At 46.4% G+C, this 144,179-nt stretch overlaps 2 protein-coding genes across 10 annotated transcripts; one reads left to right on the forward strand and one right to left on the reverse strand.

The window, feature by feature from the left end:
* Nucleotides 1–1,944: 1,944 nt before the first annotated feature.
* dazap1 (DAZ associated protein 1) lies at nucleotides 1,945–62,005 on the reverse strand. Of its 9 annotated transcripts, none has more exons than XM_084317929.1 (13): nucleotides 61,877–62,005; nucleotides 57,471–57,511; nucleotides 52,349–52,515; nucleotides 51,682–51,747; nucleotides 51,093–51,200; nucleotides 50,814–50,862; nucleotides 45,699–45,781; nucleotides 41,958–42,105; nucleotides 39,306–39,345; nucleotides 36,553–36,710; nucleotides 32,070–32,267; nucleotides 22,578–22,632; nucleotides 1,978–2,106 (listed from the first exon to the last, which is right to left on the reverse strand). In XM_084317929.1, exons 1-12 carry the CDS (start codon nucleotides 61,909–61,911, stop codon nucleotides 22,625–22,627), a joined length of 1,101 nt encoding a protein of 366 aa, XP_084174055.1. In that variant the 5' UTR covers nucleotides 61,912–62,005; the 3' UTR covers nucleotides 1,978–2,106; nucleotides 22,578–22,624. The 9 variants fall into 9 exon arrangements, with proteins under 9 accessions (XP_084174052.1, XP_084174049.1, XP_084174053.1 ...); XM_084317928.1 differs by lacking the exon at nucleotides 22,578–22,632 and adding an exon at nucleotides 29,636–29,672 and having other exon boundaries at nucleotides 2,008–2,106; XM_084317926.1 differs by lacking the exon at nucleotides 22,578–22,632 and having other exon boundaries at nucleotides 1,945–2,106; nucleotides 36,553–36,705; nucleotides 39,307–39,342.
* Nucleotides 62,006–103,493: 41,488 nt separating this feature from the next.
* On the forward strand, nucleotides 103,494–115,548 carry gamt (guanidinoacetate N-methyltransferase). Its single transcript, XM_084318834.1, has 6 exons — nucleotides 103,494–103,786; nucleotides 107,058–107,203; nucleotides 107,310–107,373; nucleotides 108,809–108,876; nucleotides 114,012–114,122; nucleotides 115,299–115,548. The coding sequence occupies exons 1-6, from the start codon at nucleotides 103,612–103,614 to the stop codon at nucleotides 115,437–115,439; spliced, it is 705 nt and encodes a 234-aa protein (XP_084174960.1). The 5' UTR covers nucleotides 103,494–103,611; the 3' UTR covers nucleotides 115,440–115,548.
* Nucleotides 115,549–144,179: the final 28,631 nt, after the last annotated feature.

Below are 144,179 nucleotides of genomic sequence, written 5' to 3' on the forward strand. Positions count from 1 at the left end.
TCAGGGCTGGTGTTCTATCGCCATGCTCTAAGACAAACTCTAACGTTAACCAACTTCGAAAGAGTGCCTAAGCTTAACCGGTGTAGAAACAGGCGTCACACGATTGGGCGCACATGTCACATGGAGTGGCCAATCACAGAGCGTCTCCGCTAAATGCGGCTACGGAAAAAAAGAACGCGGCAGATCTCACCCGGATGTAGTAACAATGCGGAAGTTTACATGATGGCAGATCTCACCCGGATGTAATATACATCTTTACAACTTCTCATTATTCTCCTTATATATATATCACTCTTTTTTTTGTCACACACAAAACTTAGTACGTTTTCATCCTTTTGCTCAGTTACCTTCCCATCTTCTAAATACAGGACAAGAGTATCCATTGTATCCCTTCCATGATCGCAAAACGATGCATTATCAATCTTTCTATAACTAAATCTAAAACTTATAGCAGATTTTCTGTTTTTATCTTTAGGTGATTTAATGTAGTCTTATTTATTTTAACTCTTTACGCACCATTGTAAATGTAAATGAGGGCAACCTCAATGGTCTTCGTATATTTACATTTAGATCATACCCTCTGATTACAATAGACAATTATCTGCATAAAAAACATTTAACTTGGCATGTGTAAAATCACACTATAGTCCATCGCTCCTTTTCACACAGGTCTTTCCACACCTTGGACAGAGCTCTTCACCATTTTGTTATGTTTGATAAAGGAAATTAAATCAATTATGAATGGTGAATTTATATAGCACTTTACCATTTTTGTTCCTCACATTCACCCGTTCACACACTAACGGCGGAGGCAACCATGCATGGTGCCAACCTGCTCGTCAGGGGCAGTTAGGGGTTAAGTGTCTTGTGTTATGCCATGCATTTGTATTTCTCCTTAAAAAGCAAAGAGATATCCCTCATACTTAGACAGATATCCTATCCAAGTATGGCATTCGTATGCAAGTGATTTTGTACCCATTTCTATTGGCACGAGGTGTTTTGGTAAACATATTTGTTTGAGGTCTCTAGGCTTTGTAAAGTTTAGTTGTGGAATTACAACGCATTGTATAATTATAGGGAATGACAGCCTATACTCAAGTACTTCTTAATCTCCCAAGGTATCGTATGAAAAAATTATGAAAAAAACTACACACACACACAAATAACAATCATATTTTTTTAAAACATTTATTTTCAAATAAGTTTTCCTTTCTTTTTGCATAAGTGCAAAATGCACCCAAACAGCCACCTGAGGGAAGTCTACATCGATGTAGAACTGAGGGAAGTCTACATCATTAAATAAAAAACAAGCAAGGTGTACATTTATAGTACAAAATTCTCTTTTTAAAAAATTGCACAGTTTGTGTATAATATATATTCATCATTTAAATTTTAAACAAACTTTAAAATAAAGGCTCAGAAAGTAAACAAAATCCACCAAAATGAAAAATAAAAACATTTTCCCTAGAATTTAAAGCTGAGGAAACTTGAGACCCTGTTTTAATTTCTGTATCCACCATAAATATACATATAATCTATATATGCAAGTCTCTTTACATAAATTCTCTGTGCTAGTGTTTGACCAGACAATCAAAATTATTGCAAAGTAGTAAAGTCCTACTATAAAACATGGGGAGGGAGAAATAAAAGGTTCTTTCAGTTTGACGTTCCATAAGTTATGCAAAAAAAAAAAAGATCTGTTCTTTTTAACACCTTTTGAGAGATTGTAACAGGAAGTTAGTTGGAATCCCTGGTTTCATCATGTGTTCGGTTTCACAAAGTGTGTGCATTCCAAATAACAATCCAGAATTCCAGTTTTGCTTACGAGCAGATAAGCACACATTTCCCTGAACCGCACGCCGCCTCCGCCTCCTCCTCCTCCTCCTCCTCCTCCTCCTCCTCCTCCTCCTCCTCCTCCTCCTCCTCCTCCTCCTCCTCCCGGGGGTCAGCGTCGGTACGGGTGGAAGCCCTGTACGTTGTGATTCTGTCCTCGGCCGAACACGCTGGCGGGGGGCGCCGCCGTGGGCTGTGCTGTGGGGTAGGAGGCCGTCTGCTGGTTGGGGTCGGCGAAGCTGTGGCCAAATCCGCTCAGGTCCTGACCGTAACCTGAGGAGGGGAGATGGGAGCGGAGAAGAGAGGGGACCTTTAGACGGAGACCGTGGGAAGAACCTTACTGCTCTATTAAAAGATAAGTCTAATAAGAGTACATTTAAATACATCAGTTTTGATGTTGAGTTGAAATATTGTATTCCTTACATGAGCCCATTTGTCTTGGAAAATTAGGAGAGAAAAGAAATCTTGATTTAAATCTAAACCAATTTAAAGAATACACCATCATGTCAATTTGTATTTTCTAAATAAAAAATAAAACTGTTTTGAAGGGCCTCATGGAAGGAAAACAATAACTAGACTTTTCAGAGACCAGTCAGTCCAACGGGAACATAAGGTTTTCCTACAAACACTGGATGGCACTATCTCCCTGCAAAACAAGAGACCGGGAACTAGACTGACATCCAGTGCATCAAATGGAATCATCACATTTCAAACGGTTGAGTAGGATACTGGAGTGACGGAAAAGACAGCTGGAATGAAACAACAAGGGGGGGGGGGGGACATTTATCGTGGGGGTGCTTAAACCTTTCACCACCACGCTGCAAAAACGGTTAACCCTTTCACTACCACACTACAAAAAGGTTAACCCTTTCACTACCACTACAAAAACGGTCAACCCTTTCACTACCACACTACAAAAAGGTTAACCCTTTCACTACCACACTACAAAAAGGGTTAATGCTTTCACTACCACACTACAGAAGGGTTAACGCTTTCCCTACAGAAGGTTAACCCTTTCACTACCACATTACAGAATGGTTAACACTTTCACTACCACACTACAGATGGTTAACAGTCTGTAGGTGTGGTAGTGAAAGGGTTAACCTTCTATAGTGTGGTAGTGAAAGTGTTAAAGCGCTTCAAGAATGGGAGGGAAACAGAATTAGGAACTGAGTGCAGAGAGGGAATCTTATAGAAATTGGGACATTTACTGGCAATGAGGTGTCCTTCATTATATCTTCCTTCGACTCTCATCCCTTTAGCTATAATGTGGAGACAGTATATGGAGAAAGACAATGGGTGAATCGACTGCCAACACAGGGGCCAACTGAACCGTGGACACATTTCCATGACAATTAGATCATCCTTTTATATACCAGCAAAGCAATGTAGAGGGGGAGAGAGAGAGAGAGAGAGTCAACCAAAACGTGGGACATGGCTAATCTCTGGATAGTAAACTGCAGCTACAGAGAGAAATGAGATGGTTGGAACTGAGGGCTCCAATCAAAAACGATTAACCTGGTTTGCCTCTAAATGTGTTAACCTTGTTTTCTGAGTTTTTTTCCCCATCTCATCACCTTAAAACAATGCATAGCTGTATTTTACTGTACTCAGAATAAACATTCACGATGCACGTGCAAGATACACAAAGCAAGAAAGAAAAGACGCAAAGGAATGACGCAGCGGCTACATAAATACTGCAGTACAGAATACAGAATACTGAACAGAACACTACAGTACTGAACAGAATACTACAGTACTGAACAGAAGACTACAGTACTGAACAGAATACTACAGTGATTGATTGATTGATTGATTGAAAACTTTATTAACAGATTGCAGAATGGGTACAATACAGTACAGCTCAATACACACAATTGTTAAGGGGATGCAGACCAGAGAAAGACTTTCGTCTTGTTTACACCAGGGTCCCCCATTTTCAATTCATCAGGACATATATGACATACATGACATACAGATAGTCAGTACTGCTACATCTATACATTTATGACATACCAGATTTACAAATACAGTACTGTTTGTGATACAGAAGGAGTCAAGAAAAGGGAGTATATACATTTGACGTAGAAACTGTACATTGGAGGAGGTTGGGTGGGGGGGGTTGGGTACACTGGGATATTGACAACCATACTGGGTAATTTACATTGGAGGTGGTTGGGGGGGGGGGGCACACTGTATAAACAAGCAAAACTGTACATTGAGGGGGGGGAGACTCTGTACAAACAAACAAAATTGTACATTGGACTATTGACAAAACCATACTAGGTAAATGACTGTACATTGGAGGGGGTTGGGTTAGGATATTTACAGGGGCCAGTGTTGAATTGCAGTCTCCCGTAGGTGTCTCTTGAGAGAGGTTTTGAAAGTGGGTAGTGATCCACATTCCTTTACAGCTTTGGGTAGGGCGTTCCACATTGATGTGGCATAATTGCGAAACGTGTTTAGTCCCTTATTTGAGCCGAATCTGGGTTTAACATGATTTGTGGAGCTCCCTCTGGTGTTGTGATCGTGGTATTCACTGACCTTTGGGAAGTATTTTGCCATGTACATGGGTACCTTGGTCGTGTAGTGTATCTTGTAGACCAGGCCCATTGCAAGTTGCTGTACTCTGTCATCTACTCTAAGCCATCCTAGGTTGTCAAAGTGGGCAGGGGTGAGGTGGGTTCTAGGAGTAAGGTCAAGCAGTAGTCTGACCAGTTTGTTTTGAGATGTTTGTAATTTTGTTTTTAGCGCCTTTGAGGTGCTTTGGTACCATGAGGTGCAAGCATAGTCGTAGTACCCCTGAATGAGTGCTCCTGCCAGAGTCTTCAGGGTATTCTTGTTTACCAGAGAGGAGATCCGGTACAAGAATCGAGTTCGTTGGTTGACTTTTTTTATTACTTTAGTACTGAACAGAATACTGAACAGAACGCTACAGTACTGAACAGAATACTACAGTACTGAACAGAATACTGAACAGAACGCTACAGTACTGAACAGAATACTACAGTACTGAACACAGAATACTACAGTACTGAACAGAATACTACAGTACTGAACAGAATACTACAGTACTGAACAGAAGACTGCAGTACTGAACAGAATACTGAACAGAAGGCGACAGTACTGAACAGAATACTACAGTACTGAACAGAAGACTGCAGTACTGAACAGAATACTGAACAGAACGCTGCAGTACTGAACAGAATACTACAGTACTGAACAGAAGACTGCAGTACTGAACAGAATACTACAGTACTGAACAGAATACTGAACAGAACGCTGCAGTACTGAACAGAATACTACAGTACTGAACAGAACACTACAGTACTGAACAGAATACTGAACAGAAGACTACAGTACTGAACAGAATACTACAGTACTGAACAGAACACTACAGTACTGAACAGAATACTGAACAGAAGACTACAGTACTGAACAGAATACTGAACAGAATACTACAGTACTGAACAGAATACTACAGTACTGAACAGAACACTACAGTACTGAACAGAATACTGAACAGAAGACTACAGTACTGAACAGAATACTATAGTACTGAACAGAACACTACAGTACTGAACAGAATACTGAACAGAAGACTACAGTACTGAACAGAATACTACAGTACTGAACAGAACACTACAGTACTGAACAGAATACTGAACAGAAGACTACAGTACTGAACAGAATACTGAACAGAATACTACAGTACTGAACAGAATACTGAACAGAAGACTACAGTACTGAACAGAATACTACAGTACTGAACAGAAGACTGCAGTACTGAACAGAAGACTACAGTACTGAACAGAATACTGAACAGAACGCTGCAGTACTGAACAGAATACTACAGTACTGAACAGAATACTGAACAGAACGCTGCAGTACTGAACAGAATACTACAGTACTGAACAGAATACTACAGTACTGAACAGAATACTGCAGTACTGAACAGAATACTGTAGTACTGAACAGAATACTGCAGTACTGAACAGAATACTGAACAGAATACTGCAGTACTGAACAGAATACTGTAGTACTGAACAGAATACTGCAGTACTGAACAGAATACTGCAGTACTGAACAGAATACTGAACAGAATACTACAGTACTGAACAGAATACTGCAGTACTGAACAGAATACTGTAGTACTGAACAGAATACTACAGTACTGAACAGAATACTGCAGTACTGAACAGAATACTGCACAGAATACTACAGTACTGAACAGAATACTACAGTACTGAACAGAATACTGAACAGAATACTGAACAGAACGCTGCAGTACTGAACAGAATACTGTAGTACTGAACAGAATACTACAGTACTGAACAGAATACTGCAGTACTGAACAGAATACTGTAGTACTGAACAGAATACTACAGTACTGAACAGAATACTGAACAGAATACTGTAGTACTGAACAGAATACTGAACAGAACGCTGCAGTACTGAACAGAATACTGAACAGAACGCTGCAGTACTGAACAGAATACTGTAGTACTTAACAGAATACTACAGTACTGAACAGAATACTGCAGTACTGAACAGAATACTACAGTACTGAACAGAACACTGCAGTACTGAACAGAATACTACAGTACTGAACAGAATACTGCAGTACTGAACAGAATACTGTAGTACTGAACAGAATACTACAGTACTGAACAGAATACTACAGTACTGAACAGAACACTGCAGTACTGAACAGAATACTACAGTACTGAACAGAACACTGCAGTACTGAACAGAAGACTACAGTACTGAACAGAATACTGAACAGAATACTACAGTACTGAACAGAATACTGCAGTACTGAACAGAATACTGCACAGAATACTACAGTACTGAACAGAATACTACAGTACTGAACAGAATACTGCAGTACTGAACAGAATACTGAACAGAATACTGAACAGAACGCTGCAGTACTGAACAGAATACTGAACAGAATACTGAACAGAACGCTGCAGTACTGAACAGAATACTACAGTACTGAACAGAATGCTACAGTACTGAACAGAACACTGCAGTACTGAACAGAATACTACAGTACTGAACAGAATGCTACAGTACTGAACAGAATACTACAGTACTGAACAGAATGCTACAGTACTGAACAGAACACTGCAGTACTGAACAGAAGACTACAGTACTGAACAGAATACTGCAGTACTGAACAGAATACTGAACAGAACGCTGCAGTACTGAACAGAATACTGTAGTACTGAACAGAATACTACAGTACTGAACAGAATACTGCAGTACTGAACAGAATACTGTAGTACTGAACAGAATACTACAGTACTGAACAGAATGCTGCAGTACTGAACAGAATGCTGCAGTACTGAACAGAATACTGAACAGAAGACTGCAGTACTGAACAGAATACTACAGTACTGAACAGAATACTGAACAGAATGCTGAACAGAACGCTGCAGTACTGAACAGAATACTGAACAGAATACTGAACAGAACGCTGCAGTACTGAACAGAATACTGAACAGAATACTGAACAGAAGACTGCAGTACTGAACAGAATACTGAACAGAAGACTACAGTACTGAACAGAATACTGAACAGAATACTGAACAGAACGCTGCAGTACTGAACAGAATACTGAACAGAATACTGAACAGAATACTGAACAGAACGCTGCAGTACTGAACAGAATACTGAACAGAATACTGAACAGAATGCTGCAGTACTGAACAGAATACTGAACAGAACGCTGCAGTACTGAACAGAATGCTGAACAGAATACTGAACAGAACACTGCAGTACTGAACAGAATACTGAACAGAATACTGAACAGAACACTGCAGTACTGAACAGAATACTGAACAGAATACTGAACAGAACACTGCAGTACTGAACAGAACGCTGCAGTACTGAACAGAATGCTGAACAGAATACTGAACAGAATACTGAACAGAACGCTGCAGTACTGAACAGAATACTGAACAGAATACTGAACAGAACGCTGCAGTACTGAACAGAATACTACAGTACTGAACAGAATGCTACAGTACTGAACAGAACACTGCAGTACTGAACAGAATACTACAGTACTGAACAGAATGCTACAGTACTGAACAGAATACTACAGTACTGAACAGAATGCTACAGTACTGAACAGAACACTGCAGTACTGAACAGAAGACTACAGTACTGAACAGAATACTGCAGTACTGAACAGAATACTGAACAGAACGCTGCAGTACTGAACAGAATACTGTAGTACTGAACAGAATACTACAGTACTGAACAGAATACTGCAGTACTGAACAGAATACTGTAGTACTGAACAGAATACTACAGTACTGAACAGAATGCTGCAGTACTGAACAGAATGCTGCAGTACTGAACAGAATACTGAACAGAAGACTGCAGTACTGAACAGAATACTACAGTACTGAACAGAATACTGAACAGAATGCTGAACAGAACGCTGCAGTACTGAACAGAATACTGAACAGAATACTGAACAGAACGCTGCAGTACTGAACAGAATACTGAACAGAATACTGAACAGAAGACTGCAGTACTGAACAGAATACTGAACAGAAGACTACAGTACTGAAATACTGAACAGAATACTGAACAGAACGCTGCAGTACTGAACAGAATACTGAACAGAATACTGAACAGAACGCTGCAGTACTGAACAGAATACTGAACAGAATACTGAACAGAATGCTGCAGTACTGAACAGAATACTGAACAGAACGCTGCAGTACTGAACAGAATGCTGAACAGAATACTGAACAGAACACTGCAGTACTGAACAGAATACTGAACAGAATACTGAACAGAACACTGCAGTACTGAACAGAATACTGAACAGAATACTGAACAGAACACTGCAGTACTGAACAGAACGCTGCAGTACTGAACAGAATGCTGAACAGAACACTACAGTACTGAACAGAATACTGTAGTACTGAACAGAATGCTGAACAGAACGCTGCAGTACTGAACAGAATACTGAACAGAAGACTACAGTACTGAACAGAACGCTGCAGTACTGAACAGAATGCTGAACAGAACGCTGCAGTACTGAACAGAATACTGAACAGAATACTGAACAGAATGCTGCAGTACTGAACAGAATACTGAACAGAACGCTGCAGTACTGAACAGAATACTGAACAGAACGCTGCAGTACTGAACAGAATGCTGAACAGAACGCTGCAGTACTGAACAGAATACTACAGTACTGAACAGAATGCTGAACAGAACACTACAGTACTGAACAGAATACTGTAGTACTGAACAGAATGCTGAACAGAACGCTGCAGTACTGAACAGAATACTGAACAGAATACTGAACAGAACACTGCAGTACTGAACAGAACGCTGCAGTACTGAACAGAATGCTGAACAGAACTCTGTAGTACTGAACAGAATACTACAGTACTGAACAGAATACTGAACAGAATACTGAACAGAACGCTGCAGTACTGAACAGAATACTGAACAGAATACTGAACAGAATACTGAACAGAACGCTGCAGTACTGAACAGAATACTGAACAGAATACTGAACAGAACACTGCAGTACTGAACAGAACGCTGCAGTACTGAACAGAATACTGAACAGAACACTGAACAGAACGCTGCAGTACTGGGTGGTGGTCGGAGAAGAGGACGCTGGCACCTACCTGCACTACAGACTCCCTGCTCATCCTGACCTGAACTGTGAGAAGGACGTGTGGGTCCGTAGGTGGAGGGGTCCTGAGGGTAGTGACCCAAGCCTATCAGGGAGACGAGGAGACCAGGTTGACTGAACCCCCCAGTAAGGCTGAGACCACTTATCCATTTATCCATAACTGCATGAAATCGATAAGTGGCATCACTTATCGATTTTTTTTGCATGTGTAAAAAAATAAAAATGTATATACTTATATACTTTCTACTATACTAAAATACTAGGTCTTGTGGCATGTTTTAGTTAAAACATCCCCATTTCATGTAAATTCAGTTGAATTGCAACTCTGCACTGTGCGTTCAATAAGCAGTGCACTCCTCCATCACATCCAGAGACCAGACTGTAACATGAGAAGGATCACTGTGGTCGTTTTGAATGGGGAAATCTGTAACACTAAAAATGGCGGCAACAACAAAGAATTGCAGCAAAATAAACATAAATTTGTTGTTTAAATAATTATTTTAAAATAATATTATATATTTTTATACTAATAAAAATAAAAATATCGATAATTTGGTCCCGATTTATTGATTCTTCCAAATGGCATATCGTCTCAGCCTTACCCCCCAGATACCGCTGGCCCCCCCCCAACCCCTTCTCCTCGTCTTCATCAACCTTCCCCTGGGCTACATTTACACTTTATATACGCCTCACTTCCTGCCACTGCTCTACGTCTGCCAATCAAATCATTGCTCAGCACCATATGGAATTCAAAACAAAGTAGGGTGAATGAGTGGCTACTAGGGCTGGGCGATATATCGAGTATACTCGATGTATCGCGGCTTGTTCTACGTGAGATGTAGTAAATTACTATATCGTGAACATCGAGTATATGTTGTCACGTCGCGGCTGATATGAGACTTGCTTTATTGCAGAGCGTTCCTCTCATTTCATTATAGACAGACCAGCGCAGACCTTAAATGACATGCAATGGGCTAACGTTAGCTGCTAAGTTAAACCATAATAGGCTAAGCTAACTAGCGTTAGCTCTTAGCTGCTAGCTCTTAGCTGCTAGCGTTAGCTCAAAGCGGACTCCACGACACTAGTTCCATTAGTGAGAAAAGGGGGTCGGTTATATTGACGACGCTAGACAACAGAGGTTTAAAGATAACTTCATATTTATTGGTTATTCGTTTCTTGCATCCAGTTTCAATCTCCGTGTGTTCAATTTCCTGTGTTTACATTCGAGTGTGACATCATCGCCTGCCTACGGCAGCTTATACGCTCAAAACGCAAACGCAAAATAGAAAGGTGCGCTCAGTAGAGCACACATCTCACTCAGGTGCAGCTGCCACACATTTCTTTCTCTCTTTCTCTCTCTACATTCAATGATTTAAAGTGGCCAAACGTTACAGTATACTAACTGGATAGTTGATGATATAAACATTTCATTTCATTATCTGAAATATTCTAAAATCATTAAGTCTGCTATAAGCCATTATAAGATAAGATAAGATAAGATATTCCTTTATTGATCCCCTTGGGGAAATTCAGGCATCATAGCAGCATGGGGGGGAGGGGGGGGGGTACAGGTAGTAAAACAACACAGTATACAGGTAGTAAAAAACAACACAGGCAGTGTAAACAATTTGATCAATATGGTCAATATAATTTACTATCTGACTAGCTGAGGAATATTCACATTATTCACAGTGTCACATAAGGTGCAGTATGCATTGAGGTAGTGTTATAATTTACTATCTACTGAGTATACATTATTCACAGTATCACGGTATCCACTGAAATATACATTATTCACAGTATCACAGTATCCACATTATCCCTTTGTAAGGCTTTGTGTGTGATTATTATTTTCACACAGTAGTGTGTATATATATATATATATATATATATATATATATATATATATATATATATATATATATATATGTGTGTGTGTGTGTGTTTGGCTAAAGTGGATAGAAAACACAGTACTGTGCAAAAGTCTTAGGCACCCAATCGTTTTTATATAAATTGTCTTAGATGTAAATAATTTTTATTAGTGTGTCAGTAGACAGACTACTCTTAGTACATTTTCATTTCATTATTTTTTAAAGCATCTTCATGGTTTAATAATGGAAACATATTTTGCAGGGACTTATTATAATCATCATATTGGCGTGACTGTATGCATCAAAGGGTTAAATCAAGCATTTTTAAGTGCTTTAGAGGAAGTGTCAAAATATCGCGATATATATCGTGTATCGTGATATGGCCAAAAGATTTTGCGATATCATTTAGAGGCCATATCGCCCAGCCCTAGTGGCTACTTAATGCCCTTTTTGTTTCGCTGCCTATGGTCACATGATGGGGCGGCGTGGCTCAGGGGTAGAGCGGGGCGTCCAATGATCGAAGGGTTGGTGGTTCGAATCCCGCTCAAGCCCATGTCCATCCCATTGCCGTTGTGTCCTTGGGCAAGACACTTAACCTACTTGCCTCGTATGAATGTCTATGCATGTGAATGAATGTTGGTGGTGGTCGGAGGGGCCGTAGGCGTTGATTATTCGCCACGCTTCCGTGAGTCTGCCTCAGGGCAGCTCTGGCTGCAATTGTAGCTTACCACCACCGGTATGACTGTGTATGAACGAATAATGGACTCTGTGAAGCGCTCTGAGTCAGAGCAACAGTCAGTCAGAGAAGAGCGCTATATAAATCCAATCCATTATTATTATTATGACTCAGCGGGACACTGAAGCAAAGAGCTGGATGGAAGAAAAGCACAAGCATGAAACACTGAACAAGATGGCTGCCACAACTCAACATGCATCACATCACCCATTCAAAGACATATTCAGTGTGTGGCGTCGTTAGCCGCTGGAGAACTCCAGATGATGTGGTGCAATGTGTATTATTTCTTCTCATGGGACACCGTGTTGCTGTGCTTGAAGCATTTACACGGCGGAGTCGACCTTTAACAACCGGGAATGCATTGGTTTGTGCCTCAATATCCCCAATACCTCCACGGTTTGAAGCAGGACCGATCTAGTATCACTAGACAGAGAAGGCAGTAGAGTGACTGGAAAATGTGGGCCTACCCGTCATATTTTCCAAAATAGGAAGCTGGACATGATGACCGGGAGGACGCGACCCTCTCTGCGCCGCCCCCTTGCCTCAAATAGATCCGCCATCAGCTCTATTTTCAATCTTTCAACATTTTCAGTTGCTATCGCATGCACTTATCTGTGTTTCATTACACATATGAGTGCATGCTTACCAACTGTTCGCCTGTTTTACTGCAACACTATTATCACCGACATCTAAGAAGGGAGATTCTAAGGTTTCTCTCCTCCACACTGCCTGTGGTGCATTTTTTCCTATTGCTAGGTTTTAGTGAGTTTTTCCTTACCTTCGCGTGGGGTATGTCTCAAGTTTCAAGTTTCTTTAATAGTTGTCATGGTCTACACACTCTGGGGGCGGGGTCTACACACTCTGGGGGCGGGGTCTACACACTCTGGGGGCGGGGTCTACACACTCTGGACCGAGCTGCAGCGTGGGGGCGGGGTCTACACACTCTGGGGGCGGGGTCTACACACTCTGGGGGCGGGGTCTACACACTCTGGACCGAGCTGCAGCGTGGGGGCGGGGTCTACACACTCTGGGGGGCGGGGTCTACACACTCTGGGGGCGGGGTCTACACACTCTGGACCGAGCTGCAGCGTGGGGGCGGGGTCTACACACTCTGGGGGCGGGGTCTACACACTCTGGGCCGAGCAGGAAATTAAGTCTTTGTAACAAAATAATTCCTGGTGGGGGACCCCCAGACCCCCTGCTTAAAAAGTGGCCTGTTTTTGGGCGGTCAGGTGGCGTAGCGGAGATTGTGCTCGTCACCAATGCAAGAGGCTGCGGTCTCGACTCCCGGAGAGTCAGCATTGCCTTGGCTCGGGCTGATCGCTATACTAACTCGTTTGGCTGAGTTAGGGGGGAGGGAAGCCGTGGGTGGGTCCTGGGCGTTGTGGACAGCGACCCCTACAGTTCGGTCGGGGCGCCTGCACAGCGAGGGTAGGATCTGGAGAAAGGTAGTGTGACCTTCCACACGTTACACTCTCCCGGTGAGAACCTGCGCTGCCAGGCTGGCTGCCGGCTGGCTGCACATGCGTCGGAGGAAAGCATGCGACAGTCTCCGCCCTCCCGTACCAACAGTAGGGGGGGTGCGCAACAACCAGGAAGGGGGTTGGTTATTGGCATAACGACTAACAGTGGGATGGGAGAAAAATCGGAAAAAGGGGGGGGGGGGGGGGGGGGGAGATAATAATAATAATAAAAAAAAAAAAAGTGGCCTGACTGGGGCTATATTTTGCACTATTTTTCCTGAATGATTTCCCCAGTCCGGCCCTGGTTAAAAGCCTCCAATGCTTATTAGTGTGTGTGCGTTTGAACGTTTGCATGGTTCAACCATACATTTCCATAATTTTTTTTTTTAAACAGTTATTTCATCACGGCCTGAAAACTTTGGGAACCCCTGGTCTAGTGGACGTTGTTCCCTCATGTAGTTCTATGGTTGTTCCCTCATGTAGTTCTATGGTTGTTCCCTCATATAGTTCTATGGTTGTTCCCTCATATAGTTCTATGGTTGTTCCCTCATATAGTTCTATGGTTGTTCCCTCATGTAGTTCTATGGTTGTTCCCTCATATAGTTCTATGGTTGTTCCCTCATATAGTTCTATGGTTGTTCTCTCATATAGTTCTATGGTTGTTCCCTCATGTAGTTCTATGGTTGTTCTCTCATAGTTCTATGGTTGTTCCCTCATGTAGTTCTATGGTTGTTCTCTCATAGTTCCATGGTTGTTCCCTCATATAGTTCTATGGTTGTTCCCTCATAGTTCTATGGTTGTTCCCTCATGTAGTTCTATGGTTGTTCCCTCATGTAGTTCTATGGTTGTTCCCTCTTATAGTTCTATGGTTGTTCCCTCATATAGTTCTATGGTTGTTCCCTCATATAGTTCTATGGTTGTTCCCTCATGTAGTTCTATGGTTGTTCCCTCATGTAGTTCTATGGTTGTTCCCTCATATAGTTCTATGGTTGTTCCCTCATGTAGTTCTATGGTTGTTCCCTCATGTAGTTCTATGGTTGTTCCCTCATGTAGTTCTATGGTTGTTCCCTCATATAGTTCTATGGTTATTCCCTCATGTAGTTCTATGGTTGTTCCCTCTTATAGTTCTATGGTTGTTCCCTCTTATAGTTCTATGGTTGTTCCCTCTTATAGTTCTATGGTTGTTCCCTCTTATAGTTCTATGGTTGTTCCCTCTTATAGTTCTATGGTTGTTCCCTCATATAGTTCTATGGTTGTTCCCTCATGTAGTTCTATGGTTGTTCCCTCATATAGTTCTATGGTTGTTCCCTCTTATAGTTCTATGGTTGTTCCCTCATATAGTTCTATGGTTGTTCCCTCATATAGTTATATGGTTGTTCCCTCATGTAGTTCTATGGTTGTTCCCTCTTATAGTTCTATGGTTGTTCCCTCATGTAGTTCTATGGTTGTTCCCTCATATAGTTCTATGGTTGTTCCCTCATATAGTTCTATGGTTGTTCCCTCATGTAGTTCTATGGTTGTTCCCTCATGTAGTTCTATGGTTGTTCCCTCATGTAGTTCTATGGTTGTTCCCTCATGTAGTTCTATGGTTGTTCCCTCATATAGTTCTATGGTTGTTCCCTCATGTAGTTCTATGGTTGTTCCCTCATATAGTTCTATGGTTGTTCCCTCATATAGTTCTATGGTTGTTCCCTCATGTAGTTCTATGGTTGTTCCCTCATGTAGTTCTATGGTTGTTCCCTCATATAGTTCTATGGTTGTTCCCTCATATAGTTCTATGGTTGTTCCCTCATGTAGTTCTATGGTTGTTCCCTCATGTAGTTCTATGGTTGTTCCCTCATATAGTTCTATGGTTGTTCCCTCATGTAGTTCTATGGTTGTTCCCTCATGTAGTTCTATGGTTGTTCCCTCATGTAGTTCTATGGTTGTTCCCTCATATAGTTCTATGGTTATTCCCTCATATAGTTCTATGGTTGTTCCCTCATGTAGTTCTATGGTTGTTCCCTCATGTAGTTATATGGTTGTTCCCTCATATAGTTCTATGGTTGTTCCCTCATGTAGTTCTATGGTTGTTCCCTCATATAGTTCTATGGTTGTTCCCTCATGTAGTTCTATGGTTGTTCCCTCATAGTTCTATGGTTGTTCCCTCATGTAGATCTATGGTTGTTCCCTCATGTAGTTCTATGGTTGTTCCCTCATATAGTTCTATGGTTGTTCCCTCATATAGTTCTATGGTTGTTCCCTCATATAGTTCTATGGTTGTTCCCTCATGTAGTTCTATGGTTGTTCCCTCATGTAGTTCTATGGTTGTTCCCTCATGTAGTTCTATGGTTGTTCCCTCATGTAGTTCTATGGTTGTTCCCTCATGTAGTTCTATGGTTGTTCCCTCATATAGTTCTATGGTTGTTCCCTGATGTAGTTCTATGGTTGTTCCCTCTTATAGTTCTATGGTTGTTCCCTCTTATAGTTCTATGGTTGTTCCCTCTTATAGTTCTATGGTTGTTCCCTCTTATAGTTCTATGGTTGTTCCCTCTTATAGTTCTATGGTTGTTCCCTCTTATAGTTCTATGGTTGTTCCCTCTTATAGTTCTATGGTTGTTCCCTCTTATAGTTCTATGGTTGTTCCCTCTTATAGTTCTATGGTTGTTCCCTCTTATAGTTCTATGGTTGTTCCCTCTTATAGTTATATGGTTGTTCCCTCTTATAGTTCTATGGTTGTTCCCTCTTATAGTTCTATGGTTGTTCCCTCATATAGTTCTATGGTTGTTCCCTCTTATAGTTCTATGGTTGTTCCCTCTTATAGTTCTATGGTTGTTCCCTCTTATAGTTCTATGGTTGTTCCCTCTTATAGTTCTATGGTTGTTCCCTCATATAGTTCTATGGTTGTTCCCTCATGTAGTTCTATGGTTGTTCCCTCATATAGTTCTATGGTTGTTCCCTCTTATAGTTCTATGGTTGTTCCCTCATATAGTTCTATGGTTGTTCCCTCATATAGTTATATGGTTGTTCCCTCATGTAGTTCTATGGTTGTTCCCTCTTATAGTTCTATGGTTGTTCCCTCATGTAGTTCTATGGTTGTTCCCTCATATAGTTCTATGGTTGTTCCCTCATATAGTTCTATGGTTGTTCCCTCATGTAGTTCTATGGTTGTTCCCTCATGTAGTTCTATGGTTGTTCCCTCATGTAGTTCTATGGTTGTTCCCTCATGTAGTTCTATGGTTGTTCCCTCATATAGTTCTATGGTTGTTCCCTCATGTAGTTCTATGGTTGTTCCCTCATATAGTTCTATGGTTGTTCCCTCATATAGTTCTATGGTTGTTCCCTCATGTAGTTCTATGGTTGTTCCCTCATGTAGTTCTATGGTTGTTCCCTCATATAGTTCTATGGTTGTTCCCTCATATAGTTCTATGGTTGTTCCCTCATGTAGTTCTATGGTTGTTCCCTCATGTAGTTCTATGGTTGTTCCCTCATATAGTTCTATGGTTGTTCCCTCATGTAGTTCTATGGTTGTTCCCTCATGTAGTTCTATGGTTGTTCCCTCATGTAGTTCTATGGTTGTTCCCTCATATAGTTCTATGGTTATTCCCTCATATAGTTCTATGGTTGTTCCCTCATGTAGTTCTATGGTTGTTCCCTCATGTAGTTATATGGTTGTTCCCTCATATAGTTCTATGGTTGTTCCCTCATGTAGTTCTATGGTTGTTCCCTCATATAGTTCTATGGTTGTTCCCTCATGTAGTTCTATGGTTGTTCCCTCATAGTTCTATGGTTGTTCCCTCATGTAGATCTATGGTTGTTCCCTCATGTAGTTCTATGGTTGTTCCCTCATATAGTTCTATGGTTGTTCCCTCATATAGTTCTATGGTTGTTCCCTCATATAGTTCTATGGTTGTTCCCTCATGTAGTTCTATGGTTGTTCCCTCATGTAGTTCTATGGTTGTTCCCTCATGTAGTTCTATGGTTGTTCCCTCATGTAGTTCTATGGTTGTTCCCTCATGTAGTTCTATGGTTGTTCCCTCATATAGTTCTATGGTTGTTCCCTGATGTAGTTCTATGGTTGTTCCCTCTTATAGTTCTATGGTTGTTCCCTCTTATAGTTCTATGGTTGTTCCCTCTTATAGTTCTATGGTTGTTCCCTCTTATAGTTCTATGGTTGTTCCCTCTTATAGTTCTATGGTTGTTCCCTCTTATAGTTCTATGGTTGTTCCCTCTTATAGTTCTATGGTTGTTCCCTCTTATAGTTCTATGGTTGTTCCCTCTTATAGTTCTATGGTTGTTCCCTCTTATAGTTCTATGGTTGTTCCCTCTTATAGTTATATGGTTGTTCCCTCTTATAGTTCTATGGTTGTTCCCTCTTATAGTTCTATGGTTGTTCCCTCATATAGTTCTATGGTTGTTCCCTCTTATAGTTCTATGGTTGTTCCCTCTTATAGTTCTATGGTTGTTCCCTCTTATAGTTCTATGGTTGTTCCCTCTTATAGTTCTATGGTTGTTCCCTCTTATAGTTCTATGGTTGTTCCCTCTTATAGTTCTATGGTTGTCCCCTCATATAGTTCTATGGTTGTTCCCTCATGTAGTTCTATGGTTGTTCCCTCATGTAGTTCTATGGTTGTTCCCTCATATAGTTCTATGGTTGTTCCCTCATGTAGTTCTATGGTTGTTCCCTCATATAGTTCTATGGTTGTTCCCTCATGTAGTTCTATGGTTGTTCCCTCATGTAGTTCTATGGTTGTTCCCTCATATAGTTCTATGGTTGTTCCCTCATGTAGTGCTATGGTTGTTCCCTCATGTAGTTCTATGGTTGTTCCCTCATATAGTTCTATGGTTGTTCCCTCATATAGTTCTATGGTTGTTCCCTCATATAGTTCTATGGTTGTTCCCTCTTATAGTTCTATGGTTGTTCCCTCTTATAGTTCTATGGTTGTTCCCTCTTATAGTTCTATGGTTGTTCCCTCTTATAGTTCTATGGTTGTTCCCTCATATAGTTCTATGGTTGTTCCCTCATGTAGTTCTATGGTTGTTCCCTCATGTAGTTCTATGGTTGTTCCCTCATATAGTTCTATGGTTGTTCCCTCATGTAGTTCTATGGTTGTTCCCTCATATAGTTCTATGGTTGTTCCCTCATATAGTTCTATGGTTGTTCCCTCATATAGTTCTATGGTTGTTCCCTCATATAGTTCTATGGTTGTTCCCTCATATAGTTCTATGGTTGTTCCCTCATGTAGTTCTATGGTTGTTCCCTCATGTAGTTCTATGGTTGTTCCCTCATGTAGTTCTATGGTTGTTCCCTCATGTAGTTCTATGGTTGTTCCCTCATGTAGTTCTATGGTTGTTCCCTCATGTAGTTCTATGGTTGTTCCCTCATGTAGTTCTATGGTTGTTCCCTCATATAGTTCTATGGTTGTTCCCTCATGTAGTTCTATGGTTGTTCCCTCATATAGTTCTATGGTTGTTCCCTCATATAGTTCTATGGTTGTTCCCTCATGTAGTTCTATGGTTGTTCCCTCATGTAGTTCTATGGTTGTTCCCTCATGTAGTTCTATGGTTGTTATAGTTCTATGGTTGTTCCCTCATGTAGTTCTATAGTTGTTCCCTCATGTAGTTCTATGGTTGTTCCCTCATGTAGTTCTATGGTTGTTATAGTTCTATGGTTGTTCCCTCATATAGTTCTATGGTTGTTCCCTCATGTAGTTCTATGGTTGTTATAGTTCTATGGTTGTGCTGACACAGTGTGGAGAGAGGTCTGGCTGAGAGACGACCAGTGGAACTAAATGTATTGAGATTTAAATACGTATATATACAGCCATAGAACGCTTCATGCAACTTGTTGGGGGGGGGGGGGGGGGGGGGGGGGGTTCTAACTAGTCACTCTGTCTACTCACCCAATAATCAACTTGTTGGGGGGGGGGTTCTAACTAGTCACTCTGTCTACTCACCCAATAATCAACTTGTTGGGGGGGGGGGTTCTAACTAGTCACTGTCTACTCACCCAATAATCAACTTGTTGGGGGGGGGGGGGGTTCTAACTAGTCTCTGTCTACTCACCCAATAATCAACTTGTTGGGGGGGGGGGGTTCTAACTAGTCACTCTGTCTACTCACCCAATAATCAACTTGTTGGGGGGGGGGGTTCTAACTAGTCACTCTGTCTACTCACCCAATAATCAACTTGTTGGGGGGGGGGGGGGGGGGTTCTGACTAGTCACTGTCTACTCACCCAATAATCAACTTGTTGGGGGGGGGGGGGGTTCTAACTAGTCACTGTCTACTCACCCAATAATCAACTTGTTGGGGGGGGGGGGGGGGGGGGGGTTCTAACTAGTCTCTGTCTACTCACCCGATAATCAACTTGTTGGGGGGGGGGGGGGGGTTCTAACTAGTCACTGTCTACTCACCCAATAATCAACTTGTTGGGGGGGGGGGGGGGGGTTCTAACTAGTCACTGTCTACTCACCCAATAATCAACTTGTTGGGGGGGGGGGGGGGGGGGGTTCTGACTAGTCTCTGTCTACTCACCCAATAATCAACTTGTTGGGGGGGGGGGGGTTCTAACTAGTCTCCGTCTACTCACCCAATAATCAACTTGTTGGGGATGGGGGGGGGGTTCTAACTAGTCTCTGTCTACTCACCCAATAATCAACTTGTTGGGGGGGGGGGTTCTAACTAGTCTCTGTCTACTCACCCAATAATCAACTTGTTGGGGGGGGGGGGGGGGGGGGGGGTTCTAACTAGTCTCTGTCTACTCACCCAATAATCAACTTGTTGGGGGGGGGGGGGTTCTAACTAGTCTCTGTCTACTCACCCGATAATCAACTTGTTGGGGGGGGGGGGGGGGGGGGGGTTCTAACTAGTCTCTGTCTACTCACCCGATAATCAACTTGTTGGGGGGGGGGGGGGGGGTTCTAACTAGTCTCTGTCTACTCACCCGATAATCAACTTGTTGGGGGGGGGGGGGGTTCTAACTAGTCTCTGTCTACTCACCCGATAATCAACTTGTTGGGGGGGGGGGGTCTAACTAGTCTCTGTCTACTCACCCGATAATCAACTTGTTGGGGGGGGGGGGGGTTCTAACTAGTCTCTGTCTACTCACCCGATAATCAACTTGTTGGGGGGGGGGGGTTCTAACTAGTCTCTGTCTACTCACCCGATAATCAACTTGTTGGGGGGGGGGGGGTTCTAACTAGTCTCTGTCTACTCACCCAATAATCAACTTGTTGGGGGGGGGGGGGGTTCTAACTAGTCTCTATCTACTCACCCGATAATCAACTTGTTGGGGGGGGGGGGGGGGTTCTAACTAGTCTCTGTCTACTCACCCAATAATCAACTTGTTGGGGGGGGGGGGGGTTCTAACTAGTCTCTGTCTACTCACCCGATAATCAACTTGTTGGGGGGGGGGGGGGGGGTTCTAACTAGTCTCTGTCTACTCACCCAATAATCAACTTGTTGGGGGGGGGGGGGGTTCTAACTAGTCTCTGTCTACTCACCCGATAATCAACTTGTTGGGGGGGGGGGGGGGGTTCTAACTAGTCACTCTGTCTACTCACCCAATAATCAACTTGTTGGGGGGGGGGGGGGGGGGGGGTTCTAACTAGTCACTCTGTCTACTCACCCAATAATCAACTTGTTGGGGGGGGGGGGGGGTTCTAACTAGTCTCTGTCTACTCACCCAATAATCAACTTGTTGGGGGGGGGGGGGGTTCTAACTAGTCTCTGTCTACTCACCCAATAATCAACTTGTTGGGGGGGGGGGGGGTTCTAACTAGTCTCTGTCTACTCACCCAATAATCAACTTGTTGGGGGGGGGGGGGTTCTAACTAGTCTCTGTCTACTCACCCAATAATCAACTTGTTGGGGGGGGGGGGGGTTCTAACTAGTCACTCTGTCTACTCACCCGATAATCAACTTGTTGGGGGGGGGGGGGGGTTCTAACTAGTCTCTGTCTACTCACCCAATAATCAACTTGTTGGGGGGGGGGGTTCTGACTAGTCTCTGTCTACTCACCCAATAATCAACTTGTTGGGGGGGGGGGGGGTTCTGACTAGTCTCTGTCTACTCACCCAATAATCAACTTGTTGGGGGGGGGGTTCGAACTAGTCTCTGTCTACTCACCCAATAATCAACTTGTTGGGGGGGGGGGGGGTTCTAACTAGTCTCTGTCTACTCACCCAATAATCAACTTGTTGGGGGGGGGGGGGGGGTTCTAACTAGTCTCTGTCTACTCACCCAATAATCAACTTGTTGGGGGGGGGGGGGTTCTAACTAGTCACTCTGTCTACTCACCCAATAATCAACTTGGTGGGGGGGGGGGGGGGTTCTAACTAGTCTCTGTCTACTCACCCAATAATCAACTTGTTGGGGGGGGGTTCTAACTAGTCTCTGTCTACTCACCCGATAATCAACTTGTTGGGGGGGGGGGGGGGGGTTCTAACTAGTCTCCGTCTACTCACCCAATAATCAACTTGTTGGGGGGGCGGGTTCTAACTAGTCACTCTGTCTACTCACCCAATAATCAACTTGTTGGGGGGGGGGGTTCTAACTAGTCACTCTGTCTACTCACCCAATAATCAACTTGTTGGGGGGGGGGTTCTAACTAGTCACTCTGTCTACTCACCCAATAATCAACTTGGTGGGGGGGGGGGGGTCTAACTAGTCTGTCTACTCACCCAATAATCAACTTGTTGGGGGGGGGGGGGGGGGGGTTCTAACTAGTCACTCTGTCTACTCACCCAATAATCAACTTGGTGGGGGGGGGGTCTAACTAGTCTCTGTCTACTCACCCAATAATCAACTTGTTGGGGGGGGGTTCTAACTAGTCACTCTGTCTACTCACCCAATAATCAACTTGTTGGGGGGGGGGGGGGGGTTCTAACTAGTCACTCTGTCTACTCACCCAATAATCAACTTGTTGGGGGGGGGGGTTCTAACTAGTCACTCTGTCTACTCACCCAATAATCAACTTGTTGGGGGGGGGGGTTCTAACTAGTCACTCTGTCTACTCACCCAATAATCAATTGCCGCGCCTGCCGGTCAGCTCTCCTCATGTTGTATCAAATTCCTTTGAAAGTTATGGCAGAAAATGTATTTTAGTCAAATATCTCCACTTTCCCAGCAGAACACTGGGAGCACGGTATGTGTACGCGGCACGGCAAACACAGCAGCAGCACCAATCCCATGAAGACCTCTGTCCATGAGACAGGTGTGTTTACAATTGCCGAATTGCTCCCTCGCCATATTTGTGGTTACCAGAATTACCGGTTTGCCATCCATTTGCGTATAGAAGAGGTATTTTAATAAATATAAATGTTCTGCCATAACTTTCAAAGAGATTTGATACTATATGACGAGAGCTGACTGCCAGTCACAGCAGTTCATCATTGGGTGATTTCACACAAGAGTGCGACACATTACAATGAATGAATTCCCCCAACAAATTGCATGTGTTCTATGGCTGTAAATGGAAAATGATGCATATTAGGGCTGAGCCTGACTAGTCGAATAGTTGACTAATCGATCAAAAGGAGCCGTAGTCGACTGCCAACCTCTTAGTCGAATGCAAATTTTCTTTTTTTAAAGAAATGTTTTTTGTATCATTCTTTCCAAAAGCAAAGAGGCCTAGAAGCGTGGATAACGCTAATGGTGCACATACCAGAGGCTAACTGCTAAAACGGGCACAGAGGCACTGAAAGAGGATTTCACCTGAACACACTAGACAAATATCAAGATGTATCCATCAGTGGACCAATTGCATGCTTTCGCAGAGGACAAGAAGCCTTCAGTCGACTCCTTCAGACATTAACTCACTGGAGGCCAAACCCGAGATAACCCGTGTTAACTCGCCATGCTCTGGCTGCCAAACCCGAGAAAATCCGGGTTTTAATCCATATTTATTTTATTAGCGATATCCATTCATTTTTCATCCATCCAGCCTGACGTTATCATTGGGAATGGGTCTGAGCTCGCAAAGGGCAAATACCGCCCCCTATCGTCTCCCGGATGGTATTGCACGTCATTGGATTGGATTGGTTGGGACTGTGCAGCAAAAAAAATTGTCCGGTCCAGGTTTTACTTCTCGGGGATGCAGCTGGATACCATTCCATTGACTGTGGGGACTGGGAGCAGCATGGATCTATGTGTTTTTGGACTATAACATTGGATCAATAAACGCGATCAATATTTGGAATGGCTATCAGGAATTGGATTCATCTTTTTGCATGACATCAGATGTGAGGTAAGGCCTTTATGTTACAAGTCTTGGGGTAATCAGAGGTTCCTATCACCGCCATCGGAGTGTGTGTGTGTGTGTGCGTGCATGCGTGAGGTTGCGCCGACCAATGTACGGAGAACCGATTTTTCAGACCCTGCTGCTCTTTGTGCATAAGTACACATATAATAGCGATAATCTAGCATTTATTTGAAAACTATTCATAAATCAAGCGACAAATGGCACGATTTCTAAGGAAATACATTTAAGCTCGATTTGCTGTGGTTTATTGAGATGAAACAGAACGCTCTAGAAATATATTGATATTCATCACGGTATAAAATGGAAATGTATGAGGGCGGCTAAGTGGCGCAGTGGGCAAGACGCTCGCCACTAGTGCAGGAGATGCTGGGTTCGAGCCCAGCTCTCGGCATTGCTACCAGCTTGGCTGGTCGTTCATACTAATACAATTGGCAGTGTTAGGGGTGGGAAAGCTGGTGGGTGGGTCCTGGTCGTTGTAAACAGCGACTCCTACAGTTCGGTCGGGGCGCCTGCTCAGCGAAGAAAGGATCTAAGGGGGGTAGTGTGATCCTTCCACACGTTACACCCTCTCAGTGAGAGTCCGCGCTGCCAGGTGAAAAGAAGCGGTTGATTGGCTAGACGTGTGTCGGAGGAAGCACGTGATAGCCTCCACTCTCCCAGACCGACCGTAGGGGGTAAGTGCGCAGCGACCAGGAAGGGGATTGGGAATTGGCATAACGACTAACATTGGGATGGGAGGAAAACGGAGGAAAAAGGAGGGGGGAAAAGATCAATAAAAAAAAAGAAAATGGAAATATATGTATGAAAAAATGATCCGTTTCGTGCATGTTTACTGGAAGCAACTCATTGACGACCACTGTGTTATTTAGATCTATTGCTATTATATTTTATATGTTTTAAGTACTCGCAAATAAGTCCTTTCCTCCATTGGATACAGCGTTGGCCCAGAAGGGCGATCAGCAGAGGGTGCTGTTGGCCCTGAAAGAGTTATTAAGCACCCCCACAGTCCAAATGGAATGATAAAAAAAGAATAATAATCATTTATATATATATATATATATATATATATATATATATATATATATTCAGGGTGGGGGGGCTAGTCAACTACAAGTCAACTATTGGCAAATTTTGGCCAATCAAAGTCGACTATACAAATCCTTAGTCGGGGACAGGCCTAGTGCATGAATATAGTGCTTTACAATTTCTTGTTCCTCACATTTACCCATTCATTCACTTAACCCATTCTCTGCCGGAGCTTATATCCATCCTTGTAGCCTCTCTGCCAGCACTATTTGTCTATGGAGATGTTCACCTTCTTTGCAGGGCTATAACTTTTTAAATTGTATTGCTAAATTGACATTACTATGGCCCATTCAACATCAATTATCTATCGTTCAGGATGTAGGAACGTTTTACTTTTTCATTCACACATTCATACTAAAATACCGTCCAGAGTATAAATATGTTTTTATCGTTTTCTGCTGTATTTCATAGAACGTGAGATATAACCATAAATGCATATATTAGATCATCAAATGCAGTTTGATACCGATCAACGTTATATAAAAAATTTCAACTGTACATGATCCTAAACGTCATGACTGGTCATCTGCTGGTGACCGGAGGAGGGGGGGGGGGTCGTTTATAATGCAATGACCGACGTTAAATGATTCATGTAGCACTTCCGGCCACTTCCGGTTTTGGCAACTCGCCGATCGGCCACCAGGTGGCGGTATTGAAGCGTTGCAGAGTTGAGCGGAGTCCTACAACACCAGCAAAGACTCTGTGGGTGAAATGTGAATACCATGACGAAAATATGAAATATTGATCTCAAAGACGCCGTAAGCCGTCATTGGCAGATTACGCATGGCGAGGAATGACGTGTAAACACGTCATCGGCGGAGAAAGGGTTAACACACATTATGTATTAACATCACTCATGACACGTGTTCCTGGTCATTATGTATTAACATCATGAGACGTGATCCTGGTCATTAACGGAACGTAAACCAAATGAGTCCACATTTTTATAGGATTCTATCACATTTTCATAACAATAGCACCCTGCACCGTTTTCATTGAGGTTTCTTACAAATGAACGATGCTCTATGTTGTCCTTTATATGCCGATTATAATTAGAATCTTAAATTGTACCATATGTCCCCCTTTAGACAACATATGTAACGCTCAGGCCTGTACGCTGCGACGAGATCGTCGCAAATTGCCCCCTAATTTGGCCGGTGCGAATGAAAAATTATATCTACTCGCAAGCTTGCGAATAGTGATTTCACCCCTTCATTCGCATTTCACTACACTAACATTAGCCTACAACCAGGGCTGTACAGGCGACATAATGTTGCGGTTGTAATTTCATTAGACAGACCAACGCGGACATTTAATAACATGCAATTTAATTGACACGAGCAATGGGCTAACGTTAGCTGGTGGTCCCGAGTGAAGCAGGGACGGTGGAAAAGTGAGGAAAGGGGGTGGGTTATATTGACAAGTGACAACGCTTGACAACAGAAGTTTAAACATAACTTCATATTTATTAGTTATTCGTTTCTGTATATCATCGACCACTGTGACTTTCCATCTCCGTGTTAGACTCTTCCTGTTTACATTCGAGTGTGACGTCATCACCTACGGCAGCTTAGACGATCAAAACGCGAACCTAGAACAAAACCCGGGGGGGGGGGGGGGGGCTGGCTCTCTTGTGCGTTCTCGCCCCCTCTCTCTCTCTCGCTCTCTCTCTACATTCAATGATTTAAAGTAGCCAAACGTTACAGACAGTATAAATACTAACTGGATAGTTGATGATAAACATTTAATTTCATTATCTGAAATATTCTAAAATCATTAAGTCTGCTATAAGCCATTATCCCTTTGTGTGTAATTATTATTTTCTCACAGTAGTATATATATATATATATATATATATATATATATATATATATGTGTGTGTGTGTTTGGCTAAAGTGGATAGAAAACACAGTACTGTGCAAAAAAAGGGCACCCAAGAGTTTTTATATAAATAGTCTTAGATGTAAATAATTTTTTTTATTAGTGTGTCAGTAGACTACTCTTAGTACATTTTCATTAAATTATTTTTTAAAGCATCTTCATGGTTTAATAATGCAAACATATGTTGCAGGGACTTATTATAATCATCATATTGGCGTGACTGTATGCATCAAAGGGTTAAATCAAGCATTTTTAAGTGCTTTAGGAAATGTCAAAATATTGCGATATATATTGTGTATCGTGATATGGCCAAAAAATATCGCAATATCATTTAGAGGCCATATCGCCCAGCCCTACTATAATGGTAAAATAGTTATTTAAAAATTTGCCCCTAAAAAATATTATTTGCCCCTAAATTTCTCATTTAGGGGCAAGTGTGCCCCTAGTGAAAAAGCTTAGCGTACAGCCCTGACGCTACCAGCACACTTCTGTTAAGATAATTAGTTTACCATTCGCGGTCGCTAGACCGAGGTCGCAGTAATAGTTTACCGCTGTTCAGATCACGTCGAAGAATATAGACACATCCCAGTGACCTGCGACCTGTGCTAACGCTCTTGGGAAATGCAGTGTTGTAGTTTTCAACATTTTCACCTTTTAATTTTAAACCAATGCTGCCATCTACTGACAACATAAAGTGTTGTCTAATCGTCACCTTGAGAGCCAGTTCCGTATACTAGCGTCGCCCCAAACCCATTCTAGAGATTCCCACTTTTTACTGGGAGTGGGGCGTGGCCGTATTTGGTCCCAGACAATAAGAGTGACTGCAATTGGTCACCGTGACGTTATGTATTAACATCGATACGAAGCCAAAAGCAAGACAGTATAATGACACACCTCTCTCTGCCTTTGCTTCACGTCTACTGAGGTCGGCGCGTTTGTGCCTTCAAAATAAAAGAGTTTTCTTTATATATATTTTTTTATAAAATGTAAAGCAGTTTCTATGATACCAAATAAATACACATCAGAACACTATGGAACATCAAGTTTAATGTTCGAATGAAAGGAGACGTTGTAGAAAAAAATACAAAATAGATTTTGTATTTGTAACGCTATTATATATATTAATTTAAATATGCGCCTAAATGTTTCCAAATATCCAAGGGGGGGGCCTGGCTGAAAACGTTTGAGAACCACTGATCTAAACACACCAGTGGAACATTTAGGAATCGCTCAGGACAGTAACTAACAACGGTCATTTCTCTAGAGGGGTTAAAATGCACTCTTAGCAGGCAAGCACAAACTCATGTTGATGACATCACACGCAAGCTACCGCACGGCATGATTAGTTGATGGGAGGCATCGGCCGGGAAATGGGAGAAAATAAAAACTGTCAATGGGTCACTTGGAAGGTTGGACAGGCTCAGTTCTTAGAACCGAGTACTAGAACTGGTCAGACTAGAGGTGATGGCAAAGAGAGGGATGAGAAGGAAGCTGGCTGCCATCCTGGAGAATCCCTCCCACCCCCTCTACGACGAGCTAGTCAAGATGAGAAGCACGTTCAGCCACAGACTCATACTCTCCCCCCCTCCCCCCTCCCCCCTCCCCCCCGACACTCAACTAACCGCCTCGGACAGTCCTTCATACCAGCGGCCATCAGGCTCCACAACAGTGGGCAGCGACTGCTGCCAGACATCCAACTAGAACTAATAGGAACCCAAGAAGGACAATAACACTACCTTATGCATACCTTATGTGCACCTTATGTGAATACTGTGATACTGTGAATTCTGTATACTTCAGTTAGTTAGACAGTAAATTATAACACTACCTCATGCATACTGCACCTTATGGGACATTGTGAATACTGTATATTTCAGTTAGTTAGATAGTAAATTATATTGACTTATTTGTTTACACTGCTTGTGTTGTTTTTACTACCTGTACCCCCCCCCCCCATCCCCCATGCTGCTATGATGCTTGAATTTCCCCAAGCAAGGGGATCAATAAAGGAATATCTTATCTTATCTTATTGGCCAAACAGTCATGCAGTGTTTCAGGTCAGGAAAGCAAAGCCAGCAGCAGGAAGGTTCTGGATGGATTTGGGGATATTTTAACTAGCAGTAATGACTAACATGGGACTGTTTGCAGCGCAGGGAGGGAATTCCACTCCTCTCAAAAAGGACGACATTGCAAAGGCAGGATGATCTATTCCAAACCTAGCGATCCACATCATTCCTCAGCCCACCTGGAGCTGAACGCTCCTCGATAAGGTGGGACTTCAATATGGACGCAGAGCGGAAGAGGGTGCATGTATGCAACAAGCGTGTATGCATTATGAAGCCATTAACCCCTTAAGCCCGACGAGCCCAGTACAGGGCCGAGATTCATATATATTCATATTCACGCCATAAATCTATCAATACAGAACGTATTAATTAATGTTGCGTTTTTCTTTTCAAATAAAAAGAGTTAAGACCCTAACCCTGTCAAAACAGCAGTCAAAGTGTATATTTCAGCACTACGTTTGTTTGCCAATGATTATAAGTGTTATTAATGAAATATGAGTTTATAGAAATCTCAGCGCATCGAGTCGGGAAAAGGCGCTTGTTGACGCGAGGACATGGTGCAACCTAACTTGAGTGTAGTCTTTTGAAAGAAGAGACCCTGGGCTTTCGATGGGCTTTAGAATTTCATAAAACTACAATTCACAGCTCACGGCAGCCCCCATCAATCATCTGACTTCTAGCGTGAAGCTTTTTTCCCCCAGTTATTTTCGGCATCATATCTGACGGGTAGAACAAACTTGAACGTTAATTGCCATAAAATAGAACGTAGTTGGTTTATTTACCTTTTTGTGAACGTCTAGCAAAAAACGGCGTTGCAATCTGATGAAGAATGGCGGAGAAATTGACATTATAAAAAGGTCACTGTACTTACAGTAGATTTCATTCACGGTCTTTGCTGCCCTGTCAGGGGCGCCTGGTGGTACTAAACCCAGATTGAACTCTGCCATTGGAAAGGGGAGATTCGGCCCGATCCATAGATGTATGACTTGGCCATAATAAGGTAATTTATAGGCCTGATATTCTATATTCTATAATCATATTTCAAATTGCGTGTGTCCGGATGGCAGAATTCAGTACTGTATACAAAACCCCTGTAAATAATCTTCCCTTTATCCATTTGCTTAGATCTTTTGTACACGCAATCTCAAGAAGGTGCTGAATGAGCTTAGTGGTAGAACTTTATAGGTCTGATCAATTATAGCATGGTGTTATTCACCGTCAAAGATTAAAACAAATCTTTTAAAAAAATTCAACGAAAAGTTATATTCTCCTTCCGTTCATTACAGTTTACTCAGGCCTAGTAACAGACACAATATTTCCGACACTGGGAATACATTCCCTGAGATCCAAGAACATGCAAATGGAACTTGTAGAAGTGGAGCAATCTTCCATTTACTTAGGTATGTATTTTTAGGCTATGGCTTAACCCTTTCACTGCCATGATGCCAATGATGGAGCATCGCCGTCGGTTGTGTGATAGTAAAGGGCTAACCTTCTGTATTGTCACAGTGAAAGGGTTAACCGGCTGTCGTGTGGCAGTGAAAGGGTTAAGAGTTTAAAGCTCAAATGGTATTGAGAGCAAGCTTCTGCTTGTGGGAGGGTTGCACCCAATAGAACATCCAGCCAGACAGACCCAGTGTGTTACACCAGACCAGTCGAATGCCACACTTCCTTGCTGTGTAACAAATTCTGTGTTTGCACTCGTCTCGTAGGTGTTTACATTTTACATTTAGTCATTTAGCTGGATGCTCTTATCCAAAGCGACTTACAAGTTCTGTATGACAGGTCAGCAGGAAGGTCACAACTCTTTCAGATGAGTAACAATGTTCATCAAACAGTGTTGAAACTTGGGTGCTGCAGTGTTGAGTGCATAGTAGTAGAGACATGTTAGCATAGTAGGTAGTAATATAGACAAGGAAGATTAATTAGTGGAAGAGTGCATGATAGAAGACAGTAAGTAGGTTAGGGTTATTTTTTATTTGATTGATAATACTGATATAGATACAGTGTGCGTTTTAGCTGATTTCAGCTCGCCTTACTAACATTAGCACAGCCGACAAGGGGTCACATGACCCCTCGGCATTTTCAATACATTTATCCTCGTCACTCGGTCGAGCTCCAGCTCTGTCACTCAATGACTTTTCCTAAAAGTACCCGTTTTATCTGGCACGGTTTTTGAAATTTCAAAATGACTTCAGGAAAATGTAATTAGAACGTTATTCCACATATATGGAATATATATGTGGAAAGTCACAGCACTTTGCGAGCGTCTAGCGCAGGGGTGGCCAACCCATGGCTCGCGAGCCGCATGTGGCTCTTTGCCCGTCAATGTGTGGCTCTTCCATCCAAAAAATAAATTTAAAAAATAATAATAGTTGTATTTATTATTATTATATATATTTTTTTTAATACATTTTCACAACGAGGTAAATTGCCTTGTGCCGAGCGACTTTCAGGTTTCATGGAGTGTATTTTCAATCCTTTTCAACGTCAAGTGTGGCTGAGATCTACCAAAAGCATACACTTTATACACCTAATGCACAGAAATCGCAGAGTTCCAACCTTTGTCAATCAAGTTGAACGTGTTTTAATTGATTGTTATCCTTACTCGTCTTAGTGTTATGATTTTATATTCCGTGTGATTTTATACGCCTTTTTTTTTTTGCTTAACTCCGTCTGTACACTCAGCGTGACATTTTAGCATTTGTTGCATTTTGTACTTTATAGTTTTGTATATTTTGTATAGCGTGTTTGGTCTTTATTCTGTTTACTTTGTTACTGTCTGAAGCACAATCTCAGGGGGCTCACACAGAACCAAGCATTTCACTGTAATGTACATAATGTACCTTATATGTGACAAATAAAACCAAACTTGAACTTTAAATGAGGGAAACCTCAGTCGCCTTTCGAGCTTAAAATAAAGGTTTGAAATGAAATTCTCTTAACCCTTTCACTGCCACACGACAGAAGGTTAACCCTTTACTATCACACAACCGACGGCGATGCTCCATCAATAGCTAATGATGCTAATGATGGAGCATCGCCGTCGGTTGTGTGATAGTAAAGGGCTCACCTTCTGTGTATTGTCACAGTGAAAGGGCTAACCGGCTGTCGTGTGGCAGTGAAAGGGTTAAGGACGGGGTGCCCGGTCAGAAGTCAACATGAGACTGGTGCTGTGACGTGTGAGGAAGGAGCCACGGCGGAGGAGCCACTTACCATATTGGCTGTAAGGGAAGTCGGGCTGCCCGCCGGGGGCTTTGCTCAGGTCCTGAGTGGGCGTGGTGGCCGGAGCGAAGCCCAGCGTGGCTGTGCCCGGGGCGCTGGGCGGAGGGGGCACCGCCTGGGGGGCGTACTGGTGGTCACCTTGGGGCGCGCCGAAGCTGTAACCTGCGGTACCGGCGCCGGCGAAGACTGCTGTCATCACCCGCAACAGACAAGACAACGCTTAGATCAGGGTCTTCTGTGTATTCCACCCGTTTCACAAATCCAACAGTCACACGATGACACACTTTCATATGTTGTAGTTAAATGTTGTTGTACGTCGTTTTGTAATTAGAAAAAGTGCTGTAAGTGGTATTAATTTGTGTTAAATAGCTCTAGATTCTGACAGTCATCACCTATATAGAGTGTTTGGTCGGTAACATGGGTCTCTCAGTCCCTCCACTCTGCAGTAAATACATGTCCTGCTATCCAGTTCCCACTTTATCCAATAAGGAAAGAGAATCCTAGATATATTTACTTGTTTATTTAATTTATTTTGTAAAGAAACTCAAAGTATTTAAGGCACTGCTCTGTTCTGTAAAGTAATTCAGAACTGTTCTGTTCTGTTGATAGTTCATCAGTGAGCTGGATGCAATCCTACCTGGAGGGGAGAGAACAGATGGTGGAGGTAAACGGTACACTACCCCCCCCCCCCCCCCCCCCTCCCAGTGAGCTGTGGTGTTCCACAAGGAAGCATACTAGGACAGCTACTGTTCCTAATTTATGCAAATGACTGCAACTTGTTCCTGTTCGCGGACGACTCAGCCCTGCTGGTCTCTGACAAGAACAAGTTGCAGGTTGAAAAAACCCTCAGCTCGGAACTCGGCAGAATCTGCACCTGGCTCGCTGATAACAAACTATCATTACACATGGGCAAAACAGAGTCCATTCTCTTCGGTTCAAATAACAAACTCAGCAAGCTTGTCTGTTACAGTGGGTGACAATATTGTCACAAGGAAAGATTAAATTACATACCTAGGTTCCATCCTAGAGGCAAATCTTTCCTGTGACAAAATGGCAACCAATGTAATAAAAAAAGTCAACCAACGAACAAGATTCTTGTACCGGATCTCCTTTCTGGTAAACAAGAATACCCTGAAGACTCTGGCAGGAGCACTCATTCAAGGGTACTACGACTATGCTTGCACCTCATGGTACCAAAGCACCTCAAAGGTTACAAACATGAGTAGATGACAGAGTACAGCAACTTGCAATGGGCTTGGTCTACAAGATACACTACACCACTAAGGTACCCAAACCCATGTACATGTCAAAATACAATGTACAGTTTCTTCCCCCTCGAATGTATATATTCTCTTTTAGAAACTCTGTCTGTAAATAAACAGTACTGTATATTTGTATATCTTGTATGTCATAAATGTATAGATGTAGCAGTACTGTCTATCTGTATGTCATGTATGTCATAAATGTTATGATGAATTGAAAATGGGGGACCCTGATGTAAACAAGACGGAAGTCTCTCTGGTCTGCATCCCCTTAACAATGGTGTGTATAGGGAGGTGTAGTGGTTACGTCATTGCTGTTTCTCCGCGGTCCTCCATCTTGAAAACGCAATGTATTTCCCCATTGCCCAGTTGTTTCTGTTCTATAAAGTAATTTAGAACGGACCTTTGTAAATAAACTCAAAGCTGAGCTGCTCTGCTGTTCTGTAAAGTAACTCAGAACCATATACTGTAAAGTAACTCAGAACCATATCTTGTAAAGTAACTCAGGAGCCCGCTTCAACCAGATTATTGTAAATGAGGGCCATTTTATTTTTACTGAACTATTTTATTGCACTGTAGTACTGCATCATCTTACTGTATTCTATTTTATTAACTATTTTTACTGCACTTTTTTACTCCGTCTATTCTATTTTTATTATTTGTATTACTGCCTACTGAATCAAACCATAAACAGAGAGGCCTATTGGGATGTTAGATCCTAATATGAAAAACTGAAGAAATAAATTTTTTATTTTATATGTCTGCACTTTGCGTCTTTTTTCTGGTGTAAAGCACTTTGAGCTGCAATTCTTGTATGAAAGGTGCTATATAAATAAACGTATTATTATTTCAAGAAATCTTGCCAAGGCAAATTAGCTGGCAGATTATTTGACTTGTTTCAAGCACATATTTGTTTAAAACTATTTTATTTCTTATTTTTGTCAGACCATCTTCGCAGTGTGGAGGGACTGGGAGACCAATTGTTACTGACCAGACACTCTATATCAGTGATGGCTGTTTACTGCAGAGTGGAGGGACTGGGAGACCCATGTTACTGACCAGACACTCTATATCAGTGATGGCTGTTTACTGCAGAGTGGAGGGACTGGGAGACCCATGTTACTGACCAGACACTCTATATCAGTGATGGCTGTTTACTGCAGAGTGGAGGGACTGAGAGACCCATGTTACTGACCAGACACTCTATATCAGTGATGGCTGTTTACTGCAGAGTGGAGGGACTGAGAGACCCATGTTACTGACCAGACACTCTATATCAGTGATGGCTGTTTACTGCAGAGTGGAGGGACTGGGAGAGCCATGTTACTGACCAGACACTCTATATCAGTGATGACTGTTTACTGCAGAGTGGAGGGACTGGGAGACCCATGTTACTGACCAGACACTATATCAGTGATGTCTGTTTACTGCAGAGCGGAGGGACTGGGAGACCCATGTTACTGACCAGACACTCTATATCAGTGATGACTGTTTACTGCAGAGCGGAGGGACTGGGAGACCCATGTTACTGACCAGACACTATATATCAGTGATGGCTGTTTACTGCAGAGTGGAGGGACTGGGAGACCCATGTTACTGACCAGACACTATATCAGTGATGACTGTTTACTGCAGAGTGGAGGGACTGGGAGACCCATGTTACTGACCAGACACTCTATATCAGTGATGGCTGTTTACTGCAGAGTGGAGGGACTGGGAGACCCATGTTACTGACCAGACACTATATCAGTGATGGCTGTTTAGTGCAGAGTGGAGGGACTGGGAGACCCATGTTACTGACCAGACACTCTGTATCAGTGATGTCTGTTTACTGCAGAGTGGAGGGACTGGGAGACCCATGTTACTGACCAGACACTCTATATCAGTGATGGCTGTTTACTGCAGAGTGGAGGGACTGGGAGAGCCATGTTACTGACCAGACACTCTATATCAGTGATGGCTGTTTACTGCAGAGTGGAGGGACTGGGAGACCCATGTTACTGACCAGACACTATATATCAGTGATGTCGGTTTACTGCAGAGCGGAGGGACTGGGAGACCCATGTTACTGACCAGACACTCTATATCAGAGATGGCCGTTTACTGCAGAGCGGAGGGACTGGGAGACCCATGTTACTGACCAGACACTATATATCAGTGATGTCGGTTTACTGCAGAGTGGAGGGACTGGGAGACCCATGTTACTGACCAGACACTATATATCAGTGATGTCGGTTTACTGCAGAGCGGAGGGACTGGGAGACCCATGTTACTGACCAGACACTATATATCAGTGATGTCGGTTTACTGCAGAGCGGAGGGACTGGGAGACCCATGTTACTGACCAGACACTCTATATCAGTGATGTCGGTTTACTGCAGAGTGGAGGGACTGGGAGACCCATGTTACTGACCAGACACTCTATATCAGAGATGGCTGTTTACTGCAGAGCAGGAGGGACTGGGAGACCCATGTTACTGACCAGACACTCTATATCAGAGATGGCCGTTTACTGCAGAGCGGAGGGACTGGGAGACCCATGTTACTGACCAGACACTCTATATCAGTGATGACTGTTTACTGCAGAGCGGAGGGACTGGGAGACCCATGTTACTGACCAGACACTCTATATCAGTGATGACTGTTTACTGCAGAGTGGAGGGACTGGGAGACCCATGTTACTGACCAGACACTCTATATCAGAGATGGCCGTTTACTGCAGAGCGGAGGGACTGGGAGACCCATGTTACTGACCAGACACTCTGTATCAGAGATGGCCGTTTACTGCAGAGCGGAGGGACTGGGAGACCCATATTACTGACCAGACACTCTGTATCAGTGATGGCTGTTTACTGCAGAGTGGAGGGACTGAGAGACCCATGTTACTGACCAGACACTATATCAGTGATGACTGTTTACTGCAGAGAGGAGGGACTGGGAGACCCATGTTACTGACCAGACACTCTGTATCAGTGATGACTGTTTACTGCAGAGTGGAGGGACTGGGAGACCCATGTTACTGACCAGACACTCTATATCAGTGATGACTGTTTACTGCAGAGTGGAGGGACTGGGAGACCCATGTTACTGACCAGACACTCTATATCAGTGATGCATTTAGAGCTATTATTTTAACATGTAGACCACTCATTTGAACAGAACACACACCACGTACAGCTCATTTAAGACAGAAAGTGAAGGTGTAGACTGACCAAACTGAGGTGTCGTGCTGTACGCCTGCTGAGGGTACCCCTGAGGGGCCGCGAAGCCCCCCGCCGGAGCCGCGGTGACCAGGAACGCGTTGAAGGGTGAGGGAGGCTGGGCCGGGGCTCCCCTGCCCGCTGTTAACGCAGGTCCGTACCCGGCTAGGCCAATAGAGGGAACACATTCTCATTATAATACCTTTTCAACTCAAGTGCACAACAAGCATTCAGTGAATTACAGGTTTAGTTCCCATGGATGTTTAGAGGGAGGTTTAGTGAGCGCTGGGGGCTGAGGCTGGAGGTGGTGGTACGAGACACAGCGCTGGGGGCTGGAGGTGGAGGTGGTGGTACGAGACACAGCGCTGGGGGCTGGAGGTGGAGGTGGTGGTACGAGACACAGCGCTGGGGGCTGAGGCTGGAGGTGGTGGTACGAGACACAGCGCTGGGGGCTGGAGGTGGAGGTGGTGGTACGAGACACAGCGCTGGGGGCTGGAGGTGGAGGTGGAGGTACGAGACACAGCGCTGGGGGCTGAGGCTGGAGGTGGTGGTACGAGACACAGCGCTGGGGGCTGGAGGTGGAGGTGGTGGTACGAGACACAGCGCTGGGGGCTGAGGCTGGAGGTGGTGGTACGAGACACAGCGCTGGGGGCTGGAGGTGGTGGTACGAGACACAGCGCTGGGGGCTGAGGCTGGAGGTGGTGGTACGAGACACAGCGCTGGGGGCTGGAGGTGGAGGTACGAGACACAGCGCTGGGGGCTGGAGGTGGAGGTGGTGGTACGAGACACAGCGCTGGGGGCTGGAGGTGGAGGTACGAGACACAGCGCTGGGGGCTGGAGGTGGAGGTGGTGGTACGAGACACAGCGCTGGGGGCTGAGGCTGGAGGTGGAGGTGGTGGTACGAGACACAGCGCTGGGGGCTGAGGCTGGAGGTGGAGGTACGAGACACAGCGCTGGGGGCTGGAGGTGGAGGTGGAGGTACGAGACACAGCGCTGGGGGCTGGAGGTGGAGGTGGTGGTACGAGACACAGCGCTGGGGGCTGAGGCTGGAGGTGGTGGTACGAGACGCAGCGCTGGGGGCTGGAGGTGGAGGTGGTGGTACGAGACACAGCGCTGGAGGTGGAGGTGGTGGTACGAGACGCAGCGCTGGGGGCTGGAGGTGGAGGTGGTGGTACGAGACACAGCGCTGGGGGCTGGAGGTGGAGGTGGTGACACGAGACGCAGCGCTGGGGGCTGGAGGTGGAGGTGGTGGTGGTGGTACGAGACACAGCGCTGGGGGCTGAGGCTGGAGGTGGAGGTGGTGGTACGAGACACAGCGCTGAGGCTGGAGGTGGAGGTGGAGGTACGAGACACAGCGCTGAGGCTGGAGGTGGAGGTGGAGGTACGAGACACAGCGCTGAGGCTGGAGGTGGAGGTGGTGACATGAGACACAGCGCTGGGGGCTGGAGGTGGAGGTGGTGACATGAGACACAGCGCTGGGGGCTGGAGGTGGAGGTGGTGGTACGAGACACAGCACTGGGGGCTGAGGCTGGAGGTGGAGGTACGAGACACAGCGCTGAGGGCTGAGGCTGGAGGTGGAGGTGGAGGTACGAGACACAGCACTGGGGGCTGGAGGTGGAGGTGGTGACATGAGACACAGCGCTGGGGGCTGGAGGTGGAGGTGGTGGTACGAGACACAGCGCTGGGGGCTGAGGCTGGAGGTGGTGGTACGAGACACAGCGCTGAGGGCTGAGGCTGGAGGTGGAGGTGGAGGTACGAGACACAGCACTGGGGGCTGGAGGTGGAGGTGGTGGTACGAGACACAGCGCTGGGGGCTGAGGCTGGAGGTGGTGACACGAGACACAGCGCTGGGGGCTGGAGGTGGAGGTGGTGGTACGAGACACAGCGCTGGGGGCTGGAGGTGGTGGTACGAGACACAGCGCTGGGGGCTGGAGGTGGAGGTGGTGGTACGAGACACAGCGCTGGGGGCTGGAGGTGGTGGTACGAGACACAGCGCTGGGGGCTGGAGGTGGTGGTACGAGACACAGCGCTGGGGGCTGGAGGTGGTGGTACGGGACACAGCGCCCCCTGAGGCTGGAGGTGGTGGTACGGGACACAGCCTCACCAGTATCAGAGGGAGGCGAGGAGCATCTCAAGCCTGCCATCTGTTTCAAACAGCAAGTTATCAGTGAGCGAAGGGAACTGATCATCTGTGTTCCTAAATGGACATTTGGTCGATTATTTATGATAAATGTTTTTATTTACATTTTTATGACAAGTCTTATACTATAATATTAGTGTAGCCTTATCTTTATCTGCAACTGTGAAGAAACCCCCCATTGGTTTAAACAGAATGAATAGACAAATCTTTTTTTAACCCTTTCACTGCCACACGACAGCCGGTTAACTTTCACTGTGACGATACAGAAGGTTAGCCCTTTACTATCACACAACCGACGGCCATGCTCCATCATTAGCATCATTAGCTCCGCATTTATGCGGAGCTAATGATGCTAATGATGGAGCATGGCCGTCGGTTGTGTGACAGTAAAGGGCTAACCTTCTGTCGTGTGGCAGTGAAAGGGTTAATACACATTTTTTGAATGTTGATTTTGAATTTTTGAACGTCAACGTTATGAGTGAAGCTTCGAAGCGTCCAACTATTGGGTAAACAGCCCCAGTGAACGGTCACATGACGTGGGCTCCGTTTGTATCAGACTCAGTCACATGACCGGTCGGTCACACAAGAGTTCAACGAAGGCTCCAGAGGGAACGCTCAACACTCACCTATGGGCTGGCCGGTGGTGGACACCCACACTCCTGCTGCTGACGAGACAGAGAGACAGGGAGAGGACGGTTAGAGATCGGGGGCAGATAAACTCCCCCCTCGGGGAAACAAATGATGATCACAGAAACAAGTTTGCGAATCACAAAAGTGCAATTAGATTAGATTAGATTCAAATGTATTGTCATCATACAGTACAACAAAAATAAGTTTGCCATCCAACCAGAGTGCAAATGTAGCGTAAATGTGCAACAGCCATGTACAGGTGATTAAACTGGGTACAAAATATACAAATGAGTACTACTGAGTGTAGTGCTGATCAGGTGTATGTGCAGAGTTGTAGTGTAATATGTACAGTGATACAGGTGTAAAGACACTATGGTAGTAAGTCATACTGACCAGCAGTGTAACTAGTAAGAGTAGGTAAGAGATATGTACAGATATAGATATAGTATTAATATGTACAGTGATACAGGTATAAAGACACTATGGTAGTAAGTCATACTGACCAGCAGTGTAACTAGTAAGAGTAGGATATGTACAGATATACTATCTACAGATATGTACAGATAAATACAGGTGTGGATAGGTATATATGTGGTGAGAATAAATATATATATTATATATATGTATATACAGCATTTGTACATGCAATCATACAGAGCTAAGGGTTATGTGCAGGTGTGTAAGTATAATATAGCAGGTATATATTAACCCCTCGCGTGCACGTCGTGGCACCTTGCCCCCGATCAACCAATAGTTTTGAATTGGCTGCCTTTCGATAGTAACCCCACTCACTCAACCTATTGAGTGCTTCCAGCAGGGTTCCCACAGACGGTGCAAAATTAAATTCAAGGACTTTCAAGTACTTTTCCAAGCACTATTTCTCGTTTTAAAAAGGGCATTTAAAAAAGGATACAATTCACTTTTAAATGCTGTTTTTATAGAAAAAAATCGGATCCAATATTTATGGCTTAACACTTTGAGTGCCAGCCACGAGAAATCTCGTTATTTCATGCCATGCGTTGAGTGCCAGCCACGAGAAATCTATATATATATTTTTTTTTAATCGTTATTTTTTTTATTAGCGATTTCCATTCATTTTTCATCAATCTAGCCTCACGTTACCACTGGGACTCTCTCTGAGCTCGAACAGGGAAAATACCGCCCCCTATCGTCTCTCCGGATGGTATTGCACCCATTGGATTGGACTGAAGAAATGGATGGGAAAAAAATAATCCGGAATCCACATTTTACTTATCAGGCATGTAACCCGAGCCAATTGCATTCATCGCCGACCCTCAGAACAGCGTGGAATACGTGTTTCCAGTACCCAACGTTGGATCAATAAACGCGATCGATATTTGGAATGGCGATCAGGAATTGGAATAATCTTTTTGGAGAACATCTGATCTGAGGTAAGGAATCTATTTTACCAGTCTTGGGGTAATCAGTTTTTTTTCACTGAAAGTGTTAAAACCAATTTCTGACTATTAGTAACACATTAACACTTTGGGCTAGATCCACAAAGAATGGATTGCACGGAGCAAGTTGCACCCTTACTTAAAATTCATTATGAATTGAAAATGGGGGACCCTGATGTAAACAAGACGAAAGTATTTCTCAGGTCTGCATCCCCTTAACAATTGTGTGTATTGAGCCGTACTGTACTGTACCCATTCTGCAATCTGTTAATAAAGTTTTCATTCAATCAATCAAAAAGCATTAGAGACTGATCTCTTCTCTTCAACAGTTACAGCTCCGTTACCAGCACCTCCCAGAGGGCCAAAACATAACTTTAATGTTCCAAGATCTAATACACTGGTTTACAACCTAAAGGAGAGGTCCAATTAAACACCGAGCCAGATGCTGCATGTTAACTCATTCAGCGCCAGAGGGCGCCGTGTACGGTGTGGTTGAAAGGCCAACGCTTTAAAGTGGCCTGTGGCCCGTAAGTCTGGTGCCAGCCCTGTGTTAGGGTCAGGGGTCAGGGCTAACCCCACTCACCCTGTGGCCCGTAAGTCTGGTGCCAGCCCTGTGTTAGGGTCAGGGGTCAGGGCTAACCCCACTCACCCTGTGGCCCGTAAGTCTGGTGCCAGCCCTGTGTTAGGGTCAGGGGTCAGGGCCAACCCCACTCACCCTGTGGCCCGTAAGTCTGGTGCCAGCCCTGTGTTAGGGTCAGGGGTCAGGGCCAACCCCACTCACCCTGTGGCCCGTAAGTCTGGTGCCAGCCCTGTGTTAGGGTCAGGGCTAACCCCACTCACCCTGTGGCCCGTAAGTCTGGTGCCAGCCCTGTGTTAGGGTCAGGGGTCAGGGCCAACCCCACTCACCCTGTGGCCCGTAAGTCTGGTGCCAGCCCTGTGTTAGGGTCAGGGGTCAGGGCTAACCCCACTCACCCTGTGGCCCGTAAGTCTGGTGCCAGCCCTGTGTTAGGGTCAGGGGTCAGGGCCAACCCCACTCACCCTGTGGCCCGTAAGTCTGGTGCCAGCCCTGTGTTAGGGTCAGGGGTCAGGGCCAACCCCACTCACCCTGTGGCCCGTAAGTCTGGTGCCAGCCCTGTGTTAGGGTCAGGGGTCAGGGCTAACCCCACTCACCCTGTGGCCCGTAAGTCTGGTGCCAGCCCTGTGTTAGGGTCAGGGCCAACCCCACTCACCCTGTGGCCCGTAAGTCTGTTGCCAGCCCTGGGCAGGTTGTGCCGTCCAACCGTTAGCTGCACTCAAGATGGCCCTGGGCCCCCATTGGCCGGGGCCGAGCTGGTTGGGAGCTTTGCTGTCACGAGGCTCCGCCTTCTTCACTTCCACCTGGACAAAGGACAAAGAGGGGACATTTTGCAAGGCCAGTATATGGTCCCTGAAATCCCTGTCCTAACACTGACATTTTGGGGCAGTTTTGAAAAGGTTTTGCTCTACTTATCTGTGATCAATGTAGGGCCGTTATATAATAAATATCACGGTGTAATGTAGGAGAACTGTACAACTATGTTTCTCAGGTACGTCATGTCCAACAGGGAAATGCTTCATATGAGCCAAATAATATCGATAGAAAATACCATACATGTAAATCATAATAAAAGTATTGTGGATTGTAAAATCATCTTTGGATCAATATGTCTTGAGGTATACCTGAGAAACATAGAATTCCATTTTCCTGGAATTAACTGTCCTATATTTGATAAAAACATCTAAATGGAAGGTTAAAACTTACCTTTCCAAGAAAGGCGCTATATAAATTCAAGCCATTATTATTATTAGAGGGGAATGGATGTAGAAAGAGATTTGTATCTCAGATCTAACGGAATACAAGGTAAACATGCAGAAAATACAAATGAACAGTCAATTTGAAATATCAATTTAAAAAATGGAACCTTCATACTGTGTCAAATGAGAGATCTTTCAACAAGGTTTAATCGACTGACAACCCTTTACAAAATATTATGCATGTAACATTTGTTCTCTGTAAAGTCAAAAAGCAGAACTATTGGGACAGTGAACGGTGGAGGTTATGGGGAGCCCTCGCTGTCGTCATGAGACCGTATGGCTAGGGTTGGGTACCGAACTGTACCCAAGAGTGTAATATACTAGACAAGAGGGAGCCTGTTCCACAAATATATATATTACTGTCCCGTCTCTTGGGTCTTTTGGAAAGACCAGACGAGGTCAGAGGAGTTCGATCATATTGACTGAGGACGGCCAGATAATGTTGATATTTAAACATTTAAAAACACAATACATGATCATGCCATTTATTTTGTGTGGTGTGTTACAACAATAAAAATGTGTTATTACAGAGAGAGTCAAGTACCGAAAAAAGGTACCGTTGGGTACCGATTCTGAATACAGGTACCGTTATCCGTTCAAATGGGAACAGTACCCAACCCTACATATAGCGTTAGAGCTAACTTTCATAGCTGTAACCAAACTAAAGACAGCAGCAGGTAACCAGAGCAAAGAAATGGGCTGAAAACTAAAGGGGAGCTGAACATAAATAGACTAGGGGTTGAGTTATTGGGGTCACCTTGCAGGAGGAAAGCGAATCGCAAATTCGTCCCTGCTTTAAGGTGGTGCCACTTTCCCTGCCTCCCCTCTTCCTTCTCTGTCGACCTAATTACACGCACATGGTTCCGTCAGCGGCCGCCGCGAGCACAGCTACCTGGGCGCTCTGCTCCCGTGGGCATCACAGCTGGGAGTGATGGATGCCATGACTTCTGCACACTCCCCAACAGCGGAGCTGGGATCCGTTCCACAGTTTGATGTGCTCCAATTTCTAATTGTGTAACTTTATATCTCCCAGCCTCCCCAAGTCCCAGCGCGAGGTAATGTCAACCCAAGAACAATGGCCCAAGTCGAGCTTGGATTCCTGCTGGAAACCAGGACAAAGCCAAGGAGAGTTGTGGGGGAGAACAAACAGGTAGGGCTGCATCACGGGGAGAACATACAGGTAGGGCTGCATCACGGGGAGAACATACAGGTAGGGCTGCATCACGGGGAGAACATACAGGTAGGGCTGCATCACGGGGAGAACATACAGGTAGGGCTGCATCACGGGGAGAACATACAGGTAGGGCTGCATCACGGGGAGAACATACAGGTAGGGCTGCATCACGGGGAGAACATACAGGTAGGGCTGCATCACGGGGAGAACATACAGGTAGGGCTGCATCACGGGGAGAACATACAGGTAGGGCTGCATCACGGGGAGAACATACAGGTAGGGCTGCATCACGGGGAGAACATACAGGTAGGGCTGCATCACGGGGAGAAGATATATTTAATGAGGTCAGGAAGTGTTAAAACTTTGAAAACCACGGGTGGCCGGGTAGCACAGCGGACTAAGCGTCCGTCTACCACCGCAGAGACACTGGTGCCTCCGGCTTGGCTGGTCGTCATACTGACACAATTGGCAGTGTCAGCGGGAGGGAAGCCGGTGGGTGGTAATCTGGTCGTTGTAAACAGCGACTCCTACAGGTCGGTCAGGGCGCGCGCACAGCGAGGGAGGGAGATGGTGAGGGTAGTGTGAGCCTCCCACACGTTACACCTCACCAATGAGAGTCCGCGCTGGCAGGTGAAAAGAGGCTGCTGGCTGTCTCCTATGTCTCGGAGGGGACATGTGATGACTTCAGGGCTCCCTAGACCGACCAGTGGGGGGCAACGACCAGGAAGGGGAGGGGGGAATTGGCATAACGACTAAATTGGGATGAGAGGAAAATACAGAAAAAATAGGAGGAAAAAGTGGATAAAAAAAATAACTTTGAAAACCACACATATGCCCATGTACCCATGGGTCTTCTTCGGTTGTCATATTTCTAGGGCTAGGGTTTTCAAATTAAAATGGAACCTGGGCATGGGAAGAGGATGGAACGGAGTTGAATAATTTACGGTGGCTATGGCTGAGAGCGTACCCTACACGGCTACAGCGTGGCTTGATCATTAGCGTCTGGATGGGGGACAGGGAAGAGGTTGTACAAATCATTAGCATCTGGATGGGGGACAGGGAACAGGTTGTGTACAGGGTCTCTTGTGGCGTCTCAGAACTGTGGCTTTAGGCACCCAATTACGAAATGTCTCCACTGGGAGGAAAAAATGAATGAGTAAGAGCTTTAGCTGCCATTGAAGACTTTGTGTGCTTAGATAGATCCTAACCAGCCCTTTAACAAGGCCCTCCCACTTTAGTTCTCAGAACTGATCGACACAGTATGGAGATTCCTCAACTGAGGTCACTTAGTTGAGATTTTTGTTAAACTTTTCCAAAAAACATGTTGGCATATAACTAAAAAAATAAGTGACCTGCCAACAAAATAACAGAAGGGGAATTTTTTTTTATAAAAAAAATAACTGATATAAGACCAATCCTTTAGGTGTTTTGTTTGGGGGGGGGGGTGGTTGAAAAATTCTGTAAGCATTAGAGACTGATCTCTTCTCTTCAACAGTTACAGCCCCGTTACCAGCACCTCCCAGAGGGCCAAAACATAACTTTAATGTTCCAAGATCTAATACACTGGTTTACAACCTAAAGGAGAGGTCCAATTAAACAAAGCCTTGGGCGACGAAAGAAGCTGAACACAGTATCAGAGTCTTTTCTGAATAAAAAGGCTATGAACGCCAGTGGAGCACAAATATTATTTTTATTTTTTTGTGGCTGGTTCGCAATTTTTTTGTACAGGTTTGTTAACTACCACAAAGAGGATAGATGAGGAACAATTGAGAACAGTGCTGTATGAGGCACCGGTGATGAATCCTTCACATACCGGTATCTAGTCTTTATGACAGGCATCAATTAAGTGGCGGCCACTAAGAGAAAGGCTACGACTACTGTAAAAGCTTCAAGCAGTACATCCCAAACTGTCGCCCAAGCCTCCGTTTCGTCTCGAGGGTAAAATAAAACTACAACTACACACTTTTTTGCCCATGATGTCGTGAAAATGCATGTTGACAGCCTGGTCCACTGATTGTTCGGCCTCGAAAGTAATAAATCCAAAACCTAGCCAACGACCAAGAGTGAATCAAGGCAGCAGGGTGTTGTGACAACACAAGATGGAGAACAGTATTGGGGTCAGCAAGAGTGAGGGTCCGTCAAGACGGAGCGCGAGGCTCCTGGGGTTGGGATGACGTCGCAGGCTGACAGGACAACACACGTCCCAGATAACACCGGTCCAGGTGAGGGCTCGACACAATTATACAATGGATACCAGACAACGGCAATATTCAAATTCCACGTTAAGGGGTTAGGTCTAAGGGGAGGGGCGGGGGCAGCAGGATGTCAGTTAGACCAACACTATGTTCAGTTACTTCATGCCGTTTCATCCAAACCCCACCTTGATCTGCCCTTTGGTATATTGCTGTGCAGCACACGTTGGCAGCAGCCATTGTTAATGCATAACAAAAGTATGGAGAAACAGAAATTATACAATGTCTTAAAGCTTTCTCCCAAGCTTTCCCAAATGTGGTCATATGCTTTGAGTCAGCCAGGATAAGCCTACAATGGAACATTACAATATTTGCTCAAAACAGCAACACAAAGATATAGGCCATTATGTTTTCCCCGACTGTGCATCGCGTTATTGATGTTATTAGATTTCACAATGGGGAATACACAAAGTTCATCATGGGTTAATATTTCTACTCTCAAAGTCCTAACTCAACAAAACCTGCTCCAGATTATTTCACAATCACCCATCGACAAATATATTTTGGCCACATGAAGCGTTCGTCGTTTAACCCTTTCACTGCCACACGACAGAAGGTTAGCCCTTTACTATCACACAACCGACGGCGATGCTCCATCATTAGCATCATTAGCTCCGCAAATGCGGAGCTAATGATGCTAATGATGGAGCATCGCCGTCGGTTGTGCGATAGTAAAGGGCTAACCTTCTGTATCGTCACAGTGAAAGGGTTAACCGGCTGTCGTGTGGCAGTGAAAGGGTTAAGAAGATTCAAGATCTAGAGGGGTTATTCCACATGAAGACCATCTCCACGATGGCAAAGCCACGCCTGCCGCTAAGAGCCCCACTGCCGTGATCCACTTTCAATTTGATGAACTTTTCTCCGTGGCAGAATTGGGTTGTGAGTGCATCTCCACTTGGGGAGCTAACCTGATTCCAATTACATGTCCTAGGAGACCACAGAGACTTTGAAACCTCTCATATCTTGCCAAGCGTTCCCTAGCCTTGTGATCTATAGCTAATAATAACATAAATTAACGACCCGTCCTTAATCTACATTTTAAATCAAGTTTATGAGATTGATCATCTCAAAAAAGATTTTTTTTTTTTTTTTTTTTTTTTTTTTTAATCGTGTCATGTCTTGGTTACACTGACGTTGAATATCTGCTACTACTAGACTGGAAGCAAACCTTTCCATCCAAGTATGATGGAACTTTGTGCAGACCCCATTTTGACCAACTGAACGATAAGGACTGTTATATTTGGCCTGTACCTCTGTGATACCACTCAATGCACAATAACCTAAAGGAGAAAGACAAATCTTAAGAGACACCGTTAATCACATTCAAACCATTCACAAGGAGGAGGAGGAGGAGGGGCAGAAAAAAGAAAAAATAGAAAGGGCTTACTTACAAAGATACTTAACTTTCTACATACGGGAAAACACACACTACACTATTTAAGATACACATATCAATTATGTCTAAATAAAATAAAAAATAAAGAAAACTTATTCCAATGTCTAGTGATTTTAGTAAGAGAAGGTCGTTTATAGTACTATCGTAAATTAGGTAATGGTAATTTGTTACAATACATCAAATTAAATTCAAATGACAAACTATTCTGGTTTTCTCCCCAAACCAGACTGAATGGGGTGTAAGGAGGAGGAGTCCATGCCCTGGTGGTCAGCGAGCGCCATCAGTGAGATGGTATGTAGGACAAGATGGACGGCCTCTGAGGAGACGCATCTACCAGACAGTAGGACAAGATGGAAGGCCTCTGAGGAGACGCATCTACCAGACAGTAGGACAAGATTGAAGGCCTCTGAGGAGACGCATCTACCAGACAGTAGGACAAGATGGAAGGCCTCTGAGGAGACGCATCTACCAGACAGTAGGACAAGATGGACGGCCTCTGAGGAGACGCATCTACCAGACAGTAGGACAAGATGGAAGGCCATTCCCAATGTCAAGAACTAGGGAGAAGAAACTTATTTTTATATTTTTTTTTTCTCCGATTTTCTCCCCGTCCCAATTAGTCGTTGTGCCAATTCCCCCCCTCCCCTACCTGGTTGTTGTACGCATGTTCTCCCACGAGTCGGTACAAGGGTGTCCTGATGTTGAACGCACGCTTCCTCCGAGACGTGCGCCGTCAAGCCAGTGGCGCTCTTTTCACTTGGCAGCGAGGCCTCTCATTGGTGGAGTGTAGCGCGTGGGAGGGCACGCTATCTCCACCAAGTCCTGCCCCGCTGAGCAGGCGCCGAGACCTGACCTGTAGGCGTCGCTGTCCACAACGCCAGATTCCCACCCGCCAGCTTCCCACCCCCTAATACTGCCAATTGCGTTGGTGACGAGCGCAATCTCCGCTACGCCACCTGACCGCCCCTGGGAGAAGAAACTTCTGAATGCAAAGACAGCACATTGTACAAAATCAATCTGAAGGATTCGCTCCTTGCCAGTCCTATATATATATAAATCAACTTTGAAATCAGCATCACTCCAACAAATATTTGACAGGTTAGCGATGTGAATTATATTCTTATTAAATTAAATTCTTAATGCATTGTGAATTAAACAAATCAAGAGAATTAACAAGAGACAAGGCTGCCTCTTACTTTGGACACAAATACACTGGTTTACAACCAGCTCTATGAGTCCGCATCAGCCACGGTAATACATTTCACTTTGTGTCATCGGGACGACTTCCAACACTTCAGACAAGATGATAAATCTAGCGGATGTGAAAAGTCTGAACGAAGAGACACTAATCAGGTCCCGTGAGGTCATGAAAGACTACTAGTAGTAACAAGGTCATGAAAGACGCCTACAGACTACTACTAGTAGTAACAAGGTCATGAAAGACGCCTACAGACTACTACTAGTAGTAACAAGGTCATGAAAGACGCCTACAGACTACTACTAGTAGTAACAAGGTCATGAAAGACGCCTACAGACTACTACTAGTAGTAACAAGGTCATGAAAGACGCCTACAGACTACTACTAGTAGTAACAAGGTCATGAAAGACTACTAGTAGTAACAAGGTCATGAAAGACGCCTACAGACTACTACTAGTAGTAACAAGGTCATGAAAGACGCCTACAGACTACTACTAGTAGTAACAAGGTCATGAAAGACGCCTACAGACTACTACTAGTAGTAACAAGGTCATGAAAGACGCCTACAGACTACTACTAGTAGTAACAAGGTCATGAAAGACGCCTACAGACTCCTACTAGTAGTAACAAGGTCATGAAAGACGCCTACAGACTACTACTAGTAGTAACAAGGTCATGAAAGACGCCTACAGACTACTACTAGTAGTAACAAGGTCATGAAAGACGCCTACAGACTACTACTAGTAGTAACAAGGTCATGAAAGACGCCTACAGACTACTACTAGTAGTAACAAGGTCATGAAAGACGCCTACAGACTACTACTAGTAGTAACAAGGTCATGAAAGACGCCTACAGACTACTACTAGTAGTAACAAGGTCATGAAAGACTACTAGTAGTAACAAGGTCATGAAAGACGCCTACAGACTACTACTAGTAGTAACAAGGTCATGAAAGACGCCTACAGACTACTACTAGTAGTAACAAGGTCATGAAAGACGCCTACAGACTACTACTAGTAGTAACAAGGTCATGAAAGACGCCTACAGACTACTACTAGTAGTAACAAGGTCATGAAAGACGCCTACAGACTCCTACTAGTAGTAACAAGGTCATGAAAGACGCCTACAGACTACTACTAGTAGTAACAAGGTCATGAAAGACGCCTACAGACTACTACTAGTAGTAACAAGGTCATGAAAGACGCCTACAGACTACTACTAGTAGTAACAAGGTCATGAAAGACGCCTACAGACTACTACTAGTAGTAACAAGGTCATGAAAGACGCCTACAGACTACTACTAGTAGTAACAAGGTCATGAAAGACGCCTACAGACTACTACTAGTAGTAACAAGGTCATGAAAGACGCCTACAGACTACTACTAGTAGTAACAAGGTCATGAAAGACGCCTACAGACTACTACTAGTAGTAACAAGGTCATGAAAGACGCCTACAGACTACTACTAGTAGTAACAAGGTCATGAAAGACGCCTACAGACTACTACTAGTAGTAACAAGGTCATGAAAGACGCCTACAGACTCCTACTAGTAGTAACAAGGTCATGAAAGACGCCTACAGACTACTACTAGTAGTAACAAGGTCATGAAAGACGCCTACAGACTACTACTAGTAGTAACAAGGTCATGAAAGACGCCTACAGACTACTACTAGTAGTAACAAGGTCATGAAAGACGCCTACAGACTACTACTAGTAGTAACAAGGTCATGAAAGACGCCTACAGACTACTACTAGTAGTAACAAGGTCATGAAAGACGCCTACAGACTACTACTAGTAGTAACAAGGTCATGAAAGACGCCTACAGACTACTACTAGTAGTAACAAGGTCATGAAAGACGCCTACAGACTACTACTAGTAGTAACAAGGTCATGAAAGACGCCTACAGACTACTACTAGTAGTAACAAGGTCATGAAAGACGCCTACAGACTACTACTAGTACGGTGCTCAGAATTCATGCTAATCATTTGACCCTTCACATTCTCCGTCTACAGAACAGCCAGCGTGATCAAAGGTCAGATGTGGTTAAAGGCGCCATCCATTGCAGCGTTTATGTGAATGTTCCACTCGTTTTAAGACACTGTGCATAATTGTAATTGGGGCTGGAATGGGCTTTTCCCCTCTTTGGGTCAGAATAGTTTGTCATGAGATTTAAGATGGTGAGGTGTGGAGGGTGGGGGGGGGGGGGGGGGAACGGGATCAGCCTTTACCTCTGGGCCTCTGTTTCTCCGCATCATAGATCATTACCACCTCGGTGACCTTGGACAGAACAAAGGGAAACAGTGACTCCGTTTAGAATCGCACGGACGCAACGAGCTCCGCTGTGAATCGGATTCATCATTCTTTGTCTCATTTTGACGTAATATAAATTGTCAATCTTTTTCCCTTTTATTCCAGTATTTGACCCTGCTCAATGTCAGAGCCATTCAAGCAGTCTTTCTACTGTGAACATTAACAGATTTTATATTATTATTATGCATAATACTCACCACTCCAAATCTATTGAAATAGTCCCTGAGTTCAGGCTCGCCACAGTTATGAGGGATCCCGCCTACAAATATCTTCTTTGATTTATTGCTATCGGCTTTGCTGCCCTTCTGAAAAATAAAAAGAGGAGTGTATGGATGTTCCATGTCTTGTTAGCGGATCACACGGTGAAGGGGCAAGTCAGCCCTCATCTAGTCAGACAGTGCAAGAGGACATTAGGTTCTCCTTTTGCCCCGGGGTATAACTCTTAACATGTCATGTCAATGCAAACACTGGTCTCTGCGGATCAGAGAGCGCCGGCGTCTCCCACTTATACTGAATTACTGGGAGACCTTTCAACAGCCGTACGAACCACATCTACACAGAAGCTGCAGACTCAAACCATTTACGCATTACAACGTCGTCCATTTGATTAACAAAATGATAGCGGTAATTAGCCTTGTTTTCAGCAAAAGGACTCCGGGTGGCAGACCGGGAGCCCCACGTGAACACACACTAGAGTGCAACCTTGAGAGATGGAGAGACTGACTGTGCCCTATTTTAGTGAGACACATATAGCCCAGCCTGCACAATATCAAATGTACTCCTTACCCAACCATCCTTGGTTCGAGATTTTTCAGGTTGCATTCCTCTGGGGGTACATGGCTTGGGGTCAATCTGACGGCGGAGAGACAGAAAGAATACGTGACCTTAGCCCCGAATGAAAAGCACCTTCACACGTGCTCCCCTCTGGCGGACCAAACGCATGCGCCTGGATCACGTGGAAGGCGACGTACGTATTGAACGACACACATTTCATTAAGTGCACGGCAAATACAATGCCACGTCCTTCACTGTTTCGCCACCGAGAGTGAAATGGAGGCATGTCGTGGCGCACAGGCATTGCGGCGGAATCACTGCAGAGGGCAACTGTTAGATTGACGATACTTTGTCTCTTATCAAATCAACTTGTTAAAAATCACCCAAAACACCAGCAAGCATCTCACAAAGAGCTAAATGAAACTGTTTGACAAACGGGCTAATTTGACTTTAAAAACAGGTACGTCTTTGTGGATGACTCCACGTGTAGCATAGGCTGCAAATGGCCATCACACACTGAATAGTGTTTAACCCTTTCACTAACACACTATAGAAGGTTAACCCTTTCAGTGAAAACTATTCTTTATCATCAACTCCTTTTCAATCTTAAATCCCATGAAAAGATCAAGCGACACAGACGGCATCAATAAAGGAATATCTTATCTTATCTTATACTCACATTTCTGCCGTCCAGATTATGAGGCTTGGTCTCCAACACCGTCCGGACACAGTTGGGGTCTTTGAATTTCACAAACCCAAAGCCCCGCGACTGATTGGTGGTTTTGTCCTTCATGATAACACAGTCGACCACCTCGCCGTACTGCGAGAAGTAGTTCCTCAGCGTTTCTGGTGGAAGAAAAGAGAATAATGTAGTTAAACGACCTTCGCCGGGGTTATAGGGCGACGGTGAGTGACGTACGCTTATAAAAAGGCATCCATAAGAATATCGTTGTCACGCAAGCTAAATAAGGTCACACCGCGAGAACAAACAGCATTTACAGTCACGCTGTCATCAATCACCAGTGCAAAATATACATACAATCACTTTAATGCCTATACATGTCCTTGGAGGCGAGGCGTGCGAGTTTCAACAAATGAAGTAATTTCGCTGAAAGCCCCGGGGCATCGCCGAGGAAACAAGCAGCACAGAGATACACTGCGGCGTGGCGACGCGGGGCGCTGTCAGAGAGACGCGCGTGGTGCAAAGATACACACACTGCCCAATCAAGCATGAGGCGGTGAAGGGCTCCGGACGCCCGAGGCTACAGCAGCACAGACAAACCCATCTCTGGGTGGGCATGAATGAGTGTGTGCTCTGGAGATGCATTTAAAATAACACAACTACCAACCTAAAAAGAACATTGCAATTAGTTAAGAGCGATTCGATTTTCAGTATGTCTTTATAACTAGGGTTGGGTACGGTTCACATTTGAACCGGTACCGGTACCTGTGAATCGATACCGGTACCCAACGGTACCTTTTTTCTGTACTTTAGTCTCTAAAAATGTAATCTACCTACCTCAGTTGTAAAAAATGTGTCCAAACTTATTTATACAACATTATTATTTATTTAGAACAATGTTAATATATATATAATATATAATTTTGCAGCGAGCGTCTAGCCTTGTAAAGTGTAACAACGCTTGCGACCTCACGTGAATCGATACTCTGTAGTACCGACGTGATTCGGTCGATACCCTTAACCCTTTCACTGCCACACGACAGAAGGTTAGCCCTTTACTATCAACCGTCGGTTGTGTGATAGTGAAGGGCTAACCTTCTGTATTGTCACAGTGAAAGGGTTAACCGGCTGTCGTGTGGCAGTGAAAGGGTTAAAAGTACCAGATTCGGTACCTATCCCTACTATACCCACACCCATATATGACCAGTTATACCTCTACTCTGATGTTTTTATTCTGTATACTATATTTTATTGTAATTTCTTGTTGTTTGTGTGTGAGTGACTATCTCTGAGTGCCACTGTTAACGAGCAGAGACTATCTCTGAGTGCCACTGTTAACGAGCAGAGACTATCTCTGAGTGCCACTGTTAACGAGCAGAGACTCTCTGAGTGCCACTGTTAACGAGCAGAGACTATCTCTGAGTGCCACTGTTAACGAGCAGAGACTATCTCCGAGTGCCACTGTTAACGAGCAGAGACTATCTCCGAGTGCCACTGTTAACGAGCAGAGACTATCTCTGAGTGCCACTGTTAACGAGCAGAGACTATCTCTGAGTGCCACTGTTAACGAGCAGAGACTATCTCTGAGTGCCACTGTTAACGAGCAGAAACTATCTCTGAGTGCCACTGTTAACGAGCAGAGACTATCTCTGAGTGCCACTGTTAACGAGCAGAGACTATCTCTGAGTGCCACTGTTAACGAGCAGAGACTATCTCTGAGTGCCACTGTTAACGAGCAGAGACTATCTCTGAGTGCCACTGTTAACGAGCAGAGACTATCTCTGAGTGCCACTGTTAACGAGCAGAGACTATCTCTGAGAGCCACTGTTAACGAGCAGATAGAGCTGCCGCGATAACCGCATTACCGCGGTATCGCTGTTGCATCACGCTCACCGCAGAGTTAGGCTGAATACCGCGTCACCGCTGTTTTTTATCATAATAATAAAGTTGGCTTGCGACTCTGCAGATATACCCTACTCGGTTCCAAGCGACCCTATTGGTCCAGCCAGGCTCTGCAGATACCCCCTACTCGACGCGTCACACTTTGTAGCCTCTGAACGAAAACAGAACGCCGCGCCGCCATCTTTACTGCCTCGCTAAGGATGCATTTCATTCAGGATTTGTTTGCGACATAACCAAGTGCAATAAACAAAAAAGAATGGATTCACTGTGTATTCTGCCTTATTTATTGATGAAACAAAACCAACATCAACCCAATTTACCACCGAGCGGAGAGTTTAGTGTCACAACAAGATCGCTGATGTGTTAAGTTTGTTGTTGTGATTAGCCTAATACTACAGTCAGCCGATATACACGAGAGGTAACAACGTTAAACCCGGGTTTGCTTGGTAGAATACACAATGAGAGGTAACGTTAGCTTTGGCAGAATAGACGCAACGAGAGTCTGGTTAATGTTGTTATTGATTGATTGATTGAAACTGTGTTAAACTCTGGCTTGCTGCAAGCCCTCGGACATCTATGCCCACGGAGCTTTCAGTGTACACAAGCGAGCGGCGGCGGCCCCGCCTGCATCCCCATTCCCCAAACGGAGTAGTACCTGGCTGCAGTGGAAAAGGAACGAAGTACCAGGTGCCTAAAGCGGGTCGAGTCGAGTAGGTAATATGCAGTGGAAAAGCGCCATTAGACTAGAGGCAGGCTATAAGAGTAGACTACTAAAAAAAAAAAAAATGCATTCAAACTTTTTTTTTTTTTTTGTGCGCACTGTGCGGTAATTACCGCGGCGGTAGGAAATATTGCGCAAATTCGTGCGGTAAGGAAAATATCAATACCGCGGCAGCTCTACGAGCAGAGACTATCTCTGAGTGCCACTGTTAACGAGCAGAGACTATCTCTGAGTGCCACTGTTAACGAGCAGAGACTATCTCTGAGTGCCACTGTTAACGAGCAGAGACTATCTCTGAGTGCCACTGTTAACGAGCAGAGACTATCTCTGAGTGCCACTGTTAACGAGCAGAGACTATCTCTGAGTGCCACTGTTAACGAGCAGAGACTATCTCTGAGTGCCACTGTTAACGAGCAGAGACTATCTCCGAGTGCCACTGTTAACGAGCAGAGACTATCTCCGAGTGCCACTGTTAACGAGCAGAGACTATCTCTGAGTGCCACTGTTAACGAGCAGAGACCATCTCCGAGTGCCACTGTTAACGAGCAGAGACTATCTCTGAGTGCCACTGTTAACGAGCAGAGACTATCTCTGAGTGCCACTGTTAACGAGCAGAGACTATCTCTGAGTGCCACTGTTAACAAGCAGAGACTATCTCTGAGTGCCACTGTTAACGAGCAGAGACTATCTCCGAGTGCCACTGTTAACGAGCAGAGACTATCTCTGAGTGCCACTGTTAACGAGCAGAGACTATCTCTGAGTGCCACTGTTAACGAGCAGAGACTATCTCTGAGTGCCACTGTTAACGAGCAGAGACTATCTCTGAGTGCCACTGTTAACGAGCAGAGACTATCTCTGAGTGCCACTGTTAACGAGCAGAGACTATCTCTGAGTGCCACTGTTAACGAGCAGAGACTATCTCTGAGTAAGCTATATGAGCTATTCTCCCTCTCGTGTGTGGGCATACATTTACTATATGCTACTCTTTTTGACATGGATTAGGCTAATTAGCTTTAACAATCCTGATTCCTGAGCCTATTTTATTCAAAAGGAAGATATTGATTTAAATATGTATATAGCCTAAATATTAAAAAAAAAATGCATTTGAATCGTATCTCCTGTGCTGGCACAAGCACTACCATAGCGTGGAGTGGAGAGATAACAAACAATACATATAATAATTCATGGAAATATACTTAAAAGCTATTTATGGCCAGTAATAATCTCTCTGGCTGGTCGTTTTTTTTATTTTTATTTTTTTTATCTAAAGCTAAAAAGGATGAGGATACTCATTAAACATTTTGAAATATTCAATTGAAATAAGTAAATGAATGGTTAATGATTAATCGATAAAATAATCAACTGATTAATCGATAACAAAATAGTGGTTAGTGACAGCCCTAGCTGTGATCAAGGCAGAGGGAACTGATATCCCAACCGTATATGCTCAAAAAGCAAAGCACCTTAAAATCGGCAGTTGGAGCATTTTCCCTGTTTGCCCAAGTCAAGACAAAAAACAAACTAGCTAACGTTAACGTAATGTCACTAAGCTGGCCCAAAACAGTTACAGCAGTTTAGATTAGATGAAAATGTATTGTCATTATACAGCACTGCACAAGTACAGAAAAACTAAGAGGTTTGGCATCCAACCAGACTACCAGAGTGCAGATGTAACAGTAAAGTGCAACAGCAATATACAATGTACAGGTGATTAAACTGGGTATAAAATATACTAATTAGTACTACTGAGTGTAGTGCTAATCAGATGTATGTGCAGAGTTGTAGTATAATATGTAGTGATACAGGTGGTAGTAGTCATACTGGCCAGCAGCGTAACTAGTAAGAGTAGGATATGTACAGATATAGATGTAGTATCTACAGATATGTAACAGGTAAGTACAGGCAGGTGTGGATAGATAGATATATATGCAGTGATACATGCTGTCATACAGAGCTATGCGTTATATGCAGGTGTATAAACTTATATAGAGGGGTTATATGCAGGTATATAAGTAAGAATATAGAGGGGTTATATGCAGGTATATAAGTATGTCTATAGAGGGGTTATATGCAGGTATATTCATTATTCAGACAAATATGGATATACATACGTACGTGGTAAATGTACAAATATGACTGACAGTTCACAGCTAAGGAGTTCCTCTGTGTGGGTGTGTGTGGGTGGGTGTGTGTGTGTGTGTGTGTGTGTGCTACTCTCTTTGACATTGATTATCTTCAACAATCTTGATGCAGAAAGAGGCCCTTTGACCGATTTATCTTGTTAATTTTTTTTATATAAAAGAAAATCACATTTTAAAATAATAATTGTTGAAAACTGTGATATTTCCTCAGACAATAGTTGTACCATCACAATGTAAAATGGCGAGATGATGCCCAGCTGCCTGCTCCCACACTGTTACTGGTGAGGTGTACCCCATGTCCCAGCAGCTGCAGCAATAAAAACACACCCCATTCTAAATGTAACAGTGATCTTACCTTGTGTCGTACTCCAGTCCAAGCCACCGACAAAAAGCTTCCTACATAGAAAATAAATCTGCCATTAACAATCACATTGAATGCATGAGCATGTCTAGTATAGTACTGTATGTTTCATCATCATAGCATAGCACCGTTGCCATACACCACATGGCATAATATTATATTGGTGTATTTGGGGAACCGACCACAAGAGTAGCTCAAAGATAACGGTACAATACCACCGCGTGCTGAATAATCTTGTGAAGATTGAACATGCAGCTTCATTGAGAGAGTATATAAAGCTATAGAGATGAACATACTAAACAGTCAACCACAGAGCTACCGTTACACAACAGCCACCAAAGCTGACGCTGCATGCGAAGAAATAAACAAAGCTTAAGCCAAAGTGCCCATGTGTTGTGTTGTCAAGCCCCTGCCCGACCCGTGGAGGCGATTTCTTCTCAAAAGAGTGACTTGTTTGGTCCAGACTCCCAACAGTAGCAGTCTTGTTTTGAATATTGCCACGTAAGCCGGCAAAACAGCAATTAGCATTTAGCAAGCCGACAAACTGCAGGGTCCATGTCTCCCCCACCATCCCCAGCCTGCAGGGTCCATGTTGTCCCCCCACCATCCCCAGCCTGCAGGGTCCATGTTGTCTCCCCACCATCCCCAGCCTGCAGGGTCCATGTCTCCCCACCATCCCCAGCCTGCAGGGTCCATGTCTCCCCACCATCCCCAGCCTGCAGGGTCCATGTCTCCCCCATCATCCCCAGCCTGCAGGGTCCATGTCCCCCCCACCATCCCCAGCCTGCAGGGTCCATGTCCCCCCCACCATCCCCAGCCTGCAGGGTCCATGTCCCCCCCACCATCCCCAGCCTGCAGGGTCCATGTCTCCCCACCATCCCCAGCCTGCAGGGTCCATGTCCCCCCACCATCCCCAGCCTGCAGGGTCCATGTCCCCCCCACCATCCCCAGCCTGCAGGGTCCATGTCTCCCCCACCATCCCCAGCCTGCAGGGTCCATGTCTCCCCATCATCCCCAGCCTGCAGGGTCCATGTCCCCCCACCATCCCCAGCCTGCAGGGTCCATGTCCCCCCCACCATCCCCAGCCTGCAGGGTCCATGTCCCCCCCACCATCCCCAGCCTGCAGGGTCCATGTCTCCCCCACCATCCCCAGCCTGCAGGGTCCATGTCTCCCCACCATCCCCAGCCTGCAGGGTCCATGTCTCCCCACCATCCCCAGCCTGCAGGGTCCATGTCCCCCCCACCATCCCCAGCCTGCAGGGTCCATGTCTCCCCACCATCCCCAGCCTGCAGGGTCCATGTCTCCCCCACCATCCCCAGCCTGCAGGGTCCATGTCCCCCCCACCATCCCCAGCCTGCAGGGTCCATGTCTCCCCCACCATCCCCAGCCTGCAGGGTCCATGTCTCCCCATCATCCCCAGCCTGCAGGGTCCATGTCTCCCCCACCATCCCCAGCCTGCAGGGTCCATGTCCCCCCCACCATCCCCAGCCTGCAGGGTCCATGTCCCCCCCACCATCCCCAGCCTGCAGGGTCCATGTCCCCCCCACCATCCCCAGCCTGCAGGGTCCATGTCTCCCCATCATCCCCAGCCTGCAGGGTCCATGTCCCCCCCACCATCCCCAGCCTGCAGGGTCCATGTCCCCCCCACCATCCCCAGCCTGCAGGGTCCATGTCCCCCCCATCATCCCCAGCCTGCAGGGTCCATGTCCCCCCCACCATCCCCAGCCTGCAGGGTCCATGTCCCCCCCACCATCCCCAGCCTGCAGGGTCCATGTCCCCCCCACCATCCCCAGCCTGCAGGGTCCATGTCCCCCCCACCATCCCCAGCCTGCAGGGTCCATGTCCCCCCCACCATCCCCAGCCTGCAGGGTCCATGTCCCCCCCACCATCCCCAGCCTGCAGGGTCCATGTCTCCCCCACCATCCCCAGCCTGCAGGGTCCATGTCTCCCCCACCATCCCCAGCCTGCAGGGTCCATGTCCCCCCACCATCCCCAGCCTGCAGGGTCCATGTCTCCCCCACCATCCCCAGCCTGCAGGGTCCATGTCCCCCCCACCATCCCCAGCCTGCAGGGTCCATGTCCCCCCCACCATCCCCAGCCTGCAGGGTCCATGTCCCCCCCACCATCCCCAGCCTGCAGGGTCCATGTCTCCCCCACCATCCCCAGCCTGCAGGGTCCATGTCCCCCCCACCATCCCCAGCCTGCAGGGTCCATGTCCCCCCACCATCCCCAGCCTGCAGGGTCCATGTCCCCCCCACCATCCCCAGCCTGCAGGGTCCATGTCCTCCCACCATCCCCAGCCTGCAGGGTCCATGTCTCCCCATCATCCCCAGCCTGCAGGGTCCATGTCTCCCCATCATCCCCAGCCTGCAGGGTCCATGTCCCCCCACCATCCCCAGCCTGCAGGGTCCATGTCCCCCCCACCATCCCCAGCCTGCAGGGTCCATGTCTCCCCATCATCCCCAGCCTGCAGGGTCCATGTCTCCCCATCATCCCCAGCCTGCAGGGTCCATGTCTCCCCCATCATCCCCAGCCTGCAGGGTCCATGTCCCCCCCACCATCCCCAGCCTGCAGGGTCCATGTCTCCCCCACCATCCCCAGCCTGCAGGGTCCATGTCCCCCCCACCATCCCCAGCCTGCAGGGTCCATGTCCCCCCCACCATCCCCAGCCTGCAGGGTCCATGTCTCCCCACCATCCCCAGCCTGCAGGGTCCATGTCCCCCCACCATCCCCAGCCTGCAGGGTCCATGTCCCCCCCACCATCCCCAGCCTGCAGGGTCCATGTCCCCCCACCATCCCCAGCCTGCAGGGTCCATGTCCCCCCCACCATCCCCAGCCTGCAGGGTCCATGTCCCCCCACCATCCCCAGCCTGCAGGGTCCATGTCTCCCCACCATCCCCAGCCTGCAGGGTCCATGTCTCCCCATCATCCCCAGCCTGCAGGGTCCATGTCTCCCCACCATCCCCAGCCTGCAGGGTCCATGTCCCCCCCACCATCCCCAGCCTGCAGGGTCCATGTCTCCCCACCATCCCCAGCCTGCAGGGTCCATGTCCCCCCACCATCCCCAGCCTGCAGGGTCCATGTCCCCCCCACCATCCCCAGCCTGCAGGGTCCATGTCCCCCCCACCATCCCCAGCCTGCAGGGTCCATGTCCCCCCCACCATCCCCAGCCTGCAGGGTCCATGTCTCCCCACCATCCCCAGCCTGCAGGGTCCATGTCTCCCCACCATCCCCAGCCTGCAGGGTCCATGTCCCCCCCACCATCCCCAGCCTGCAGGGTCCATGTCTCCCCCACCATCCCCAGCCTGCAGGGTCCATGTCTCCCCCACCATCCCCAGCCTGCAGGGTCCATGTCCCCCCACCATCCCCAGCCTGCAGGGTCCATGTCCCCCCACCATCCCCAGCCTGCAGGGTCCATGTCCCCCCCACCATCCCCAGCCTGCAGGGTCCATGTCTCCCCACCATCCCCAGCCTGCAGGGTCCATGTCTCCCCACCATCCCCAGCCTGCAGGGTCCATGTCCCCCCCACCATCCCCAGCCTGCAGGGTCCATGTCTCCCCACCATCCCCAGCCTGCAGGGTCCATGTCCCCCCCACCATCCCCAGCCTGCAGGGTCCATGTCCCCCCCACCATCCCCAGCCTGCAGGGTCCATGTCCCCCCACCATCCCCAGCCTGCAGGGTCCATGTCCCCCCACCATCCCCAGCCTGCAGGGTCCATGTACCCCCCACCATCCCCAGCCTGCAGGGTCCATGTCCCCCCATCATCCCCAGCCTCCTGAGCTGAGACAGTTACCGGCCAGAGCAGCTGGAACGCTGTGATAATAACGCGTTCGTTCGCAACAGACTCGCCAAGATTGCTAAATTGTCAAGTTTAACGTTCTCCTCCTACAAGCCCATTTGCAAACTATAACACGGGTGTGCGTGGCCCCCCCCTCGGGGTCAGGGGGGGCAGAGAGGAGAGGATGCCCGCTAGATGCCCTCCTCCCTCCCTCCCTCCCGCCGCCGGGAGCTGGAGTCTGCTGCTAACGTTAGCTTCTAGCTAGCAGCTCACTGTAAACAATAACGAGGAGAAGTAACTTTTACATATTTATCTGACTGACATCATACATCATCACCTCGCTAGAGACTAGACAACATGGCCGCTTCCATTACGGGCTCAAGGTAATAATAATCAGTGCCGAGCATTTAGACGAGGAGGACACTTTTAGTCGCATTTACACACCGGCTCACTAACTAGCTCACTAACTAGCTTAGCCTGCTAGCCCACTCTTCACTAACTAGCTGTCTCACAGCACAGAGGAGGAGAAGATGATGACAGCACGCCGACTGCGAGTTGAAGTCAAACTACATTCTCTGTTATTCGATAGTGTTGTTGTGATGTTAAATCAATCTTCTTACCCGACTTCATCTCCGGCTAAGTTGTTGTTGTTCATGTTGCCTGGGCTGCTGCTGCTGCAGTGGGACCGTGATGCTGCTCCGCCGCCGCCCCTGCAGGTACTGAGCCGTGTGTCTGTACAGTAACTGTACAGTAACTCCTCTACAGCGAGGAGGGGGAAGGTCACTGCTGGTGACAACCGTTCTCTCTCTCTGCGCACCGGCGTCGTGTTCTCTAACTGTTCTGCGCAGTGACGTCATGTTCAAACGGTTCTGCGCAGTGGCGCCGTGTTCTCAACATGGTCTGCGCAGTGACGTCATGTTCAAACGGTTCTGCGCAGTGGCGCCGTGTTCAACCTGTTCTGCGCAGTGACGCCGTGTTGTTCGCCTCGGGGCCACGCGCCCCCTGCAGGGGGGGAGGTGGACTTAAAGGGGACATGCATTGCTGGAGGTGTAGTCTGACGTCACTGGTTGTTCCACCCGTATAGGGATTTATCATTGGGAAAATGGATTATCGGCTACTGTAACAATTCTGCCGCACATTGGCAAGCTTTCCATTTTTGCACAAAATGAGTTCCTTTCTATCACTAGCATTATTGTTTAAGCATTTTTGGTTGAAATAAAGGTAGTTATAAGGTTTTTAATTTGTTGTAAAAAAAAGAACTACAATTACCAGTAGGCAGCCTGTTGTTCAGTAGCCAGTAGGTTGTTTGGCTGTCGCCAAACAACGTCACGGCAAGCTGATATCAAGCTAGCTAGCTAGCTAACGTTAAGATTACCTAGCTAAATGTACTAGACGTTAGAAATGTCTACTATCGTGAACCATTTTAAATTGGGGCATGTAGAGGAGTTTCGGGAATGAGTAAAATGTGCAAGTCCTCTTCTCAGACCTGTGGGGCAAGCACTGCACGCATCATGCCGGCTAGCAAGCTAGCTAGCTACACGTCACGTCTCGTTGATACCACGATAGCTAACGTTACAAGCTCAAACCCCTTATAACTACTACTACTGTCGTGTCCATAAGTTCCCTGGCAGAATACTTTGTTTGTGATGACAAGGTATACAAAGAGGAGAGAATCTTTTTAAATCGGGGCATGTTAGGAGTTTCGGGAATGCCGGCTAGCAAGCTAGCTAGCTACTAACGTCATGAAACAATGATTTACATTAGTATTTACAGTGATTTAATATGCAGCGAAATAACGTTATACGATTTAAATTATAAATACAAATGTGGTTGTGGCTTTTACAAATAGTGCTTAGCTTTAGAGATAAATGGCTATGATCACCGGAGCACTAGTTGTTTGCAAGTGTAGCTGTACAATGAGCTGTAGACCAGCCTGTAACACTAGTGTTGGGTGAAGCAGATACTATCCACAGATTCAGGGTCAGTTATTTTCCCATTGTACGAATTGTTAAGCTTATGGAATGTAAGGGAAATCTGATCCTAGGTCTGTGACTGACTACAGGCAGGACTCAGTAGGCTACGCTGTGGTGACGTCAGTCAGCAGCGCCAAATAGCAGTGTAGTTTCCCAGCGAACGAAAACATAAACGTTGTTATTTTGCTACATTTACGATTAATTGCGAATATTTTCATGTTGAGCTATAGATTGTGGATAAATACGCACAGAAAGGTACACCATGCCAACGTTAATGCTTTATTTATCTAAAACGAGCCGATTTAGAAATGGTCAATGGGGAAATACATTAAGTGGAACAGAGGGTGGAACAGGAAAAAACGAAAATGACGTAACCACTACACCTCCCTATTTGGGCAACTTTACACAATTCCTGAGAGTCTATGGAACACATCTGTAAGTTTTTTTTCTAAAAAATTCATTGTTTTATATTTCTAATCAAGTACTCAAAAATTATTTTATAATTGTTCTCCCTTTGGAATTCAGGCTGTTATTGGATGGGCTCCGCCCATAAGCACTTTGAGTGACAGTCACTCACACAGTCTGCGACTGGCAGACAGAGAGAGAGATAGAGAGAGATTGGGCGGAGACTAATTTCGCTGCGGGGGGGGGGGGGGGGGGCATAATCCCACGGGACAATGCATTGGTGGTAACTTGTTTCAGATGATAATATATACCTCTGTGATTATTATTGCACGGATCGGAATACGGGCGTGCGCGTGGGAGCATGCGCAAAGATATTTTGACAGTGATAAGCTAGTGCTCCCGACTGCGAGGGAGAGAGAGAAAGAGATAAGAGAGGGAGAGAGGGAGGCAGAGTATTTACACACAACCTGTGTAAATGCTCTGTGTGTGTGAGAGAAGACCCATCCCCACGGCGCACGCACACACATTTTTACACACTCCTGCGTGCGGGGAGCGTGCGGTCCCTCTCTATATCTCTCTCTCTCCCTCTCTCGATCATAGGAAATCCTCCCGTGGGATTATAGAGAGCGTAGACGATGTCTCACCAGGAGTGCGGCGGTTGATGGTAGCATACAGAACGACCTGGCAATGAGTGGAAGGCAACCAGCAGTACTAGTAGTCTCCCGACGAGCTGATTGCCAACCACTCTCAGGTGCGTGAGGTAGAATGTTCGGCACGCCCCCTCCTTGGGCAGCATGCAGTCCTTACCCAGCCCTCACAGTGACAGCTAAACATAGGCCTAAATTACCTAGCGTTGTTTACATGTGTAATGTTTGTAAACAGACAATAGACTTGTTTTTCCATTTTATAATGGCTCAAGAAGGTTAGAAGCTCTTTTTTTTAAGATACAAGTCAAACTCATCAATAATGACATTATCACATTAATAATAATTATACCATAAATTATTTGAAGGAATAAATAGATATGTACATATAACTATACCTATACAGTAGCCTATATGGTTTTGTAATGTTTATAATTTTGTGTTCTCATTTAATTGTTCCTATATTTCATGCCCTGTTCATTGCGGTGTGATGCTGTGGATGATAAGAAGGTTTCCCCACACAGGAACAATAAAGGTCAATCTTATCTCTATTTTATAATGAGTAATGTTCTACCAGGGTATTTTACGCAGTCTGCGCCAAACACGGGATTTCTCGTGTTTCAAATCCAATTCATATCTCGTTTTTAGATCCTTTTTTCTTTTTTTTTCGATTTTCCCATTCTAAACACTCCTGCAGACCTGCCTGTGTCTCCCTGGTACCGCTGCCTACTTTATAATTGCAATGACAATCGAAACCCGACAGGTGGCAGTATCGCCTACCTTTTGAACTGAGTCTCTCAGTTGTCTTTCAGTGCCTCGGGCTGCAGGAATCCCCTCCCCCTCAAAGCGAAGCAGCACACAGCCATCTGTTACCGATTTGCTCGCCTGAAACCTATTGTTTTCCGTATAGCCAGGCCCAATGCACACCGGTAATGGCGATCATGATGGAACTACCAGTGATGTACCTGAATATTTTGGGCGAACGTGAACTGAACATACTGTATTTCCGCTAAATGAACGTAATTGAGAACGCGTTCATTCTCAGCGCTGTATAACGGCGTTCAAAAGTGCATTCATTCTCAGCACTGTATTATAACGGCATTCAAAGGTGTGCCAGATTTCATATGCCTTTCAGCCGAAAACCCAGTTAAAACACACCGTAAACAGGCTTCAAAATAATGCGGAAAACCACCCAATCTGGCAACGCGCCTGTCACCCCTGGCTGTCGCACTAAAATATACGTCATCAGACTCCTCACAACAAACAATGTGTAACCGTGGAATCGGCGAGCATTAGTATCATGGACGAAGCCGAGAGCAGCTTTAGCAGCACTCGCTCAGAGTCAGACTCTACGGCGTCGGCGTATGAGCATTTAAAAGAGTTTAACGTTAGTCAGTACTGACTCAGACGGAAAAAATCTAACGTTTGTCTGTAAACTTTGTCCACCCGGTTTGAAGAAGCAAGTCCGTACATCGACGACGTCGACAGCAAACCTTAAACGGCACATTGAGAATAAGCAAAAGTCCTGTTTTTGTTTTCATAATAAAGACAATTCAAGCAAAGTTTTTCCTCATGTTTTTGAAAATATACTGTAGAGATGAAAGCTGCAGCAAATTAATGGGCGGCAGCAAAGCGTTATGGAAATGTCAGTATTCTGATTGCTGTCTGTGGTTCTATATGGGTTGTGGCAATAATTTTTACAAATAATAGCTCGCAGCAACGTATTGAAAAAAGAACTATAAACTATAAATTAGTTCATTTTTGAAACCATGAACTTTAGTTAAACGTTTTGAATTATGAACTATGAACTGAACTAGTTCATTAAAAAATGTGTGAACTGTGAACTGAACTAGTTCATGTAGAAAGTGAACTTTCCCAACACTGGGAACTACTGGGATTATTAATTTTGGAGTACCTTCTGACAAAGGTAAGGTCTATTTTAGGTCTATTTTACCGAACCTAAAACGTGCTTTTGTATTGATCACAGCGTCGTATTTTACCAAACCTAAAACATGCTTTTGGTAACGATCACAGCTTCGTAAAACTACCCCCCCCCCCTCTTGATGACTTTGTGAAGACACATCTATATGGTATATACCTTTGATTTGGAAATAATATTGGTTTCAGGCGAGCAACCTGAACGATTTGCGCATATGCATATAACACGTCATCTCACAATCTAGAAAACGAGACTGGATTATTTTGAAACGGGGCGATGTTTAGTGTGGAATAGCGCACAAACGAAAGTATGTAGAAATGAACTGGTTTGTCCCTGTTGGACTATAAATAGTGCCTGCCAAATGAGCCATACTATTGTCTCCATAGCTATAATATAGAATATATGATGGGTCCGCAAACATCGTGAAAATGGTCAATAACGCTGGCGCCAGGGAGTAAAGATGGGAAAACAGCGTGGCAGTCAATGAGTTAAGAGTGTGTAGACTTGGCGGGTGGCTGGGTAGCGCAGTGGAGAATCTGGGATCGAATCCAGCTGTCAGCTCAGCTGTACCTCCGGCTTGGTCAGTCGTCCCTACTAACACAATTGGCAGTGTTAGCGGACGTGGGAAGCCGGCGGGGGATGTGTCCTGGTCATTGTAAACTGCGGTTCCTACTGGTCGGTCGGGGCGCCTGTTCAGCAGGGAAGGGATCTGGGGGAGATAGCGTGAACCTCTGCACACGTTACATTCCCCCAGTGAGAGTCCTCGCTGTCAGGTGAAAAGAGGCGGCTGGCTGACTCCACATGTATCGGAGGAGGCATGTGGTAGTTCTACACCCTCCCTAGGCCGACAGTGGGACAATGCGCGCAACGACCAGGAAGGGAATTGGCATAACGACTAAATTGGGATGGGAGCAAAATACAGAAACAAATAAAAATATTAAAAAGAGTGTGTAGTCTAGTCTCCCCAAAAAAGTATATTTCACATCCCTCTTAGCATGCAACGGCCCACATGTGGGCCCTCTTGAGTTACATACCGATATGTGAGGCGTGCGCCGAAGTACACGACAGACTTTATTTTTTCAAATACCACTCCCGACTCTCGAGCCTCTACCTCCGTCAATCATTTGGCGATCTCGAAAATCAGGGTTGTAACCAATGAGTAGGGCTTTCCAATGGTACCCCGGGTGGGAATGACTGAATCAGGGATCTAGGTGAAAAGTCACAAGCCAAAACAGAGGGGAGGACGAGGATGAAGCTGTACGCTATCCTTGAGAACCTGGCCGCTGTGTGAATAATGGTCAATTAGTAGCCTATGTTGCAGTGTTGTGGTGGGGAGAGGTGAGTAGGGCCAAAACGCTGGACAGAGGAACGAGGCAGAAAGCGATGGTGGCAGTGAAAAGGGCTTTTACTTGCAGTAAACAGAGTAACGTTACAAGGCATGGAGGAACAAAACAAGGTAGCGGCACAGCCAAGCTGGCTCGGGGGAAAACGTGACACAGTGGAGGCAGGACCAGACGTGGGACCGGGACCAGGCGTAGAAGCAGACCTGGGCGTAGCGGCCGGGCCGGACGTGGAAGCCGGACCAGGCGTAGAGGCTGGGCTGGACGTGGAAGCCGGACCAGGCGTAGAGGCTGGGCTGGACATGGAAGCCGGACCAGGCGTAGCTGCTGGGCCAGGCGTAGAGGCTGGGCCAGGCGTAGAGGCTGGGCTGGACATGGGAGCCGGACCAGGCATAAAGGCCGGACTGGGCGTAGAGGCTGGGCTGGACGTGGAAGCCGGACCAGGCGTAGAGGCCAGACTGGACATGGGAGCCGGACCAGGCGTAGAGGCCGGACTGGGCGTAGAGGCTGGGCTGGACGTGGAAGCCGGACCAGGCATAAAGGCCGGACTGGGCGTAGAGGCTGGGCTGGACGTGGAAGCCGGACCAGGCGTAGAGGCTGGGCTGGACGTAGAGGCTGGGCTGGACGTAGAGGCTGGGCTGGATGTGGAAGCCGGACCAGGCGTAGAGGCCGGACTGGGCGTAGAGGCTGGGCTGGACGTGGAAGCCGGACCAGGCGTAGAGGCTGGGCTGGACGTGGAAGCCGGACCAGGCGTAGAGGCTGGGCTGGACATGGAAGCCGGACCAGGCGTAGCTGCTGGGCCAGGCGTAGAGGCTGGGCCAGGCGTAGAGGCTGCGCCAGGTGTAGAAGCCAGACCAGGCGTAGAGGCTGGGCTGGACGTAGAGGCTGGGCTGGACGTGGAAGCCAGACCAGGCGTAGAGGCTGGGCTGGACGTAGAGGCTGGGCTGGACGTGGAAGCAGAACCGGGAGCAGGTGACTCCCCGGGGACAGGAGCAGAAGCCGGTCCCGGACCAGAAGTCGGGGTCTCCCCGGGAGCCAGAGCAGGGACAGGACCAGAAGTCAGGGTCTCCCCGGGAGCCAGAGCAGGGACAGGAGCAGCCAGGGCAGCACAAGCAGGGGTTAAGCTAGCAGTAAGGGCCGTGCTAGCTTCCTGGGTTGTGCTGGCTGCAGGGGACAAGCTAGCTAAAGGAGCAGTCCTAGCTGTGGGGGACAAGGTGACCACACAGAGTGTGACCCTGGTAACAGGGGCTAAGCTAGCCTTAGAAGTCCTGTGGGCTACAGAGGCTTCGCTAGCTGCCGGGGCTATGCTAGCAGGGGATTCCTTATTAGCGGTAGGAGCTAAGCTACGTGCGGAAGCTGACCTAGCCGCAGAGACGCTGCTAGCAGTGGAGACCAAAGTGACCACACCGATTGTGGCTCGGATAACGGGGGTTAGGCTAGCCTTAGGAGACTTGTGAGCTACAGAGGCTCCGCTAGCAGCCAGGGCTACGCTAGCAGGGGATTCCTTACTAGCAGTAGGGGCTAAGCTATGTGCAGAGCTCAGCTAGCTGCAGGGACTCTGCTAGCAGTGGAGGATGTGCTAGCCGTAGAGGGTACACTAGCCAAGAGGGTTATGGTGCTAGCTGTAGGTGCTACACTAGCGGGGGAGACTGAGGTGCTAGCTGCAGGGGTTACCCTAGCAGGAAGGCCTAAGGTGCTAGCTGTAGTGCCTACACTAGCAGGCAGGGCTAAGGTGCTAGCAGTCGGAGTGACTCCAGCAGGAGGGACTAGGGTGCTAGCTGCAGTGCCTACACTAGCCGGCGGGGCTGAGGTGCTGTGCTAGCAGTAGGAACTCTAGCAGGAGGGACTGAGGTGCTAGCAGTAGGAACTCTAGCAGGAGGGACTGAGGTGCTAGCAGTAGGAACTCTAGCAGAAGCTACACTAGCGGCAGGGGCTATGCTAACCACGGGGGCCATGCCAGCCGAAGGGGCGGTCCCCGCATCAAAGGCTTTGTCAGCAGTAGGGCCTGCGCCAGCAAAGGGGGTTAGGGGGGTAGCTGCAAAGGCTACACTAGCGGCAGGGGCTATGCTAACCACGGGGGCCATGCCAGCCGAAAGGGCGGTCCCAGCATCAGAGGCTTTGTTAGCAGTAGGGCCTGCGCTAGCAGAGGGGGTTAGGGGGGTAGCTGCAGAAGCTACACTAGCTACAGGGGCTAAGCTAACCACAGGGGCCTTGCCAGCCGAAGGGGCGGTCCCAGCATCAGAGGCTTTGTTAGCAGTAGGGCCTGCGCTAGCAGAGGGGGTTAGGGGGGTAGCAGCAGAAGCTACACTAGCTACAGGGGCTAAGCTAACCACAGGGGCCTTGCCAGCCGAAGGGGCGGTCCCAGCATCAGAGGCTTTGTTAGCAGTAGGGCCTGCGCTAGCAGAGGGGGTTAGGGGGGTAGCTGCAGAAGCTACACTAGCTACAGGGGCTAAGCTAACCACAGGGGCTAAGCCAGCAGTAGGGCCTATGCTAGTTGCAGGGGCTAACCTAGCAGTTGCTGCGGTAGCAGTAGGAGCCTTACTTGGAGGGAAGGGCGTGCTGTTAATAATAATAATAATAATGAATTGCATTTATATAGCGCTTTTCTGTTTTTCTAGACACCCAAAGTGCTCCCCACAATGTAGGGTGGGAATTGCCTCGTTCACCACCACTGGTAGCACCCAACCTTGGGCTACGCAGGCTCAATGGCTACCATACACTGGCACCCGGCACACATCACACATGGTAGCAGTGGCTTGGCTGGGGGCAGGGGACCAGAGCGCCCGGATCAGTAGTCTGACCCAGCGGGCCTGCTCCTCCAGCCGTGACGCCTGCTCCTCCAGCTGCTCCGGGCTCCGTTCACGGGTGAAGACGAGCTGCCAGAGCAGGGCCATTCTGTCCGTCACAGTCGAGGAGAGGACATCCCCCTCGGAAAATTGCTCGCCGGCGAGCAGCGGGTCGCTCGTCTCGTCCGCTGAGCCCAGGGTTGGTGGCGTCATCCTGTTACAGTGTTGTGGTGGGGAGAGGTGAGTAGGGCCCCTGGTGGGGAGAGGTGAGTAGGGCCCCTGGTGGGGAGAGGTGAGTAGGGCCCCTGGTGGGGAGAGGTGAGTAGGGCCCCTGGTGGGGAGAGGTGAGTAGGGCCCCTGGTGGGGAGAGGTGAGTAGGGCCCCTGGTGGGGAGAGGTGAGTAGGGCCCCTGGTGGGGAGAGGTGAGTAGGGCCCCTGGTGGGGAGAGGTGAGTAGGGCCCCTGGTGGGGAGAGGTGAGTAGGGCCCCTGGTGGGGAGAGGTGAGTAGGGCCCCTGGTGGGGAGAGGTGAGTAGGGCCCCTGGTGGGGAGAGGTGAGTAGGGCCCCTGGTGGGGAGAGGTGAGTAGGGCCCCTGGTGGGGAGAGGTGGTGGCAGTGAAAAGGGCTTTTACCTGCAGTAAACAGAGTAACGTCACAAGGCACGGAGGAACAAAACAGGGTAGCGGCACAGCCAAGCTGGCTCGGGGGAAAACGTGACACAGACTGCAAATTAAACCTGACTAGAAGACGGACTGGGACACGAAAAAAGAAAGGAGAGCGACAAAAACAGGGAACACTAGAATAAACATACTATCACTGGAAACAAATGGGAATTCCGCGAACGGCAGGAATAGCAACCGGGTACACGACAGACAGGGAGCTTGACGCAGGCAAGGTACACAGGGCAACACGGAGGACTGGGTACAGAGCAAACGGAGCAGGATACTGGAAAACACGGAACAGGATTCAGGATTACGCAACACAGGGAGCTTCACGGACGGACTGGGTAAACAGAACAGGATTCACGGAGAGTGACGCCACGGGGAAGACACGGGACAGGCAGGTATATATATACAGACACTGATTACAAGGGGCAACAGCTGGGGAGGTAGAGACTAAAACACGACATGACTAAATAACAACAGATACAGACTGGGGAGGACACTAGACTAGGCAGAGGAACATTGCAGATAGCAGGAACACAGGCAATGACATTAAGACAGGGAGCAGACTAATGAACAACGCAGAGACTAGACATGACAGATGGAACATGAATATAGACAATAACGGCAACAGGCCACAGGATGGCAGCAGAGGAACATTGTTCAAGAGTCCTTGGGTGGACGAGAGGGACGGATTGTAACAGCCTATTGGTTACAAATAAGTGTTTTAGTGTCACATGATCTAACGTTACCTAAATACTGTTTCAGAGGACGTTTCAATCCACCAAGAAAGGTCTGCCACAAACAGTCATATAAGTTTGCTAAGGACCTTTCCCAGGGACCCCGTTTTCATGTTTTGATATTTCATATTAGACCCCCTTGTTCAATATAGAGATCTGGAAATGGAACAAGCAAAGGTGTAACAAATACAACATAATAATAATTGACTTACTTGACTTGCACTCCCTGCGGAGCATAGGCCACTGACAATTTCTTTCCATGTTGCGCGTTTTTTGGCCTCCTGAACGATGTTATAATAATAATAGGCTAATAATAATAACTTTATTCATACATACAACTTTTGAAATGAGCTTACCATCTTCTCCGGAGTCAGACAAGCGTTCAGTAGAAAGCTATCCGGCTGCAAGCTAGCCTAGCTTAGCACAAATTAATTGAAGTGGATATGGACCACTAGCCTACCTGTTAAAACATCCCTCCCGGAGTTTTAAAGGGGCACTTCACCAACAAAAACAATGCTGATTTGTTTATCTCACACACATCCAAAAACTCTAAACAGCTTTGCACACATTAATTTAGTTTGACAGTTATTGAGAGTAAATGAGTTTGAATATGGCCACCAGTGGTGTCATTAGGTTAATTACAGCTCCATGAAAGTAATACTTTGTCTTATAGAGACTGCTACCTTATAATTTAATTGAGCTGTAATTAACACAACACAAGGATTTAATGTCTCTAATGACATCACTGGTGGCCACATTCAAACTAATTTATTTTCAATAACTGTCAAACTAAATGAATGTGTGCAAAACTGTTTAGTTTTTAGAGTTTTGGGATTTGTGTACAAAATATTGTGTGCAAAATAAATCAGCATTGTTTTTTGATGAAGTGCCTCTTTCAATCAAATTTAATCTAGATTAGACTACTGCAACTCCCTCTATATAGGCATTAACCAGTCTTCCCTGTCCCGCTTACAACTGGTACAAAACGCTGCTGCCAGACTGTTGACCGGAACCCGCAAGAGAGACCACATCACCCCTGTCCTTGCCTCCCTTCATTGGCTCCCAGTACGCTACAGGATAGATTTTAAGGTTCTCCTATTTGTTTTTAAAGCCCTTAATGGTCACCCTCCCTCCTACATCTCAGACCTCCTATCCCCCTATTCCAACACCAGGTCCCTCAGGTCAGCCGATCAGAGGCTCCTGACAGTCCGGAGGTCTAACCTCAAGCTCAGGGGGGGCCGTGCCTTTGTGAGGTTTCTGTCCTTGCCTTCTCACTCGTTCTGTTCCTTTAACCACCCTCGCTTTGTTTTCATTCATTTTTTCTGTCAAGTATTTCAATTCCCTCGTTCACACGTTTCTCCCCGCTGACGTCATCTGAGACGTCGCTGATTGGTTCCCTCACTTCCCCACGCTTTTCAATCACATTCCCCAGCTGTCACTGCCTTTCAATCAATCGATCCCTCATTATTTATACCCCGTTTTCCCCACCCTAAGTTGTTGGTTCGTCTTGATTTGTCGCTGGATGTTTTTCCCCGTTGCTTCTGTTTCACTGTGCTATTCTCCAGGAATTCCTAGAAGCCATCGCTTGGATACCTGCTCCGTGGCGCGCGCTCGCCTCCACTGTTTGTTCCTGTTCCTTTACGCAGCTCGTCTGGGTGAGTTTTTCTAGATTGACTGTCTTGACCTATTTCCTATTTTCGTGTGTAACCTTTACACTGAAGTCTACCACCTTTTTGTCAGACAGTCACTCACCCAGCCATTATCGTTTTTGCCCTTTCCTTTATGGAATAATATTTCGGGATCTTCCACCTCCCACTGTGTATTTACACGAAGATATTATTTCACATTTGGACTGTGTTGGATTTTTGCTCACTGTGTATTTACACGAAGATATTGTTTCACATTTGGACTGTGTTTGGATTTTTGCTCACTGTGTGTTTACACGAAGATAGTATTTCACATTTGGACGGTGTTTGGATTTTTGCTCACTGTGTGTTTACATGAAGATATTTCACTTGGGCTGTTTTTGGAAGATTGCACATCACTGTGTTGTTTAACACGAAGAATATAACACCCTGTCCTCCAGCTCGTTTTCAAGTCTGCTCTGTCACTGACCCGTTCCCTCTCTCCCTCTCTCGGTCTTGCACAACATCTGAGAGGTCCGCCGTGAGAGTCTGCAGAGCGGTACAGAGGTCTGCTCCTGCTTCCCAAGACTACCCTTCCGGGAGAAGCTGCAGAGCAGCAGAACTTAGCCCCTTGTTCATTGTACCTGTTCTTGTTGACCTGCTTTCCCTGTTTCACTTATTCATATATCAAATAAACAAGCCCTCGTATTTGGCAACTCTGAATCCTACTCTCTTGTGTCGTTAGCGTTTGGGGTCGGTGTCAAACCATAACAGCCTTTGCTATCGCAGCCCCTGAACTGTGGAACAGCATCCCCACCTCCATTAGGCTCGCCCCCTTGATAGATGCCTTCAAATCGAGGCTAAAAACCCACTTCTACCTACTAGCCTTTCCCGTTCACTGACTCATGCCCTGTTTTCCTATGTGTTTGCCTGTGTGCCCTCCCATAAAACGGAGTGTGATTCTTGTCTTTATGTATCTATGTGTACCTACCCTCTGTACAGCACTTTGGTTGACACGCGTCATGTGAAATGTGCTATATAAATAAATATGATTGATTGATTGAAGTGCCTCTTTAATCTAGGCTAGTGGTCCGTGTCTGCTTTTTGAGTCATCCAACATTTAATATCTGGGAGGCATTCTCTCTGAGAGTGGATTGGCTATTTGAGCTGTTAGGTTGTAGGGGTATAGGTATACCTGTGGGACATCTGCATAACAGTGGACATTATATTGTACCAGGCAAATGCCCCAAGGCCCCGTACCACCAAAGTCCCTGAGCAGGGGACCCATAGCACTGTATTAACCCCAGGGCCCCATAGTGGCCCCAAGACTGAGCCTTGAGGGACTCCACCGGTTATGTCAGCACAGAATAAAGATTCATTTTAAAATGTAACAGTAAAAGTTTTATTAGAGAGATACAGTACAATCTAAACCAATTTAGCTCAGTGTCCGAGGATGACTTAAGGAAATCAAGCAAGACGTTGTGGTCTACAAACCTGCACTAAGATCAAGAAGGGTTCAAATAGAGCCTTCACCCCTATCTGCTGATAAGAAAAGACCATTTGCCACCTTAGTGCGGCCTCTGTATTATGGGATGCTCAGTAGTCTTTCCCGTATTGCACATCTGGTATTAAGAGTATAAGTTCCAAATTTCAAGTTTTCAAGTTTCTTTCATCACGTCTCTTATCCTTTTACATTGTAACATTTAGTGAAATTCCTTTGTTTCTCGGCTCCTCACCCTAGCAATAACACAAGTAGTGCAAAAAGGAATCAACAAAAAATTTAATAAATTAGCAACATAAAAGAAATGCAGAATATTGCATACAATAACAAAAAGAAATGGTGTGTGCAAGTCAGTATTGTGCTCAAATCAATATTATTGGTAGCCAGATGGTGTGTTCAATTTATGGACCATTACATGTCATGCGTGTGCATATCAGAATACTGTTGGGATAATAAGCTGTGTTCCCATCACCTCAATCTCAATGACACTCAGCTGGCAGCCTGTGGCCCTGTGTGATGATATACATTAACATATTGTCCTCTTCCGGAGGCCCTAGCGGGCTCAATTACAACTGGGTCCCTTGACATCTCACCTTAACCCTTTCACTGCCACATGACAGAAGGTTAACCCTTTACTATCACACAACCGACGGCGATGCCCCATCATTAGCATCATTAGCTCCGCGGATACCTCCTGTCGTGTGGCAGTGAAAGGGTTAAGAATGAATGTAATTCGGCTCATTGGAACCATCTCAGCTCTCAACAAACACATTAGATGCTATAGTTCCATGTCAAGGATACGTGGGTTAAAGGCAGTTTTTGTACAAAGATGTGATTTTCGCATTCCTGAAATATGGGTAAATTTGTTTGTTTTACATCTTACATTTGGTAAATGGTGCATTTATATAGCGCTTTTATCCAAACCACTTCACAATTTTTGTTCCTCACATTCACCCATTCACTCACATCACACGCCAATGACAGATGCAACCATGCAGGTGCCAACCTGCACATCGGGAGCAATTAGTGTCTTTTTGCAATTAGGGTAAAGTGTCTTGCTCAAGAACACATCAACACTCTGTCCGGGAGGAGCAGGAATCGAACGGGGAACCTTCTGACTTGTAGCAGAGTAGCCTATTGGCACTGCCCCTTTAAGGCAGGCAGTCTAATTGCCATATAGGACTCAGCTGAGTTGATTGCAGCATGGGGAGCAGAGCAAGGACGCAGAGCAGGAGAGAGGAGTGAAGTGAGAGCAAGGGAAATACTGAGAAGAAAATGTGAGTTAAGAAGGCAAAGAACGATGGTTCCGGTTCCCGGTCGAGAATGGGGTAAACGTCTCTGAGCCACGCTGCCATTCCCGAACTTTTATTTTACTTTAAAAAGCATTTTTTTTTTATTTCAAGATAATTGAACCACTAATATACATCATCCGTATATCTTCCTGTATTATTTGACCCAAAAGAAAAAGAGAATAACGAACATGATGGCTGCGCGAGTCTTGAGAAGTCTTGGCTAAGCTAATGGAGGAACTCAACAAACACATTAGATGCTATAGTTCCATGTCAAGGATACGTGGGTTAAAGGCAGTTTTTGTACAAAGATGTGATTTTCGCATTCCTGAAATATGGGTAAATTTGTTTGTTTTACATCTTACATTTGGTAAATGGTGCATTTATATAGCGCTTTTATCCAAACCACTTCACAATTTTTGTTCCTCAGAATGGGGTAAACGTCTCTGAGCCACGCTGCCATTCCCGAACTTTTATTTTACTTTAAAAAGCCTTTTTTTTTAATTTCAAGATAATTGAACCACTAATATACATCATCCGTATATCTTCCTGTATTATTCGACCCAAAAGAAAAAAGAATAACGAACATGATGGCTGCGCGAGTCTTGAGAAGTCTTGGCTAAGCTAATGGAGGAACTCAAACAGGCCTTCACCACGGAGTTCAGATCGTTTACTGCCTCACTCGAGTCTAGACTCGACGGCTTCCAACAGGAGATCGCAGACCATACCCAACGCCTGACCTCCGTGGAGGGCGGCCTGGATATGTGGTCGGATAGGATGGTGGAGCTGGAGGCAAGATGCACAGCTCAGGATGTAGTCATTGACAAGCTAAAAAACAAACTAATTGATGTTGAATCACGCAGTCTGCGTTCTAATATACGCATCCTGGGCCTGGACGAATCCCTACACAGCAACCGTCCTAGTGTCTTTTTCGCAGAGGTCCTGGTGGAAATCATGGGGAAAGATATCCTCGCTACACCACCGGAGCTCGACCGATGTCACAGGACACTAACACCCAAACCAGCGCAAGGCTCCAGGCCCAGGGCCGTAATCGCCCGCTTACATCACTACAAGATCAAGGAGACTATTATCCTGGAGGCTCGCAAAAGGAGAGGGAATCTGACATACAGAGTGAAACCAGTCTCGATCTTCGAAGACTGTCCCCCCGAGGTGGTCGAGCAACGATCACAATATCGAGATGTCATGGGGCCCCTGTACAAGCGTGGATTTAAACCGTCGCTCCAGTTCCCTGCAAAGCTGATCATCCGAACCAAGGATGGCAGGATGCATCTACCATCGCCCAAGGACGCCGTGGACTTCCTGAGGACCCGACCCAGAGGGACCTCGACACCGGCTTCGCCAGGGCGAGACGCGGACCCGACACCGGCTTCACCAGGGCGAGACGCGGACCCGACACTGGCTCCACCGGGGCGAGACGCGGACCCGACACCAGCTTCACCGGGGCGAGACGCGAACCCGACACTGGCTCCACCGGGGCGAGACGCGGACCCGATGCCGGCTTCACCAGGGCGAGACGCGGACCCGACACTGGCTCCACCGGGGCGAGACGCGGACCCGACACCGGCTTCACCAGGGCGAGACGCGAACCTGACACTGGCTCCACCGGGGCGAGACGCGGACCCAATGCCGGCTTCACCAGAGCTGAACGCGGACCCGACACCGGCCTCATCAGATCCTGACGTGGTAGTAGCGATGGGCCGTTAGCATCCTGCTACGGCTATCACACAGAGAGGGGTTGCATTTAATATTTTATTACATATGTGATTATGGATGAATACTTGACGTTAGGCTTCGCCTGGAAGGTTATCTTTTTCTTTTCTCTCGCTATCTGACATAAGGGGAGGAGGGGGACAATTCTGTTGTATATGACTGTTGTACTGTTGCACGACTGTAGCCACGGGCTAACTGCTAACGTTCCGTTTCGGAAGGAGCGGGACCTATTCTATTTTGTTTCGGATATTTCTGCCACGCTTATAACTCTTACGCGCTATTCCAGCTCCCGGCCATGTTTTTGTTCATTGCCACCAGGATGCGTTTACTGTTGATTACATGTCGAACGAACTGGGATCTCGTGGCTGCGCCAACCGGGCCGCGGCTATTCGATTCCCAACCAGTTCATGAGATGGTTCTACGAATGGTAGGTTTGAAGTCTCTGGAAATGTTGGTGAGTCCCTGTGATGTTGGGGAAAGATCCACCGGTCCCACACCTTTTATATGTTTTTTATGTCATTAATATTTGTTTTATGTATGGCTCAAAGTACGTGTGCATAGTGTTTAAGATAAGTGAATTCTGCATGCCCACAGGCTTGCCCAGGTCTGCCCCGCCTACACACCCCTCAATATTCTATGGCTACGGCTAACTCTGAGAGCTTCAAGCTCTGCTCCTGGAATGTTCGAGGTCTTCAGAAGTTGGCTAAGAGGAAGGTGATTCTGACCTTTTTAAAGAGCTAGAATGTGTCTATTGCTTTTTTACAAGAAACCCATATGGGGCCCAACGACACTGCTAAACTCCAAAAGAGCTGGGTGGGACAGGTCTTTGCCACAAACTATTCTACATTCAGTAGGGGAGTGACCATATTGATCAATAAAAATCTCCCCTTTAGACTTATAACTTCCTCTTTGGATAGCCAAGGTCGCTATGTGATTATCAAAGGTGTTCTTAAGGGTAAAGAAATGACATTTATGAATGTATACTGTCCCCAGGTTACTCCCCTGACTTTCTATCCAAGATATTTACTGAATTTAATGGCCTGGCCTCTGATAATGCTTTTGTGGGCGGAGACTTTAACTGTCACCTCATACCGTCTCTTGACAAACTCCCACCCAGTCTGGCTCCCCCCTCTAGGCAAGCAAAGATGCTCACCTCCCTATGCGAAGACACTGGATACTCAGATGTCTGGAGAACCCTTTGCCCATCCGAACTGAAGTTCACCTTTTTTAGCGGCCCACACAAGAGCAACAGTAGAATAGACTATTTCTTCATCCCTTCCTCTAAGCTCTTTCTAGTATCGTCCTGCACAATCGGAAGTATCGTTTTATCAGATCACGCCCCTATATATCTGGTCTACTCCCTGTCAGAAGAGAGAGCGCTGTCGAGGCGTTGGCGCCTCAACCCATACCTCCTCAAAGATGATATATTTGTCTCCTATTTCGAATTGGAATTTAAAATGTTCTACTCAATTAACTCTCATTCTACGGATAACCCGTCTCTACTCTGGGAAACATCTAAGGTATTTTCTCGCGGACTGATTATATCTTATGTATCATCCAAGAAACGCAAGAAAAATGAACAATGCAAACTTCTTGAATCCAAACTAGCCGACCTTGAAAATCAACATGTTTCAAACCCAGCCCCGGCTGTGCTTATAGAGCTTACGGCCACCAGAACGGCGTTAAACACTCTTCTGATCTAGGACGCCGAATATTCTCTTAAATTTGCCAGACAGAGAATGTACGAACACGGTGACAAGCCTGGTAGGTGCCTGGCTAACTTGGCAAAAAAAAGGGCTGACACCCAAGTACCGTACTTTTCGGACTATAAGCCGCGGCTTTTTTCCCCATTTATCGACCCTGCGGCTTATATAACGGTGCGGCTTATATGTGGACAAAACCCGAAAATCGAAATATTGCTTTTTTTACTGCATTGAAATGTTATTTATCTGTTCCCTTATTTGCTAAACTTAATACAACTTGTAAATGAGTTAATGTTATTTGTCCGACAGTATTGTGTCCCAATGGGAGTCATTCTCTGTAGAGGTGGGAACTTAAAGCTCAATATAAGAACGGCCATGCACCACCACTCACAGAATCGAGAAAGAGCAATCAATCTGTCAATCCTTTCCGTGTCCGGGCCGGGTGAGGTTTCCCGTGTTGAGTCAAATTAAGCCGCAGGCTCCACTCCTTACATATGGTAATTAAACATTAAAACACATGCGGCTTATAGTCCAGTGCAGCTTATATATGTACACATCATTCAATTTAGCTGCTGCGGCTTATAGTCAGGTGCGGCTTATAGTCAGGTGCGGCTTATAGTGCGAAAAGTACGGTAATAGCCTCAATCTCGGACTCCAACGGGGTCAGGTCCTTTGACACCAAAACTATTAACAAAGAGTTTGCCTCTTTCTATGCCCAACTCTATAGGACCGAATGACCCGATGGTGCTCTCTCTGACATGCAGGCTTTCTTCGCTGAATTACACCTCCCTAAGGTATCGAAAGATCAGAACTTGCTCCTAAGATAAACCCAATGGAAAAACATGCACAACAACAAGATCGCTAACGCTGTGGCGTCCTTGACGAAGACGGACAGGAGCACTTGGATTGGTCCCCTGGCGCGGCTCACGTTGACGCCTGTCTGCTCCCGGCTGCCCTTGGGGGGGAAGGACGATGGGATGGGTTAATCGCAGATATGAATTGCATGCATGCATCGCATGTGTGCCAATTGATGACCTCGGAGCAGGTCCTAAATTATAATTATTATTATAAATTATTATTATTATTATTATTATTATTATTATTATTATTATTATAATTATATTATTAACGCCCCAATTACGAAGGAAGAAGCTTTGGGCGCCCTTAGGGCTATGCCATCTGGTAAGGCTCCGGACCCGGACGGTTTCGGATGCAAGTTTTATAAGGAATTCGGTCATATTCTTTTGGATCCCCTGCTGGCAATGCTTAATCACTCCGCTGAGGTGGGGATACTACCCTACGGGAGGCTAATATTTGCCTTCTCCTTAAGAAGGGTAAATGCCCTGAAAAGTGCGCCTCCTATAGGCCTATAGCCCTACTTAATTCGGACCAAAAGTTGCTTTCCAAGATCCTGTCCATGCGCCTGGAAAAAGTACTCCCTTTTATTATTAACGAGGATCAGACCGGTTTTATTAAGGGTAGGAACTCTACCGACAACATGAGACGGCTCCTCAATATCATCCAAATGACTCATGAGACAGACCACCCTGGTTCTGTCTCTCGACGCGGAGAAGGCATTTGACCGTGTAGAATGGCCGTATTTATTTGCCAAGCTGACCTCTCCTCTTACCCCGATCGTAGGCAACCCTCACTTTCAACTGACATCTCCACCTCGCAGGTGGAGAAAGCCCTCTCCTTGCAGATCCCCAAAAAACAAATATCTATCTTCTATAGTACTCTGAACCTTAATTCATCTTTATCTTCCTTTGTTACTAAACAGTCCTGGGAAAAGGATTTGGACATAGAAATCACAGATGCAGACTGGCAGGATGCGTGGACCTACGCAAAAAAAATCTCTGTTTGCAACCGCACCAAGGCTATCCAAGTTAGAATCTTGCACCGCATTAATTTTTTTTTTGATCCACTTTTTCTCCCATTTTTCTATATTTTTCTCCCATCCCAATTTCGTATCATCCAATTCAACCCTCCCCTGTCACGAACGCTGTTTCTTGCCTCCCACAAGCCGGCTGCAATGTGGACTAAGTCATACATAGCACAAGTCCCCTCCGGTACTTGAGGTAACAGCAGTCGCATCTTTTCACCTGCGCAGCTCGATCTCTCAGTGTCGAGGAGAAACGCGTGGGAGGCTCACGCTGCCCCCGACACTTCCTGATTCTACTGCGCAGGCGCACCAACCGACCTGTAGGAGTCGCTGTCCACAACGTTCGATCCCCACCCTACAGTTTTCCCTCCCCGTAATACGGCCAATGTGTATTACTGCGGACGACCAGCTAAACTGAAAACAATGTGGAGAGCTGGATTCGAACACGCGAATCCTAGCGTCTCCACACTGGTGGCGAGTGCCTTGCCCACTACACCACCTAGCCGCCCCTTGCACCGCATTCATATTACCCCCGCCCTTAAGAGTAAAATGGATCAGGGCGGCTATGTGGCGTAGTGGGCAAGGCGCTCGCCACGAATGCGGAGACGCTGGGCTCGCCTGTTCGAGCCCAGCGCTCCACATTGCTTTCAGTTTAGCTGGTCGTTCATACTAATACACATTGGCCGTATTAGGGGGTGGGAAACTGATGGGTGGGGATCGGGCGTTGTGGACAGCGACTCCTACAGGTCGGTTGGTGCGCCTGCGCAGTAGAATCAGGAAGTGTCGGGGGCAGCGTGAGCCTCCCACGCGTTACTCCTCGCCACTGAGTGATCGAGCTGCGCAGGTGAAAAGATGCGACTGCTGTTACCTCAAGTACCGGAGGGGACTTGTGCTATGTATGACTTAGTCCACATTGCAGCCGGCTTGTGGGAGGCAAGAAACAGCGTTCGTGACAGGGGAGGGTTGAATTGGATGATACGAAATTGGGATGGGAGAAAATATAGAAAAATGGGAGAAAAAGTGGATAAAAAAAAAATAGTAAAATGGATCCCAACACGTCCCCACTTTGCTTTAAATGCAAGATAGAGATTGGAAACCACGTCCACTGCTTTTGGACCTGTGTAAAACTTCAGAGCTATTGGTCCGACATCGTAGAGGAACTATCTGACATATTTCACACCCCCATCGAGCTGGATCCCCTCTGCCTTTTGCTGGGCCTCCCAGATATTCATATTGCCAATTTCAAACATAAGAGACTGTTCAATTTGTTGACGTTTGCTGCTAGAAAGAACATCCTGTTGTTTTGGATCAAGGATGAGGTCCCGTCAAAGAGGTCATGGCACAATATCATAATGGAATGCATTCCCTGTGAGTATATTACGTGCATGCTGCATTCCAAGTTGGACACTTTATGAAATCTGGGACCCTTATCTGTCACATATTGGACCTGCGCTATCCACCACTGTACTCGCCGGATTTCCCCATTACCAGTGACCTCCCAACGGACCAATGCTGCCTTGTTTTGTCTGACGGTACTGGCATTGTTGTCAAGGGAATACACGGTCACATGCACACGTTCACACCACACATATATGCACTCACACATAAAACATATACATAGGTAAGGCGCACGCACATATGGGTAGGTAGAACACACATATATATATAGCACACAAGATAATGCACACACATGAGAGCCACACTTATTATTTTATTTTTATTTTTAATCTTTATTTTCATTTTCTTATTTAATTTTTATTGTTTTACTTTCTTGTTTGCCTGTCTTGTGCTGTTATTACTGTTGTTAGTATCATTATTATTATTATTGTTAATAGTTGAAAATAAAAACATTTATAATAAAAAAAGAAAAAGAAAAAGAAGGCAAAGAACAAGTAGATTTGGAGGAAACGGTGACAGACTGTATCCTGTGGCCTACAACATCATAGATATCTATAGAACACTAGATAGCTTAAGGAGGAGTCACCAGCGTCACTGAACCGCCGCCATCTTGCCCCAGTCAGCCTTGAGTGAGAGTGAGTGAGCTGCACAGACAAAAATACTCATAACTCGCTGAAATATTGACGGATTTACAAACGGGTTGGTTTGCTATAAACATCAAATATGTAGTTATGATACTGCATACTCATAAAAAAAATATTTTTTAAAGTTTTTTTTTTTACAAAACCGCTTGAATCATAGCCACGTTAATAATGCTTGTAATAAACCAAACCGTTTGTAAATCCGTCAATATTTCAGCGAGTTATGAGTATTTTTGTCTGTGCAGCTCACGCACTCTCACTCAAGGCTGACTGGGGTAAGATGGCGGCGGTTCAGTGACGTCGCTCTCCATTGGCCGGCAGCGCGGGTAAGCTATCTAGTGTTCTATATATATCTATGTACAACATGGCCGATCAAAGAGAGTATCACCTGTAAAGAGAGGACACCAGTGCTGGCAAGTTAACCCCTTCCATGAACCGTCTCTTCAAACCACCAACTATCCCGGACTTGACCACCTTCACTCAAGATCTCCAGTGTCCCTGTTCTCCCAGCTTCCCCCTACCAATCTCCAAGCTGTCCTCAGCCACCACTTCAGCCTACCCCAGCCTGCTACCCCCCCACACACACACACACACTCACACACACACTGAGCACACACCCAATCCCCAATCTGGACTGTTTATTTATTTTACTCATTACCCCTTTTCTTTTTTTAAACTTTGACCAGTCAGCTGGTTCTTTTAGCGTTTATCGCTTTTTTCTGGTCAAGTATGACCGACAGAAACAGGTTGAATGGGGTATAGATGGGGGGAAAGACACTCTGAGAAAATACGGCGAGTCCGGGAGTCGAACTCGTGTACCCCAGATCCGTGACGCGCATGGTTGTCCCCGACGCCGAAATAGCGTCCGAGGTACGCGGTGAGCTACTGGAGCTCCCCTCATTACCCCTTTTCACTTGTATTCTATGTATCTGTTTTGCACTTGATTATTTTGAATACCGTATATATTATTTGCCTGAATACTGTTTGCCTGCCTCTTATTTCAATATTTCAAACCTTATCACATGCTGTTTTTTGTAGTGGAGGTTACCTGGAGCTAGCCGGTAACAACAGTAAGCTTTAATTTAGCTTATTTAATTTATTGACAGGTTTTAGCCTGTCTGGCGCCCAATGCACCACTGTAACATTTACACTTTGATTGTATTGGGCTGACCACCGCTACAGACTACCAGACAACTGCTCTACCTCCTGAGCCACTGTCGCCCCTACGTTTCTTTTAACGTAATTTAATGTAAATATTGGCTCATCTTACCCCACTCTCCCCTACATATTGATGTTAGTTAACATTATTTATTTAGTTGGAGAAAATTGTAAATATGAATTGCTATTGTTATGATGCATGTTTTGTATTGCCTGCCATGTGGGTATAATGAAGTCAAGTGTTCCTTTAGTAATCCCCTTTGGGGAAATTCTAGTGTCATAGCAGCATGAGGGGGGGGGGGGGGGTACAGGTAGGACATGTAGTAATAATAATAGAACAGATGGTGAAGTGTACAGGAATGTGAAATGAACAAAGAGATAAGGACATAGCATCAACTGATAAAAGAGTTTAATGGTTATTTGATTAACGTGACTGCTGCACTTTGGCTCCTCACCTTTGAGTCTGGATCCAGGGGAGGAATGCTGAGGACGGCTGGAGGGTCAGCGCCTGGAGAACAGAGCAGAGAGAACAGCTCTGGAGAAAAACTCGACCAAGATCAGTTACATTATAATGATGCAAAGCTATTTTCAAATGCCTCTGAAATTATGCCCTGTGTGCCCAAGGAGGGGGGCTATAGCACCAGAAGACATGTACAAGAAACCCAGGGATGGCCAGAAATGTACATAATAACCTTCTGTAGTGTGGTAGTGAAAGGGTTAACCTTCTGTAGTGTGGTAGTGAAAGGGTTAACCTTCTGTAGTGTGGTAGTGAAAGGTTAACCTTCTGTAGTGTGGTAGTGAAAGGTTAACCTTCTGTAGTGTGGTAGTGAAAGGTTAACCTTTTGTAGTGTGGTAGTGAAAGGTTAACCTTCTGTCGTGTGGTAGTGAAAGGTTAACAGTATGTAGTGTGGTAGTGAAAGGTTAACCTTCTGTAGTGTGGTAGTGAAAGGGTTAACCTTCTGTGTGTGTGTGGTAGTGAAAGGTTAACCTTCTGTAGTGTGGTAGTGAAAGGTTAACCTTCTGTAGTGTGGTAGTGAAAGGGTTAACCTTCTGTAGTGTGGTAGTGAAAGGGTTAACCTTATGTAGTGTGGTAGTGAAAGGGTTAACCTTCTGTAGTGTGGTAGTGAAAGGTTAACCTTCTGTAGTGTGGTAGTGAAAGGTTAACCTTCTGTAGTGTGGTAGTGAAAGGGTTAACCTTCTGTAGTGTGGTAGGGAAGGGTTTGTGGTAGTGAAAGGTTAACCTTCTGTAGTGTGGTAGTGAAAGGGTTAACCTTCTGTGTGTGTGGTAGTGAAAGGTTAACCTTCTGTAGTGTGGTAGTGAAAGGTTAACCTTCTGTAGTGTGGTAGTGAAAGGTTAACCTTCTGTAGTGTGGTAGTGAAATGTTAACCTTCTGTAGTGTGGTAGTGAAAGGGTTAACCTTCTGTAGTGTGGTAGTGAAAGGTTAACCTTCTGTAGTGTGGTAGTGAAAGGTTAACCTTCTGTAGTGTGGTAGTGAAAGGGTTAACCTTCTGTAGTGTGGTAGGGAAGGGTTTGTGGTAGTGAAAGGTTAACCTTCTGTAGTGTGGTAGTGAAAGGGTTAACCTTCTGTGTGTGTGGTAGTGAAAGGTTAACCTTCTGTAGTGTGGTAGTGAAAGGTTAACCTTCTGTAGTGTGGTAGTGAAAGGTTAACCTTCTGTAGTGTGGTAGTGAAAGGTTAACCTTCTGTAGCGTGGTAGTGAAAGGGTTAACCCTTTGTAGTGTGTAGTGAAAGATTAACCTTCTGTAGTGTGGTAGTGAAAGATTAACCTTCTGTAGTGTGGTAGTGAAAGGTTAACCTTCTGTAGTGAGGTAGTGAAAGGGTTAACCCTTTGTAGTGTGTAGTGAAAGGTTAACCTTCTGTAGTGTGGTAGTGAAAGGGTTAACCCTTTGTAGTGTGTAGTGAAAGGGTTAAGAGTAAAATGGTTTCTTGCTGCTAAAGGGCATGTTGGTTGAGTTTCATGTAATGCAGGTAGGTCAACTAGAATGTGTGGATGAACAGCTCTCTTCCTCCTCCTCCTCCTCCTCCTCCTCCTCCTCCTCCTCCTCCTCCTCCTGCTCTTCCTCCTCCTCCTCCTCCTCCTCCTCCTCCTCCTCCTCCTGCTCCTCTTCCCCCTCCTCCTCCTCCTCCTCCTCCTGCTCTTCCTCCTCCTCCTCCTCCTCCTCCTCCTGCTCCTCTTCCCCCTCCTCCTCCTCCTCCTCTTCCTCCTCCTCCTCCTCCTCCTCCTCCTCCTCCTCCTGCTCCTCTTCCTCCTGCTCCTCTTCCTCCTCCCCCTCCTCCTCCTCCTCCTCTTCCTCCTCTTCCTCCTTCCTCCTCCTCCCCCTCCTGCTCCTCCTCCTCCTCCTCCTCCTCCTCCTCCTCCTCCTCCTCCTCCTAAAGGTAAAATGAAAGGAAGAAGAAGAAGTGTTTATTTGTCATGCAGCAACACACACATGTAAGATGGGTGACATACGGGAACAAACTAATTATGCTTTGAGTTGCCGATGAAATGCCTCTCTGTGCTTGACCCGTCCCGTCGTCCTGCCCGAGGGCAGCCGGGAGCAGACACGAGTTGCGGCGTGTGGCCGCGCTCAGGGACCAATCCAAGTGCTCCTGTCCGTCTTCGTCAGGGACGCGACAGCGTAGCGATCTGTCTCGCATGTTTTTCCGTTGGGTGTATCTCTTCTTCTGGAGGGAAAACCTTTGGGAGCACGGGGAGAACATGCAAACTCCACACAGAGAGGCCCGGGAGATACCCCACCTGGGTACCTGGCAGCGCGGTGCCCAAGCAGGGAATCGGACCCAGGACCTTCTTGCTGTGAGGCGTTAACCACTACCACGCCGCCCGAGTAGCAGGGGGAAATAGCAGGGCTATTTCTAGGTGTCTTGCTGCACAATATAGGCCCATTATTCACTGATGCCTAAAGGGTACGTTAAGAACTTTGAAGCCCAAGCACTGTCTCAAATAAAATCAATTTGATTTGTAAGGCCCGACAACACACGTTAATGTCCCCATGGGCCGGACACGTCTTCTTTAAACAAGTCAAGAAGAAACATCACAATGAATCAAGAACAAAACAAGAACACCATGAAGTCCAAAACATTTTATATAAATGAAGCTCTGCTCTGGCTAGTTTGCCACAAAACCAATGTACTCTTCACTCTGTACAAGCCCCGATATGAGTGCTGAAACATACTCCACAGTTTCAAATATATTTTAGTGCTTTTTACAGTGGCCCCATTAACTTAGTTTTGTGGCTAAATATAGAGGCTGGGTATTCAGGATGAGGCACAGCATGGATTGCGCTGAAATGGTAAATGGTTTATCCAAAGCGCTTTACAATTTGTTCCTCACATTCACCCGTTCACTCACACATTCACACACCGACGGCGGAGGCAACCATGCAAGGTGCCGACCTGCTCATCAGGAGCAGTTAGGGGTTAAGTGTCTTGCTCAAGGACACTTCAACACGCTGCCCGGGAGGAGCGGGAATCGAACCTCCAGATGAGCAGACGACTGCTCTACCTCCTGAGCCACTGTCACCCCTTTAAACCTACTCTGGGTGTAAGAGCTCACATTAGCAATGTATGGTCCCACAAAATCAGTTTCCAATTCATAGAGCACCCCCACATTTTACATGACATCATACCCAAAGAAAATCCACGCCCGCTTGCCCCGATGACTATCGCCCCGTAGCTCTCACCTCCATAGCCATGAAGTGCTTTGAGATAGTGAAGGGCTACATCTGTTCCTCCCTCCCCATCAACCTGGACCCCCTGCAATTTGCATACCGCCCCAACAGGTCCACGGAGGACGCCATAGCATAGCCCATGTGCTGCACACAGCATCACACCTGGACAAGAGGCAGGGGAACTATGTACTAGTACCCTGGGTACTAGTAAAGACACCTGGAGAACCCTGGGTACTATTGAAGACACCTGGAGAACCCTGGGTACTATTGAAGACACCTGGAGAACCCTGGGTACTAGTAAAGACACCTGGAGAACCCTGGGTACTAGTAAAGACACATTGAGAACCCTGGGTACTAGTAAATACACCTGGAGAACCCTGGGTACTAGTAAAGACACATTGAGAACCATGGGTACTAGTAAAGACACCTGGAGAACCCTGGGTACTAGTAAAGACACCTTGAGAACCCTGGGTACTAGTAAAGACACATTGAGAACCCTGGGTACTAGTAAAGACACCATGAGAACCCTGGGTACTAGTAAAGACACATTGAGAACCCTGTGTACTAGTAAAGACACCTGGAGAACCCTGGGTACTAGTAAAGACACATTGAGAACCCTGGGTACTAGTAAAGACACCTGGAGAACCCTGGGTACTAGTAAAGACACCTGGAGAACCATGGGTACTAGTAAAGACACCTTGAGAACCCTGGGTACTAGTAAAGACACCTTGAGAACCCTGGGTACTAGTAAAGACACATTGAGAACCCTGGGTACTAGTAAAGACACCTGGAGAACCCTGGGTACTAGTAAAGACACCTTGAGAACCCTGGGTACTAGTAAAGACACCTGGAGAACCCTGGGTACTAGTAAAGACACATTGAGAACCCTGGGTACTAGTAAAGACACCTGGAGACCCTGGGTACTAGTAAAGACACATTGAGAACCCTGGGTACTAGTAAAGACACCTGGAGAACCCTGGGTACTAGTAAAGACACCATGAGAACCCTGGGTACTAGTAAAGACACCTGGAGACCCTGGGTACTAGTAAAGACACCTTGAGAACCCTGGGTACTAGTAAAGACACCTGGAGAACCCTGGGTACTAGTAAAGACACCTCGAGAACCCTGGGTACTAGTAAAGACACCTTGAGAACCCTGGGTACTAGTAAAGACACCTGGAGAACCCTGGGTACTATTGAAGACACCTTGAGAACCCTGGGTACTAGTAAAGACACCTTGAGAACCCTGGGTACTAGTAAAGACACCTGGAGAACCCTGGGTACTAGTAAAGACACCTTGAGAACCCTGGGTACTAGTAAAGACACCTGGAGAACCCTGGGTACTAGTAAAGACACCTGGAGAACCCTGGGTACTAGTAAAGACACCTTGAGAACCCTGGGTACTAGTAAAGACACCTGGAGAACCCTGGGTACTAGTAAAGACACCTTGAGAACCCTGGGTACTAGTAAAGACACATGGAGAACCCTGGGTACTAGTAAAGACACCTTGAGAACCCTGGGTACTAGTAAAGACACCTTGAGAACCCTGGGTACTAGTAAAGACACCTTGAGAACCCTGGGTACTAGTAAAGACACCTGGAGAACCCTGGGTACTAGTAAAGACACCTTGAGAACCCTGGGTACTAGTAAAGACACATTGAGAACCCTGGGTACTAGTAAAGACACCTGGAGAACCCTGGGTACTAGTAAAGACACCTGGAGAACCCTGGGTACTAGTAAAGACACCTTGAGAACCCTGGGTACTAGTAAAGACACCTTGAGAACCCTGCGTACTAGTGAAGACACCTTGAGAACCCTGGGTACTAGTAAAGACACCTTGAGAACCCTGGGTACTAGTAAAGACACATTGAGAACCCTGGGTACTAGTAAAGACACCTGGAGAACCCTGGGTACTAGTAAAGACACCTGGAGAACCCTGGGTACTAGTAAAGACACCTGGAGAACCCTGGGTACTAGTAAAGACACCTTGAGAACCCTGGGTACTAGTAAAGACACCTTGAGAACCCTGCGTACTAGTGAAGACACCTTGAGAACCCTGGGTACTAGTAAAGACACCTGGAGAACCCTGGGTACTAGTAAAGACACCTGGAGAACCCTGGGTACTAGTAAAGACACCTTGAGAACCCTGGGTACTAGTAAAGACACCTGGAGAACCCTGGGTACTAGTAAAGACACCTGGAGAACCCTGGGTACTAGTAAAGACACCTTGAGAACCCTGGGTACTAGTGAAGACACCTTGAGAACCCTGGGTACTAGTAAAGACACCTGGAGAACCCTGGGTACTAGTAAAGACACATTGAGAACCCTGGGTACTAGTAAAGACACCTTGAGAACCATGGGTACTAGTAAAGACACCTTGAGAACCCTGGGTACTAGTAAAGACACCTTGAGAACCCTGGGTACTAGTAAGGACACCTGGAGAACCCTGGGTACTAGTAAAGACACCTGGAGAACCCTGGGTACTAGTAAAGACACCTGGAGAACCCTGGGTACTAGTAAAGACACCTTGAGAACCCTGGGTACTAGTAAAGACACCTTGAGAACCCTGGGTACTAGTAAAGACACATTGAACCTGGATAACCCTGGGTACTAGTAAAGACACCTTGAGAACCCTAGGTACTAGTAAAGACACCTTGAGAACCCTGGGTACTAGTAAAGACACCTGGAGAACCCTGGGTACTAGTAAAGACACCTGGAGAACCCTGGGTACTAGTAAAGACACCTGGAGAACCCTGGGTACTAGTAAAGACACCATGAGAACCCTGGGTACTAGTAAAGACACCTTGAGAACCCTGGGTACTAGTAAAGACACCTGGAGAACCCTGGGTACTAGTAAAGACACCTTGAGAACCCTGGGTACTAGTAAAGACACCTTGAACCTGGAGAACCAGTGGATCAGCTGTTACACTTTACTGCTACATCTGCACTCTGGCTGTATGCCAAACTTATTTTCCGTTGTACTGTATGTAGTCAAGATGTACTTGTTGACAGAGTCTGCTATGGGGCGACAATAATATGTTCATGAGGCATGGTTTCTATCTTTAGCCATTAAACGGTGTGGTTTATTTCACATTGGTCCACAGCAGTACATGAGACATCCTTCTCTTATGAGAGCGAAGGTGGAAGAGACAGAGGGGGAGTCGGCATCTCCTTATATACCCTCTACCTGGTGGCAGCATTAACAGTTCCGCCTATAGCGCCCTCCAGTGGAAACAGTTATACATAGTTAGACAGTTACTCAGTTACTTGCAATCATATATAACCTCTAACTGTATGTAGTCAAGATGTACTGTATGTAGTCAAGATGTACTGTATGTAGTCAAGATGTACTGTATGTAGTCAAGATGTGCTTACTGTATGTAGTCAAGATGTACTGTATGTAGTCAAGATGTACTGTATGTAGTCAAGATGTACTGTATGTAGTCAAGATGTACTTGTACTGTATGTAGTCAAGATGTACTGTATGTATGATGACAACTGTTGTGAAGGGCCAGATTAAACTGAGAATCTACCTTTATTGTTTGATATACTTTGTATATTATTTATATATATACACGGAATATCCCTTTACCTGCGTTCAAACCAGAGTAATATTCGCTCTCCTTATTGGACAGCGCCCCCAGGCGCCAGCGCGCAGGCCCCCAACGGCAGGTTCAAAGACAAGTTCAGGCATGTCAGGACATGCCCGGAGTCAGCGTATTGATACCAGACAAAGACTGCGGTTTGGGACTAGATATTCACTTAAGTATAAATACAGCGCAAGGTGCGCACACCGTTACGTTCAGTACCTTACCCCACCTTCACCACGAGTCAACGTGCAGTGAAGTGAGCAACCTTGCGTCTAACAGAGCATTGAGAACCACGTGCGAATAGAATAGTAAAGTGTCAGAGTTTAATGCAGTAACGTCGAGTTCGACCTAATCTAATGTGAAGTAAATAGTCGTTCATTTATTGTATATCGTGCGGCCACAGTTCGTTCATGTGTAGCATTACCCAGCGGTTCGTTGTGTCTTTAGCTAGTGTACTTAGCCAGGGTGTGTGGACTAAATACGTCGCCCACACCCGAGGAGTCCTAGGCGGAGAACCGTTGGACATGTACACAGGAGAATCGGCGTCTGCGATTGCAGAACCATTACTGGTTGGATTATATTGATTTGGAACGTGGTACCCGGAGAAGAGCATCGTTGATTTCCACTATCGTTTGGGATTCAACCTCGTGAGAATTACAACTCGGGCTGGCCTCGTGGACAGAGGCTGGCTAGCTGTCATCAATGCTATCGAGCATTTGGATTACAATTATTGCTTTGCTGCTGATCAAGGGAGTTTACAAGGACCGACTCCTGTACCTGGAGTCTCTTTATTCCTCATTGAATCAGACGGAGTACCCGAACATTCCTCTACCCTCCAGGCCTTACACCCCCGGAGGGAACCCATTGTCTCCAGGCGGTACCAGTGTTGCCCTATATAGTTGCTACTATACGACAGGTGGTGTCAACTTAGACCCATCATAGGATTCCTGCTATTCTTAGTGACTCATGCTATTGACTGACTTTACGTATATTCTTCGCCATACAAGCGCAACCCTAATTCTCATTCTGTAACCTAATGTTGCCTAATAATAATAAATTACCCTCAAATACTATTTCTTTGTCAATGCCGTGTTCTTGTGGGTGTTCACCATCTATATTTGATGTACTGTCTGGCCAGTAATTAAAGTACATAACTAGCAGTGGTTTAATCTATCACAATCTTTAATACAGTCAGGGTTTTGTAACCCCTCAGTTACAATTGGTCCTTCGAGCCGGAGGGTATCAGTGTAATATTTAATATAATATTAATATTGACATGGCCAGCGGTGAACACTCTCCAAGCGGCTCCCCTAAGCTAGAACGCCCGCAGCGCAAACGTCAGCTACCTCCATATCTGGAGGACTTCGCTTTCGTTCTACCCCCTAGCTTATCTAAACAGACGTTAAATACGGATAAATCGGATAGTTTAAGCATGTCCAATCCTATCGACTTGGCAACCCTGCCAGTAGAGACCCCAGTGGGTTCAAACGAAACTGACTTAGCTCACGGGGGGGACCAAGTGGGACACGACGTGACTATACCTCCAGACAGCGTCACCGGGATAGACCCCGGAGCGCTCCAGGATAAAGAAAGCGCTCCAGGGATAGAACCCGACACACAACCAAGAGAAGAGAACCGCGCCCAGGAGATAGACCTCGGAGCGCGCCAGGAGAACAGATCTCCAACAAGCCCTGTCAGCACCCGATCACCTCCGTCAGTGTCATCCCCCAGCGAGGCGGACCAGAGACTGGCGCAAGCCTTGATCGCCACGCTGACAGCCTCAACCGAAAGAGACCGACTCCAGGGTGAGCGTGACCGGCTTCAAGCAAAGACGCTTAGTGAGCGCGAACACTCTGCCACGGAGAGAGAGCGCCTCCACGCGCAACTCCAAGCGCAAGCCCTTAGTGAGCGCGAACACTCTGCAGCGGAACGAGAGCGCCTCCGGGCGCAACAATTAAGTGAGCGCGAACACTCTGCCGTGGAACGAGAGCGCCTCCAGGCTCAACAGATGAGCGAGCGCGAACAACGAGAGCGCCTCCAGGCGCAACAATTAAGCGAGCGCGAACACTCTGCAGCGGAACGAGAGCGCCTTCACGCGCAACTCCAAGCGCAAGCCCTTAGTGAGCGCGAACACTCTGCAACTGAACGAGAGCGCCTCCAGGCGCAACAAAGGAGTGAGGACGACTGCATAAGACTGGAGGAGAGGCGCCTTCAGACGTAAGAGAACATCGAACGAGACCGCGCCAATGCACAGAGCGACGCCGCCAATGCACAGCGCGAAGCAGAGCGCGACGCCGCCAATGCGAAGCGCGAAGCAGAGCGCGACCGGCTGCAGGCGCAGATGATAGAACAATTGATCGCCAGGGCGACACCCCCTCTCTCCGCACGGAGCTCCCGGAGATCATCACGACAAGGGTCTAGGGCACCTTCCCCTACCCGACAAAGCTACCCGGGACCCGGCCAACAGGAGGAACCTGTCTACGTCTCCGAGCCCCCTCCCCGACCGGTCCATACGAGACCCAGCCAACGGGAAGAACCGGCCTACATCGCCGAGAGACTAACTAGAAGACTCCAGGACCTAGAAGAGGAAGAGGAGGAATATCAAGCCCACCAGCACGAACGTACTCTGGACCAGGAGGCCCAGTACAGCCCCGACTTCAGCCCCGAGTCACTGCACTACAAACCCCCGACCCAACTCACGGGTGAGTTTGACGTACAGTCAGCAACGAGGAACAACACCTGGGGACCCGGCCTCTGGTACCCACCAAGTACTAACCCACGACCACACGTACGGGGAGACTCGCCCAGGAGGCCTCTTCCCCTACGCTCACCAATGTACCAGCCATCCATGGCATCGTACCTTGGCACACCGACGTTCCCAGACTTTACGCATGAGGACAGAGCACAGTACACGGAATTACGCATGTGTTTGGAGACTATGATGTCCGATGTCCCCGACGAGTCGTACAAATATGCCATCCTCCTCAAGCATCTCAAGGTGCCCAGAGCACATAACATAGCGCTGGCATATTCCAACTCAAGCACCCCATACTCCGCGGCTCTGGTGGCCCTCGACCAGTGTTATGGACGCATATGGGATTACGTGATCCAAGAAATACGGGATATCGACCGTCTCCCCCCAGCCAAAGACAATAGAGCACTGGATGACCTCTCTATCAAGGTACAATCCCTCGTGGGGATGCTGGGGTCCCAAAAGGAGAAGGGGAGATATGAACTGTATGCAAATTCTAATGTGGAGCGAATACTGGAGAAGCTCCCTCCAGCCCACCAAGAGCGTTTTCGGCGGCAGAGAGACCACCGTGATCCCAACGGCCCAGAGCCATCCCTCCTAGACCTGGCCGCTTTCCTCGCAAGGGAAGTTAGTAGCCTACGACTGGACACATTCGTGTGGAGTGGATCTAGCCCAAGAGATGGACCTCGGAGGTCCAACGATAACCGCCGGTCAGTGACAGTTATGCACCAGGCCGAGTCAGTGCCGCAGCACAAGAACCACAGCACCCCCCAGACCAAGGGGAAGTGGAAGATTGTATGCCAGTACTGTGAAAATGAACATTGGCTGTCTCAATGTGACACCTTCAAGAAGCTGACCGCTGACGAGGTGAGTCAGTGGATCAAAGCCAACCGCCGCTGCTTCCGCTGCGCGCGCAGCCATATGGCAGCTGAGTGCCGCCTAAAGAAAAGATGCAGCAAGTGCGACCGCGCCCACTTGGAGGTCCTACACGACAGCAACAAGAAGAAACCCGTACCCCCAAGCAGCTCGAGAGCGAACGTCATGTACATAGACCCTGCGAAGAGCGGGAGCTCCCGAGTGCTCTTGAAGGTGGTCCGAGTGCTCTTAAGCTACGAGGACAAGGTCATGGACACTTACGCCGTCCTAGACGATGGGTCAGAAAAGACTCTCCTCCTCGCATCCGCCGCAGCCCGGCTGGGTCTGTGGGGGAGCGAAGAAACAATGACAATCCGTACCATTAGAAGAGACCTGAAGACCATAAAGGGTGAAAATGTCTCCTTCACGATAGCAGCGGTCGGGCAGCCCGAGAAGCAGTATAGCATCACTAACGCCTTCACCAGCCACGACATAGGCCTGTCACAGTACACCTACCCCATCCCAAAGCTGATGGAGAAATACGTGCACCTACGTCAACTACCTATACCGCTCATCGACGACGCCACCCCGACCCTGCTCATAGGATCCGACCACGCACACCTCATCGTCCCAACGGACCGGGTCCACATCGGGCCCAGAGGCTGTCCAGCAGCGGTCGAGACCCGCCTGGGTTGGACACTACAAGGCCCCCTCTCCGGGTCTTCCAACCGACCGACAGCCACTCGCTGTCTCTACACGAGGATAAACGAAGAAGACACCACCCTCTTGCAGCACGTCGAGAGGCTATGGACATTAGACGCGATGCCCTTTAAGAATGAAAAGAAACTTGTTCGCTCAAAGGAAGACACTTATGCCATAGCCCTCCTCGAGCAGAAGACAAAGAGAGTCGAGGTCAACGGAGTGATGAGATACGCAACTCCACTCTTGAGGCAAGAGGGTATGCCCACCCTCCACGCCTCAAAAGAAGCGACAGAACGATATCTACTGAACACCGAGCGGCGTCTAGCCAAAGACCCCACTCAAGCCACTGTGTACCGCGCTGAGATCGACAAGCTGATCACAGCGGGACACATAAAGAAAATTGACATTCAAGAGGCCGACCAGACGATTGAATCCTGGTACGTGCCCCACCACAAGGTCCACCACAACGGCAAGGATCGCATTGTATTCAACTGCAGCTACCAGATCGGACTACAGAATCTGAATAAAGAACTCTTGCCTGGCCCGACACTCGGCCCCTCTCTCCTCGGCGTACTACTACGTTTCCGCCAAGACAAGGTGGCCATCAGCGGCGACATCAAAGGGATGTTCCTGCAGGTGCGACTAGTGGAGGAGGACAAGCCCTTGCTGCGGTTCCTATGGAGAGAGAGGATCAAAGATGAGCAACCATCCATCTACCAATGGGAGGTCCTCCCCTTCGGCACCACATGCAGCCCATGCTGTGCTACGTTCGCACTTCAAAAACATGTGACAGAAGACCCTGAAGCTGACGAGGAGGTCAGACAAAGTGTAGAGAGGAGTTTCTACGTGGACAACTGTCTGCAAAGCGTCTCGACGCCAGAAGAAGCCGAAGCCCTCCTGCTCAAGCTCCGCGCCTCACTGATCAAAGGCGGCTTTGATCTCCGGCAGTGGGCCAGCAGTGACCCTCAAGTACTTTGCAGCCTCTCCCCAGAGACAAAGGCAGCAAGCAGCGAGACCTGGATGGCGACCACCCCAGGTGAAGCACAGGAAATGACATTGGGCCTAGTCTGGCGCTTCAAAACAGACTCGCTCCATTACAAATACACACCCCTGACCACGGAGCAGGGAAGGTCGACCCCTCTACCGACCACCAGACGGAGCGTATACAGAACACTCGCAAGTCAATACGACCCGCTGGGGTGTATCCTACCTTACACCACTCGGGCGAAAATTATTGTACGAGAGCTGTGGGACAAGGAACAGGGCTGGGACTAGAGTTGTTCCGATACCGATACCAGTATCGGAAATGCCGCCGATACTGCCTAAAATGCTGGTATCGGTATCGGCGAGTACCCTCTAATGTTGCGCTCCGATACCATATGACGTAATTTATCAACAACACTGCGGACGTTGGGTTCTGTAGATATACCCTACTCGCTGAGTGAGCATTATAAAACAAACGTGGTCTTAATCGACCGTGAATTAAAGTGTCAATTGCCATTTTAACAGCAGAGCAGATACTTTCTTAAAATGCCATCGTCCAGGCAGAGCGCTGTTGACGGGGAGCTCTGATGTTATTAGCATTAGCTGAACAGCTAACCGAAAGCTAGCATTAACTAACGTTAAAGGTTTAGCCATAACGTTACCTTGGCTAAAGTTGGGGCTAATCATAATCCAGCAATAATGGCTGCAGACCTGCAAGCAAAGTACAGCAGGTTGGCAAAGGAGTATTCCAAGTTAAATCACAATGTCACCAGTAACATTAGTTTTTCCATATACCGGTAGCTCTGATGCTAGCTAACCTAGCTCACGGTAACGTCATCATTGCACAATTGCACGTCGCGTACACAATTAATGACATGTTGCGGACAGCCATATCGGCGACAATGTTTAGCTTTTAGTGCCAAATGATAAGAGTCTGAGGCGAAGTCTCAAAAGAGAATGTTGAATATTTATTGTGCAAAAATCACAACAACAGAGCCTCTGCTACTAAACGGAGCCTTCTTGTGGAAGCAAGTGCAGCAACGAATAATGTCCGTGTGGAACTAATGTGCCAACAACCTTTCCGTGGGTGAACTCATTGAGATAGTTTTCAATTACTGATACTAAGTTTTCAATTACTGATACTAATACTAATCTATACAATCACCTGTTGTTGAATAAAACTTTATAGTTATTACTAAAAAAAACAGTATATAAACAGTAGCTGTATTTAAAAAAAAAAAAAAAGTTTTATAATTTATATAATATTTTTTTTTATTTTTTATTTTTTTAATGTATGCACTGGTATCGGATAAGTATCGGTATCGGCCGATACCCAAAGCTTAGGTATCGGAATCGGATCGGAAAGGAAAAAATGGTATCGGAACATCTCTAGCTGGGACGACCCCATACCTGACCACCTAGCTTCCACCTGGAGAGAGTGGGAGAGAGAACTCAGCTCGCTCCAAAATGTGAACATACGCCAAAGCTACTTCCCACCCACAGTGCGGCTGGAGACGTGCCAGATGGACCTGCACGTCTTCAGTGACGCCTCGGAAGTGGCCTACGGCTCGGTGGCCTACTTGCGGGCCCGAGAGGAGGGAGGAGAAATACACACAGCCTTCATCCTGGCTCGCTCAAGGATAGCCCCCCGCAAGCAACAATCGATCCCGCGTCTAGAGCTCTGCGCAGCTCTGGTAGGCGCGCAACTCGCCACGTTAATCCAACGTGAACTCATCATCCCGGTGCAAAGAACAATCTTGTGGTCAGACTCCATGACCGTACTCAAATGGATCCAGTCCGATTCTTGTAGATACAAGGTCTTCGTGGGAGTCAGAATCACAAAGATTCAAGACCTGGTAGGATCAGCGTGCTGGAGGTACGTGGACACGAAACAGAACCCAGCCGATGTCATCACACGGGGGATGTCCCTAGATGACCTCACACGTCACAATATCTACAGTGACGGTCCTGAGTTCCTCAAGCTCCCGGAGGAAGAGTGGCCTACCCCCACCCCTCGGGAGGCTAGTCAAGAGGAGGCAGAGATCAAGAAATCTATGTTCTGTGGGTTGACGTACATCCCAGTCCCCACTGACCCTAACATAGACGACTGCCTCACCTTTGAGAGTGCGCAGCTAAAAACATTCCTGTGGCACCACCCTGAGGTTCCCCCCACTACCGACATTGACGCATCGAACTACGCAGAGGCAGAACTCCTTCTGCTACAGCGAGCCCAAAGAGACTCGTTCCCCGACGAGCTAGACTGCCTGCAGGGAACAAAGCCAATCCCGTCAGACAGCAGACTGCTCCACTTGGCCCCCGAGCGCGACACCCATGGCCTCATCAGGGTGGGTGGTCGTCTGAGACGGGCCCCGGACTTAACGGATGACGTCAAGTTTCCTATAGTCCTCAACAGCCGACACAAGGTCACTGAGCTCATCATAAAGAAATACGACGAGGATGTGCACCACGCTGGGGCAGAGAGAGTCTTCGCTGAGATCCGACGTCGCTATTGGATACTGAACGGAAGAGAAGCAGTACGTCGCTTCCAGCGGACTCGTCTAGACTGTCGCAAGTGGCGAGCACAGCCCAGTATACCCAGGATGGCCGAGCTGCCTCACTGTCACACCCAACCCGTGGCGAGGCTGATAGAGTTGCCGAGGCTCCCTGACTTCCCTGATGACGATCATGACCCACTGACTTTGTAGATTGCCCTACTCCCCACAACAGACATTGAGCAGTTGACTGGACTATTAATCTGTCTCCCTTAACTAATTAGGTGCGGACTAATTAGGAGGCGGCTGTTGTGAAGGGCCAGATTAAACTGAGAATCTACCTTTATTGTTTGATATACTTTGTATATTATTTATATATATACACGGAATATCCCTTTACCTGCGTTCAAACCAGAGTAATATTCGCTCTCCTTATTGGACAGCGCCCCCAGGCGCCAGCGCGCAGGCCCCCAACGGCAGGTTCAAAGACAAGTTCAGGCATGTCAGGACATGCCCGGAGTCAGCGTATTGATACCAGACAAAGACTGCGGTTTGGGACTAGATATTCACTTAAGTATAAATACAGCGCAAGGTGCGCACACCGTTACGTTCAGTACCTTACCCCACCTTCACCACGAGTCAACGTGCAGTGAAGTGAGCAACCTTGCGTCTAACAGAGCATTGAGAACCATGTGCGAATAGAATAGTAAAGTGTCAGAGTTTAATGCAGTAACGTCGAGTTCGACCTAATCTAATGTGAAGTAAATAGTCGTTCATTTATTGTATATCGTGCGGCCACAGTTCGTTCGTGTGTAGCATTACCCAGCGGTTCGTCGTGTCTTTAGCTAGTGTACTTAGCCAGGGTGTGTGGACTAAATACGTCGCCCACACCCGAGGAGTCCTAGGCGGAGAACCGTTGGACATGTACACAGGAGAATCGGCGTCGGCGATTGCAGAACCATTACTGGTTGGATTATATTGATTTGGAACGTGGTACCCGGAGAAGAGCATCGTTGATTTCCACTATCGTTTGGGATTCAACCTCGTGAGGATTACAACTCGGGCTGGCCTCGTGGACGGAGGCTGGCTAGCTGTCATCAATGCTATCGAGCATTTGGATTACAATTATTGCTTTGCTGCTGATCAAGGGAGTTTACAAGGATCGACTCCTGTACCTGGAGTCTCTTTATTCCTCATTGAATCAGACGGAGTACCCGAACATTCCTCTACCCTCCAGGCCTTACACCCCCGGAGGGAACCCATTGTCTCCAGGCGGTACCAGTGTTGCCCTATATAGTTGCTAGTGCTACTATACGACAGGTGGTGTCAACTTAGGCCATGGTTAGACTAGTGTATTCCTGGCGTTTTTTTATACGTTTTTGACGACGTTTGATGTCCCTATTACACAGAAATGCGTTTTTTGGCGTTTTTTTGTGGATACGGCTGAAACGCAAAATTGTGTTTGCGTTTGGAGATACGCAAAAAAAACGCATCGACAACAGCGTGTAGTCAGCACGGAGCCGTTGTTGCGAAAACGCCCATGCGCAGTAGATACCATCTGCGTGCCCTTCCGGTGACAACAGTGTGTGTGTTTGAGACATAGCTCCGTGTCCCAAATAGCTTCAGCTACCATGTGTTGTCAAGTTATTGTTATAAGGACCCCAGTCCTAGCTACAACAGTCTGCATTCCCTTAACAATTGTTTGTATTGAGCCGTATTGTATTGTACCCATATGCAATATGTTAAATAAAGTTTACATCCATTCATTCTGCTAGCATTACCGATTGCATGAGCAGCTGGCTAACGTGAGCTATCAGGATTCAGACCCTGTTAGCTCAGAGCTCCTCTTTCAACTTAACAAGCATTAAACAAAATGGCCCAGTCATCTATTCACCTTTGTTTAATACACACAGCGTTGTCTCTAATGTTATCTAACTACTGATAGCTCGCGATATCAGTTTTGGTGCTGGCTAAGTAGCGTGAGCTAACGTTAGCTTCTAGCCACAATGCTATATTGTTATAATGGCATACTCCATTGACGTTAGCATGCAGCTAACAATGCTACCGATCTTTTTTTAGACTAAACTATCCGCTCTTGGTGGTCACTTGTGTTGATGTTAGTTTTGTTTCATCAACAAATGACAGGCAGAACACACAGTGAATGTATCCGTTTTGTTTATTGCACTTTTATTAGGCTTTGCTGAAAAAGAATTGCTGCATTGGGTAACTAGGCAAAAGATGGTGGCCGCCTTGTTGACATTTGCTTTGCAGGCACATTCAAGTTCTGATTGGTTGAAATTGCCTTCATGTTTGCCACCTACTGCCACCTACTGCTTTGGCAGTGTACTACATCAGTGTGCTCGGGTGACAAAAACGAAGAAAAAAACGAAAGTGTGACTCGAGGCGCACGACGTCGCGGCGATACGCATATGACGACGATACGAAAATGATACGAAAGGTGTAACCGACGCCTTAGACCCATCGTAGGATTCCTGCTATTCTTAGTGACTCATGCTATTGACTGACTTTACGTATATTCTTCGCCATACAAGCGCGACCCTAATTCTCATTCTGTAACCTAATGTTGCCTAATAATAATAAATTACCCTCAAATACTATTTATTTGTCAATGCCGTGTTCTTGTGGGTGTTCACCATCTATATTTGATGTACTGTCTGGCCAGTAATTAAAGTACATAACTAGCAGTGGTTTAATCTATCACAATCTTTAATACAGTCAGGGTTTTGTAACCCCTCAGTTACAACAACAATACGCTTGAATCTAATCTAAGCAGTGGATTTGTAAGATTTAACAAGCAGGCAGGTATGATCAGCATCAGGATCAGGATCAGAAAGGTCTTTATTGCCAAGTAGTTTTCACATATACAAGGAATTTTTAGTGGGAATGATATCTTAACTGTTAATCTAATAAACATGGGAGTTAAAAATAATAATAAAAATAATAATAATAATAATAATAATAATAATAATAATAATAATAATAATAATAATAATAATAATAATAATAATAATAATAATAATAATAATAATAATAATAATAATAATAATAATAATAATAATAATAATAATTATTATTATTATTATTATTGTTATTTTTATTATTATTTTTAACTCCCATGTTTATTAGATTAACAGTTAAGATATCATTCCCACAATAATAATAATAATAATAATAATAATAATAATAATAATAATAATAATATTAATAATAATAAAAAAAAAAAAAAAAAAAAAAAAAATAATAATAATAATAATAATAATAATAATAATAATAATAATAATAATAATAATAATAATAATAATAATAATAATAATAATAATAATAATAATAATAAGGGTGGAAAGCTATTAGATTAGCTGTTCTGTAAAGTCTATCTCTATGGCTAAATTCAGATAAAATATTTGCATTTAGTTCAAACAATTTATTTATGCAATAGTGGCAAATAACATACAGTGACTATTAGTACGCTTCAGCTGCAGGGATGCGTTCATTCTCTGTACAAAACTAATGAATGAAATGTGTTACATTCCATTCGTAGAGGCAATTAGGCACCGTCTTTAGTCTGTGCTCATGAGAGGGAACATTATTATGGCGTCATTAGCATGCGTGCAACCAGTGTGTTGACATGAGCAACGCAACACTGTTCAGCTGTCTCCTTGGAATGTGCGCCTAGTGACCCGGCGGAGTGAGGACGGTGAACCCTCCCGCCGTGTCAGCACGTCTCCCGGCCCCATATAAAGCCCCCCCGGGTCGCGCTCAGTCCCTCCCCTGCCCCGGTGTTCGTGGACACACAGCAGCAGCAGTCCCTGTCCGCTCTCTCTCTCTCTCCCTCTACTGACCACAACCAAGCCACCAACATGACCACCGCACAGCCCATCTTCTCCAAGGGAGAGGACTGCAAGACCGGCTGGCACGACGCGAGCGCCGGGTACAACGCGGCGGACACGCACCTGGAGATCCTGGGCAAGCCCGTCATGGAGCGCTGGGAGACGCCCTACATGCACTCCCTGGCCACCGTGGCCGCGTCCAGAGGTACAGCCCGAACCCGAACTAACCCTAACCATACATGCCCGTTAGGCATATTCTCAAGTTCAAATGTCAAGTTTTGCTTTATTTGTCACATATATAAGGTGCATGTATGTTACAGTGAAATGCTTGGTTGGTTGATTGATTGATTGAAAACTTTATTAACAGATTGCGGCTCAATACACACAATTGTTAAGGGGATGCAGACCAGAGAAAGACTTTCGTCTTGTTTACATCAGGGTCCCCCATTTTCAATTCATCATATTCTGTATGAGCCCCCTGAGATTGTGCTTCATACAGTAACAAAGTTAAAAGAATAAAGAGACCAAACACTGTGCAATTTATACAATATGCTACCAATGAGGTACAAAATGCAAACGTTTTAAAATGCAAAATGCTCAAATTAGGTAGGGACGTAGTGCGAATTCACATGACCATAATGGTGTCACGAGTGAACGAAATGTTGTATAAGTCGTTATTAAACTCCTTCCACTTGATCTCATTTGAATCATATCAATGCTAAAAGAAAAATTATTTACTTGCTGAAATGTTAAAATGCTTTTTTTAAAACATAATGCGTGTGTGAGAAAGATGGTGCTCCAAACACATGGCAGCAGGTGTTACTAGCCTTGGAAACATGAGAGGAGGGCGGGACGCGACATGTATGACGAGTTCAAGCAACACGTATGTTTGGGCAGCAGGCCAGCACAGTAGAGAGAATAATAGTATGCACTAATCCTATTTCACACACATACGAAGAATACAAGCTTTCCTGTTTACAGTGACCACACCATTCTGCATGCAAGTTTAACTGTGTGAAACCGTACTATTATTTACCATCAGCTCCAATCAAGCACCTCCGATTTTTGAGAATGTCTATTACAAGCTGAAACACTGATTACAACACAGTGTAGTAGGCCTATTAATGTTGACAGGCCAATATGATTGACAGTTGAGGGGTTTTCACTTACTTTCTATTTATATGCTTCTTTGAAAACCTACCCTGGACTGACCTTTCTATCAAAAGATCACACCCTTTACTCCCCGCCCCCCAAGTCTGTCAAACATTTTACACCAAGGTTCCCAGCTTATGAAGAGATATTATTGCCTATGTATTTCTCTCTCTCTTTCTAAGTGGTAAATGGACTGCATTTATTTAGCGCTTTTGTCCAAAGTGCTTTACAACTTATTTCTCTAATTCACCCGTTCACTCACACACATCCACACACACACACACACACCCATTCACTCTCACACATCCACACACACACCCGTTCACTCACACACATCCACACACACACACACACACCGTTCACTCACACACATCCACACACACACACACACACACCCATTCACTCACACACACACACACACACACCCATTCACTCTCACACATCCACACACACACCCGTTCACTCTCACACATCCACACACACACACACACACACACACACCCATTCACTCTCACACATCCACACACACACACACACCCGTTCACTCTCACACATCCACACACACACCCGTTCACTCACACACATCCACACACACACCCATTCACTCTCACACATCCGCACACACACCCGTTCACTCACACACATCCACACACACACCCATTCACTCTCACACATCCACACACACACCCGTTCACTCACACACATCCACACACACACCCATTCACTCTCACACATCCACACACACACCCGTTCACTCTCACACACACACACACACACCCATTCACTCTCACACATCCACACACACACCCATTCACTCTCACACATCCACGCACACACCCGTTCACTCTCACACATCCACACACACAACCGTTCACTCTCACACATCCGCACACACACCCGTTCACTCTCACACATCCGCACACACACCCATTCACTCTCACACATCCACACACACACACACCCGTTCACTCTCACACATCCACACACACACCCATTCACTCTCACACATCCACACACACACCCATTCACTCTCACACATCCGCACACACACCCGTTCACTCTCACACATCCATACACACACACACCCGTTCACTCTCACACATCCACACACACACCCATTCACTCTCACACATCCACACACACACACACACACACACCCGTTCACTCACACACATCCACACACACACCCATTCACTCTCACACACACACACACACACCCGTTCACTCTCACACATCCACACACACACCCGTTCACTCTCACACATCCGCACACACACCCGTTCACTCTCACACATCCACACACACACACCCGTTCACTCTCACACATCCACACACACACCCATTCACTCTCACACATCCACACACACACCCATTCACTCTCACACATCCGCACACACACCCGTTCACTCTCACACATCCACACACACACACACCCGTTCACTCTCACACATCCACACACACACCCATTCACTCTCACACATCCACACACACACACACACACACACCCGTTCACTCACACACATCCACACACACACCCATTCACTCTCACACACACACACACACACCCGTTCACTCTCACACATCCACACACACACCCGTTCACTCTCACACATCCGCACACACACCCGTTCACTCTCACACATCCACACACACACCCGTTCACTCTCACACATCCACACACACACTCGTTCACTCTCACACATCCACACACACACTCGTTCACTCTCACACATCCACACACACACTCGTTCACTCTCACACACACACACACACACACTCGTTCACTCTCACACATCCACACACACACCCATTCACTCTCACACATCCACACACACACCCGTTCACTCTCACACATCCACACACACACCCATTCACTCTCACACATCCGCACACACACCCGTTCACTCTCACACATCTGCACACACCATTCACTCTCACACATCCACACACACACCCATTCACTCTCACACATCCACACACACACACGTTCACTCTCACACATCCGCACACACACCCGTTCACTCTCACACATCCACACACACACCCGTTCACTCTCACACATCCGCACACCGATGGCAGAGGCAACCATGCAAGGTGCCAGGGCTTAAGTGTCTTGCTCAAGGACACTTTGACACGCTGCCGGGAGGAGCCAGAATCGAACCGGGAACCTTCAGATTACCACACAACCGCTCTACCTCCTGAGCCACTGTCACCCCCCCCCCCCCCCCCCCCCGTGTGACAACTTATTGAGAAATTCATATGGGGGGGGGGGATTTCATACAAAAAATGTACAAACTGACTTGTGTTGTTGTTTTGTTCGACAGGTGGCCGGGTGCTGGAGATTGGGTTTGGCATGGCCATCGCCGCCACCAAGGTGGAGTCCTTCCCCATCGAGGAGCACTGGATCATTGAGTGCAACGACGGGGTGTTCGCTAGACTGCAAGAGTGGGCCAAGTCCCAGCCTCACAAGGTGAGTGAGTGACGCGTCGCCCGTGTGGAACCAGCGCGTCAATGTTTACTAGAATCAAACGGGAATGATGACGCAAAGCTGTATCTTCTTTTTCCCCCGTGTAAAGATTGTCCCTCTGAAGGGCCTCTGGGAGGAGGTGGTGCCCACCCTGCCTGACAACCACTTCGATGGTGAGATCTTTATTGATCCTGCTGGATGTAGACAGGAGAGCATTCTATCAGTGATAAGAGAATAGTATATCATTGGGTTGATGTGGCTCTAGTCTACACTGTAAGAAAAAAAGCTGCAAGAAAACGGTAAATGTCTGACATCAATGGTTGCCAAATACTTACTGTCAAATGACAGTAAAATCAAATACATTTACAGATTACAACCTTTATTTAATGGTTAATATTTTGATAAAAGGTAATTTACTCCCCCGGTGATTATAACTTTTCACTTTAAACTCTGACTAGTGATGATATACCTGCAAATATGAGGGGGCATTGAAGGAACAAAATACATTTTTATTTGATTGTAACTAGACTTGAAGTGGTAATATCCTACATCCATGAACTGAAATTATCTTCTAAAAAAAAAAAAAAAAAAAAAGCAATTTACTGTATTTGTATGGCATTTACACTTGTAAAATAATACAGTGAATTTCCTGTGATTTTATTTAAATTTTTTTACAGTGTACTGTCTATGTCTACTGAGTACTACTGTCTATGTACTGAGTACTACTGTCTATGTACTAGGGGTGTAAAGGTACACGTATCCAGCTGTGTAGTGTACCGAACGAATACAACGGTATGTTAACCACTAACGACCGCCCACCGGGGGCTGTTTTTTTCACAATCTAAGTCGATTATTAATTTTAATATTAGTTGACAGCCCTACAAGTACAATTAGTTACTGCAGTGCACACTACATAACCCCTGAGTGGAACATGGAAAGCCAAACCTTCCCCCACTGTACCGAAAACCCGTACCGAACCTTGACTTCAAAACCGAGGTACGTACCGTACCGTGGTTTTTGTGTACCGTTACACCCCTACTATGTACTGAGTATTACTGTCTGTCTACTGAGTACTACTGTCTATGTACGGAGTACTACTGTCTATGTATGGAGTACTACTGTCTATGTATGGAGTACTACTGTCTATGTACTGAGTACTACTGTCTATGTACTGAGTACTACTGTCTATGTATGGAGTACTACTGTCTATGTATGGAGTACTACTGTCTATGTACTGAGTACTACTGTCTATGTACTGAGTACTACTGTCTATGTACTGAGTACTACTGTCTATCTACTGAGTACTACTGTCTATGTACTGAGTACTACTGTCTATCTACTGAGTACTACTGTCTATCTACTGAGTACTACTGTCTATGTACTGAGTACTACTGTCTATCTACTGAGTACTACTGTCTATGTACTGAGTACTACTGTCTATCTACTGAGTACTACTGTCTATCTACTGAGTACTACTGTCTATGTACTGAGTACTACTGTCTATGTACTGAGTACTACTGTCTATGTACTGAGTACTACTGTCTATGTACTGAGTACTACTGTCTATGTACTGAGTACTACTGTCTAATAATGTCTCCTCTATCCAAGGCATCCTGTATGATACATACCCCCTGTCAGACGCCACCTGGCACACTCACCAGTTTGATTTCATCAAGGTAAGCTATCGGCCTACATACACACACACACACACACACACACACACACACACACACACACACACACACACACACACACACACACACACACACACACACACACACACACACACAGGATTTAGATATTACAGAGGTTTAATATGGCGTTATAGCCACGGCCTCTGCTCTGTGCAGCCAAGGGATGATCTGTGCAGCCAAGGCCTCTGCTCTGTGCAGCCAAGGGATGATCTGTGCAGCCACGGGATGATCTGTGCAGCCACGGGATGATCTGTGCAGCCACGGGATGATACGTTTCCAGTTTGTCCAGGAGGGCTTGTCTCATAGAAAGGTCAAAAACCCTCTCAAGGAAAAACACTTATTTGTGATCTTTATTGATAAACGTGACATACAGCAGGTTCTAGAACGTTGATGTGAATCATGTGAACCACTGTGACGTTATCAGGCTGCCAGGGTTACAGGTCACACGTTGTTAGCACACACACACACACACACACACACACACACACACACACACACACACACACACACACACACACACACACACACACACACACACACACACACACACACACAATATACTTAAAATAGAGCTCAAAGCCATAACAGACTGGGTCAACATTGCACAAACAAAAGCAATGGTGTTCGGATCCAGGCACATATTAAGCAGCGATCCACAATTAAGCCTGACTCTGGCTGGTCAGCCAGTGGAACAGGTAAAAGAGGCTAAGTTGCTTGGCATGGTTCTTGATTCAGGTTTAAAGTGGACAAAGCAAATTGACAGTATCATAACAAAAATAGGAAGGAGCATAGCTGTGACAAGAAAATGCACAAAGTATTTAACACCAACCACTTTGAAAGAAGTCATCCAGGCTCTGGTTTTGTCACATCTTGAGTACTGTCCCGTCATATGGTCATCAGCAGCAAAAACGCATATACAGAAACTACAAATAGCTCAAAATAAGGCTGCCAGACTAGCTCTCCACTGTTCAAAGCGCACTGACATTGGAGTTATGCACAGAAATGTATCATGGCTTCCGGTTGAGAAACGTCTGCAATCCCGTCTCATTACTTTTCTCAGAAATGTTCAAGTTGTGGCGGCTGGGTGGCGCAGCGGTTCAAGCGCTCGTCACCAACGCGTGAGACACCGGTATCGAATCTGGCTGTCAGCGTTGCCTCCGGCTTGGGCCGGCCGTCATACTGACTCAATTGGCAGAGTCAGCGGGAGGGAAGTCGATGCGTGGTAATCTGGTCGTTGTAAACAGCGACTCCTACAGGTCGGTCAGGGCGCCTGCACAGCAGAGACAGGAGATGTCGAGGGTAGTGTGAGCCTCCCACACGTTACTCCTCGCCAATGAGAGTCCGCGCTGGCAGGTGAAAAGAAGTGGCTGGCTGACTCTGCATGTATCGGAGGGGACATGCGATAGATTCGTCAACCTCCCTACGACTGACCAGTGGGGGGCACATGCGAGCAACGATCAAGACAGGGGAGGGGTGAATTGGCACGACTAAATTGGGATGGGAGAAAAACAGAAAAAAATTAGAAAAAGTGGATAAAAAAAATTTGTCAAAAAACCACAGTATTTTTATGATCATATAGTTTACATAAGAGAAGAACATGACCATATGACCAGACAAGCTACGTCAGGCCATCTACTGGCACCTAAACCCAGAACAAATCTACTCAAATCTTCTGTGACTTACAGAGCTATCATGGAATGGAACTCATTGCCGAGTTACTTCGCTGAAATAGAATCCAAAAGCACTTTCAAGAAAAAATGTAAATACCATCTACTAACGAGCATGCACTGAACCCTTATGGCATAGCGGTGAAAACCAATTGACTGTTAATTGTATTTATGTTGATGGCAGTGAGTGCTGCTCAGGAAACACTATTTATTTTATTTTAATTATTTTATTTTAATACTTTATACTAATAAGTATCTTGTACAATATCATCCTTAACTGAGGATGAGATTGTTAATGATGTTGATAATGATGTAATTGATGATGTAATTGATGTTGATAATGATGTATTGTATTGTCAAGTGCAAAAGCTAATGGGGATCCTAAATAACACATACACACATGCACATACACGTGTACACACACGTATTCTCCACTTGCACAACCTGAAAGTAGGCACTTCCGGCTGACTTCCGGTTGCGAATGGTACTTCCTGTCCCATCCAAATACATTGTTTTTAGCTACTTTTCTCCCGTTATTTAAACAACTTTGTCGTCACAGAGAGGCAATGAAACGTTTGTATTATTATAGTATAGAATGTATTTAATAAGCAAACGTTTGTCAGCAGGGTTTTTGGGCTGTATTTCATGTAAAAACGTTTACTGTTAGTTTACTTGCTCACGCTAATTAAGGCTAATGCTGGCTAACAGAAGCTAGCGCAAGAAACGACGCCGCAAAGTATTGTTTATAGTGCATTTCTTGCCACCTTATAGCATTTGTACATTTGTATGACAGTCTATAATGCTCCCGTGAGGTTTTTCCGGACGTTTTGGTAATGATTTTCACTATAAAATCATATTTCTAAATGACAGGAAGTTGATAAACTGTCCGGAATAGCTTTGAGCTAACGATCTTTGCTGATGCATTCCATTTTTTTTTCTTTCTTTTTGGTCTTTTTCCCCCTCCATTTTCCTCCGATTTTCTCCCATCCCAATGTTAGTCGTATGCCAATTCCCAGTCCCTTCCTGGTCGCTGCGCACCTACCCCCCACAGTCAGATCATCTGGGAGAGTGGAGGCTACCACGTGCTTCCTCCGACACACGTCCAGCCAATCACCGCTTCTTTTCACCTGGCAGCGCGGATTCTCATTGAGAGGGCGTAGCGTGTGGGAGGACCACACTATCCCCCTCACGTCCAATCCGCGCTTAGCAGGTGCCCCGACCGAACTGTAGGAGTCGCTGTTTACAACGACCCGGACCCACCCCGCCAGCTTCTCCCACCCTCTGATACAGCCAATTGTATCAGTGCAGACGGCCAGCCAAGCTGGTGACAACCCCGGAGCTGTGAGCTGGATTCGAACAGGCAAATCCAGCTCAGCTCCGGGGCTGGTGACGAACGCAATCTCCGCTCGGCCACCTAACCGCCTGATGCATTCCATTCTAAACGTAACGTTAGTTGTTCAAAACATTACCTGTCTATATAATTTGTTCCTCAACGTTATATAGACAGGTAATGTTTTGTAAACTAACTGCAGCCTGCTACAGTTAGAAGCTAACGTTAGCCAGCAAGCTGCAGCCTGCTACAGTTAGAAGCTAACGTTAGCCAGCAAGCTGCAGCCTGCTACAGTTAGAAGCTAACGTTAGCCAGCAAGCTGCAGCCTGCTACAGTTAGAAGCTAATGTTGAGGAACAAATTATATAGACAGGTAATGTTTTGAACAACTAACGTTACGTTTAGAATGGAATGCATCGGCAAAGATCGTTAGCTCAAAGCTATTCCGGACAGTTTTCATCAACTTCCTGTCATTTAGAAATATGATTTTATAGTGAAAATCATTACCAAAACGTCCGGAAAAACCTCACGGGAGCATTATAGACTGTCATACAAATGTACAAATGCTATAAGGTGGCAAGAAATGCACTATAAACAATACTTTGCGGCGTCGTTTCTTGCGCTAGCTTCTGTTAGCCAGCATTAGCCTTAATTAGCGTGAGCAAGTAAACTAACAGTAGATGTTTTTACATGAAATACAGCCCAAAAACCCTGCTGACAAACGTTTGCTTATTAAATACATTCTATACTATAATAATACAAACGTTTCATTGCCTCTCTGTGACGACAAAGTTGTTTAAATAACGGGAGAAAAGTAGCTAAAAACAATGTATTTGGATGGGACAGGAAGTACCATTCGCAACCGGAAGTCAGCCGGAAGTGCCTACTTTCAGGTTGTGCAAGTGGAGAATACACACACATATACACATGCACATATATTCCTGGTTTTGGTTTTCAAGTTTACTAAAAACTTGTTTTTATCCATCTGTTCATTTAAACTTCAGGAAGTGTGGGTAATAAGCTTAAAGAACACCAGTGCCTTGGTCCCTCTAGCGCCCTCTAGCCTCCTGGAGTCTTCTGCTCTTTCCTCTCTGTATCCCTTCAGGCTCATGATCATCGTTGGGACTCCTAACATCACCTGGTTATATCTTATAATAATAAAAAACATATAATACACAATAGAAATACTAAGAACCAGTATACCAAACTGCATAGTCGTGTGATATCAAAGCTGAAACTTTTAGCCCTGCAAGTAAATGGAACATAATTAACCTGACTGCATTAGGGCTGACCCCTATTAATCGATTAGTCGACTAATCGGTCGAAAGGAGCCGTAGTCCAAAAGAAAAGATGCCTAGAAGCGTGGCTAACGCTAATGGCACGCATACCAGAGGCTAACTGCCTACGAAAACAGGCACAGAGGCACTGAAAGAGGATTTCACCCATCTAATGAACACACTAGACTAGACAAATATCAAGATGTATCCATCAGTGGACCAATTGCATGCTTTTGCAGAGGACAAGAAGCCTTCAGTCGACTCCTTCAGACATTAAGCACCCCCCACAGCCCAAATGGAATAAAAAAAAAGAAAAAAAAAAAAAAGAAAAGAAAAGTAAAAAAATATTATACTTTTTTTAAAATGTTCTCTTTAAGTCGACCAATAGTCGAATAACGGAAAATTTTGGCCAATCCTAGTAGACCATCCAAATCCTTAGTCGGGGACAGCCCTAGACTGCATTAAGAATCCCAACTACATATTGGCCAGTCAGGGATGATGATGATGATGATGATGATGATGATGATGCGTTTCATTCAGTAGCTGGAGCAGGTCTTCTTCAAGTCATACAGCTAGAATCTCCAGGACAATAGTCGGTTGGCTTGCTGCTTGACTCATTAACCCTTCCACTGCCACACGACAGAAGGTTAACCCTTTACTATCACACAACCGACGGCGATGCTCCATCATTAGCATCATTAGCTCCGCGGATAAAAATGGAGCATCGCCGTCGGTTGTGTGATAGTAAAGGGCTAACCTTTTGTATTGTCACAGTGAAAGGGTTAACCGGCTGCCGTGTGGCAGTGAAAGGGTTCATTCACATGTGTTGTCTCTTCCTCTAAAGGGCCATGCTCACCGGCTGCTGAAACCCACTGGTGTCCTCACGTACTGCAACCTGACCTCCTGGGGCGAGTTCCTCAAGGGCAAATACGACAACATTGAGAAGATGTTTGAGGTAGGTCACCCATCGCAGATATTCTAATCTGAAGTGTCATTTATTTAAAATGTTGGTGGGTTCCAGTTTGTTATTGTGATGGGATGTTTAAATCAATATCTGAAATTTATTTAAAACCGGGCGGCCGGGTAGCGCAGCGGACTAAGCGTCTGTCTACCACCGCAGAGACAGTGGGATCGAATCCAGCTGCGGTGCCTCCGGCTTGGTCGACCGTCCATACTGACACAATTGGCAGTGTCAGCGGGTGGGAAAAGCCGGTGGGGTGGGTCCTGGTCGTTGTAAACAGCGACTCCTACAGTTCGGTCGCGGCGCCTGCACAGCAAGGGAAGGATCTGGGGGAGGTAGTATGACGCTTCCACACATTACACTCCCCCAGTGAGAGTCCGCGCTGCCAGGTGAAAAGAAGCTGTGGGCTGGCTACACATGTGTCGGAGGAAGCATGTGATAGTCTCCGCCCTCCCAGACTGACGGTAGGGGGTAGAGTGAGCAACGACCAGGAAGGGGATTGGGAATTGGCATAACGACTAACATTGGGATGGGAGAAAAACGGAAAAAGGAGGGGGAAAAAAGATAAATAAAAAAAAAACATTTAAAACCTTCGTACTGTTTTTTTTTTACTGTCATGCACTTTTCATTCCACTAAATAATCGTCCTTGTCTATATTACTACCTACTATACTAATATGTCTTCACTACTATGCACTCAACACTGCGGCACCCAAGTTTCAGCACTGTTTGATGAACATTGTTACTTAGCTGCCAGAGTTGTGACCTTCCTGCTGACTTGTACAGAACTTGTCACTTTCGAAAAGTGCAAATAAAAGTGTTCAGCCAAATGACTAAATGTAAATATAATATTTGTTATTCCCTGTTCTATGAAATTGTAAATCTGGATGTAATAATATAAATTTTTTTATTCAGAAAATCCGGTAACATCCCCACCCCCATACACAAAAACAATATATTGGACATAGTATTTTGGAATTAAATGGGACAAATGTTAACACACCAAGCTGTGGTACTTATTTAGATATGGTTATCAAGTTATTATCCGACTGATTCACTCTATTGAAAGTAACGACTGCATGACTCTGTCGATGAAGCGAAGGTTAAAGATAAACAGCAGTGTTGCCACCTGCCACATACTGACCGACTCCTTGTGTTAATGATCTTTTAGGAAAGCCAGATACCTGAACTGCTCCAGGCCGGTTTCAAGAAGGAGAAGATTAGCACCACCACCATGGACATTGTCCCCCCGACTGAATGCAAATACTATTCCTTCCACAAGATGATCACTCCCACTATTGTGAAAGAGTGACGTCAGTCATCGTCGTCGGTCACATTGTCAATAAAGCTTTTTATTCACAAGTGCCTACAATGATAACACTCATTCCATATGCCCTCATTGATAAATAAATACCTCTACATCCCGACTTTCCAAGCAGTTGTATTTTGTTTTCATTTTCAAAGTGTTAAGATCACCTTATTATGTTATGCAACGATGCAAGATCTATCTGCACAAGGTTTACATACAGTACCTACACTGACTTATTTGTTTTCCATTTTCATTGCAATGTAAAAGTCTCTGGAAAAATATTCTTTCAAAACGCAGAACACATGTGAACTGTAGGGATCTGTCTCGGCTGGTTGTAGGTTGAACATCGGTAAGAACGCATTGGGACAAGATGGTTCAGCCATTTATTGCTGATGCACACATGATGATGATGATGAGGTTTCACGGTTACGTTTTCTCTATAGATAATGAACAGAAACACAACGTTACAATTAAAATACAAACAACAATTGACCCTTTCACTGCCACACGACAGCCGGTTAACCCTTTCACTGTGACAATACAGAAGGTTAGCCCTTTACTATAATCACACAACCGACGGCGATGCTCCATCATTAGCATCATTAGCTCCGCATCCGCGGAGTAAAGGGTTAACCTTCTGTCGTGTGGCAGTGAAAGGGTTAAGACAATTATATAACTAACAATTAGTACTCCCAACAAAGGAGGCGGGGGGGATAGGCCTATACTACTACTGAAATTAGTACTACACAAACATTGATATGTTGAAACATTGAACATAGAACAGGATTCTGAGAACAAAGCAATGAGGTTATAGGGATTCTAGCATTTCCATAGAAACTACAGTTTTTTTTTTAACCTTTATTTAGCCAGATAAAACATTAAGAACAGGTTTCTTATTTATTCGATCTGGTCCAAGAGGCCCCAACATGAGTACATATATACATACACATGCACATACACACACCAATAACAAAATTAAAACGGTTAAGAATCATACACATAGGGCGGTCAGGTGGCGTAGCGGAGATTGCGGTCGGGTTTGAGCCCAGCTCTCGGCGTTGCTACCAGCTTGGCTGGCCGTTCATACTAATACAATTGGCAGTATTAGGGGGTGGGAAAGCTGGCGGGTGGGAATCTGGCATTGTGGACAGGTCAGGTCTCAGCGCTTGCTCAGCGGGGCAGGACTTGGTGGAGATAGCGTGCCCTCCCACGCGTTACACTCCACCAATGAGAGGCCTCGCTGCCAAGTGGAAAGAGCGTCACTGGCTTGACGGCGCACATCTCGGAGGAAGCGTGCGTTCGACATCAGGACACCCTTGACTCGTGGGAGAACATGCGTACAACAACCAGGTAGGGGAGGGGGGGAATTGGCACAACGACTAATTGGGACGGGGAGAAAATCAGAGAAAAATAGGAGAAAGAGAAGTGTTAACAGAATTCGGCTGTAGGGCGACAATAATGTGGTCAAGATGCATGGTTTCTATCTTGAGCCCAAACTGGCGTGGTTTATTTATTCACATGTTCAGCAGCAGTTACTATAGGTCTTCTCTTACTGAGAGACATGGGAGAGAGAAGGAAGTGGGAGGATACATTCACTTTTATACTTGCCCCAAGGTGGTGTACCTGGGTGGTTCCGCCTAGAGCGCCCTCTAGTGGGAACAGATATATATGCAACTAGACAGTCACTGGTGGAGGCAGTTATATATGCAGGTAAACAGTTACTGTAATCAGCCATATGTACAGTTAGACAGTTACTAACAATCCTACACAGAACCTCTGATCTCAACAAGAAGGTTAAAAAAAAAAATCATACACATAAACAAATAACAAACAAACACATGCACAGCTTATGTACAAAATAAATAAGTATGTGAATGTGTGTGTGTGTGCGTACAAACAGATGCGTGTGTCTAGGTGCGAGTGTGTGAGAGGGTGTATGGAAGTGTGAAACTGGGGTATCATCAGCAAGAGCAGGAGGGATCTACTGAGAGCGTGTTGAGCAGGAGGGATCTACTGAGAGCGTGTTGAGCAGGAGGGATCTACTGAGAGCGTGTTGAGCATATTCTTGAAGGCAGTCAGTGAAGTAAGAGCTGCTAGTTTAAGGGTGTCTTGAAAAGAGTTCCAGTCATAAGCTGCTGCAAAGTGAAAGGAGTTTCGGCCGAAGGTGTTCTTGGAGCTTGGGATGTTTAATTTGATGAGTTTGCTTGATCTTGTGCCGTAAGTGCTCTGAGAAAGGTGGAGCAGGGAGGAAAGATAATACAACATGTGCGCACTTACACATGGCAACACATATTGGAGTCTAATACTAACCTTGTACTGTCTTTTATGAGTATGCACTCTGTTACTAAGTAATCTACCTTGCCTATATAATGACCTACTATGCTAATATACACTCGTCTGTAGCAAAGTTTGACACTGTTTGACGAACAATGTTACTGACCCTTAGCTGCCAGAGTTGTACAGAACTTAATAAGTCACTTTGGACAAAAGAGTCAGTTAAATGACTAAATGTAGGGGTGCCAGGGTGGCGCACCAGGTAACGCACTTCAGTGCAACACGGCCGTCCTGACTCCCGGACCCGGCGACATTTGCCGAATGTCTCCTCCCCATATCTTCCTCCCTGTCTATCCAATAAAGCAATAAAATGCCAAAAAAATTATCATAAAAAAAAAGAATTCTGGATGTAACAGTACTGTATGTTGTGTATGTCCTAAATGTTATGAATTGAAAATGGGGGACCCTGATGTAAACAAGACGAAAGTCTTTCGCTGGTCTGCATCCCCTTAACAATTGTGTGTATTGAGCCGTGGTTCTGCAATCTGTTAAAGGGGAACTATCTTATAAATGGCCTTTTCCAGTGGTTTGCATTGTTTTCTAGCAATGTGGGGTTGTACCAATGAATGAATGAATGAAAACTTTATTTAACAGATTGCAGAATGGGTACAATACAGTACGGCTCAATACATACAATTATTAAGGGGATGCAGACCAGAGAAAGACGTTAGTCTTGTTTCCATCAGGGTCCCCCATTTTCAATTCATATAGACATTTATGACATACACAACATACATGACATTTATGGCATAGGGACATATAGGTATTTAGTACTGATACATTTGTGACATAAACGGTATTCAAATATACAGTACTGTTACCCCTAGATCCTGACAGAGTATATACATATGATGGGGAGGGGACTGTACATTAGGAGGGGGTGGGTGGGTGGGAGAGAAATATACATACGGCGGGGAGGGGATATATACATGCGGTGGGGCGGAGACTGTCTATTATGAGGTGGTGGGGGTTTTGGGCATTTACGGTGGCCAGTTTCGAATTGCAGCCTCCCGTAGGTGCTCTTTAAGAGCGGTTTTGAATGTGGGCAGGGATTCACATTCCTTTACAGCTTTGGGTAGGGCGTTCCACATTGTTGTGGCATAATTGCGAAACGTGTTTAGTCCCTTGTTTGAGCCGAATCTGGGTTTAACATGATTTGTTGAGCTTCCTCTGGTGTAGTGGTTGTGGTATTCACTGACCTTTGGGAAGTATTTTGACATGTACATGGGCACCCCGGTCGTATAGTGTATCTTGTAGACCAGGCCCATTGCAAGTTGCTGTACTCTGTCGTCTACTCTAAGCCATCCTAGGTTGTCAAAGTGGGCAGGGGTGAGGTGGGTTCTGGGGTTCAGGTCAAGTAGTAGTCTGACCAGTTTGTTTTGTGATGTTTGTAATTTTGTTTTAAGCGCCTTTGAGGTGCTTTGGTACCATGAGGTGCACCGTGCACGAATAGTCATAGTACCCTTGAATGAGTGCTCCTGCCAGAGTCTTCAGGGTATTCTTGTTTACCAGAGAGGAGATCCGGTACAAGAATCTAGTTCGTTGGTTGACTTTTTTTATTACATTGGATGCCATTTTGTCACACTGACTAGATGTGAAATTCTCATTCAGTCTCATTCCTCCAGTTCAGTTGATACCAGATCCTCGCCCAGTGAACTAAGCCATTCAGAGCCATTTACTCGCTAGCCTACGTAGTAATGCTGATCTGCGTAACCTCAGCTCCTTCTGTGGTTGCAGCCACCGCCCACAATCAACCATTCGAGGAAGTTAGTGTAACATTGAAGTTATGACCAAAACGGAGCGAGTGGAAATAATGCGGAAGCGGTTTCCCTGTCAGACACTTGCACTTCCCCAAAAGAGAAAAAGAGAGAGAGAGCGAGAGAGGGAGAGACAGCTAGAGAGAGGAAGACAGAGAGAGGCTAGAGAGAGGTTAGGGATTCACCACCTGTCACATTATGCAAAACACGCCCATTTTAGTTTGATTGATTGTAACCACGCCCCCCTTTAAACTTTTGAGCCCTCTGATTGGTCGAGAGGTTTAATGAGGCGGGACTTACGGTATGTCATACCTTATAAGGGCATATAGCCAAGTTTGATGGATTGTAACCACGCCCCCTTAGGGCTTCTCTGATTGGTCGAGAGGTTCAAGGAGGCAGGACATCCGGTTTAGGAGGGGAGGGACATCTGGTTACGGAAGGGGAGGAGTTTTCAGATTTTTTTTTCAAAATAAAAGTTTTTTTTTTTTTTTTAAATAAACGTTTTTCAAATAAGTTTTTTTATTGTCAGAAATAAAAGTTTTTTTTTTTTTTTTTTTGATTGTATTTGTGTATTCCATGGTCTTCACAATATGTATATGTGTATTCCAAGGTTTTCAGAATAAACATTTCAAATGTGTGTGTATCTTAAGAATATGTGTATATCTTCAGAATAAATGTGTGTGTGTATGTGTGTGAGTGTGTTCAGACACTTGTGTGTGAGAATTAAGAATAATAAAATGTGTCTGTTTAAGTAGAGAATGCTTTCTTCCAAATGGTATGGTTTGAGCAGAAAGCATTCTCCCCTATGTTTCTGTCTACCTCTCAGTAGACTGAATATCTCTCCCTCTCAGTAGACTGTCTCCACTCCGTAGGCTGAAATTACATACAGAAACACTAGAGTGATTCTGACACTCCTCCAGCGCTATGACATCCCCCTGCGTTGTCGTGAAGGAGGGTGTTTAACGATAGCGAATGGGATGGCTTGAAAGTACTGGATTCAGCTTCTGTCATTTCCAAAAGATTTACGACGTGTCTTACTTCTCCTTTCTGTAGAAAAAACCTGCGGCCCCCAAGGTGTCTGTGTATGTGTGCGTGTATGTGTGATTATTTAAAAAAAAAATATTACAAATGTAATGTGCCTATATTTTAGTTTCTTGGAGATTGCCCAATGCATGTTTAGGGGAATATTTTAGTTTCTTGGAGAATGTCACAATCTTTAGACATTTGTGTTCAGAAAATATAAATGTAAGCGAATAATAGGCTGATGTTTGAAAAAAGAGTGATAACTTGTAACCACAATAACTATGTATGTATGTAGGTAGGTAGGTAGGTATGTATGTAATATGTAGTGTTTGTGTGTGTGTGTGTGTGGAGGATTTTTTTTTTTTAAAGAAAAATACAATGTGTCTATAAAGTGTAGAATATCACAATCTTTAGACACTTGTGTTCGGAAAATATAAGTGTAGATAATATAAGTGTAGATAAACAAAAGTATCATAGAAACCTGTTACAGCATGGTGTAATGCCAACGGGGGACAGGGCTAGTGTTTAAGTCATATGCTTGGAGGCTAAGTTCTGCTAGATGGTTGCCTCTCAAGGGTGGGGTTGATTACAACCATCCAAGGTGTCATAGTAATTAGATTTCGGTGAAACGTTTTATTTAAAATAGATTCTTTTAAAAAGGATGCATTACATATTTTGTATTATTATTCACATTAATTATTACACATATATTACACTAGTGATAGCTTAAAGAGCTGTGCTGAAAATATCTGTCTGTGTGGATGTGTGTGTGTATAAGGGGGTGTGAACAGGGGCCCTGTCAAAACACTGCATGGGGGCGTGAAGATTAGGCGACATGCAAACTCAAGAGTAAAACTCTGTAGAACATTATAGTCACATTTACAGGCAACATTCAAATACAAATGGTTTATATCTTTGTAACATGAAAGTTAGTATACAACATTATACTCATAGCATATTTTTAGTTCACACAATGTTACGGATGTGTTGGCAGAGGGCCCAAGCGCAAACAGATACGAGGGAGAGGTAGATATGGATTGTCAAAAGTGAGCACTGCTCCTTTAATCTTGAACACTTCGAGCCAGGGGTGAAGTGTAACAAAATAATCCAATTTAAACAGAGGGCAGCAACAAAGATATTTACAAAAATACGTCCAAAGGCAGCAGCAAAAATACAAAAACAAAGAATAGCACAGCTGAAGAACTGGCAGAGGGCTAAATACGAATAACAAATAATAATCTCATAAAGAGAGCAAGTCCAAAAGGCACAAACAAAACACTGCAAGGCAGGCTAGGAAAAACATGAACAACTGACTACAAATTAAAACCCTAACAAACTAAATGAACACTCCACGAAAAACAACGAAGGGAGGAACAAACAAAATAAACACTAGGAACACTTACTACAAAAATACTGGAAGGAGTAACAGGATCACAGGAACAGAGGAACTAGACAGCAAACACTAGTAGGGAATCCAAACAATGAACCGACAAAGAGAGAATGGCAAACGAGGCAGATATACATATACACACACTGATTGACACAAGAGGGTAATTGGGAACGAGACACACCTGATGGGGAAAGCTGAACTAACACACAGGGGTAAGGAAAACAAAAGGCCAAACACACACTTGGGAATAAACTAGACTAGAATCAAAATTACAATTACAGAGAGAACACCATACAAGGGACAAATAAAACAATTACAAAGGGAACGAGACTAAAGACAGAACACAGTTAAAACACACAGGAGACAATACAAATGCCAAGAGTACAAGAATGTCCAAAGGTGGGGGCTGGTGAAGAGTAGAGGAGAAAAGTCCTCGCAAGGGTGGGGGCTGTTGAGGAGAGGAGACAGGGAAAAAAGGTCCAGGGACAGGCGAACCCTCACAGTACCCCCCCCTCCAGGGACGGCTCCCAGACGTCAAAAGGGACCGTCTGGGAACGGGCAGGACAGGGGGCCGGGAGAACACAGGGAGAGTCCGGGGAAAAAAAGTCAGGACGGACAATGCCGGGACGAGCGACACCGGGGCAGGGGAGCGGCGACAGAAACCCAGGAGGGGCACAGGAGAAACGGGGCAGAGGAACGGGGCCGGAGAGGGGGCTGGAGAGGGGAGAACGGGCCACGGGATCAGGAGGACCGGAGACGGGGACAGAGGCCAGGAGAGGGGGGCTAGAGATGGGAACAGGGACAGGGACACGGTGAGGGGGGCTCGAAACGGGGACAGAGGGCCGATGAGGGGGACGAGGGGAACTGGAAGCAGGGACAGAGGGCCGATGAGGGGGTTGAGGGCAAAGGGGCGAGGGTGACAGGCCCGGAGCAGGGCCCCGGACGGGGGACCCACCAGACGCCGGACTTGGGGCCGGACCTGCAGCCGAAGACCACGGCGCAGAACACGGTGTATACCACGGCGTAGACCACGGCGCAGACCACGGCGTCGGACTGGACCAGAAGAGGAGTCGGGACCAGATGACGAGCCGGGACCAGACGAGGAGACGGGACCAGACGAGGAGACGGGACCAGACGAGGAGACGGGACCAGACGACGAGCCGGGACCAGATGACGAGACGGGACCAGATGACGAGACGGGACCAGATGAGGAGACGGGACCAGACGAGGAGACGGGACCAGACGAGGAGACGGGACCAGACGAGGAGACGGGACCAGATGAGGAGACGGGACCAGACGAGGAGACGGGACCAGATGAGGAGACGGGACCAGATGAGGAGCCGGGACCAGACGACTCTCCAGGTGCAGATTGACCTCGGTGCCAACCTCGGCGTAGACCACAGCGTCGACCACAGCGTCGACCACGGCGCAGGGCTGGACCAGACGACTCTCCAGGTGCAGATCGACCTCTGTGCAGACCACGGCGTAGACCACGGCGTAGACCATGGCGCAGGGCTGGACCAGACGAGGAGCCGGGACCAAGAGACTCCCCGGGGACAGGAGCACGACCCGGACTAGACGTCAGGGTCTTCCCGGGAGCCGGAGGAACAGGGGCAGCTAGAGCTGCCCTAGCAGGGGCTAAACTGGCAGTAGAGACTGGGTTAGCTACCTGGGTAAAGCTAGCTGCTAGGGCTACACTAGCCGGGGCTAGGCTGGCAGTAGCGGCTGGGTTAGCTGCCCTGGCAGTGCTAGCTGCAGGGCCAGTACAAGCTGCGGAGGGTGCACTAGCCAAGAGGGTTCGGGTGCTAGCTGTAGGTGCTATACTAGCCGGCGAGGCTAAGGTGCTAGCAGCAGGGGCTCTAGCGGACGCGACCGAAGGGCTAGCAGCAGGGGCTCTAGCGGACGAGACTGAGGTGCTAGCAGCAGGGGCTCTAGCGGACAAGACAAAGGGGCTAGCAGCAGGGGCTCTAGCAGACGAGACAGAGATGCTAGCAGCAGGGGCTCTAGCAAACGAGACTGGGGTGCTAGCAGCAGGGGCTCTAGCAGACGAGACAGAGATGCTAGCAGCAGGGGCTCTAGCAGACGAGACAGAGATGCTAGCAGCAGGGGCTCTAGCAAACGAGACTGGGGTGCTAGCAGCAGGGGCTCTAGCAGGCGAGACAGAGATGCTAGCAGCAGGGGCTCCAGCAGACGAGACAGAGATGCTAACAGCAGGGGCTCTAGCAAACGAGGCTGAGGAGCTAACAGCAGAGGCTACATTAGCATTCCGGAGTAAGCTAGCAGGGGCTGAGCTAGCAGTGGGGGCTGTGCGAGTAGCCTGGGCTGAACTAGCTGACGGGGCTACTCTAGCAGCTGAGACCATGCTAGTCTTCTTAGCCTTGCTAGCCTTCTGAGACCTGCTAGCTGTCCGTGCTACGCTAGCAGACGGGGCTAAAGTGTTAGTCGGAGTAACATGGGTATAACCCATCCTGATAACTGAAGGGGCAGTTCTAGCAGGATAGTTAACACTGGCTGGAGGGCCAGACCAAGGAACTGAGACCAGAGAAACTGGGGCCTTAGGGAACGAGCTGGCTGACGGGGCAGTCCTAGCTGTTGAGGCCTGGTTAGCTGCAGAGGCTAAGCTATCAGACAGGGCTGTACTAGCTGTTGAGGCCTGGTTAGCTGCAGAGGCTAAGCTATCAGACGGGGCTGTACTAGCTGTTGAGGCCTGGTTTGCTGCCGAGGCTAAGCTATCAGCTCTGTACTGGGCTCTGTTAAGGAAGGACAGGACACTCTCACTGAGAAACATTGCTTTATACTGAAAACTAGGGTAAGCCATTTTAAGTTTATTAGTGAATCTTAAAAGTGAGGAACCAGCTGACTTGATTAAAGGGGCGTGTTTAAAACGGCCATTTTGTTTAGTTAAGTGCCCCCATTAAGGGACTGTTTCCTGTTTACTAGTAACATCTGATTTGCTGAGTGAGCCATTAAGAGCCTGCCCTGTTTAAAAGCAGAGGTCCACACTGTGTTGAAGTCACTCTGTACTGGGCTCTGTTAAGGAAGGACAGGACACTCTCACTGAGAAACATTGCTTTATACTGAAAACTAGGGTAAGCCATTTTAAGTTTATTAGTGAATCTTAAAAGTGAGGAACCAGCTGACTTGATTAAAGGGGCGTGTTTAAAACGGCCATTTTGTTTAGTTAAGTGCCCCCATTAAGGGACTGTTTCCTGTTTACTAGTAACATCTGATTTGCTGAGTGAGCCATTAAGAGCCTGCCCTGTTTAAAAGCAGAGGTCCACACTGTGTTGAAGTCACTCTGTACTGGGCTCTGTTAAGGAAGGACAGGACACTCTCACTGAGAAACATTGCTTTATACTGAAAACTAGGGTAAGCCATTTTAAGTTTATTAGTGAATCTTAAAAGTGAGGAACCAGCTGACTTGATTAAAGGGGCGTGTTTAAAACGGCCATTTTGTTTAGTTAAGTGCCCCCATTAAGGGACTGTTTCCTGTTTACTAGTAACATCTGATTTGCTGAGTGAGCCATTAAGAGCCTGCCCTGTTTAAAAGCAGAGGTCCACACTGTGTTGAAGTCACTCTGTACTGGGCTCTGTTAAGGAAGGACAGGACACTCTCACTGAGAAACATTGCTTTATACTGAAAACTAGGGTAAGCCATTTTAAGTTTATTAGTGAATCTTAAAAGTGAGGAACCAGCTGACTTGATTAAAGGGGCGTGTTTAAAACGGCCATTTTGTTTAGTTAAGTGCCCCCATTAAGGGCCAGGTGTTAAGACAGCACTAATTAGTGATAGTGATTTAAAGGCTTGCTGGTGTAGCGTCAGCGAAGCGTCGAGAAACGAAGAGGGACAAAGAGGAGGAGTTATCCTGGAGTTCACCGCCGAGGGATCCACCGATCCACCCAGTGCTAAGTACACCATAATCCTATATTTCCCTCCCACACTGCTATTTCTCTACTTCCTCCCTGCCACTCTCGACAATACAATGTGTCTCATACCTATATCCACAATCTGCTCCTCCAGAACTGACTCTACCCATCCACGACAGTTTGCTAGTAACCCGGCTAATCTCTCCTACCCTCCTACAGCCACTAATACACCTGTCACAGTACGGGGAGGCTTATGGAATTGTCAATCAGCAGTCAAGAAAGCTGACTTCATTACTGCCTACGCCCATAGTCTAAATCTGCAGCTCCTGGCTCTAACTGAGACCTGGATAACCCCCAATAACTCATCAACACCTGCAGCATTATCTACAAACTATAACTTCACTCACACACCTCAACCTTCCAGACGGGGTGGAGGCACTGCCCTCATGACATCTCCTTCATGGGCTACAAACGTAACACCACTCCCAGAACTGTCACTCTCCTCTCTCGAATATCATGCAGTATCTGTCTCTAATCCTTTCAATCTCACCATTGTTACACTCTACCGCCCTCCAGGTCCGCTCGATCACTTCACAGATGAGCTGGACATGCTTCTTAGCTCCTTACCGGAAGATGGTACCCCTCTCCTTCTACTGGGCGACTTCAACCTGCCTGACTCATCTCAGTCAGTCATAGTAGTCTCCCTCCTACAATCGTTTGACCTGACTCCCACTGCCATGCCTCCCACCCACAAAGCAGGCAACTCCTTGGATCTCATATTTTCCCGTAACTCCAGCATCATTAACACCACGGTAACTCCCCTACATGTATCTGACCATTCCTTCATATCCTTCTCACTAACTCTCATGCTTAACCGAAAGGTCTTCACCCCAACTCAAACAGTCTCACTCAGACGCAACCTGCCCTCCCTATCCCCCTCCACCCTCTCCTCTGACATACTATCCGCTCTACCTTTGAGTGACACCTTCTCTGCTCTCTCCACAGAGATGGCAACCTCCACCCTCCTTTCAGCCCTGGCAACCTCCTTCGACAAGCTCTGTCCCCTCGTTGAGAAACCTGCCCGCCGTTCCCCACCCAGTCCATGGCTGACAGATCCAGTGAGAGAACAAAGACAGGTCCTGAGAGCAGCTGAAAGGAAGTATAGAAAGTCACGCCTCACTGCTGACATCGACACATATCACAACCTCTTGTTAACATTCTCCAAAACCATCACTAATGCCAAAGCTTCTTTCTTCCACCATAGGATCGAGGCCTCTGCCAAGAATCTTCGCAAACTGCATGCTACCATGTCCTCCCTCCTCACTCCCCCCCCACCCCCCCCTCCCTCATCTTTCTCTGCCGAAGACTTTGCGATCTTCTTTGAGGAAAAAGTGGAGAACATCCGCAGCTCCTTCTCCCAACCCCCACCCATTCCAAATGCTGAATCGAGAACCCCATCCTTCACTCTGTCATCTTTCTCTCCCATTACAGAAGCAGAGACCCTGACACTGGTAACGTCAAACCGTCCGACTACTTGCCAGCTGGACCAGCTACCCTCCCCACTCCTCCAGACCATAGCACCAGACATCCTCCCATTCCTAACTGCAACCATCAACTCCTCACTCAACTCGGGGGTGGTCCCCACCTCCCTAAAACAAGCCAGAGTCACGCCGCTCATAAAAAAACCAACCCTGAACCCTACTGTCATAGGCAACTACCGTCCTGTCTCTCTTCTCTCCTTCCTTTCTAAAACACTTGAACGTGCTGTATCCAACCAACTTACTACTTATCTCTTACAGAATGACCTCCTAGACCCTAATCAGTCAGGCTTCAGGACTGGTCACTCCACAGAGACAGCCCTCATTGCGGTCACAGAGGCACTTCACTTAGCAAAAGCGAAAGGCCTCTCCTCTGTCCTGATTCTCCTAGATCTATCTGCAGCCTTCGACACAGTCAACCACCAGATCCTCCTTGCGGCCCTCGCAGGAATGGGAGTGGCTGGCTCTGCGCTGACATGGCTGTCATCATACCTCAATGACCGCTCCTACCAAGTGTCATGGAGAGGGACCCTGTCGGCCACCCGCCCCCTGCGGACGGGTGTCCCCCAGGGCTCGGTTTTAGGACCCCTTCTCTTCTCCCTCTACACTAAATCACTGGGTAACATTATCACGTCTCATGGCTTCTCCTACCATTGTTATGCCGACGATACTCAACTCTTCCTCTCCTTCCCTCCCTCAGATATCCACGTCTCTGTGCGGATCTCGGCCTGTCTGTCCGACATCTCAGCCTGGATGACGTCCAACCACCTCAAACTGAACCTAAGCAAAACAGAATTGCTCCACCTGCCGGCCAAATCCTCCCCCCTAACCGACCTTTCAATCACAGTCGAGAATGCAGCTGTGACTGCGTCCCCGACCGCCAAGAACCTTGGTGTTGTCCTCGACGACCAGTTGAACTTCTCTGCTCACATCGCAGCGACGACCAGAACCTGCCGATTCCTCCTGAGCAACGTCAGAAGGATACGCCCCTTCCTGACAAAAGAAGCCACCCAACTCCTCGTCCAATCAACAGTCATCTCCCGCCTCGACTACTGCAATGCACTGCTCGCTGGCCTCCCGGCCACTGCCACTAAGCCTCTTCAACTCATTCAGAACGCAGCGGCCCGCCTGATCTCAAACCTACCGAAGTCGGCCCATGTCACCCCACTTCTTAGGGACCTGCACTGGCTCCCCATTGCTGCACGAATCCGCTTCAAGGCCCTCGACCTAGCATACCGTGCGGCAAAGGGAACCGCTCCCGCCTACCTCCGGTCAATGGTCTCTAACTACACACCCTCAAGACCCCTACGCTCTGCATCTTCTGGCCGCCTCAGACCTACTCCTATCCAAGCTCCGGGAGGGTCATCAAAGAGAAGTCGCCTATTCTCAGTCCTTGCCCCACAATGGTGGAATGAACTACCCACCCCAGTTAGGACAGCCGAATCACGTCCAATCTTTCGCCGTCGACTAAAGACGCACTTCTTCAACCATTATCTGAATTAAAAAAAAAAAAAAAAAAAAAAATCTAACCCTAACTAACCGTACTGTCATGCACTTGTCCTAATAAACTAACCTACACTGTAGCACTCAACACTTTGATGAACATTGTTGCTCAGCTGATAGAGTTGTGCCCTTCCTGATGGCTTGTCGTACAGAACTTGTAAGTCGCTTTGGATAAAAGCGTCAGCTAAATGACTAAATGTAAATGTAAATGTAAATTAGACCCAGCCAACTACCGCCCTGTTTCTATTCTTACCTCCATCTCGAAAGTCATGGAGAAAATAGTCTTCGAACAGGTCGAAAAGTACCTGGCGGAAAAAAATCTAATCTACGAATTCCAATCTGGCTTCAGAACGTCCCACTCCACTGACACATGCCTCCTCTATTTGAACGACCACATCAAACAAGAGGTGGACGCGGGCAAATACTGCGGCATGGTCATGCTGGACCTACAAAAGGCCTTCGACACTGTCAATCACTCCATTCTGATTGACAAGCTAAAAGCAATTGGTTTTGATAGCTTATCAGTGAGCTGGATGCAATCCTACCTGGAGGGGAGAGAACAGATGGTAGAGGTAAATGGTACTCTATCCCCCCCCCTCACAGTGAGCTGTGGTGTTCCACAAGGAAGCATACTAGGACCGCTACTCTTCCTAATTTATGCAAATGACATGTCGTCAGCCTGTGACTGCAACTTGTTCCTGTTTGCGGACGACTCAGCCCTGCTGGTCTCTGACAAGAACAAGTTGCAGGTTGAAAAAACCCTCAGCTCGGAACTAGGCAAAATATGCATATGGCTCGCTGATAACAAACTATCATTACACATGGGCAAAACAGAGTCCATTCTCTTCGGTTCAAATAACAAACTCGGCAAGACCGACGGCTTCTCAGTTGCAGTGGGTGATAATATTGTCACAAGGAAAGAGGAAATTACCTACCTGTGTTCCATCCTAGAGGCAAATCTTTCCTGTGACAAAATGGCATCCAATGTAATAAAAAAGTCAACCAACGAACTAGATTCTTGTACCGGATCTCCTCTCTGGTAAACAAGAATACCCTGAAGACTCTGGCAGGAGCACTCATTCAAGGGTACTACGACTATGCGTGCACCTCATGGTACCAAAGCACCTCAAAGGCGCTTAAAACAAAATTACAAACATCACAAAACAAACTGGTCAGACTACTACTTGACCTTACCCCCAGAACCCACCTCACCCCTGCCCACTTTGACAACCTAGGATGGCTTAGAGTAGACGACAGAGTACAGCAACTTGCAATGGGCCTGGTCTACAAGATACACTATACGACTAAGGTACCCATGTACATGTCAAAATACTTCCCAAAGGTCAGTGAATACCACAACCACTACACCAGAGGAAGCTCAACAAATCATGTTAAACCCAGATTCGGCTCAAACAAGGGACTAAATACGTTTCGCAATTATGCCACATCAATGTGGAACGCCCTACCCAAAGCTGTAAAGGAATGTGAATCCCTACCCACATTCAAAACCGCTCTTAAAGAGCACCTACGGGAGGCTGCAATTCGAAACTGGCCACCGTAAATGCCCAAAACCCCCACCACCTCCTAATAGACAGTCTCCTCCCCACCGCATGTACATATTCCCTCCCCGCCGTATGTATATCTCTCTCCCACCCACCCACCCCCTCCTAATGTACAGTCCCCTCCCCATCATATGTATATACTCTGTCAGGATCTAGGGGTAACAGTACTGTATATTTGAATACCGTTTGTCACAAATGTATCAGTACTAAATACCTATATGTCCCTATGCCATAAATGTCATGTATGTTGTGTATGTCATAAATGTCTATATGAATTGAAAATGGGGGACCCTGATGGAAACAAGACAAACGTCTTTCTCAGGTCTGCATCCCCTTAACAATTGTGTGTATTGAGCCGTACTGTATTGTACCCATTCTACAATCTGTTAAATAAAGTTTTCAATCAATTCAATCATTCAATCAGACGGGGCTGTACTAGCTGTTGAGGCCTGGTTAGCTGCAGAGGCTAAGCTATCAGACGGGGCTGTACTAGCTGTTGAGGCCTGGTTAGCTGCATGGGCTAAGCTAGCAGATAGGGCTGGACTAGCTGTGGAAGCCTGGTTAGCTGCAGGGGCTAAGCTAGCAGACGGGGCTGGACTAGCTGTGGAAACCAAGAGATTAGCCGACAGGGCGGCTCCAGGGAAACTGACCTTGCTAGCTGAAGGGGCAGTCCTAGCAGTGGGAAACGGGCTATCTGACGAAGCTACGCTAGCAGTAGGAACAGTAGTAGCAGTAGGGGCTGGGCTAGCCGTGGGGAACAGGCTAGCTGAAGAAGCTACGCTAGCAGTAGGGGCTGAACTAGCAGTAGGGAACAGGCTAGCTGACGAAGCTACGCTAGCAGTAGGGACTGAACTAGCAGTAGGGAACAGGCTAGCTGACGAAGCTACGCTAGCAGTAGGGACTGAACTAGCAGTAGGGAACAGGCTAGGGAATCACTACCCACCTTCAAAAACACTCTCAAAAAACACCTACGTGAGACTGCAATTCGAAACTGGCCCCTACAAATGTCCTAACCTAGTTGTACAGTAAATGACCAAGTAAGGCTTTGTCAACATTCCAATGTACAGTGTAAAATGTGTGTGTGTCCCCTACCCAACCCCCCCCCCCCCCCCACCTCCAATGTACAGCCCTCACCCAACCCACCCAACCCCACCCCACCAACCTCCTCCAATGTACAGTTTCTACGCCAAATGTATATACACTCCTTTTCTGGACACTTTTGTATCACAAACAGTACTGTATTTGCAAATCTGATATGTCATAAATGTATAGATGTAGCAGTACTGTCTATCTGTATGTCATGTATGTCATATATGTTATGATGAATTGAAAATGGGGGACCCTGGTGGAAACAAGACGAAAGTCTTTCTCTGGTCTGCATCCCCTTAACAATTGTATGTATTGAGATGTACTGTACTGTACCCATTCTGCAATCTGTTAATAAACTTTTCAATCAATCAATCAATCAATCAGCAGTAGGGACTGAACTAGCAGTAGGGAACAGGCTAGCTGACGAAGCTACAAGGGCTAGGCTAACCACAGGGGCAGGGTTAGCTATAGGGCTAACCGGCAGGGCTGAGGTGCTAGCAGTAGGTACCCTAGCAGGTGAGGCTATGCTGGTGGTTGAGGCCTTACCCGCAGTAGGGGCTTGACTGGAGGCTGGAGGCTGGAATAGGCACTTGATCCAGTGTCTGGCATACTCCTCCAGCTGTGGGGCCAGCTCAGGGTGCCACTCCCTGAGAGAGTAGAGCAGATGCAAAACATCCTTCCTCTCCTCCAAGGAGGAGGACGGTAAATCCCCCAGTCTGAATGCCTCCAAGGCGCTCAAAGCCTCCCTTGTTCTGTTTGCTGGGTCCAAACATGGTCGGTTCATTCTGTTACGGATGTGTTGGCAGAGGGCCCAAGCGCAAACAGATACGAGGGAGAGGTAGATATGGATTGTCAAAAGTGAGCACTGCTCCTTTAATCTTGAACAGGGGTGAAGTGTAACAAAATAATCCAATTTAAACAGAGGGCAGCAACAAAGATATTTACAAAAATACATCCAAAGGCAGCAGCAAAAATACAAAAACAAAGAATAGCACAGCTGAAGAACTGGCAGAGGGCTAAATACGAATAACAAATAATAATCTCATAAAGAGAGCAAGTCCAAAAGGCACAAACAAAACACTGCAAGGCAGGCTAGGAAAAACATGAACAACTGACTACAAATTAAAACCCTAACAATCAAAATGAACACTCCACGAAAAACAACGAAGGGAGGAACAAACAAAATAAACACTAGGAACACTTACTACAAAAATACTGGAAGGAGTAACAGGATCACAGGAACAGAGGAACTAGACAGCAAACACTAGTAGGGAATCCAAACAATGAACCGACAAAGAGAGAATGGCAAACGAGGCAGATATACATATACACACACTGATTGACACAAGAGGGTAATTGGGAACGAGACACACCTGATGGGGAAAGCTGAACTAACACACAGGGGTAAGGAAAACAAAAGGCCAAACACACACTTGGGAATAAACTAGACTAGAATCAAAATTACAATTACAGAGAGAACACCATACAAGGGACAAATAAAACAATTACAAAGGGAACGAGACTAAATACAGAACACAGTTAAAACACACAGGAGACAATACAAACGCCAAGAGTACAAGAATGTCCAAAGGTGGGGGCTGGTGAAGAGTAGAGGAGAAAAGTCCTCGCAAGGGTGGGGGCTGTTGAGGAGAGGAGACAGGGAAAAAAGGTCCAGGGACAGGCGAACCCTCACACACAATGGAAGGGGTCACATGAACACAATTTAAAACAGGTACTAGAATTAACGGATCAGATCCCAAATCCACTGTAACCTCAAGCCTACTCACAAAGGCTATGGTTAATAAAACGTTCTATTATTCTAACCTATATGGGAACTTGTACAATGGACATTCAATTCCATCCATTTAATTCACACAACATATATATGGGCGGCTACGTGGCGTAGTGGGCAAGGCGCTCGCCACGAATGCGGAGACGCTCAGCGCTCCACATTGCTTTCAGTTTAGCTGGTCGTTCATACTAATACACATTGGCCGTATTAGGGGGTGGGAAACTGATGGGTGGGGATCGGGCGTTGTGGACAGCGACTCCTACAGGTCGGTTGGTGCGCCTGCGCAGTAGAATCAGGAGGTGTCGGGGGCAGCGTGAGCCTCCCACGCGTTACTCCTCGCCACTGAGAGATCGAGCTGCGCAGGTGAAAAGATGCGACTGCTGTTACCTCAAGTACCGGAGGGGACTTGTGCTATGTATGACTTAGTCCACATTGCAGCCGGCTTGTGGGAGGCAAGAAACAGCGTTCGTGACAGGGGAGGGTTGAATTGGATGATACGAAATTGGGATGGGAGAAAATATAGAAAATGGGAGAAAAAGTGGATAAAAAAAAAAACATATATATCCGAGTTAGGGGGCTAGGGGTTAACGTTTATGAATGTAGCATAAAATCATTAGAATTGTTATCGTATAGCAATAAAACACAAAGTAGGTTCATGAGAACATGCAGATTATTTATTAATTTCAGATTATTTGACTTGTTCCAAGACCAGATGACATTTGAAGGAAACTCAAGATATTGTATGAGGTGTTTTTAAAATGGGCGAATGAACTATTTTTAGTAGATTGAATCATTAGTCAGAAGGATAATGCTATTTTCTCAGGGGGTTGACATATATCACCCCTTGACACCTCACTCCTTTATAAGACAAGCAGTTTGATATTGTAATTACAGTGATTAGGCTCGTTTGCCTGTCTTTCATTTTTTATCAATCTGCTTTTTTGTGTATTTTTTTAGGTGTTTGGTTATGTTTTATCAGTCATTTGGACCAGATCTAGCTCAGAAAAAAAGGGTCTATGATCTCAAATGACTACATGGTAAACAATTGTCATGCAAGAATGCACTTCTAATGTGCTAGACAAGTAAAACAGCCATAATATTTGCAAACAGCATTGTTCTAAACAGTGTATTACAAAATCTTTGTATCTACTATAGACAGTGTGTATTTATATCGTTGTCATATGAAAACATATTGCAGGATATTTAGCAGAAACCAGGGTAAATGTGAGGATTGGCCCATTCCCGCCACACGCTTCAAGGTACTGTGAGGAGGATTGGCTCATTGCCACCACACGCTTCTAGGTCAAGTACCAATTGCGGTTGTTTGTAATCAGCGCCCAGAGCCCTTCATATACTCGGGTCTTTCTGTCAGTTGTTGTCGGGTCGTTTTGGATTACCACTGCTACTGCCTGTTCCCCCCGTTGTTGTGCCTTGTCTGTTTTTCTTCAGGACTTCCATGGAAGTCGCCGCTGTTGTGTATCTCTATCATCCGTTGGAGCTGTGCCTCGTTGCCCGCTTTGCGCATTTGCGCTTTGGTGAGTTTTTGGAACGAACCTTTTGGATTCTCTGTTTTTTGTGTGTTTGGATAATACTGAAGATTTGCCGTTTTTGTTTTGTACTGGACTCAGCTAAACTTGTGTGTTGGTAACACTGAAGATTAAGTCACGTGGGATTGTACTGGGTTCAGCTAAACTTGTGTGTTGGTAACACTGAAGATTAAGTCACGTGTGTTTATACTGGACTCAGTTAAGGAGGACTGGACTGCCTCTGTATTCCGTTGGCTTGTTTATTGACCACTCTCTCTCTCTCCATTCCTCCCCGAGTTGGATTCTGGAGTAGCTGCAGAGCCGCAGAGGCAGTGGCGCTACGCCGCTTCTCCATCTCAATACCGGGACGATCTGCAGAGCCGCAGACAACTCTGCCAAGAACATTCTCCCCTTTGTTGTTCTTTTTGTTATTTCGCTCATTCCTGTTTCAGAAATAAATACGCCCTAGTCTTTGGCTAACTCTGAACTACCTGTCTGTGCCGTGCTGTTGGGGTCGGTTTCAAACCATAACATTACAACCCGACCATGACGACCCCAGCAGCTTGACAGGGTCAAGGCAGCGTTGGCGGTTCAGATTGAATTGACCAACGACCACAGCCTACAGTTAGGTGCAGCTGCGGCTGCTGTGCAGGACCTCCGGGCTCAGGTCCAGCCTATTCAGGAGTCCCTTAGCTCTCTGGCTACCCTGCAGACAGCCCAGGGTAATCAGCAGGCTGATATTCTGCACCAACTACAGATGTTGAGTGAAGCATTTAACGCCCTGCTTGTAACCCCACCTACTCCAGGAGTCTCGGCCAGAGCACCACCCGCAGCCGTGGCGGACCCCGCGCCTCCCGACCTCGCACCTCGGGAGCCCCGTCTCTCCGAACCACGTTGGTTTCAAGTTTCTTTAATAGTTGTCATACAGAAGTACAGAATACTTTCATACAAAATGCTTCTTACTGTTACGCTCCAGAGACTGTGCTAGACAAGATAGTATCAAATAACATAGTATAGCATGTAATTTTAGAAGAAGAAAATGAGGTCACAGTGTTCGGTATAGACATATGTACAATGTTCTGAGTTACCATATAATATACAATACTATACAGTGTACTAATGTACAGTACTATATAGTGCAAAGCAGAAATGGGATGAGGTACAATTTAGGTACAATTTACAGTAAGGTGTACGAGTTGTAGTGCAATCCTTCATCAATAAATATAAAGTGTGGGGAGTGGATGCTACAGTGTGTTTGTTTAAAGTGGGTGTGTGCTATAAAGTGTGTGGAGTGGGTGCTACAGTGTGTTTGTTTAAAGTGAGTGTGTGCGTGTGGATGTGTGTGCTATGTGCGTTTGGTGGTTGTTGTTGTGTAGTGTTCATTCATTGTTCGTTTAGCAGCCTGATGGCCTGGGGATAGAAGCTTCTTCTGAGTCTTTCTGTGCTCGCCTTGAGACTCCGGTATCGCTTGCCTGACCGCAGCAGTTCAAAGAGGCAGTTGTTCGGGTGACTGGAGTCTTTAATGATTCTCTTCGCCTTGCCCTTGCAACGCTTGTTGTAAATGTTCTGGAGGGTGGGGAGCCCCCCTCCAATTGTGCGTTCGGCTGAACGTGTCACTCTCTGTAGTCTGCTTCGGTCTTGTGCAGTGCTATTCCCAAACCAGGAGGTGATGTTGCCGGTCAAGATGCTCTCTATTGTACATGAGTAGAAGTTCTTAAGGATCTTCTGACTGACTTGGTTTGACGGTAACTTCGAGGATTGTGCCACATTCATCATGCAATGTGAGTTGGTTTTCCTTCATCAACCCAGCCGATTTACTTCAGAGGGAGCCCGAGTGGCTTACATGACTAACCTGCTCTCAGGCCGAGCAGCACAGTGGGTTACTGCCTCCTGGTCAATGAGGGCTGATTTTTGTTTTTCCTACCCAGACTTTGTGGCAGAGCTCCGCAGGGTTTTCCACCACCCCGCTCGTGGCCAGGACCCAGGAGCTCGGTTGGGCACCTTCCGGCAGGGCAGTGGCAGTGTCACCGACTACGCGCTGGAGTTCAGACTGGCCGCAACGGAGAGCGGTTGGAACGATCAAGCGCTTCGTCTCACCTTCCTGAGGGGGCTCAACGACGCAGTAAGGGACCAGCTCGCGACCCGTGAGGAGCCCGATTCCCTCGAGGGCCTATTCGACCTCGCAATTCACATCGACGGACGCCTCCGGGAGAGAAGGCGTGAGAGAGCCCGACTAGGACCCCCAGACGTTCCCCAGACCCCCCGCACTCGTGACGGTACTGCGGTCCGTCCTGCTCCCTCCGCAACTGGTGGCTCCTTCCCCTCCTGTTCGGTGCCCGAGGAGGAACCCATGCAGCTGGGACGCACACACCTTAGCCAGGCTGAACGGGAGGCCAGGTTCAGGTCCGGCCTTTGCCTCTACTGCGGCCGGGATGGACACCGTATCTCCAATTGCCCCACCCGGCCAAAAGACCAGGCTCGCCGGGACCCCGGGAGATCCTGGTGAGCCGTTTTTCTTGTTCCCACACCCGTGCACCACCTAACCATCTGACGAGCGTCACCCTAGCCTGGGCGGACCAACGGGCGACGGTGGAGGCACTCATTGACTCGGGTGCTGATGAGAGTTTCCTGGATTTCGAGTTTGCCACCCAGGCCAACATTCCACTTGAGGACCTCGAGAGACCCTTGGAGGTGTTCGCGTTGGACCAGCACCGCCTGGCTGACATCACTCAACGCACCTGTCCAGTCCTTCTCACCATTGCTGGTAACCACGTTGAGAGACTCCAGTTTTTTATCACCAGATCCCCTCTTGTCCCTGTAGTCCTGGGTCGGCCCTGGCTCGCGCTGCATGAGCCCCACATCACCTGGTCCTCCGGTACCATCAGGGGGTGGAGCTCCTCCTGTCATGCCCAGTGTCTTCAGGCGGCGTCCAGTCCCTCGCCCCGGAGTTCCCTTTGTGAGCCGCTCCCGGACCTCTCGACTATTCCCCCCGAATACCACGACCTCGAGGAGGTTTTCAGTAAGTCCCGGGCTCAGGCCCTTCCGCCTCACCGGCCTTACGACTGTGCCATCGACCTCCGCTCTGGGGCTCCCCTTCCCGGCAGCCGCCTCTACAGTCTGACCGTCCCTGAGAAGGCAGCGATGGATAAGTACATCTCTGAGTCCTTGGCAGCAGGCCTCATTCGGCCTTCCTCCTCCCCGGTGGCGGCCGGTTTCTTTTTTGTTGGGAAGAAGGATGGAGACCTTCGACCCTGCATCGACTATCGCCAACTCAACGAGATCACCATTAAGAACAAGTACCCTCGGACTTCCGGTATGAGAGCGGAAGGGTAGCACGCATGCGGTGAGGCTCCTGGTCAAAAGAGTGAAAAACAGAGAAATAAAGACCCGAAAAGTGACGAAAAGTGATTAAAAATGAAGATGCAAACGAGAAGGAAGGAGGAGAAAACAATTATGAAGGAAAGAGAAATGGAGGACTCACAGGAAGAGGAGAGTTCGATGGAGCAGAACCCCCGAGGCGAGACCGAGAAGAGGCAGGCGGAGGAAGGGGGAGTTTCGGCTGAGACGGACAAGGGAATGCCAGGATGGGCCGGGCTCATGCAGGCCGTGATATTGGCGACCATAAAACTGAACGCGGACACGATAAGAAATGATATTGGGAAGTTACGGGAGGAATTGAGGAAGGAACAGGAGGACTTCAGAGGTGAAATGAATACAGAACTCAAAAGGGTGGATGAGAAGATGGCGGAACAGGACAGAAACGTAACAGAGGTACAGACTAGAGCGGCGCAAACGGAGGAATGGAACACAGAGATACACGAGGTGTTAACGTGTGCGATTAAAAAACAAGAACAGATGGAGACAAAGATATCGGACATGGAGGGGAGGTCACAGAGAAATAACATCAGAATATGGGGATTGAAAGAAGGAGTCGAAGGGGAATCTGTGACCCAATATGTGGAAAAGCTTATCAAGGAACAACTGGAGGAGACGGGACTGGAAAAAATGGAGATACAGAGGGCCCACAGGGCGTTGGCTCCGAGACCGAAACCGGACAGACCTCCGAGGGCGGTGATTATTAACTTTCTGAGATTTGAGATTAAGGAATTGATACTCAGAACCGCGTGGACCAAGAAGATAGAAATCGAGGGGAAAAGACTGTCGTTTGATCACGATTACTCGACAGCGGTAGCAATAACACGCAGGTCCTACGCGGGACTGAAGAGAATTCTGAAAGAAAACGGAATGAAATTCCAATCACCCACGACCTCGCTAAGGATTCACTGGAAGGAAGGGACGGTGACATACGCGACGGCGCGGGAGGCGGCGGAGGAGATGAGGCGACGGGGGATGCAGATGGCGGAGGACGGAGAAGGAAGGGGACAGGAGGGCCAGACGCGGAGCCTGCAGCAGAGATTGGAGAAAGCATGCAGATGGACCAGAGTAGGAGATCGAAACCCGGGAGAGGAGGGAGGAGAGAGGAGAAGGCCGAGGTGAGACGTGACAGACCGAAGGCGGAGACAGACGAGGAGGCCAGAGACGGAGAAGGAGGGGAGAGGAGGCGGGAGGAGACGAACGGATGAGTACACGCACAAGAGATTGAAAAAACTATCCAAATAGAGACAAAATATAGAAACTGAAATAACATATACATAAACACACATTCCCAGGTAGAGGCAGGATATAGGAACGAACATAACGTATACATGGACACATAATACACATGCTGATGGAGGAAATAAATGGAAATATAATTAGGTATGATAGACGGAACACAGAACATATTGAAACAAATACATAGACACACGCTGCGAGTAACACAGTTGGAAGGGATTAAGGGGATAAATGGACATCACATAGAAAATAGAGGGGAGGAAAAGAAAGTAAAAAGGGGTACACAGAAGACACCACACACGGGTTTGGGAGGAAGGAGGGACATTGGAACATAAGAGCCACATTGAGAGGGACCTAGGAAATGGGGGTCTTTGATCAGAATGAAGGACAGAGCGCTTTTGACCAGGAGCTCGACAGCAATAAAAACAGTAAGAAGGCTGGACAAATATGACGAGCGGTTGGGGGTAAAGGTTTCAAACCCCCAAGCCGTCAGGAGGAGGCCTCTCACTAGGAGAGCAATTACTCCTCACCCACCAGCAGGGGACAGGGGGGGACACAGGGACCCCCCGAACGCCTTGGGAGCACTTTATGTAAAGTTTATGTTTTTTATTTATGTTAATCATTATATGTATTCGGTGAAGAGAGCGGAGGCTACAACCGGAGGGGGGAATGAATGTGACATGGGGGGGACTGACAGACGAAAGAAGAAGAAAGATGACAATGGTTAAAGGTATAAAAATGATGTCGTTAAACGTTAATGGAATGAATAATACGATAAAGAGGGGCAAAGTGATGTTGAAGTGTAAAAAAAGTGAGATGGAAGTGATTCTTCTGCAGGAGACACATTTGGTAGCACAGGATCATGAGAAACTGAAGAGATTTGGATATGAAAATGCATACTATAGTTCCTTTAAACGGAACCTGAGGATAGGAGTAATCATGTTAATCAAAAACACAGTCAAATTTGAATTGATCAAGGAAGTAAGAGACAAGGAGGGAAGGTTTGTTCTGGTGAAGGGAAAAATGGAGGGTCAAATGATTACGTTAGTGAATGTTTATGCACCCCCAGAGAGTGAGAGGGATTTATATGAGACCATTTTTGATATGATAGTGATGGAACTAGAAGGGATATTGATATGCGCGGGAGATTTTAATGTAGTACTGAATCACGACCTAGACACCACAAGTACTAGAAAAGGACGGGGACCAATCAGTAGATATATGAATATTCAGATGACGGAAATGGGAATTACAGATGTTTGGAGGGGGATGCACGCCACGGACAGGGAATACACACATTACTCACACCCGCACGTGACATATGCGAGAATATACTACTTTTTGATGACGACGGGGGACAGTTACAGGGTACGGGAGAGCAGAATAGGAGTAGCGGACATATCGGATCACAGTGCCATATATCTGACAGTAGATCTAGAAGGGAGACGGAGGAACACGATCTGGAGACTAAATGTAGGAATATTAAATAACAAGGGGGTGGTGAGTCAGATCAAGGAGGAGATAGCCAGGTATAAGGAGGAAAATGACAACGGGGCGGTAGATCCGAACATTCTATGGGACACACTGAAGGTGGTGATAAGGGGGAAATTGATGGAGAAGACAGCAATGCTGAAGAAGGCCAGAACGGAGACATATCACAATCTGATAGGGAAGCTGAAGAAGCTAGAGGGGAGACACCAGATATCAAAAGAACAGGAAACGCTCGGAGAAATCAAAGAAGTAAAGGCCAGGATAAATAGGGAATTATTGACGGAAATAGAAAAGAAAGCGAGGTTCATGAAACAAACGTACTATGAAGGGGGACCAAAAGTGACCAGACTGTTGGCTAGGAGAATTAGGACGCAACAGAAGTTGAACACGATACACACAATAAGGGATACAAAGACTAATGAAATATTGAGAGACCCAGCTGAAATAGAGAGGACATTTAGAGAATACTATGAGAAACTATACACACAGCCAAAAGCAGCGGGAGAAGAGGAAATAGAAGCATATCTGGAGAAGCTAGAGTTACCATCGATAGGGAAAGAACAGAATGAAGAATTAAATAAAATAATTACGGAACGAGAACTGGAAGAGGCAATTAGTAGAGCTAAAAACAACAAGTCTCCGGGGAGCGACGGATTCCCATCGGAATTCTACAAGACATTTAGAACGGAATTAGCACCCATGTTAGGGGCGGCGTTCAGACACACGATGGAAGAGGGAAAAATGCCCCCCTCGTGGAAGGAAGCCATAATCACCACGATACCGAAGGAAGGGAAGGGTAGGGAATTATGTAGTAGTTTCAGACCTGTGTCCATACTCAACGTGGATTACAAGATGTATACATCGATAATATCAAAGAGATTTGAGACGTTTATGCCAGACATTATAGATGAAGATCAAACTGGATTTATTAAAGGGAGACAGACACAGGACAACGTGAGAAAGACATTACACATAGTAGAGGAGATACAAAAACAAGGTGGTAGCGCGGTACTGATTAGCCTAGATGCAGAAAAAGCATTCGACAGTGTGAGCTGGACATTTTTATATAAAACATTGATGAGGTTCGGACTGAACGGGAGGGCGATGAAGATGATCAAGGCGCTATATCAAGAACCGACAGCGAGGGTTAAGGTGAATGGCAGCTTGACGGATAGAATCAGATTAGAGAGGGCTACCAGACAGGGATGTTGTCTCTCACCAACGCTCTTCGCCGTTTTCATAGAACCACTGGCACAACTGATCAGACAGACCGAGGACATTAAGGGAGTAAGGATAAAGGGAACGGAATATAAACTAGGCCTATTTGCGGACGACGTGATAGTATACATGAGGCAACCAGACAAGAGCTTCCCGGCACTGATGGATCTACTGAAGGAATATGGCCACTACTCAGGATACAAACTAAACGTGACAAAGACACAGACCTTAGCATGGAACTATACCCCAACGACGGAAATTAGGGAACAGTACGGGATAAGATGGGACATGGACAAGATTAAATACTTAGGGGTGAACATCACGAGAGGGGTGGGGAAACTGTTTGAGGCGAACTATACACAGATAAATCAGAACATCAAGAGAGACTTAGAGAGATGGACAATAATGCCCTTGGACTTCAATTCAAGAATAGAGGTCATTAAAATGAACATACTATCAAGGTTACTGTACCTATTCTAGTCACTACCGATACAAATACCACAGAATCAATTCAGGGAGTGGGACAGACTGATATCGAGGTTCATATGGGCGGGGAGAAGACCACGGGTCAGATATAAAACACTACAACTACCAAAGGAAGAGGGAGGGATGGCAGTACCCAGCCTACAAGATTATTACTATGCAGCACAACTGAGAGCAGTGACGTGCTGGTGTAATGACAGATATGAGGCAAGATGGAAAGACATTGAAAAAGAAGGGGAGGGATACAAGGTACAAGCTCTGGTGGGGGATAGGGAACTATTTAAAGAAAAAGAGGGACTATTAGATCCAATCACCAAATGCACCTTGACCATATGGAACAGAGTAGTAAAAACACACAAATTGGAGAAGCAGTCAGGGGTTCTGAGATGGGTAGCACATGACAAGAGATTCAAACCAGGGAGGTTAGACCATGGATTCAGAAGGTGGGAGAGGGGGGGGGGGGGGGGGCAACAGCGATATGCAAAATGATAGAGAAGGGGGAAATGCAGACACTACAAAAATTAAAGGAGAAATTTGGACTAGAAAACAGGGACCACTTCAGATATCTACAGGTTAGAGACTACTACAACAAAGAAATAAGGGGGGCCAAAGACGAAGAACAGAATGGAATAATAAAGATGATAGTATGGGCATACGAAGGGGGGCAAGGAAGAGTAATATCACCAATATACCGGGCTATAATGAACAGCAAGGGACACACGACCGATTACATAAGGGAGAAATGGGAGAGAGAGCTAGAGATAGAAATAACAGGGAAGGAATGGGGGAACATATGCGAGGTGCAACATTCAACAACAGGATCGAGGATATGGAAAGAGTTTGGATGGAAAAACATAATCAGATTCTTTATAACCCCAGAGCTGAAGGGAAAATATGCACCAACACAAAGAGCATGCTGGAGGATGTGTGGGAAGGAGGGGGCAAATCACACGCACATATTCTGGGGATGTCAGAAGCTGAAGGGGTATTGGGAGGAGATAGGGGAGGCAATGATCAGAATATTAGGATACGGGTTACCACAAACAGGACTGGTGCTTTACTTAGGAGACCTGACACACGAGGGAATACAACGGGGGGACAAATATTTAATAAAGATAATGTTGATAGCGGCCAGAAAAGCAATAACAAGACTGTGGTACAAAGAAGACCCACCGACAATAGCACAATGGGTAGGAATAGTGGAAGAGATACAGGATATGGAGAGGATAACACACATGCTGAGGTTACAGGAAGAGAAATTTGGAGAAAGATGGGGAAAGTGGGAGGATTACAAGGGGAACGAAAACGACATCACAGAGGAAGAACCAAATACACCACAAGAGGGCGAAGGGTAAAGGAGGAAAGAGGTTCAAAGAGGGTCTCTGAACCCATGTCACACACTTAATGTTTTCTAATTTTATTTTTGTTCAAGATATGACAATTGTTTTATGTTTTTTATTTGCTTAAGTCAGTATTTTTTATTTTTAGTCTTTTGGGTAGTAAATTTTTTCTTTATTATTTATGTCTGTTTAATAGTGTTGTTGAAGTTATTGTAT

This window comes from Notolepis coatsorum (genome assembly GCF_963971535.1).
Source record: "Notolepis coatsorum genome assembly, chromosome: 7".
Classification (NCBI taxonomy): domain Eukaryota; kingdom Metazoa; phylum Chordata; class Actinopteri; order Aulopiformes; family Paralepididae; genus Notolepis; species Notolepis coatsorum.

What these genes read in the sequence shown, in the direction of transcription:
- gamt (XM_084318834.1), top strand. Translation starts at nt 103,612, where the DNA reads ATGACCACCGCACAGCCCATCTTCTCCAAGGGAGAGGACTGCAAGACC. An exon ending in CACCGTGGCCGCGTCCAGAG is followed by an intron (nt 103,787 to 107,057) that starts GTACAGCCCGAA and finishes TTTGTTCGACAG; the next exon opens with GTGGCCGGGTGCTGGAGATT. An exon ending in ACCAGTTTGATTTCATCAAG is followed by an intron (nt 108,877 to 114,011) that starts GTAAGCTATCGG and finishes CTTCCTCTAAAG; the next exon opens with GGCCATGCTCACCGGCTGCT.
- dazap1 (XM_084317922.1), bottom strand. Translation starts at nt 61,911, where the DNA reads ATGAACAACAACAACTTAGCCGGAGATGAAGTCGG. An exon ending in ACAGACTTACGGGCCACAGG is followed by an intron (nt 39,346 to 41,957) that starts GTGAGTGGGGTT and finishes CTGTCTCGTCAG; the next exon opens with CAGCAGGAGTGTGGGTGTCC. An exon ending in CAGCACGACACCTCAGTTTG is followed by an intron (nt 32,268 to 36,552) that starts GTCAGTCTACAC and finishes GGGTGATGACAG; the next exon opens with CAGTCTTCGCCGGCGCCGGT.